This window comes from Monodon monoceros, unplaced genomic scaffold, assembly GCF_005190385.1.
Source record: "Monodon monoceros isolate NGI ecotype Baffin Bay Population unplaced genomic scaffold, NGI_Narwhal_1 Super_Scaffold_16, whole genome shotgun sequence".
NCBI lineage: Eukaryota > Metazoa > Chordata > Mammalia > Artiodactyla > Monodontidae > Monodon > Monodon monoceros.
Genome location: NW_021703772.1, coordinates 39,738,116 through 39,882,294, shown reverse-complemented (window position 1 = coordinate 39,882,294; position 144,179 = coordinate 39,738,116).

The following is a 144,179-nucleotide window of genomic DNA, read 5'->3' as shown; positions in this document are numbered from 1 at the left end:
CTTAGAGGAAATGCTTTCAGTTTTTCACCATTAAGAATGATGTTTGCTGTGGTTTTGTCATATATGGCCTTTATTATGTTGAGGTAGGTTCCCTCTATGCCCACTTTCTGGAGAGTTTTTATCATAAATGGGTGTTGAATCTTGTCAAAAGCTTTTTCCACATCTATTGAGATGATCATGTGGTTTTTCTTCTTCAGTTTGTTAATATGGTGCATCACATTGATTGATTTGCGTATATTGAAGAATCCTTGCATCCCTAGGATAAATCTCACTGGATCATGGTGTATGATCCTTTTAATGTGTTGTTAGATTCTGTTTGCTAGTATTTTGTTGAGGATTTTTGCATCTATTTCATGAGTGATAGTGGTCTGTAATTTTCTTTTTTTGTAGTATCTTTGTCTGGTTTTGGTATCAGGTTGATGGTGGCCTCACAGAATGAGTTTGGGAGTGTTCCTTCCTCTGATATTTTTTGGAAGAGTTTGAGAAGGATGGGTGTTAGCTCTTCTCTAAATGTTTGATAGAATTCACCTGTGAAGCCATCTGGTCCTGGACTTTTGTTCGTTGGAAGATTTTTAATCACAGTTTCCATTTCATTACTTGTGATTGGTCTGTTCATATTGTCTGTTTCTTCCTGGTACAGTCATGGAAGGTTATACCTTTCTAAGAATTTGTCCATTTCTTCCAGGTTGTCCATTTTATTGGCACAGAGTTGCCTGTAGTAGTCTCTTAGGATGCTTTGTATTTCTGTGGTGTCTGCTGTAACTTCTCCTTTTGTATTTCTAATGTTACTGATTTGAGTAATCTCCATCTTTTTCTTGATGAGTCTGGCTAATGGTTTATCCATTTTGTTTATCTTCTCAAAGAACTAGCTTTTAGTTTTATTGATCTTTACTATTGTTTTCTTTGTTTCTATTTCACTTATTTCTGCTCTGATCTTTATGATTTCTTCCCTTCTGCTACCTTAGGGTTTTGTTTGTTCTTCTTTCTCTAGTTCCTTCAGGTGTAAGGTTACATTTTTTTGAGATTTTTTTTGTTTCTTGAAGTAGACTTGTATAGCTATAAACTTCCCTCTTAGAACTGCTTTTGCTGCTTCCGATAGGTTTTGGATCATCATGTTTTCATTGTCATTTGTCTCTATGTATTTTTTGATTTCCCTTTGATTTCTTCAGTGATCTCTTGGTTATTTAGTAAAGTATTCTTCAGCCTCCATGTGTCTGTGTTTTTTACATTTTTTTCCCTGTATTTAATTCTAATCTCATAGTGTTGTACAAGGTCAGAAAAGATGCTTGATATGATGTGAATTTTCTTAAATTTACTGAGGCTTGATTTGTGACCCAAGGTGTGATCTATCCTGGAGAATGTTCCGTGCGCACTTGAGCAGAAACTATAATCTGCTCTTCTTGAATGGAAAGTCCTACAAATATCAATTAAATCTATCTGGTCTATTGTGTAATTTAAAGCTTCTGTTTCCTTATTTATTTTCATTTTGGATGGTCAGTCCATTGGTGTAACTGAGGTGTTAACGTTCCCCACTATTACTGTGTTACTGTTGATTTCCTCTTTTATAGCTGTTAGCAGTTGCCTTATGTATTGTGGTGCTCCTATGTTGGGTGCATATATATTTATAATTGTTATAGCTTCTTCTTGGATTGATCCCTTGATCAGTATGTAGTGTCCTTCCTTGTCTCTTGTAACTTTCTTTATTTTAATGTCTATTTTATTTGATAAGAGTATTGCTATTCCAGCTTTCTTTTGATTTCCATTTGCATGGAATATCTTCTTCCATCCCCTCACTTTCAGTCTGTATGTGTCCCTAGGTCTGAAGTGGGTCTCTTGTAGACAGCATATATATGGGTCTTGTTTTTGTATCCATTCAGCAAGCCTGTGTCTTTTGGTTGGAGCATTTAATCCATTCACGTTTAAGGTAATTATCGATATGTATGTTCCTATGACCATTTTCTGAATTATTTTGGGTTTGTTTTTGTAGGTCCTTTTCTTCTTTTGTGTTTCCCACTTAGAGAAGTTTCATTACCATTTGTCGTGGAGCTGCTTTGGTGGTGCTGAATTCTCTTAGCTTTTGCTTGTCTGTAAAGCTTTGATTTCTCCGTCAAATCTGAATAAGATCCTTGCCACATAATCTTGGTTGTAGATTCTTCCCTTTCATAACTTTTAATATATCGTGTCACTCCCTTCTTGCCTGTAGAGTTTCTGCTGAGAAATCAGCTGTTAAGCTTATGAGAGTTCTCTTGTATGTTATTTGTCATTTTTCCCTTGTTGCTTTCAATAATTTTTCTTTCTGTTTAATTGTTGTCGATTTGATTACTATGTGTCTTGGTGTGTTTCTCCTTGGGTTTATCCTGTACGGGACTCGCTGCCCTTCCTGGATTTAGGTGGCTATTTCCTTTCCCATGTTAGTGACGTTTTCAACTATAATCTCTTCAAATATTTTCTCTGGTCCTTTCTCTCTCTCTTCTCCTTCTGGGACTCCTATAATGCGAATGTTGTTGCGTTTAATGTTGTCCCAGAGGTCTCTTCGGCTGTCTTCATTTCTTTTCATTCTATTTATTCTGCTCCACAGCAGTGAATTCCAACATTCTGTCTTCCATGTCACTTAGCCATTCTTCTGCCTCAGTTATTCTACTATTGATTCCTTCTAGTGTAGTTTTCATTTCAGTTATTGTATTGTTCATCTGTTTCTTTGTTCTTTAATTCTTCTAGGTCTTTGTTAAACATTTCTTGCATCTTCTCAATCTTTGTCTCCATTGTTTTTCCGAAGTCCTGAATCATCTTCACTATCTATTCTGAAATCTTTTTCTGGAAGGTTGCCTATCTCCACTTCATTTAGTTGTTTTTCTGGGGTTCTGTCTTGTTCCTTCACTTGGTACATAGCCCTCTGCCTTTTCATCTTGTCTTTTTGTGAATGTGGTTTTTCTTCCATAGGCTGCGGGATTGTAGTTCTTCTTGCTTCTGCTGTCTGCCCTCTGGTGAATGTGGCTATCTAAGGGGCTTGTGCAAGTTTCCTGATGGGAGGGACTGGTAGTGGGTAGAGCTGACTGTTGCTCTGGTGGGCAGAGCTCAGTAAAACTTTAATCCGCTTGACTGCTCATGGGTGGGGCTGGGTTCCCTCCCAGTTTGTTGTTTGGTCCGAGGCAACCCAACACTGGAGCCTACCTGGGCACTTTGCTGGGGCTAATGGCAGACTCTGGGAGGGCTCACACCAAGGAGTACTTCCCAGAACTTCCACTGCCAGTGTCCTTGTCCCCACGGTGAGCCAGAGCCTCCCCCCACCTCTGCAGGAGACCCTCCGACACTAGCAGGTAGGTCTGGTTCAGTCTCCCTTGGGGTCACTGCTCCTTCCCCTGAGTCCTGATGTGCACACTACTTTTTGTGTGCCCTCCAAGAGTGGAGTCCCTGTTTCTCCCTGTCCTGTCGAAGTCCTGCAATCAAATCCCACTAGCCTTCAAAATCTGATTCTCTAGGAATTCCTCCTCATGTTGCTGGACCCCCAGGTTGGGAAGCCTGATGTGGGGCTCAGAACCTTCACTCCAGTGGGTTGATTTCTGTGGTATAAGTGCTCTCCAGTCTGTGAGTCACCCACCCAGTAGTTATGCGATTTGATTTTACTGTGATTGTGCCCCTCCTACAATGTCCTTTTGGCTTCTCCTTTGTCTTTGGATGTGGGTTATCTTTTTTGGTGAGTTCCAGTGTCTTCCTGTCGATGACTGTCCAGCAGCTAGTTGTGATTCTGGTGTTCTCAGAAGAGAGAGTGAGAGCACGTCCTTCTACTCCGCCATCTTGGTTCACGGCCCAGAACAGTAGTTTTTAGAGGAAAAAATTAAATTTGCTGAAGTTGGTTGTCCTTTGACCCAAACCACATTTAATACCATGGTCTCATTTGCTGTATATAGCATACACACACACACACACACACACACACACTTATAAACACACACATAATATATGGATACACACACAGTATTTTCCAAATTGGCAAATCATTCATATGCATAGTTAATCCATTGTCACTAAAATAATAATCTCAGGGAAAAGAAACATTAGGAACTCTGAGTAGGAAAACTCTTCTGAAAACCCTGACATGAGTAAACAGAATCTTTGAAGGCATGAAAACACAAGACAGTAAAGATGGGAGAAAGTGACATTCATGAAACGTCTGTATTTCTGACTTCTTGGTTAGACAAGTCCTCCTTAGCTGTTCTGAGACTTTGAAGTTTACCTAATTTACCACCCATTTATAAATAAATCAAACAGAAGCTCCAAAAGGAAGCCAAATCACCCATCATGCCTTTAGAGGCTTACTCTACCTAAAAACAAACATCATTTAATTTCAGTTTACTGTAGCAGAAAGTAGAAATAACACAGAGTCTTTATAATCCTGGTACTGCCTCCTGACACGTGCCAAGTTGCTGAGTGATTTCAATATCAGGGTTGACTAATCATTTTCATCATTTATTTTAAATGAACAGTGACATGTTATTAATTAATATTAATCAGGAAATTACCACATAAGCAGAAAAAGAATGGTTGCCCACACATGGCTCATTAGGCTTATGTAGCTTAAGACATGAACTGGAATTTTAGACTCATGGTTTACGGAATTTTATAGAAACAACTCATTCAAATATTTCTAACATAATATGAAAGATAAAAAATAAATTTTAAGAAAATCTTAAAGAAATGAAATGTGACTTTTGGCCCATAACCTTGGCTAAAGGAGAAAGAAATATACTTTTCACAGCAAAAGAAGTGCTACAGATCAAAGAATAAAGGTCACATGTGAAGAAGAAATCCTATCGATGAATGAATATCTCCACATGTTATTTTGTGTTTTATTTCCCATATTTATAGGAGAAGGCAGAGCAGAATAATATGTAATAAATTGTTAATTCAAAACTGCAATTTAACCATTAATTTGATCCTTTTTGCTGATTTGAAGAAGACATATTACCAAGTAAAAATAAGAAAATCATGTCTACTTCTGTATTTTCTATGCATCTGAGGCCTTTGGCAGACATTTTCTTGAAAATTAATGAAGTGAGCTTGTCACTTGAAAGAAAACAGCTGATATTTGTTGCAAAGGTTTCAGCATCATTCATGGTAACTGACATAATGCATGGGTAAAAGATCCATTCAAAGAGCAAGAAAGGCCAGTGGATTTCAATGTCATGGAGTACACAAAGCTTTTTGATGTGGTTTCTGATTGCACACTGCAACTAACCTCTAAGAAACTAACAGTTCTAAGTGGGTGGTTGCAGTGTTAAGAAAAAGTGTTGAAAATAATACCACCTTTTTCAACTGTGAGGCCAAATTATCCTCAAATATTTCAACTAAAACAACATATTGCAACAAATTAATGAGACTCCAGATGTCTTATATTTCACCAGCTATTAAATAAATTTGCAAAACTGTAAAACAATGGTATTCTTCCTGTGGGACGCCAGATTCTCAGATGGCTTCCAAGATTCTTTTCTGCTGGTGTACATGCCCAATATAATCACCTCTCCTTAAGTGTGGGCAGGACCTGTGAATATAATGGCATAGTCATGCTCCTGATTACATTACATTATATGACAAAGGTGATAGGATAGTAATGTCCCTGGTTGTTACCTTATCTAAGACTCAATGTAGACTCAAAATAGTTTCTCTGTTGGCTTTGCAAAAGTAAGCTGCCATGTTGTGACACAGTATATATACAGTAAAATTGCATTTCCATAAGCTCCAAAATAGGTGAAACCAATCTATGGTGTTGGAAATCACAATAATGGTTACCTTTGCAGAAGCATGGAAAATAGTGACTAAAAGGGGGCATGGGGAGAACATCTGGGGTGTTGGTAATGATCTATGTCTTCTTCTGGATGCTGGTTACATGTGTTTGTTTAATTTATAAAACTTCAAGTAGCTGTACTATTGTGATTAGTGCCTTTTGATGTATGCATGTTATACCAACTCAGTCATTATATTGAACAAGCATATTTTACCACCCTCTTCTATAACCAACAATACTACATAAGACAAAGTGTTTTGGAGTTCAATTGCTGGGTAACAAATTACCACAAATTTAGGAGCTTTAAATAACATACGTTTTCATTGCACAGTTCCAATGGGTCAGGAGTCTGTACACAGCTTAGCTGGGTCCTCTGCTCAGGGTTTCTCAAGACTGCCATCAAGGTGTCAGCTAGGGTAGGTTTTTCCATGGAGCTCAGAGTCCTCTTCCAAACTCAAGAGATGGTTAGTAGAATTTATTTCCCTTGTGTCTGTATGACTAGTGTTCTCAGCTCCTAGCGGCTACCCTCAGTTCCCTGCTATGTGGCCCTCTCCATAGGCAGCTCACAGTAGCTTCTTTCTCCAAGGCCAGCAGGAGACTCTCTCCTTCTAAGACTGCATCTTATATAATGTAAGCAAATCAAGGGAATGACACCCTATCAACTTTGCCACATTCAACTGTTAGAAACAAACCACAGGTTCCATCTGTACTCAAGAGAAGGAGATTATACAAAGGAAGAGGAAGGGATTATTGGAAGTTGTTCTAGAGTTTATCCACTACGCAGAATATCAGTGACTGCTATTTTTTAAAAAATGACCATTCTTTATGTAGCATTTCTTCAAGCCCAGAAAATTTCACTTGGGAGATTTCCAAAATTAATTTCTCTCTTGAGAAGCTTTAGGAGCTCCTTTAGAAAATGTCATTATAGCTGGGCATGTATCAAATGATGACTAGTTTTTAGAATAAAAAATATTAAAATCAGCATGCCCTTGCTGTGTTAATCAGAGACTTCTGGGTTGTTAAATTAGCATGAATTATAAGAGTAAGTATTTTCCCAGTCTTTTTGACCCTCAACTTCAGGAATCTGTAATGTTTTCTCTAACAGGTACTTATTCTATACGATAGGATATGAGCTAATGCTTCTGCATGGGATATCACAGATAATAAAATATACCAATGAGACCATTAACTAAAGGATTTCCTAAGAGTTTCTATTAAGTGTTAGGAAAGTAATTCAACAATAAATTATTTTTCAATGTCTGATTCAGTTAACTGAATGAAATCAGTTCAATTTCAAATGTTAAATATATTTAAATGAATCATATCAAGACTTGAATTAATTTCAAAGAAGCACTTGCCTTGCAAAATATAAGGCACGGATATGTAAGGCAATCATTCTGCACAATGATATTTCTTGGGAATATATAGGCTCAAGATTTTAAAAAGGGTAAAAATGTATGACAATAATAATTAATGGAAGAGAAAAGTTATTATTGAACAGAAATAAAGATATAAAAAGTTTATTGTTTTATCATTGCCCCTTCCTTTTTCTTCTTATATCTCACTTTCTCCCTCACTTCCCCATTTGTTTTGCAATGTACTATTTATTGCCATATCTTTGGAGCCTAGAATAGTCAGCGTTTGTATATACTAGGCACTCAAAAATTATTTGTTGAACTGATGAACATGTGGATAGATACATCCTATTTCTTGTATTTTTATCTTTTTATTGCCTAATTTTTTCCAAGTTTTTATTTTTTGTGCCCTCACATGTGCCCTCTCATTTTAAAAGTCTGAAGAATAACTATGAAAAATGAAAAGAAGTTGCTGTTGGTTTAATTAAGACAGTGAAGAATTAAGATATTGAAGTAGACAGAAAGATCTGCTGGTTCAGGTTACAGGAAAAGAAAGCCCTGCATAAAGAATAAATCCCCCAATGCATCAAGGAGAGATGAAATTCAATACTATTTTAGGTGGAATAGAAGGTTTGAAAGAGCCTCTGCTCTTACTCTGTGCTGCTGATTCGGTTGCCCCTGCTAATGCTGCATGGCAGGTGTGCGAGTCCCACTTTCAAGTCTGATATTTCACAAGATCAACTGGCATTTAAGCTCCTCAGGCTCTCCTCAGGAGTCATTCAATTAATACACCAAAGAGCTTTTGGTTTGCTATGATTCCTCAAAGGTCAAGTCGTAAACATTTAAGGGATATGTGATGATTAAAAAGACTATTCACCATAGATGGTTTAGCCTAAAACACTTTTTTTCTAATTTTGACTACAAATTCTTAAGAACAAAGCAAGATAACGCCTCAACTATCTGCCCAGACAATATTATTTTGGAGTTTTGTGAGAATAGCATGTTCTTATTTTAAATGCCTCTAGTAATATGACACAATTGATTTAATGTAAATTAAATATTTTTGTCTAAGTTCATATTTTCACCATTATATTTTGAGTACATGTGGGGCTTTTTACAGATTTATTTTTACAATGGTTTAGCTTTTGTATCAGCACTTTCATTAGTAAATATTTTCTGAGATATTTTACTTCAACAACCTGATCTAATATGTATGAAGGTTTATTGAGTTCAGGGGGATTCTTACTCTCTGCTTATTAGAGACTATAAGTACTGGTTAAAGGTGTATGTCAATAGTAAGGGAATAAAATGAAATGACAGTGTTGGAGTTCTCAGGCAAAAATGTCACACATAATAGGGATTCGACAATTAGGGGAATTTAGCCCCATAGCAAAGGGCTAAGGTCACTGAAAGACAGAGCCTGCCAACAGTGCCTGAGATGAGTGTCGGCTGTTTAGAAAGCATCATCTTGGTTGTCCTAGGATGAGCCCAGATGAAACTCAAGGCTGCTGAATCACATGTAAACTTTAGGAAACAGCTTCTGCTGTTGACTTTTGTTTTCAGTCCTAAGCAATTTTGAGAAAAAGGAGCTTTGACAGGATGATTGTTTCTTGGTTAGATCATTAGCATTCATTCATTCAACATCTATTCACTACACACTGCATACCAGGAACTGAGAAAAAAATTGAAGAAACTGTTTCTGAATTCCCAAAGAGCTGTACATAAAAGCAAAGAAAATAATCAGGATTAGAAGGAAAAGTATGTGTAAGATATACTAAAATCACACAAAAATAAAATTAAAGAAGATATCAAAGAATAGAGAATAAGGAACTTTAACTAAGAGGACTGAAGGAGGGAAAACAAAAGAGAAAGCATGTCTGAATAGGAAAGTATTAGAAATGAGTTCTTACAAAAAGAGGAAAGGCTGTAAAAAGGAGAAATAAAATCCCTGGATAATATAATCATCTGCATGTATATAAATATTAAATTATCCAACTAAACACGTCAACTTTAAAGGTATAGCATGGAAAAGAGTAATAAATTATAATCTGGGAATATGACCCTTCTTACCCATTTAAGACTACCTCACATTTTGAGTGAATGTATTCAGTCCAGTAGTTGGCTAGCTAAATTATATAATTAATTTTACTAGTTTGAATAATTGTTTTTCAAAGAATTAGTGGATTAGGCCATATTAAATCAGCCATATTAAAAACTATCATCTTAGTATAACAGAGACTTCTTTTATAGTGAGTATATTAGTATATAATCAGAATATCTAAAGAATATAAAACAAATTATTTGTCCCTCTTTGAATAAAAATAAGCAAATTAGTAATGGAATTTAAAATATACATATATAAAACATGTTTATTTCTATGTTTTACAGGTTTAAATTTAAGAACAAAAAAGTGTGTATTAGTTGTTTCCATGTAAAAAAAAAACTTCAACATCTCAGTGGCAACACCAATATCCATTTTCATGCTCATGAATTCTTTAGGTCATCTGAAGTTCCAGTGATCTAGGCTGGTCTCAGCGGGGGCAGGCTGGACTCTAGGCATTTTGGTGGGTTTAAGTCTACTCTACATGTTTCACATCCTGAGGCCCAGACTGATGATATAGCAGCTACCCAGAGCATGCAATGTTCGTGGCAATCACAGAAAAGGAATGGGTTAATAGAAAGAAGTGATGCCTCTAATAGTCTCAACTAAAAACCAACACACTGTTGCTTCTACACACATTCCATTGGCCAAGCAAACTGCATATAGATAATTCTATTAAGAGATGGAGTAAGGGACTGGGAAACTCTAATCCAGTCTATCACAAGGTGAATTATGTATAACATTTGTCAATTTACATTCCTTCTGCTTCTTTATTGGGCTTGTAGGAAAATAGATTTGAGATGGCTACACTTGGACCAACCTCAGGACCAAAGCACCCATGATCAAGACTATTATGTGAATTTTAAGAAAATGAGCCCTTTCGAACATAGGAACACTCTGGCATTGATATCATCCAGGAATACTGAGCAGAATCACTGCTTTCTCCTCCAAATATACTTACTCGTGTTGAAATTAGCTCAAACATCACAAGCCGGTTTTTATATATTAGGAGATGAATTCTTCCAACTGCTGATGGGGACTGGTTTTGCTAAAAAGGGTATGACTAAGAACACATACACTGTTCTGGATTATATTACAAACTATAAATTTTACTTCTTTTTAAACTTTTTACTGGTTGCTATTTAAGTGTGAAATATAAATTTTTAACTAATCTAAGTCCACCTTCAAATGTCACTGTATTGCTTCATGGGTAATGTAAGTACTTATAACAGAGTAGTCCCAATTCTTCTCACCTGTCCCTTAACAACATTACTGTTGTTCATTTCACTTATCCACATGCTATAATCTCCCAATACATTGTTACTATTATTACTTAAACAGTTACCTTTTAGATCAATTAAGAATAAGAAAAATACAGGATTTTACTTTGCTGTTATTTATTTCTTCTCCAAATTCTTCCTTTCTTTATGCAGATTTGAGTTTCTGATGACATATATAATTTTTCTTCTAAAATAACTTCTTTTAAAAGTTCTTATAGGATAGGTCCGCCGGTGATGAATTCCCTCAGTTTTGGTTTTTCTGAGAAATTTTTTATTTGTTTCACTTTTGAAGTGTAATTTTACTAGATATAGAATCTAAACTGATTTTTTCCCCCTATTTCACTCCACTCCCTTCTTGCTTGCATGCTTTTGATAAGTCTGTTGTAATGTGTTCCCTTGTTCTACAGGTAACGTGGGGTTTTTTCCTCCTCTGGCTGCTTTCAAAATTTCTTCTTTGCCTTTGATTTTCTACAATTTGAATACAATATGCCTAGGAGCAGATGTTTTGTCTTTTATCCTGCTTGGTGTCCTCTGAGTTTCGTGGAACTGTGATGTGGTATCGGTCCTTAATTTTGGAAAGTTCTCAGCCATTATTATTTCAATTATTTACTCTGCTCTGTTTTCTCTTTCTTCTCCTTCTGGTATTACAAGTATGTATATGTCGTACTTTTTGAAATTGCCCTGGAGTTCTTAGATGTTCTGGGGTTTTTTAGTTTTGTTTTTAATTCTTATTTATCCTTGCATTTCAGTTTGGGAACTCTATTGAGCTATCTTCAAGCTCACTGGCTCTTCTGGCCACATCCAATCTACAGATTAGCTCATTAAAAGCATTCTTCTTCCTGTTTTTTTAATTCTGAGTTTTTAAGTTTTTAGCCTTTCCTTCTGATTCTTTCTTAGAGTTTTCTTCTCTCTGCTTACACTTAACACTTGTTCTTGTATTTATTTACTTTCTCCATCTGAGCCTTTAACATAGGAATCATAGTTACTTTATATTCCCTCTCTGATAATTCCAAAATTTATGTAATACCTGTCTGTCTCTGGTGTATACATTGCCTCTTCAGATTGTATTCTTTTTCCTTGTCTTTTCACATGCCTTGAAATTCTTGGTTGAAATTCAAGGTAATAGGAATTGAAGTTATAGGTATGACATATAAGGTGATAGGAATTGAAGTTATAGATAATAGGAATTGAAGTTTTAGGTAATAGGAATTGTATATGGTGATAGGAATTGAAGTTTTACGTTTATCCCCCTAGGAGTAGGGCTGTATTTAATGTTGGCTTTAGCTGTAGGTGCCAGAGACTTCAAACTACAATTGACCTTGAGTAACACATGTCTGAACTTCGTGAGACACCTTATACACGAATGTTTTTTCAATAAATATGCACTACAGTACTACACTATCTGCGTGTGGTTTAATCCATGGGCGGGGAACCACAGATGTGAAGGGTCGACTATAAATTTATACAGGGATTTTCAACTGCACAGGGATTGGCACCCCTGACCCCCACATTGCTCAAGGGTCAACTGTACTCTAGTGTCCTTGTTTTTGTCTCCCTTGTTTCCTTTGGGCTTCTCTCAGAACTCCTCTACTGTTAGAGTCTGCATCTTACAGTTCTCTCAGCTGTAATCCACTATATTTATACTAGAGCCCTGTTGATGTGGTAGTAAGGTGTGGGAAAGGCAAGCATTTTATAATCTTATGACTAAATCTCAGGCTTTTAGTTATCCTGTGTCTCTCAGCTGTGACCTTAAGTGTGTTTCTTAGCTGCCTCCCATCCTCCCCTTAGGTGAGACAGAAAGGCTAGAGAGTAAATACACTTCTCTCAGGAGGGATGAGGTTCTGGTAAAGTCATTTCCTTGGGATAATATAGGCTTTTGTATGGAGAAGTCTCTGTCTGTATTTCACCCTTTCTTCCCTTCACCCAATGACATCTACAACAAGATATTTCTTGACTCTTTACTAGGTGAAACTGGCAGGGCTTCCAGAGGGACAATCCACAAAAGTGTGGGCTCCTACCTGCCTGAGTGTGGACCCCAGGAGTTTCTCATTCTCAAGCTAGTCCACACTCAACCTAAATAAATTTATCAAAATTACCATTTAAATATCCCTAACAATATTTAATGCTAGGAATATTTAACATTAAATATTCCTGGCTCCAGAGTCTTCTGCTCCAGGTACGTAGACCTCAGCTGTGACTGTTGGGATTTGCCTGTCTCTCCAGATTTCAGGGTGTTAGCTTGCCATGTGACATCAGTTCTCTGATGGGTCCAAGAAAAGTTGTTGATTTTCAGTTTGTTCAGCTTGTCTCTTATAAGGTTGGCAGTGGTGACTTCCAAGCTCTGTACATATCAGAGCTGAAACTAGATGGATTGATGTTTGGGAAACAAATTTGAATTTAAAAAAAGAATAAGTAAACCTTAAAATCTGTAAACATTTCTTTAAGTAGAAGCTTATTAGTCAAATTCTCCCTTAATGATAATCAGGTATGTTCTGAGTATTTTTAAAAAAAACTCTGCTACTTTCATAAATCTGTGGGAGCATATCTGCTCTAGCCAACCAAGAGCCAATGGAAACTCATTCCAACATAGGCATCATTTACTCCTGTTCTGTGAAGCCGTCTCACTTCCTTTAAGTGTCTGAATCTAATGCTAATGAGATCTGTAATATATGTATGCAGTATCTTCCTACCAATAAAATACCTGAAAGCCTACAGGAATCAACTTCACAAAATAAGATTGTGACTTCCAAAATTTGTTGATTTGATACGACATCTCTTTGTTCTGCATCTTTTGACTAAATGGTACAATAATTTTTAACCTAATCTCCGCAATTATGTTTCTGAGTGTGTAGTCCAGGACCATTGGCATAATTAGGTGAGACATTTGGTACCTAGACACATGAATCAGAATCTTTGGCGTAGGTCCAGGAATATATATTTCAAAAACTCTCTGTGTAATGATTATGAACACTATAATTGCTCTATACCAGTGGTTCTCAAAGTGTGGTTCTGGACCAACTTGTTTTAATAGTCCTTCATGTGATTTCAGAACCATTGCTTTGTACTATGGGAATAATTAATAATAATAATAAATATGAGCTTTGCTTCGACAAAGGTGACCCTTATTTCCCAAAGAATCTTGAAGCTATAATGGATCTTTTGACTATTTTCAAGAAATCATTTTAAATAATCAGAGTGGTAATTCAATAAATTTGAGATCAATAACCAGCAATAGGTTTAATATGTTGCTAAACTGTTTTTCCTGCTTTCATCAAAATGACTATTTCTATAAGGTGATATATCTCTGCTTTTGTGTTCTATATTTTACTGTATTACTTATTTTCAATTTACAGAAATATAAATTATTTGACAACACAGGGAAACAAATGTTTCCCAAATACATTCTGCACATATTACCTCTGAGGGTGAAAAGTCCAGATTGAAGTAAGTATTCATATTTTTAGTCTTTTAATTATTCTAAAATGTAAATTTCAATACATTTCAGCTTCCAAATTTTCAGGAAAATATTATACATTAAAAAATTTGTATCCCCTGTATCTTACCTTGCTTTTACCTCAATGTATATTAGTATCTATAAATCTGTAAAAGGGCAAAGTACTTTTTTAGGTATTATAAAATATTTAAGCTCTTAACTAATGTCAGTTCAATATAAATAAAGTACTTAATGACATAATAGATGAATTCAAATGAACTCTAAAAAAGTATGTGATGTGTTGGTTTTTAATAATTTTGCTAAATACATTCAAATTTTTATGAATGAATGAGGAAATTATTTGAGGTAGTGTAATACTACATCAAGCATGAGGAAACAGAAATTATGATTGTATTTTTTTAGTAGTGCTCTCATTCCAAGTTGATGTGTGAGTCTGATGTATTATGCTCTGAATTCATCAGTTGTTTGTGTGAGACAGTCTTTCCTGGCCTAGGTGTGAAAATTTTACAGAGATCATTATAAAACTGTAACTATCATACTGGGTAATTTTTTGAAACAACACTATACCTTTATTACCATCTTTATTCACCCAGTAATAACTCACATGTTTAAAACAAAACTCTGAATACATTGTGAGCTTATGTCTTTAAAGTTACCATTTCAATATGTTTTACATGTCAAGCATGTTGCAAACAAACTCAAAACTGTGAAATTTCCCATTACAGTTAATAAACAAGAAATAAATTTTAAATCTTAACCTATAAGCTGACATAGAGTTAATGTCCAATGATGTCTACCTACCCTTTGATATAAAAGAAACCTCTGAAATAAATTTAAATTACCAAATATTAACAACAGAAAGAACACACGGAAAAATTGTTATATTAATAGAATAAAAACAATATGGATTTTTCTTTTAATTTTGAAATGTGTCAACATTTTAGGGTGAAATTTATGTACTTTAATCCTATCAAATAAAGTGAACATGTAGTCTTTCTAATTTGAATTTCTCAATTACCATCTACTTTTTCTACTGCAATATATAAATATTCCTTCAGGGTAGCCTACAATATGAACAAGGAGAGATAAAAATTCATATTATACATAACATTACACTTATCATTTCTCTAGAGGAATTTTTCTGACTTCTATAACTATTCCAGAGCCAAAATTCCAATCTTATTTACCGGGCAAGAGATCTATATTCTAGAACCAATTAATAAATTTCTAGATTTTAGTTTTATATAATTAAATCTCATGGAATTTTTAAAATAATATTTTAATGTTAACATTGATGTTTATTTTAATTTTATTTTTCAAAGTATATGCAACATCTATCTTTAGATTATTTAGTGGGGGAAGAAGGAGTTGATATTTTTGACACTGGTCCTAATTCTATAGAAAAAAATCTCATACCCTTCCATTTAAGCACTTCGGTATTAAAGGAGACAGAAAAAAAGTATTATGGTTTCAATGCTCTTTCCTCTTTTCCCCCTACCACTACCAGACTAGGAGAACCTATATAAGGAAGAGATGACCTCTGCTGAAGAGAGGCAAAAACCAAGATCACACAACCCTGAACCATTTAGACAAATCCCTTGAGGACTGTCATACACCTAGGAACACCTGGGAAGCTTACAGAAAAAAAAAAACAAAACACACACAACATATCACATAACATATCACATAACATATCACACCAAATAAAAACTAGATAAAAGCTACTGGAGATGAGATTTTTGAAATCTGGTTTTAGTCTCTGCAATACAATAATTATTCATTTTGCTTACAAACAAACCTTGCCTTTGGTGGTCAAATTTGAATGAAAGACACAGATTTTTTTTTTAAGTAAATATTCCATTTCACTGTACTGAAAGGGAAACTGCTTACTCTGAATAAAAATCTGGAGTGAGCCTTATCTGATTAACTTGAAATAACATTTATTAAACATCCCTCCATGAAAGACATATATCTCACTTCTACTCCCTATTTTGTTAATCATATTACAATTTCTATATTGTCAAGGTTTAGAATATTTATATTTTGTTATAACCATAATTTCCACAAATTTATATATTTAAATAATTTAATTCTTACTATCAGTGTCTTTCTTTAAGTTTTCTAAATTTATCTCCTGGTAAGCTAGATTTATTTTATTTTGTTTTGTTTTTCTAAGAAGGATTCGTGTTGCTATAGTTTCTGAACTCTTACATGTTTGAAAATGTTTGTCTGCTGTTTTAGCTCTGAACAATTTGGGTGGATAAAAAATTCTTAGAGCACACTTTCTTTTGTTATGTATGTTATAGCCAATGCTCTGTTGATGGGCTACATAAAGTATACAGCCAGCTTGATTTATTTTTACTGGCAATGGTGATAAATTATTTTCCCCAAGTGTCTATAGCATTTTTGGTCTCTGTCTTTAACATCTAGTAATTTTATCAAGACATGTCTCAGTATAGACAATTTTTTTTCACCTGTTTCCTGAAAGAGGTGTTTCTACTTGAGAATAGAGAAAGTGTGTCTTTGGCCTCACACACTGTTCAGGGGTAATAGAAATGGAAATGTCCGTTGTGTTGCTGGTGTTGAAAAACAAGGAGACATAGCAGGAGCAGGTGTTGGGCTCTGGTGTGGAGTCTGGATGGATCACTCTTAAGGATGGTGCCTGTGAACAAATGGAGCTACAGGGATGGAGAATAGCACGCACTGTTCACTTGGATTTAATTCAAGTGTAAAGGATGTCATGCTCTCTTCACATTAACTTAATCTAAGTACTCTAGTGATTTCCCCCAGTGATGACTGGACTGGAAGATGCCTTCTTCACGGTGACAGGACTACAGAAGAGAAAAGAATCCAGAGAGCCATTGGAAGACACTGCCTTCTCACTCCCAAGCTGCTTGATCACCATCTTTCTGAAAACATCAAACTAGCCCCAGGGGCCTCCATGAACCCCCTCCAGAGCACCTGTGACAGAAACTCTCTTTGTTGCTAACTTTGGAGTGCACAGAGAGCCCAACTGAATGTCATCCCTCTGAAGTGGGCTCCCAATATCTTAAATCTTTTGTATTTGCCCACAATGTCTGAGTAGTGCTGAGCACTAAGCAGACAGTCAGTAAATACTTACTCGATTTACACACACACACACACACACACACACACACACACACAATTTTATCTGATAAAATTCCAGATAAATTATTAACTGGAAAAAATTACATATCACCAACTTAAATTTTTATTTTTATAAAAATCAGTAATGCTATGTATTGGCAAAATATTATATGGGATTTCACATGTAAGTTACTTCAAATAGGTTCTTTGGGGCTGACAAATTCTTCTATTCTCATCTATTTAACAGATTTTAAACAGTCCAATTAGTATGGTTCAATCACAAGACAGAAATAAGAAAAAGTTCAGCTTCTATGGTCATAAGGAAATAAAAGGGAAAGTAAACAGGGATGGATACTTTTAATTTGCAACTTTTTCTATTTTCCAAAATGTTTGTATCTACCAAAACACAATCAAAAATCAAATTTACCTTCTTGTGTCCACAGCACTGTACCAAATATTTTATAGGGCACTTTATATAAACTCAGAGTGCCCATAATACACACACATCTATAAAGCATGTTAATAAAAGATGAGAGGTGCCTAAACTCTTATTTTCAAATTTTGGTACATTTCCGTTTATTGCTAGTTGTTTGTTTTCACCATCCACTCTCCTACCTGACTGACTTCCTGCAGAAAACATAAAAGAATCAGTGCCTTTTCTTTCTTTCAAAGAAGAATCTTATTTCCTGCTTATATTAATCATACCAGCCAGGACCAGCAAAAGCACCACCAAATGATTCATCTTAACCACATTAAATTTTATTTAAAGCAAGCAAATTCTATGTGTTTCAAATAGCATTACCCTTCCTAAATTATTACGAGGCTGACAGTGAAAGAATGCCTAAGACAGTAAGCATATGCAGTGTGTGTGTATATAATAATAATTATATATGTAATTTTATATATTTTAAAGTAGTTTGATGTCTTCTCTAATACCTTTTTCCATATAAGGCTATTTATACTCTATAGCCCTGTACTATATAATGGAGAAACAGAACACAGAGTTTCATTCAGTAAATTGTCAATATATTCACTCTATGAGGAGTCAATACGTTAAAGCTCTTTTTGCAGTTTTATTTCCCTCTGAATGTTATTTGCTACTCTTTACTGAAAAGGTCATAGTATAGTCAAATCTTATTTGCTAGCATCTGGGAGTAGTGTTTCTCAAATAGGAGAAGTGTGCACAGAAAAAAAAGAGGTAAAGAAATCACCTGTTATCCTCAATATGAAGGAAAAAAAAACATTGCATATACTCAAAAAATTTTTCACACAGTCCCTAAAATGACTTCCAAAGAAACACAGTCCTTTCTCAAAAGTTAGTTTGAACATGAGACGGAGATTTTTCTGAGGCTGTGAATAATTAAACCACTATGTGAAGGAGCTATTTTTCCTTGAATAAAATTGTTAAAATCTCAGCCACTTTATGCATAAAATCTTTTGACAACTTGGAGTTAGCTGTGTAGCCTACAACAAGGCTTTTATCAAGCACAATTTGAAAAATAAGTGGAAATGTTAAAAAATGAAATGCAGAAGTTTTTTGTATTAGAACCAAAGGGAAAAGAAATCTTCCAGGGAAAGGAAAGCAGACACAGTTGCAGAAAAATATGAGTGGCAACAAATAAATTGTCTTAAAGTATTAAAAATAGATTTTCTATTTTGACATTGACACTAAATTGCAAAACATTTCCTAGTATGTAAGGAAAATGCCATCAAGCCTCACTCATAAATAAGGGATGAGAGGAGAGAAAAGACTGAGGTGAAGCTCAATTGAATAAGGAGCTTTATACAGTTTTGTTTTTCATTTACCACGTTCTATCTGCTGTTCTTTGGGAATTTAAATTTTCACACTACATTATGTTTAATACAAATATGTTTCTCCCTGGGTTTTCTGGATTGATGTGATTGAAAAAAGCAGTGAGAACCCAATTGTGTTAAATAAATATGTTTCATGTATTTCTATGGGTCTGAGTAGGGAAACAAATAGACTCAGCTAGCACAAGAGATAACTCAACATTTAGTCACTAGTTTGTAGCTCAACATGTCCAATTAAATGGATTATCATTCAAGCAAAGCAGCTAGCATATTGTTTAACCAGCATTAAGGGAGCTCCTATTCCACAGGATGTTCCGGAACATTGTGTCCCTTAGAGGAAAACAACCATAAATTTTGTAGCCATAGCTGCCGTTTGAATTTTACAGTTAACAGGCTAATGCCTGCCTCTCCTCTTAGAAGTTTTCCTGGAAGTTACCCACTTTATCTTCCCTACATTTCAAAAAAATTAGTGCATAGTATTTTCTGGTACCCCGTTCTCTAGGTGTGCTGTGTTTCGTATGGTTTAGCATGGGGTTCGGTTGGTGTTAGTTATTCCTAAAAATATAAAATACCAAAAATTATCAAACCATATATATTTTTGGTTAAATAGCAATTTTAAGAAAAAACGACAAAATGAGGAAAACATAAATATGCATTGGAATTAAATATTCTGCTTTTCATATATTTCAACTTTATCATTATTTAATTTAGATCAGATAATCTCCTAATCAGGTATAAAATGAAAATTTACCCCAAGTCTTTAATTGGGCTTCAACATTTCTGTCCTCTAGTCTTTCTGCCTTAGCTCTTCACCTCTTAAGTGTCTAGATAGAAAAGTTTAACACCTCAACGGTCCAGTTTAATTATTCACTCTCCCTAATTGACCTGCTGATGGAGGCTTATCTAAAATAAGGCATTTATCTGTGGCCTTATTGTTTCCATTTAGCTATAAAGGGCTTAAGGTTTTTTTATCTCTTTGATGAAGGGTAGTTGCTTCTCCCCTTTACACAGTTCCTGCTACGACAAACAGTAGAAGGCCAGAGATACTTACAAGTTGCATATAATTTAGGACGAAATTTATTCCCTTAGCTATCTTCTAGTCATTCACACCTCCCTCATTTGGAGCTCATTGCTCATAGCCTTTACTAATTACTTTGCACAAAATTGCTAAAGGTAATAACTTAATGAACCCAGCAACTCTTAGCTGCTTAACAGAAGCTTTGCCTTTATTTTTTTACACGTATCTGAACACAATAGTTCAGAAGAATTTAAATAAAATTATAAAGTATATTACCTCCCCCAATTTGTCAAATTAAAAACCTACTTTGGGCATTTAAACTGTGTAAAAATAATTTATCTTTTCATAATTATTTATAGACCATAGGAAATAAGTAATGCATTTTTTTAAATTGGCAGCTTGAAATTCAGTCTCTCAAGTAGCCTCTCTCCTGTCCCTAAACATTATTAATCCATTCTCCTGTATCCATCAAATCTTCTGACTCAACAACTCTCATTCTGATGCTAGGGCTCACCGCAGCACCATAAGCAAATGTGTATGTTGAATGACAGATGAAGTCAATACAATAATTTCTACTGGGAAGTTCCACTTATTCCCAGTAAATTGCATAGCATTCTAACAGTCCTTTATTGCAAAAAGGTTCCAAAAGATCTATCTAGATGGCCTTTTCTGCTTTCAAGGGTGGACCCTGTTCTCACTCGAGTAGCAGATCACACTCTCTTATCCTGCTGGAATAATTCCTACTAGACCAAGGACAGTAGTTCTTGCCTTCCAAAGAGAGTGCCCACCATCCAGAATTAGGAAAAACTCTTGCCAGGAAACACAATCTCTCAAGTAGTAGATGAAAGCAATATCCTATAATCTCCCTGAAGATCTCCCTGAAGACCCCTTTAGGTCTGATTCGTTTTTAGGTCTCTCATATAGTATCTAATGTAATAATTTATATGCAGAAGACACTCAATAAACATATGCTAAATATATAGAGTGAAGAATTAAAGAGTCAGTAAATGTTTTAACACTCAGAGGCAGCAAAGGTGATACTTTCCATGATTTAAAAAAAAAACTACGGTAAATACACATGGCCAACAGGCACATGAAAAGATGCTCAACCTCGCTAATCATCAGGGAAATGCAAATCAAAACCACAATGAGGGATCACCTAACACCGGTCAGAATGGCTATCATCAAAAAGAACACAAAGAACTGTTGGTGAGAATGTAGAGAATAGGGAATAATTGTACACTGTTGGTGGGAATGTAAATTGTACAGCCACTGTGGAAAACACTATAGAGGTTTCTCAAAAAACTGAAGATAAAACTACTATATGAACCAGCAATTCCACTCTTGGGTATCTTTTTGAAAAAAACAAAAACACTAATTAGAAAAGATACATGCACCCCAGTGTTCACAGCAGCATTATTTACAATTGCCAAGATATGAAAGCAACCTAGGTGTGCATCAAGAGATGAGTGGATAAAGAAGATGTGGCATATATAATGGAATACAACTCAGCTATTAAAAAGAATGAAATTTGCCATTTGCAGCAACATGTATGGACCTGGCAGGTATTATGCTGAGTGAAGTTAAGTTAGAAAGACAAATACTATACCGTATCACTTATATGGGCAATCTAAAATTTACAAGAAACTAGTGAACATAACAAAAAAGAAGCAGATTCACAGATATAGAAAACAAACTAGTGGCTACCAGTTGTGGGGAGGGAGGGGCAAAATAGGGGTGGGGGAGTGGGTGGTACAAACTACTGGGTATAAGATAGGCTCAAGGTTGTACAGTACAACATGAGGAATATAGCCTATATTTTGTAATAACTGTAAATTGAAAGTAACCTTAAAAAACTATATAAAAATTTTGTTTTAATTTTAAAAGAAAAAGAAGTATAGTAAAAAAAAAACAGTAAAAGAGCAAAATTCAGTAAGTGAAGAAAAACTATTTTTATTGAAAAATGTGAAAGTGAAATATTATATTTATTGCATTTTATTTTTTTCACATCTTTATTGGAATATAATCACTTTACAATGTTTTGTTAGTTTCTGCTGTGTAACACAGTGAATCAGCTATATGCATACATATATCCCCATATACCCTCCCACTTGTGTCTCCCTCCCACCTTGCCTATCCCACCCCTCTGGGTGGACACAAAGCACCGAGCTGATCTCCCTATGCTATGCAGTTGCTTCCCATTAGCTATCTATTTTACATTTGGTAGTGTATATATGTCAATGCCACTCTCTCAATTAGTCACAACTTACCCTTCCCCCACCTGTCTTCAAGTCCATTCTCTACGTCTGCGTCTTTATTTCTGTCCTGCCCCTAGGTTCATCAGAACCTCTTTTTTTACATTCCATATATATGTGTAAGCATACGGTATTTGTTTTTCTCTGACTTACTTCACTCTATATGACAGACGCTAGGTCCATCTACCCCACTACAAATAGCTCAATTTCATTTCTTTTTATGCCTGAGTAATATTCCATTGTATGTATGTGCCAGTCTTCTTTATCCATTCATTTGACAATGGACACAAGTTGCTTCCATGTCCTGGCTACTGTAAATAGTGCTGCAATGAACATTGTGGTACATGTCTCTTTTGAATTATGGTTTTATCCAGGTATGCGCCCAGTAGTGGGATTGCTGGGTCATGTGGTAATTCTATTTTTAGTTTTTTAAAGACCCTCCATACTGTTCTCCATAGTGGCTGTATCAATTTACATTCCCACAAACAGTGCAAGAGGGTTCCTTTTCTCCACACCCTCTCCAGCATTTATTCTTTGTAGATTTTTTGATGATGGCCATTCTGACTGGTCCCTGTGTCCAGTGTGAGGTAACACCTCATTGTAACTTTGATTTGCATTTCTCTAACGATTAGTGATGTTAGGCATCCTTTCAAGTGTTTGTTGGCAATCTCTGTATCATCCTTGGAGAAATGTCTCTTTAAGTCTTCTACCCATTGTTGGATTGGGTTGTTTTTTTGAAATTGAGCTGCATGAGCTGCTTGTAAATTTTGGAGATTAAGCCTTTGTCAGTTGCTTCATTTGCAAATATTTTATCTCATTCTGTGGGTCGTCATTTCATCTTGTTTATGTTTTCCTTTGCTGTGGAAAACTCTTAAGTTTCATTAGGTCCCATTTGTTTATTTTTGTTTTTATTTCCATTTCTCTAGGAGGTGGGTCAAAAAGGATCTTCCTGTGATTTATGTCATAGAGTGTTCTGCCTATGTTTTCCTCTAAGAGTTTGATAGTTTCTGGCCTTACATTTAGGTCTTTAATCCATTTTGAGCTTACTTTTGTGTACAGTGTTAGGGAGTGTTCTAATCTCATACTTTTACACGTACCTGTCCAGTTTTCCCAGCACCACTATGGAAGAGGCTGTCTATTCTACACTGTATATTCTTGCCTCCTTTATCAAAGATAAGGTGACCATATGTGCATGGGTTTATCTGTGGGCTTTTGGTCCTGTTCCATTGATCTATATTTCTGTTTTTGTGCCAGTACCATACTGTCTTGATTACTGTAGCTTTGTAGTATAGTCTGAAGTCAGGGAGCCTGATTCCTCCAGCTCCGGTTTTGTTCTCAAGATGCCTTTGGCTATTCGGGGTCTTTTGTGTTTCCACACAAATTGTGAAAATTTTTGCTCTAGTCCTGTGAAAAATGCCATTGGTAGTTTGATAGGGATTCCACTGAATCTGTAGATTGCTTTGGGTAGTATAGTCATTTTCACAATGTTGATTCTTCCAATCCAAGAACATGGTATATCTCTCCATCTGTTTGCATCGTCTTTAATTTCTTTAATCAGTGTCTTATAGTTTTCTGCATACAGGCCTTTTATCTCCTTAGGTAGGTTTATTCTTGGGTATTTTAGTCTTTTTGTTGCAGTGGTAATGGAAGTGCTTCCTTAATTTCTCTTTCAGATTTTTCATCATTAGTGTATAGGAATGCAAGAGATTTCTGTGCATTAATTTTGTATCCTGCTACTTAACGAAATTCATTGATTAGCTCTAGTAGTTTTCTGGTAGCATCTTTAGGATTCTCTATGTATAGCATCATGTCATCTGCAAACAGTGACAGTTTTACTTCTTCTCTTCCATTTTGGATTCCTTTTATTTCTTTTACTTCTCTGATTGCTGTGGCTAAAACATCCAAAACTATGTTGAATAACAGCAGAGAGAGTTGGAAACCTTGTCTTGATCCTGACCTTAGAGAAAATGGTTTCAGTTTTTCACAACTGAAAACGATGTTGTCTGTGGGTCTGTCATATATGGCCTCTATTATGTTGAGGTAGGTTCCCTCTAAGCCTACTTTCTGGAGAGTTTTTAACATAAATGGGTGTTGAATTTTGTCCAAAGCTTTTTCTGCATCTACTGAGAGCATCATATGGCTTTTCTCCTTCTATTTGTTAATATGGTGTTTCACATTGACTGATTTGTGTATATTGAAGAATCCTTGCATTCCTGGAATAAACCCCACTTGATCATGGTGTATGACCCTTTTAATGTGCTACCGCATTCTGTGTGCTAGTATTTTGTTGCGGATTTTTGCGTCTATGTTCATCAGTGATATTGGCCTGTAGTTTTCTTTTTGTGTGACATCTTTGTCTGGATTTCATATCAAGGTGATGGTGGCCTCGTAGAATGAATTTGGGTGTGTTCCTCCCTCTGCTATATTGTGGAAGAGTTTGAGAAGGATAGGTGTTAGCTCTTCTCTAAATGTTTGATAGAATCACCTGTGAAGCCATCTGGTCCTGGGGTTTTGTTTGTTGGAAGATTTTAAACCACAGTTTCAATTTCAGTGCTTGTGATTGGTCTGTTCATATTTTCTATTTCTTCCTGATTCAGTCTCGGCAGTTTTGCATTTCTAAGAATTTGTCCATTTCTTCCAGGTTGTCCATTTTCTTGGCATATAGTTGCTTGTAGTAATCTCTCATGATCCTTTGTATTTCTGCAGTGTCGGTTGTTACTTCTCCTTTCTCATTTCTGATTCTATTGATTTGAGTCTTCTCTCTTTTTTTCTTGATGAGTCTGGCTAATGGTTTATCAATTTTGTTTATCTTCTCCAAGGACCAGCTTTTTGTTGTATTGATCGTTGCTATTATTTCCTTCATTTCTTTTTCATTTATTTCTGATTTGATCTTTATGATTCCTTTCCTTCTGATAACTTTGGGGTTTTTTTGTTCTTCTTTCTCTCATTGCTTTAGGTGTAAGTTAAGGATGTTTATTTGAGATTTTTCTTGTTTCTTGAGGTAGGACTGCATTGCTATAAAATTCCCTCTTAGAACTGCTTTTGCTGCATTCCATAAGTTTTGGGTCATCGTGTTTTCATTGTCATTTGTTTCTAGGTATTTTCTGATTTCTTCTTTGATTTCTTCTGTGATCTCTTGGTTATTTAGTAGTGTATTGTTTAGCTTCCATGTATTTGTAATTTTTACAGACTTTTTTCCTGTAATTGATATCTAGTCTCATAATTTTGCGGTCAGAAAAGATACTTGATACGATTTCAATTTTCTTAAATTTACTGAGGCTTGATTTGTGACCCAAGATATGATCTATCCTGCAGAATGTTCCATGAGCACTTGAGAAGAAAGTGTAGTCTGTTGTTTTTGGATGGAATGTCCTATAAATATCAATTAAGTTCTTCTTGTTTAATGTATCATTTAAAGCTTGTGTTTATTTATTTTCATTTTGGATTATCTGTTCATTGGTGAAAGTGGGGTGTTAAAGTCCCCTATTATTACTGTGTTACTGTCAATTTCCCCTCCTACGGCTGTTAGTATTTGCCTTATGTATTGAGGTGCTCCTATGTTGAGTTCATATATATTTACAATTGTTATATCTTCTTATTGGATTGATCCCTTGATCATTATGTAGTGTCCTTCTTGTCTCTTGTAATAATCTTTATTTTAAAGTATATTTTGTCTGATATGAGAATTGCTACTCCAGCTTTCTTTTGATTTCCATTTGCATGGAATATCTTTTTCCATCCCCTCACTTTCAGTCTGTATGTGTCCCTAGGTCTGAATGGGTGTCTTGTAGACAGCATATATATGGGTCTTGTTTTTGTATCCATTCAGCCAGTCTATGTCTTTTGGTTGAAGCATTTAATCCATTCACATTTAAGGCAATTATCAATATGTATGTTCCTATTACCATTTTCTTAATTGTTTTGCATTTGTTTTTGTAGATCTTTTCCTCCTCTTGTGTGCCCTGCCTAGAGAAGTTCCTTTAGCATTTGTTGTAAAGCTGGTTTGGTGGTGCTGAATTCTCTTAACTTTTGCTTGTCTGTAAAGGTTTTAATTTCTGTCAAATCTAAATGACATAGGTCCTTGCTGGGTAGAGTAATCTTGTTTGTAGGTTTTTCCCTTTCATCATTTAAATATGTCCTGCCCTGCCATTCTGGCTTGCAGAGTTTCTGCTGAGAAATCAGCTGTTAACCTTATGGGGATTCCCTTGTATGTTATTTGTTGCTTTTCTCTTGCTGCTTTTAATATTTTTTCTTTGTATTTAATTTTTGATACTTTGATTAATATGTCTCTTGACATGTTTCTCCTTGGATTTTTCCTGTATGGGACTCTCTGCGCTTGCTGGACTTGATTTACTATTTCCTTTCCCATGTTAGGGAAGTTTTCAAATATAATCTCTTCAAATATTTTCTCAGACCCTTTCTTTTTCTCTTCCTCTTCTGGGACCCCTATAATTCGAATGTTGGTTCATTTAATGTTGTCCCAGAGGTCTCTGAGACTGTCCTCAATACTTTTCATTCTTTTTTCTTTATTCTGCTCTGCAGTAGTTATTTCCACTATTTTATCTTCCAGGTCACTTATCCATTCTTCTGCCTCAGTTATTCTGCTATTGATTCCTTCTAGAGAATTTTTCATTTCGTTTTTTGTGTTCTTCATCATTGTTTCTTTGCTCTGTAGTTCTTATAGGTCCTTGGTAAATGTTTCTGTATTTTCTCCTTTCTATATTCAAGATTTTGGATCATCTTTACTATCATTCCTCTGAATTCTTTTTCAGGTAAGTTGCCTATTTCCTCTTCATTTGTTTGGTCTGGTGGGTTTTTACCTTGCTCCTTCATCTGCTGTGTATTTCTCTGTCTTCTCATTTGGTTTAACTTCCTGTGTTTGGGGTCTCCTTTTCACAGGCTGCAGGTTCATAGTTTCCTTTGTTTTTTTGTGTCTGCCCCCATCGTGTGAGCTTGGTTCAATGGCTTTTGTGTGCTTCTTGGGCAAGGGGAGTGGTGCCTGTGTTCTGGTGAGTGGGGATGGATCTTGGGTTTCTGGTGGGCAGGGCCGCAGCCAGTGGTGTGTTTTGGTGTCTGTGAACTTAGTATGAGTTTAGGCAGCCTCTCTGCTAATGGGTGGGGTTGTATTCCTGTCTTGCTAGTTGATTGGCATGGGGCGTCCAGCACTGGAGATTGTTGGCCGTTGGGTGGACCTGGGTCTTAGCATTGAGATGGAGATCTCTGGGAGATCTCTCATTGGTTGGTATTACATGGGGCTGGGAGGTCTCTGGTGGTCCAATGTCCTGAACTCAGTTCTCCCACCTAAGAGGCTCAGGCCTGACACCAGGCTGGAGCACCAAGACCCTATCAGCCACATGGCTCAGAAGAAAAAGAAAAAAGAAAGGAAAAATAATAATAAATTTTAAAAATTATTAAATTAAAAAAAATTTTAATAATAAAAATAATGAAGAGAGCAACAAAACAAAAAAAAACAAATCCACCAATGAGAACAAGTGCTAAAAACTATACTAAGATAAACATAAAAATCAGAAACAAATCAGTCGCAGACAGCAAACCCCAAGTCTACAGTTGCTCCCAAGTCCACCGCTTCAATTTTGGGATGATTTGTTGTCTATTCAGGTATTCCACAGATGCAGAGTACACCAAGTTGATTGTGGGAATTCAATCATCCGCTGCTCCTGAGGCTGCATGGAGAAATTTCCCTTTCTCTTCTTTGTTCACACAGCTCCTGGGGCTCAGCTTTGGTTTTGGGCCCACCTCTGCCTGCAGGTCTCCATCAGGTATCTGTTCCCACCCAGACAGGATGCAGTTAAAGCAGCGGCTGGTTAGGGGGCTCTGGCTGACTCATGCCAGGGGGATGGAGGGGTACGGCAGTTAAAATTGGAATGCGACCGTTCTGCGGCAGAGGCTGGCATGACGTTGCAACAGCCTGAGGTGCACTGTGTGTTCTCACAGGGAACTTGTCCCTGCAACATGGGACCCTGGCAGTGGCATGTTGCACAGTCTCCCGGAGGGGTGTGGATAGTGATCTGTGCTTGCACACAGGAATTTTGGTGGTTGCAGCAGCAGCCTTAGTGTTTCATGCTTGTCTCTGGGGTCTGAGCTGATAGCAACAGCTCGTGCCTGTCTCTGGAGCTCACTAAGGTAGTGCTCTGCCTTCTGTGGTCAGACAGGGAAGGAATCCCCTCTCCTTGCACACCCCAAAACAATGGTCTCTTGCCTCTTAGGCAGATCCAGACTTTTCCCGAACTCCCTCCCGGCTAGCTGTGGTGCACTAGCCCCCTTCAGGCTGTGTTCACGCAGCCAACCCCAGTCCTCTCCCTGGGATCTGACCTCTGAAGCCTGAGCCTCAGCTCCCAGCCCCGACCCACCCCAGCGGGTGAGCAGACAAGCCTCTCAGGCTGGTGAGTGATGGTCGGCACCGATCCTCTCTGTGGGAATCTCTCCGCTTTGCCCTCTGCACCCCTGTTGCTGTGCTCTCCTCCGTGGTTCTCAAGCTTCCCCCCCAGCCCAACACCTGTCTCCACCAGTGAAGGGGCTTCCTAGTGTGTGGAAACTTTTCCTCCTTCACAGCTCCCTCGCAAAGATGCAGGTCCGGTCCCTATTCTTTCATCTCTGTTTTTTCTTTTGCCCTATCCAGGTACATGGGAATTTTCTTGCCTTTTGGGAACTCTCAGATCTTTTGCCAGCATTCAGTAGGTGTTCTGTATGAGTTGTTCCACATGTAGATGTATTTTTGATGTATTTGTGGGGAGGAAGGTGATCTCCATGTCTTATTCCTCTGCCATCTTGAAGGTCGTCCTATTGCATTATTTTTATAAAGCTTCTTGTTATTTTCAATACACAAACATACACATACAAAATAAGTAACCTTTAGGGAAAAAAAAGTTTTATGCACTAGTTCTATTGACCTTTGTGTCCTGATTGTTCTTGGAAACGCCACACACACACACACAGACACACAGACACACACACACACACACACACATATTCACACACACTCGTAAGTGAAAGCCCATAGATCACAAACGCCACTGAGGTCACCACAGATTAAAGATGCAGCCAGAATGCCTGGCTCCTTTGCTGCTTTCTCATGAAGAAAAATAGTGTTTTTAAATTTTCTTAATGAAGTTACATTTATCATTTTTCTGGTCCCTTTTTTCTGTTCTCAATACAATCCTGTCATCTTTGGAGTTGATGTCAATGAACCTGAATTTTTCTTAAGTCAGACTCCCAACTAAGTGAGATGAATGAAATCAATATTCTTCCCTTTACAGGTGAAATGAGCTTAGTAACATATATAGTACTGTACCTTCCTCTCCTTTTTTCCCCTTTGTACTGCAATCCATCAATGTATCGCTCTTGGCACCTGAATGAATGCATCTTAATATGAGATTTCAAGCAACAATTCTTTCTAAATGTAATGAAATATTTCAGTCTTTGTTCTTAAAAAAACCACTCCTAGATCTGTGTTCTTTGCTTCTTCACAAGAATTTATTTCTATAATTTTTACAGGATTCTCAGTATTCACAAGCAATTAGTCAGGTCCTTGAATTCATGAAATATCTGATCTCTACATACAAAAGCTTAAATGTTATTCAATTCTGAGGGCTGACTGAAAAAATAGAAGGACTTTCAGAAAGGAAATTTCATATTCAAGGCCACCATGCTTCATGGTTTCGTTGTGTTTCACGAAGCACCTGTTTGCCATTATTCATGAGGCTTCTACTAATTCTAGAATTCCCTCTGCAGTAGTCCTTTTAATAAGAAAGAAAGTAACTCTATCAGATTGCTTGATGATGCATCTGTAAATTATAAAATATTGTGTGATTTTTAAAAAAATTTTCAATTCTGTAAATCATTATTATTGACCTATTCTAATTTTACATCCTAATTACATCATATGTTACATCATATGATGATTTAAGCAGGTGATAAAAAGAATTAAGTAAAGAAAATATTAATTCATGCCGATTAAGGGATAAAAATCATTTTTATTTTTGTTTATTCATACTTTTCAGTTCTGAATACTAATAAGAAAGAATTATTTAGTATTTGTCATAGGGAAAATATGGAGATGTTATAAGCTAGAAATTTATTACATAATAAATATTGACAGATGTATTTGGACTAAGGTAAAAATAGATGTATTTGGACTAAAGATTGGAAATATTCTGGATCTTACCTTAGTAAATTTGGGGAGACATTAAGGAAATCAAACTAGATAAGGAGACAGAGACTACAAAGTCTCTAAATTATTGTTACCATATGGGTGGGATGAGGCAGGAACACAGGTGAGTTTCAGCCAAATGGAGGCAAGGTCCTGGCTGAAACAGAACTTAACTAGCACCATTATCAGTTACAATTCACCCCCCGAACCCCCATGCCCACCCTGCTTCTAATAATCACATTATATGTGAAAAGCAACAAGCAAAGGAAGTAAACAGTAATTAGTAAGTAGATAGTGAATTTCATCTTAGAGAGAAGTCTGAGGAGTGTCTTCAGAGGGGTTTGTACAGTGGACAAAGACACAATCAAAATTGGACAGATGTGTGAATGCTGAAGATTTTATCAAGCCCAATAATTTAGGGAATTCTTGAGTATCTCAGACCTCTGGTATCTCTCATGTAGTCAATGCAAATAAATCTTTGTGTATACATGTTGCTTCACCTGTTGTCTACTACTCATTGGGAGAAAAAAAGGGACCATGAGATGGCCGGCTCATCCTCCAGGTTTGGTGGTTCCCGTAAACTGACCCAAATGCGGGGATTATAGGCATACCTTGGAGATATTGTAGGTTCAGTCCAGAGCACCACATTCAAGTGATTATCACAATAAAGCAAGTCACACAAATTTTTTGGTTTTCAGTGCATATAAAAGTTATGTTTACACTGTACTGTAGTCTATTAGGTGTACAATAGCATTATGCCTTAAAAAAATTTACATACCTTAATTATATTTTATTGTTAAAAATTTCTAACCATCATCTGAGCCTTTAGCGAGTCATAGTAGTAACATCAAAGATCACTCATCACAGGTCACCATAACAAATACAATTATAAGGAAAAAGTTTGAAATATTGTAAGAATTTCCAAAATGTGATGCAGACACGAAGGGAGCAAATGCTGTTGAAAAAATGGCACCAATAGACTTGCTCAATACAGGGTTGCTACAAACCTTCAATTTGTAAAAAATGCAGTATCTGTGAAGCACAATAAAGGGAAGTGTGATAAAATGAGATATGCCTGTCTTTTCCCTGGCACTCACACCACCCATAAAGACTGAATGCACCCAGGCATTAGGGTAGCATAGCAGGAGGACAATACTGAGATTCAAAGACCTTCTCCCAAAAACCTAATGAAAGGAACCAAAAATAATCAGTGGCAATAAAACAAACAGTAAAGCAAGCAAAAAACCCATCAGCACTCCTAGTAAGAAAAAGGGTACAGCTTTTTTACTTTGAAAATTGTAATCCAGAGAAGAAAGAAAACTCAAGGAATTAAGCCTATGCAAATAAGTTTTAAAACCTGGTATAAAGAGGTTAAGATATAAAATATAAGCTTTGTCAACTGCTTATAAATATCGGTGTTTCTAGACATTGTTTGCTGGCTGCAACAGCAGCAGCAAGTTGGCTTCTGCTTCCCTTCTGCCTTCTAAATCTCTCACGGGTGTATCAGTTTTCCAGAAAATAACTGAAATCCAAAGCCCTAACTACAAGGGAATCTGCAAAAAAATGTGGGGCTTTTCAGTCTCTTTACCTGGAAGAAAAAGTGGAAGCCAAGCAATGGAGCTACTATTAACATTTAAAGAAAGCAAATATTTTTACTTTTCCCCTTTGGCCACATACACATGGTGTCAATTATCTATATCATAAATGAGATATTTTACCAACTTTAATTTTCAAGTATATGATAATTAGGGAACAATATACACAAAATATAATTAATATTTATTCATTTTCCCTAGTATATTAATGGTAGACATAGGCATGGAGTAAATATTTTAAATGATTAATTATTTGACATCATTTCATGGTTTCTTCATGGAGAAATGAGCTCAGAGATACCTAAAGTCTGGAGCTACAGAGAGATGCTGCTGGGAAACAACATCTTCACCCTATCCTGCAGTAAATATCAGAATTTTTTTCAAAAATTTCCTGCATCTTGTAAGGCAGTAGACACGGGGCTAGATCTCTGCAACAGTCAAGTGGCTCAGGTTATATATAGCAGAGTTCTAGAGGATGGTATAGACTCCTTAGAAAGTGCACTGTTATTTTCTCACCAACTGTTCCCATGTGCAACGTTATCTCTCACTTCTTGTTTTATTTAAACAACTTCTTAAAGTTCCATATCCCTTTAAAAACAACTCCACAATCTCTTACTATGATTATTGGTATTTTTTGCTATATATCCGTATCATTTGGGACAATGATGCAATTTGCAAACTAAGAATTGAGATCTCCTCAGGCAGTGAAAAGCCTTATATTAGATCCAGAATACAACTGGATTGGCTTTTAATATAGTTTGGGGGGGATTTAAGCACAATACTTTCAAACTAATGACACTATTATGAAGAAAATCCTACTTTTATTAAAACAGTAGAGATAAAGACCAATGAATTAATTTTACAACCCATTTCTAGCCATCTGAAATATTCTACAATATTTAATTTGTCACTTTTCCCAGTCTAATTGAATCTTTTTTTTGGCTTCCTCCTTATCTTCAGCCCAACTTTCTACTAGATATAATTTGATTCCAATTCTTGCTCTCTCTCTCTCTCTCTCTTTTTTTTTTTTCTATAGACCAGATATAACAAAGGCCTGTGTGGGTTAGATTTAAGTTATGCATGATCTCACAGCAATTGTTAAATGAAGTCTATCTGTCTTTGGGGGACTTAATAATTCAACAGTTATTTCTCTAGATTACCAACCTGAGGGTACCAAGAGATTGTACAGGGCAAAAATAAGAGCCTACATTAATTCTCTGAATTTTGACTTCCAGATTCTCCAGGATCAAAATGGAAAAAGAGAACCTGAATTTTTTTCCACTACTGACTTCATCCTGTTGCCTCGTGACAATAATGTCTCTGCTTGGCTGACTACCCGTGACTCTTCCAAAGAATTCTTGCAACAATTGGACAACTTGTTCACTATTTCTGCTGCTATCAACCAATTATAACTGCATCCACTCATGCTTACTCAACCTGAAGACCTCCTTCACCCTGGGTAGGAAGCAGGGTGCCAGTGACAGCTATGAATAGCAGATAAATCCTTAGGGCAGGTGTAAAATAGGAAGCACACACTTTCTGTTGGTCTACTGTTTCTCCAGATACCAAGAGAACAGACTGGAATATGGGAACTTCCTAGATGTTAGAAAATCACAATAAGTATCCTCTCTACTTACATAAATAAAGGAAGCAATCATTCAATCCTTATATAGTCTTGATTCTTTCTCCAAAATGAGGCATACATAGGCAGGAATTTTTAGCCTTTTAGGAAGAATAACTGAATTGTTTTATGGGTCATTTATTATGTAGCATCCATTAACCTGAATTTTATGATATATTTACTAAGAATATAGAATGGCTGTTTTCTTTGTCAGTGTCCATGTCCCTTCACTATTATTTTCTCTCTTCTCTGGCTATTTCACCTCTGTCCCCATCATCATACCTTCATCTGCTACTTGAACTCTAAAACCCAGACTGCGTCTAAGACTTTATCTTATTCTATGCTATTTCCCTAGGCAACCTTATCTACCCCTTCCTTAAAGTTATATTATCTTCTAAAAAATATATTATCTTCTAATAAATATCCCCCACTCTGAATCTTCTCTGAACTCCCAATCCATATATCCAACTGTCTACTTGGCATCTTTGCTTGGATGTCTCAAAGACTCAGCAGATCTTCAGCAGAAGAGTGGTGTTTGCCTGTATCCCCTCAACTTACTTCAGAGGTGGACCGTCTACTGTGGTTTATTCCAACAACCTCCTGCACCTCTGTGCCTAAGGAAGTGTCAGCGAGTTAACCCTTCAGAGAGGTATTTTTTCTCACCAAGGGCTTAACTACCAACCTTTAACTATTTTCTCCAAACCATCAAGTTAAATAATCCTGGATCATTCTCTTGATCTCTTCTTTCAGTCTTATGTATATTGCCAATCTAAACACCAAGTTTAAAACCTGTGTGCTATTTTGATCTATACCTTCACCTTTCACAAGTGCCTAACTATTCTGCTTATTCCTTAGAAACACTCTGGCTTTCACATCATCCTTCCCTGAATAGAAAAGTTCTTAACCTCATGGTAATGTTAACTAAAAAAACTACCAAAACTTTTGAGAGCTCAAGTCTAATGGTAGTGTTTAAAGTTCTGTCAGATATACTATGATTGCAAAGAATGCTGCCTTATAGGGACTTCCCTGGTGGTCCAGTGGTTAAGAATCCGCCTTCCAGTGCAGAGGACGTGGGTTCGATCTCTGGTCAGGGAACTAAGATCCCACATGCCACGGGGCAACTAAGCCCGTGCACTCTGTAGCCCGCACACCACAACTAGAGAGCCCACATGCCACAACTACTGAGCCCGTGCACTCCGGGGCCCACATGCCACAACTAGAGAAAAGCCTGTGCACTGCAACAAAAGATCCTGCATGCCGCGATGAAGCTCCCACATGCCGCAAGTAAGACCCAGTGCAGCGAAATAAATAAATATTAAAAAAAAATAAAAGAATGCTATGGTGTAGTGATCACCAAACATTTTGATCATGACCATCAGAAAAAGTTCGTTCTTGCCAATATTCCCCCAATATTTATATATTTATATTGATTTGTTGGTTACTTATATCCATGCATTAACATATTTTATTCAGTAGATAAAAACAAAAAAATACACATTTAAAAAATGATTTAGATTAAAAAACAATATTTTCAAATAATTTTGTGTTTTTAAAATTTCTTAACAATACAAAAAGAATTTTGCTCTCAACAGAATATTCTTTTTGATAATCTTCTCTGACACAATGTTAATGACTCTCTGCTTAATTATTTTTGAAAATTTTATTTTAACATTTAATGAAAGAGCAATATAACTGTTTCTATGCTCACATTATTTCAATAACTGATTTTAACAGCCTCCATAGATGAAAAATATATATTACAAATATACATAAAATCAAATGGGAGAAGCTCTTCACATGCTTAGCTTACTGAATCATGGCATTTATTTTTCAGTTGCAACTACAAATTATGTGATAGGGTTTTTTTGTCTAGTATTTATCCTATATTAACAACAACAACAAGAAACCTAAAGCAAAACATCATTCCCTTTGAGATAGGAAACAAAACAAAGCAATATCACCAATCTTATTCAGCATTGTATTAGGAATCCTAATCAGTACACTAACACAAGAATAGCAACAACAGCAAAGAGACAATGATTGGAAAGGAAAAAACACAACTGTCACTATTCCAAAGTGATGTGATACACATCACATACACAGAAAATTTCACAGATTCTGTCCTATATCCACCCTCTTAACTACCATGCTATCTATACTGCCTTTGTAATCATGGAGAGGGAAGGGGAAAAGGAAACACTGAACCAACTAGAACCAATGGTTCAAAAAATATGGGGGCTAGTAAGTTTCCATTTGTAGGACAGAAGAGCAGGCTGGGAACTCAGGCAAGTTTCCTGAGTTTGCTGCAGTTTTGAGGCAAAATTCCTTCTTTCCCAGGAAACCTCAAATTTTGCTTTTCAACGGATTAAATGAGGTTTACCCTAGTATTATTGATAGTAATCTCCTTTACTTAGAGTTAACTGATAGTAAAATTTTATTGCATCTACAAAATATTTTCATAGGAACATCCTAAGTAGTATTTAGATGGTGCCAAACAAGTGGGCACAACAGCCTACCCAAGCTGACACATACAATTAACCATCATGCTTACCATTACTTTTTTACAAAGTCATCATGACACTGACACCAAAATCTGACAAGATATCACAGTAAAAACAAGACCGTGGCTTTAAATATGGTGCAAAAGTTTTAAATAGGCTTTGGGCAAATGGGATCAAGAAATCCATCAGAGGACTTCCCTGGCAGTCCAGTGGTTAAGACTTTGCCTTCCAATGGAGGGGGTGCGGGTTCAAACCCTGGTCGGGGAGCTAAGACCCCACATGCCTCGAGGCCAAAAAACCAAAACATAAAACAGAAGCAATATTGTAAATGACTTTAAATACGGTCCACATCAAAAAAAAAAAAGAAAAGGAAATCCATCTGAAGAAGAACACAAGACCACAAGTGAAGTTAACTCCAAAATATATGGATATTTAGAGCATGTACAGATATAATCAATAATAATAACTGCTTACACCATTACAACTTAACACTGCTCTAAACTGTCCAATGCAAGTACATGATAGAAAGAAAGAAAGAAAAATTGAAAGATAGAAGCAGGCACTAGTGGTAGATGATATATGTGCAGAATACCAAGAGAATCAAATCTTATAAAGTATTAGGAGCAATAAGAACTCTACTGTGGCAGATTACAAAAATCAAATATAATAGAAGGAAAGTTACCATTTACAGAGTAAGAAAAAGAAAATTCTTAGGAATTTACAAAATTAACAAAAACAGGTAAAATCTACATAAAAATTAAATTCTACTGAGGATATAAAATCATTGACTCAATGAAGCAAAAACTGTTATATTTGTTTTTATTTAAAATGCCTTTCTTCCCCCATGCCCAAAATTATTCCTGTATTCACAGGCAAGAATTGGAAATGGGAAAGCCATGTTCTGATAGAGCAAGGCGTGTAGATGTTAGTACATGTAAACACGAAATATCATGAGAAAGATTTGAGCTTCACAGTTTATAACTAGTTTTCTTAACAAAAATACTAAATTTTGTCACAATTAAAATCCAAGTTATTTTCTTAACCTTTTACATTGAAATATATCATCACAACTCATGATCCAAAAACACTGGGATTGCTTTTTTAAACATTATTTTAACCATAATGTCACAGACTTTAAAATAACCCTGGAAATAGGGTTGCTTGGTATTACTAGAAAAATCAAAGAACATAGAGAAAAGATGAGTAGCAGCTGAAAAGTTCTAGATTTAACAAATATAACCAGTATGAGAAAGGTCAAGGAGTCATGCAAAAAATGTAACCTATGGGTGTTAAATGACAAAACTTTGGACAAATTAAGATTAGATTTCCCTCCAATTCAAGAAAGGAGAAAGAAATTCAATTTAGGAAAATGAGATACATGACTCTCCTTCATGACCTTAATTACAATGGAAATCTATTCCTATTATATGGTAAATATACAAATAGAAATATTTGATCAGCCCTTAGTTGAATCTGCAGATGTGGAACCCGTGGATTGAGAGGACTGACTGTAAGGGACTTGAGTACCCATGGATTTTATTATCCACAGAGGGCTTCCTGGAACCAATCCCCTGAGGATACTTAGGGACAGTGTATATGAAAGATTATAGAAGAAAATTTTTTAAAATAACTATTTAGGTGGTGAGAATACAGGTAATATTTTTTCTCTTTGAGCTTTTCATTTAAATGTTTTACCTTAAGTTATCTTTTTGAAATTTAACCAATATAACATTTAATGCAGAACATTTTTTAATGAACTATATTTGATGTATAATATTATATAAATTCCAGGTGTGCAATATAGTGATTCACAGTTTTTAAAGGTCACACTCCATTGATAGTTATTATAAAACATTTGCTATATTCCCCGTGTTGTACAGTATATCCTTGTAGCTTATTTTATACCTAGTAGTTTGTACTTCTTAATCCCCCATCTATATTTCCCCCTCTTTCCCTCTCCCCACTGGTTACCACTAGTCTGTTTTCTGTATCTGTGAGTCTGCTGCTTTTTCTGTTATATTCACTAGTTTGTTGTATTTTTTAGATTCCACATATAAGTGATATCATATAATATTTGTCTTTCTGTCTGACTTATTGAACTTAGCATAATTTTAAGCAGCAATTCTGAGATTCAAGTTAAAGCTCAATGTAAAGTCTCTAGCATCCAGAATTGAATTTTCACTGTACCTGTCCTCCAACTTAATATGTCAACAATGTTAAGATTTATTCAATTACAACTAATGAGACAAAGTCTGATGGTAAAGTTCACAAATGTCTACTTCTTTATGAGAAGAGATTATTAAGCCACAACATTCAGTTTTAGCCTGAACAGATGGGGCTGAGTTACATGGGAAACTTTTCTCTAAACACTCTTCCTAAATTATGAGGGACACCTTGTGTCATTTTCTTGAGAATATTTTTAACTGGCAAGAGAAATTATATTGAAGGAGAATTCCACCAGCTTAACAATTGCCACAAATACATAACATAATTCTGGGAAAGTGTGATTTGTGGTTTTTCTTTTATAAAGAACAATCTTTTGAGAAAAACTTTTTTTCTCCTTTGTTTCGCATGACTCCACATAATCTCCTATATTAGCTTTCATAGTTATAACTAACCTCCCGATAGCAAAATATATAGTGTACAATGAAGCTCACTCAACAGTTATAAATCTATTAATGTGAGTGTAGAGGGGATCTCAACTATTCTCTTGCTAAATATTAAAAGGAAAAAAGCTATGAAAAAACATTTAAAGGCTTGTTGAAGTTCTATAAATTTCAGAAGTGTCTTACAACAAGATATATTATTAAATTCATCACTATTCAGCAGTGTTTTATAAATTATTCTTAATAAATATTCGCAGTACACACATTTGAGAACAGTAAAGTGAATGCATATTTAAAAGTTCAGAAAAATCTCAGTGAATGTTAAAAGCATTCATCTCTGAAGCATTTATTATGATAAACTGTGAGCCAAGATGAATTGGGAAACTTTCATTTTCCAGGGAAATGACAATCCTGGATTTTCTGAGGCTTAACTATGCACTTTATCTACAGCAAATGGACTCATAAAAAACACTGAATTCACATATGACCCAGTTCCTCTTGAGAGTACAGTAAGCAAGTTCTCAGAATGCCAGGCCATCAACAAAGCCTGCTTTAAAAAAAAAATTATGAGTGTGGAGACAGGTTTGGGTTGATAAGAAAACTTACATTCTGAAATTGAAGATTGACAGCAGTAGTACAGAGCTAGAGATATGCAATTAGAGGAGAAACCTGCAATATTACAGATGAGAGATGGCAAAAGCAGAAATTCAAAGGAGAAAAGAACTAGTTTTTGAAGATTTTCTGGAAAAACATAATGGCAGGATTTTAGAAGAGATGAGACTGAGTAAGATGCTTTCTTTATGGGCTGCTAAAACGGTAGCACTGCCCACTAGACAGTGAAGTTTGAGGAAGGAGGATGAAAGAGAACATGTATTTGTTTTATTGACAAATAAAGATAGTCTATGATAGCCAGAATGGGAAATGAGCATTTATTAAAGGTATATTACATACTACCAGGTCATCAACAATGATATTAACCTTACACTTCACGTAAAGAAACAAAAGCATTTCATTTGGTTTAGTCAGATGTGACTAAGGATCATCATTAATTCTTTCTAAACATACAAAATAAGCATCTTTCAGCCATTTTGCTGGGAACTAGGGGCCCAGTGAGGAGTAAGATTGTTCCAATCCACATAGAGGGAGTTGAAGAGACTGGTAAGTATATAGGTAGTTACAGTAAAGTGAGATGAGTGCCAGCCATAAGTCACAGTGTCCCCTCAGACACCAAACAAGGCACCAAGGCCATGTAGGAGATGTTAGGAAAGTCAGACTTAAAAACCACTAAGACATAATGAAGACAAAGAAGGATGAAGATGTGTTCCAAGCAGAGGGATAAGATGTACAAAGACTAAAGGGAAAAAGAGACAGTTTGGCTAGCACGATTAAAGTAAATAGTTTGCATGAGGAGTTGAAGATTTGATAGAAATGAAGACAGAGATGTAAGTTGGGGACAGATCCTAAAGAACTTGTAAATGTCCTGCTTAGAGGAGTTTGGGTTTTATTTGAACTAGTTAAGAATATCAGGGAGGAAAATGATGCCAGTATTGAGAAAGAGGAAAGCAGCAAAGGACATTGAGAGATGTTGGAAGAAAGTCAAGAGAGTCAAGAATCATGGAATCCAAGCGAAGAAATTCTGTTTAGATGAGAGAGTGATAAATATTAGCAAATGCTAACATAAGGTAAGGATGACAGAGACACAGATGGGTCTATTGTATTTAACGACATAGGACATTAGTGAAAGTGGATTTATTGAAATGGGTGGAACAGAACCAAAATTTCAAAAGTTTAAGTATGAACAGAAAGTGAAAAAGTGGAGAAAGAAGGAGTGAATACCCATTCAAGGAAGGAGATATACTGACCACAGAGTTGGGCACGAGGTAAAGAGAGGGGTCTGTGGCAAAAGGAACTTAAGTGTACCTCTGACCCTTAAACAATGCAGGTTTGAGCTGCACAGGTACACAAATTTTTTTCAATAAATACCTACTACAATACTATACAATCTGAGGTTGGTTGAGTCTGTGGATGCAGAACCACATATAAGGAGAACTGACTATAAATTAAACATGGATTTACCCCCACAGTTGTTTAAGGGTCAATTATATTTCAAATAGAGGAAGGGCCTTTTTAGGAAAACTTGAAGATACTGGAGGAAAAAACAATTACTGATGAAGCAGAGTCCATTCAATAAATGGGATTCACTACTGCCTTAAATAGTAGATTATAATTATTTGGAGATAAAATTTAAAGAGAAAATCATAGATATAACTTTGTGTCATTTTAAGGCAGGGTAACAGGAAGTTAAGGAGGGATCTCTTAAGTCATGTTTTAAGAGGGGGGTGGAATAGTGTAACATAATAACAGGGATGGTTTTATAAAATTGCTGCAAAAAATGGATAAACAAAACACCTATAAAAATAGGAAACGACTTCTGGTTAGCCCAAATAGTACAGTTAATGCCAGAGATCATGGATTTATTGTAATGGAAATTTGCATTATTATGTCACATTTCCAGCAATCAGTAGAAAGCCAGAAGTAAGACCAGAGAAGACAGAAAACTGGTTGAGATGGGATTTTGTTTTGCCAGGAAGATGGGAGGAAAAGACAAGAGGGCAAAGATTTTGTTGGTATTAGAAAGAGAATCACTGAGGTGACGAACCATAGGATCCATGCAGAAGAAGGGAGGAAGCAAGAAGAGTGCTGATGGCCAGGAGAGAGTAGAGGTCCTAACAACTCAAAAAGGTTGAGCAACCTTGGTAGTGGGAATAATACAAAGTCATACATTTACTATTCACCTAGTATATTCCAGGGACTTTGCACTTAATGATTATCTAGCTCTTACAATAAGTCTGTTAGTGCTGATTCTACGCTGACCAAGAGAAGTCAGCATCCTGGGTTTCTGAAACCTTTCCATATGAATTCACACAATCCTTATAATTCCTTAGCATGTGCTGAATATCACACATAGAGTTGTATGGCATGTGCTCCAGCTAAGGACCTCCTGTGTTTCTCTTCTGGATCCAAGGAGTGATAAAAGGAACGAGAGAGTGAACTTTAATGTTTAATCTAAAAAAGGTAGTAACGTGTTCCTTTATATTAGGTGCAATCGAAAGGTTAAGAATTCTAAAGCAAGTGTATAGCTAGGTTTAAAACTTGACTGACATATCTTAACTATTACTTAGAAAACTAAAGTCCAATTTGATTAAGTAAGCTATGGAGGATAATAACACTGTTAAAAAATCCAGAATTAAAATCCAAACTCAATTGTGACTGATTTAAAAGTTCACATTCTTCTAATGTGATACATTCTCCTTTAATGTGAGAGAATTGAAAGCATAGCTGCTTATAGATATAAAGTGGAATATTTTAAGATAAGAATTTAGAAATGACATAGTTATGGAAAGGGAAAATGTCCAAGGTGAATCTTGGGAGATACAGCTGAAGTGGAGTGAAGAGACTGTCTACGGATACAGCTACAGTACTATAATCACTACATAATTTCTCTTCTAGAGAAATCCAAATGTGATTTGACCTCATATTGGAGGATGGCAGGATACTGTTCACAAAAAAAGATTGTAGATGGACACCAAAGTCCTCAAAGAGTGACAGGGAATGATCTGGAGGTCAGAAGGTAGGAATGGGGAAAGATAGTGAGATGGATAGTTAGTTGTCCACATCTTCAAAAAATATGGTTGTTTTTTCTATTACTATATATTTAAAAAATCAGAAAAGAATAAAATCACAAAAGCTGGATTATGAGAGTGGTGAGGATGCTTATCCCACTTCCAATATTGAGTTTTTGGGCTTATAGGATAATGCGTGACATTAACTAAAAGACCTACAACGAATGCAGTCTTTTTGGAGCTATCTAAGATTCAGTTAAGGTAGGGAGATTTGGAGAAGAACATAAAAATTTTGTACCACAGAATGAGGATTTCAAAAGGCAAAAGAGAATGGTTTTAGAAGAAAAAGAGCTGTGAAAGTTGGCTCAAGAAAAAAAAAGGTTGCAAGTGTAGAGTACTGATTACTGAAAAAGCTGGTATTTGGGGTAGTGACTAAAGATAATGGGTATTTAAGGCATAAAATTTGACTCCTATAAACTTCCCCGAAAGAAAAGTCAGTCCCAACAGCCTCCTGGAGCACAAGCAGGTCTTGTTCTTTTGGGAAGAATTCATATTCATCAAGACTGACTGAACTTCCAAGAAAATCCAGTGGATGTCAGCAAGCACACAGCAGGATTTGTCCCCAGGGCTCCCATGGTGTTGGCATCCATAGTAATCCCTGCTCGATCAGAACTGACTCAAGATTACAGAAAAGCTACTTTCAAAATTTTCTCACTAATGTCAAGCACCTGAAAAGTCACTTGTTCAAAAATTTTAGAGATCTAATATAGAACATTTGGAAAAATATTTGATCTCTAAAAACAATTATCTTTAGAGAAAAATTAGAGTGTTCTATCAGGTCACATCTAGAAGCCGCACATTTATGAACTTAAAAACTATTAATTTATTTCTTCTAGTTTTGAATCAAGTTTGAATAATGCCAAGGTCAGCAAATTATATATATATATATATATATATATGAAATCTGTAGTGAAAAGGAAAAAATGCTTTTAATATTCCATTAAATAATGTAATCTTGGGACTTCCCTGGTGGTCCAGTGGGTAAGACTCCATGCTCCCAATGCAAGGGGCCTGGGTTCAATCCCTGGTTGGGGAACTAGATCCTGCATGCATGATGCAACTGAGAGTCGGAACGCTGCAAGGAAGAAGAGTCCGCATGCTGCAACTAAGACCTGGTGCAGCCAAAATATTAAAAAAAAAAAAAAAAAATGTAATCTTAAAACTAATAACACCATTCTTGATATATTCAATGAAATGCATGTATGATATGTTTAGCCCCTTTTTTAAATTTAATTTTATTTTTTAACATCTTTACTGGAGTATAAATGCTTTACAATGGTGTGTTAGTTTCTGCTGTATAACACAGTGAATCAGCTATACATAAACATATATCCTCATATCTCCTCCCTCTTGCATTCCCCTCCCACTCTCCCTATGTTTAGCCCTTTTTATGAAAAGTATTTAACTCTTACCTCCAAATAAAATCAATATATATCATCAAAGATGTTTTACCTGACTCTCTAGTTCCCTGGAGGGACACAAAGATCATCCACATACTATTCTAGAAGTAACACAGTGGTTGTCAATTTAAATTAAGAATAATGTGCACTTATGTACTACTTTAAAAGTATAAAAATACTGATAAAAAATAATTATATTCTATGTGCATCTGAATTAGCCCTCTATTTTTAACTGAAACAAAAATACAAAATATTTTATGTTCTAATGAGCTGTTTAATGACCCTGCTGTTTGATGTTACTCCATCACAAATAAGTAGATTTTCTGTGGCCCTACCCCAGAGAGAGAAATAAATGCCTTTCTTCCACCTTTAGAAAGGAAGAAAACAGAGACCCCTGACATAAACAAGTCTCCAACTTGGTGTTAACTGACAAGTTCCAGGCCACCATGGCAGACAAAATAGTTATCCACACTATCCTTTCACCTCTTCTTAGGTACATGGCAACCTAGAATGAAGGCTGCAATTCTCAGCTATGTGTGGCTATATGATTAAATTCTGACCAATAGAATACGAAGGGGAATGATATAAGCAACTTCCAATGTGTCCTAAAAGGAGGGATGATGACCGTTTTCTCTTCCTTCCTCCAATTTGCTACTTTAAACTTGGAGCTGGTGGGGAGTCATGTTGGGACACGGCAGACAAGGGTAACATTCTAAGGATTGCAGAGCAACAACCAGAAGGAACCTGGGTCCCTGGACTTCATGGAGCAGAGCTGCCATACCTGGACCTTCTACTTACAGTTTATTATGTAAGTGAAACAAACTTTCATATTGCAGATGAAACTATATCCTAACAAAAATTTCTACAATATTCTCTAAATTCACTGTAGTATGACACTGCAACTTATGTACTTGGCATAAACGGTGATTTCAGAAGAAGAGTTATTTCTTTTCTCTGTGATTCCAGATGGCAACAAGCATTCTTCTGAATCAGAAAGAGAGAGGTGATAAATAAAATATTCATTACCTTTATACAGAGCAATCCTGAAATAGAACAAAGCCAAATAAATAACCCAGTCCCTAAATTTGGAAAAATGGTACATAAATTTCACCTGCACAATAAACATTTCTTGGTGAAAACAAGTTCTTTCAGGCACCAAAAATTATCATCTAGTAAATCAGGCAGTGTGCTAGAGATTATTAGCACTCAATAAACACATTTGTGCTCCTCTCTCTCCCAGCTGCACTTGCAGTTAGCTCAGAGCCATGTGACTTGGTATGGGACAATGAAAGGTGGGTAGAGACCTCTAGCTCCTTTGTCTTCTGCCATGGCAGGTTTAGGAAGCACAAGTTCTCAATGGTCCACCTATAAAAATGGAGGAGGACAATCACAGCGGATGCTCTGTTGTGCCACCAAGATTCCTTCATCAGTGGTGACTGCTCTCAGCTGAGCTGAACTCTGGAGATTTCCTTGGCAGAAGAGAGCTTCTTTGCCAAAACTATTACCCTTCTCTAGGGGTAACACACACCTAATACCTGGTCAATACAGAAGTATAACAGCCTTCCTGCAATCCCCACGTAAGACAACCCTGAAGAACTAGCCCAGCTCCAGATCTTCCTGTGAGATTAACTGAGGCCTCTGGTAAGATAGCATTATAGTTCAACTCTTCCCTCTGCCCAATCCTACTTTCTTGCCTCACCCACTGGTGGTGACTCCAAGGGCTCCCCCACCACTAACCTCCATGGACACAAATCTTCATCTCAGAGTCTGCTTTCTGGGGAAGCCAGCCTATGACAAACAGTCAAATTGTATCATATTTTGTCTTAGCAAGAAATAAACCTTTATTGTGTTAAGCCTTGGGATTTTAGGATTTATTTATTACTCCAGCAAAGCTGAATGATAGTCATTCAGATTAGTTGTATTTCCAAGGTCAAAAGAGAGAGAACTTCCAAATCCCCACCTACTACTACTGAAGGTCTATGAGAAAGGTAGGAGGAGGAGATAACGGGCAACATTGCACTTTGATTACTGACATCTGAAGCTGAGTTAGATTGTGAGTTACCTTAACTAGAGACAGATGAAGAGCTTTGATGATTTCTGGGCTTTTTTTTCCTTATAAGACACCTTGCTAAGAGGAAAGAAGTTCTAAGCCCATTTATTTCTTGCCTTGGAATGAAAAGAACCCACTGTAGATTGTATTTTGATCACAAATATTTTTCACTGCCTTCCCTGGGGGATTATTACATACCACACCATTTAAATCAGGCCTGGCCATATGACTTGCTTAGGACAATGAAACATGACCAGAGTGGTTAAGTAGCATTTCTGAGCAGAGGCTGTAAAAGCCAGTGTACTATATTTTTTTCTCTCTGCCATGAGAACTTGCAATGTTCCAGGCAGTGGCTAATTCCTCATTCTTGAGTCCAGAGTTCTGGACTCAAGGTGGAACAGAGTCAGAACTGATCCTCAGTGATCACGTAGCGTGAAAAAGGAATAAATATTTGTACCATAGCCCCTGAAATTTTAAAGTAGCTTGTTACTACAGCAAAACTTATCTGATGATTGGAGATCTTGGAGAGAAAGGTTCAAACTTAGATTGAAAATCAACCAATCAATCAAACCCAAAGACACCACACAAAACAGAAGGAAAAGATTTAATCCTTCACCTGTGTCACAATGAAAATTCCAACCAGTCCCTGCGGTGTCCCTGACTTTGTACCAAATTAGTACTGCAGATTTTAAATATATCAAAGCCACTAAAGTTAGGTGATTAGAACTCTAATCTCCCTCTTTCTCTCATTCTCTTTCAGGAAGGATTATTTGATAATGTTTTTTCATCAGGGCTTCCAGTACTATTTATTTCAAACAGACATATAGACATATAGACATATGACAGACATATAAAATCTTGTTGGTAATATAAAACACATTGCGGATCACCACAGATGATAAATGCTTCAAGGTTCCACCTGTGTTTTCAAGGCAATAAATTATGACGATGTTATTTATGGTCATAATCATTGAGTGATCACGTAGAAAAGTGTTAATAACACTTCATCAAATTTTAAAAAAAGAAGAGGGCTTCCCTGGTGGCGCAGTGGTTAAGAATCTGCCTGCCAATGCAGGGGACACGGGTTCGCGCCCTGATCCGGGAAGATCCCACATGCCGCGGAGCAACTAAGCCCGTGAGCCACAACTACTGAACCTGCGCATCTGGAGCCTGTGCTCCACAACGGGGAGAGGCCCGTGCACCGAGATGAAGAGTGGCCCCCCTCACCACAACTGGAGAAAGCCCTTGCACAGAAACGAAGAGCCAACATAGCCATAAATAAATAAATAAATAAACAAATAAATAAATAATTTTTTTAAAAAAAGAAAAAATGTACTTCTCCCATACACCCCTTGCAACTTCTCTCTCACACATACACATAAACACATATATATATACACATATATATGAGTACATATATATAAGTACATAAGTATACAAAACTTAAAACTCTAATTTTACATGTCAGAAATACAGATAGATAGATAGATACAGAGCTAGATATAGATAGAGGTATAAAATACCATCTGTTTGTGGACAGACAGCTACATATTTTTCTTAAGCCTGGAATGTCAAGTTCTCCCTTGTATAGTTCACATGAAGAAGTTGAGACGGGGAATGAAAAAAAGGGAGAGAGTAGAGAGTAGGATACAATGAAAGTACTAAAGACACACAGACAATGTCAAAAGCAGATTCATAATAAGGAAAACTGCCAAAGGTGTTGTCAAGCAGGTAAATACATTTCCATAAGAACTTTTTCTTTGTTAAACCAAAGTAATTGGAAATGACTGGCATTAAACATCAATCAGAATTACAGTGGACATCAGTTATAACTGATAGCTGCCAGAAATCAATGTAATCATCAGTACTATAAAAAGTTCTTTGTTATCTGCTTTCAGAATATCTCACAAGTCTTTCCTCAGTTGAAATTTATACCAAAATAGCAAAGGTGACTCTAAGTTATTTTTATAATTTCTTTATTCTTACTTTATGGTTCTTGCTTAAAATCTCTATTTTATATTTCTTCAAAGATGGAAAAAGGATTATGAAAGTAACCAGTGAACTTTAAGATAATCTATGTTCCTGCGATATATGGCAGTATCATTTTTCACACCATGTAATAATGCGTGAATTCTGCATTATTCCTCTTTTCATCACAAGTTTGTAATTGTTTCTTCTGTACCCAACAGCATAACTCATATATTGATTCTAATGCTATAAATATATGGAATGACTGAAATAAATGTTTTGGTAAAAAATAAAGTTGTGGCATCCATGTATTCAACCAATATTTAAACAGTGTGAGGGATAAAGGTTTGTGTGGATAGACACTTTTTATGCTGTACATGTTTGATTCAATGTTTCTGACATGCAAGGCTCTGAGTGAATTGTGAGTCCCAGGGGAGCAGCATGAGTTGTTAAAACCGGGTGCTTAAACTTAAGTGATGTATTTATAACCATATAAATTGCTTTTATAAGGAGCAGCTCCAATGGGGCTTACTCAAAGTAATCATATTTCATATAATACAATATTGAGTGTTGGGAAGGAGTCTGAACAAAAGCCATGCCAGAGAAAGGTTTTCTGAATTGGCAGCTGGAAAAGCAGAAGAATAGAAAAATACATAACTAAATAGGGATAAAAATTAAATAGAAATGAAGAAGCAAAAGAGAAAAGGTCTTATATCCAATAGGAGTGCAACAGGTGTAGGGTTAATTAACACGCTGATAATTCAGGGGGAAAGCAAGCAAGAAAGAAAGTTCCCTCACAATTTAGGTGGAGGCAGTGGTCAAAATGACATTCCTCAACTCATAGGATTCCTCTTTTCTACCCTGTGCACAAATCTTTAATCGTATTTTGAGTGAGGACCCAAATATTTAGCATTTTTTCAATCTCTCATCCCTAGTCCATACCTGATTCTGGAACACCAGAGATAAGGATATGAAACATTTCCAAGTCTCATTTTTCCCATAAGTGTATTTTCCTCACCCTGCGGCAACCATCACTCTGATCATGTATTACTTTTGCCTGTTCTGAATTTCACATAAATGAAATCACACAGTATGTACTATATTGTATCTATTTTTCCCTCTCTCAATATCATGTTTTTGAGGAGCATCCATGTAGCAGCATCTTTTAACAGGCTACTGCTAGCCTACTTGCCATAGGGTAGGCTGCTAACAACTACTCCCTTCCTCTAGAGGATTGCCTCTGGCTGATGGCACCTCACATTTAGGGCAACACAGAGTCAATGTTCAACAGGTGTACGGTACAATAGGACAGCATTTTTGTCTCAAGTTGGCAATAACTCTGTGGTGTGATCCCTCGTGAATTACGTCAATCCCAGACTTTATTCGAGCTCAGCTTTTTCTCCTTTACTATTTTGCTTCTCTCACTCCCTACTGTTTTCTTTTTTTAAAAGAAAATGATGTACAACTGAATCTCTCAGAAAATGATGTACAACTGAATCTGCCTCATGTTCTGTTTTTAGGGTTGAGTCAGAAAATTGGTAGTGAGAATTATCCTAGGAAGCTGAGTCTATGGGATTCTAAGTTGGATTATCCACCAGTCAGCTGGTAATGGACCCACGATCACTGGTGGTGGATGTAATATTGATAATCTCTGACATGCTGTAGGAGTGTAATTGTTTATACTTTTACCTGGAGTGCATGGAACAGGACACATGTTGAAGATTATGCACTAACTTGTACAGTATCTCTGGCATATGAGAGGTGTGAGGGAAATAGTATTTATAAGGACTCTGGAATGGAACAGCTGTTGCTGAGTACCAGTGATGCTTTGAAGAAAGGAAAAAGCTAATTCAGGACAATCAATCACCAACTGAAAGCAAAGTACTGAAATCCAGAGAACTGCTCTGTCAGATTTTAAAGAATCACCAACTTTCTGTAACTGGAGAGACAGCTTACTGTACTGAGAACCAGGCTCAGGACCTAATCTTAAGAGCAGGAGAACTTCATGAAAGGTTGAATTCTCAGCCCAGGCAAGACTCTGATTTTATAGTTCCAATAAGGACGAAGTGGATCCTGGAGACTTTAGCTGGGGATATGTGGGTAGACGCACTTGAAAATCTTGAATACACAGGGGCTACAGGAGGGTCCCCTCCCCATGTGAGAGTTTAGCGGATTACATTTTAAAGGGAAGGGTTCTATAAAAGGGTAGAGGTTGAAGTTACAGAAGAGAAATGAGATAATTACTAAATATGTCCATGAAGTGATGAGACAAGATTTTCAATGGTCACAGTGAAGAAAGAAGATTGTGGCTAGGCTTGCCCGTAACTGAGGAGAGCGTAGATGAAGTTGGAGACCATGAATCTGTAGTAGCAATAATCTTTTCACCTCTGCCCAAAACATGAGATTAAGCACAAAGAAAGTGGATAGTTGGTTTACCCAGTTCAGGGGTTTTATTAGGTTAGCAAAACAGAATGACAATGAGAAAAGGTTGTGAGACTATTCATGGATATGATGAACCATGGGATCTAAAGAATTCAGGGAAGGAAGAAGACAGGAAGAAATAAGTGGGTAGGCAGAAAGCCAGGAAGTTGTATCTGAAGCAAACATCTGAATTTATCAGGTTAGCAATAACAAAGTTTTGCAAAGATGCAGATCTAGGACGTAGCCCATCAGAGTGGTGGCTGAAGTTCTGCCCTGTCAGTGGAAAAAGTCAATAAAGACTGGATAACAGGACAAGCCCAGGGATATAGAGATCGTTATTTCTAGAAATTTTGAGACTAATACCAATAGGTTTTACATTCCTAGTCCTCTTGATCACTGATATGTACCCCTCATTTGCTAAAGATTTTAAACACCTGGCTCACAGATTTCTCTTCAGCACAAATCTTTCTAGCAATGTCCTTGGGTATTTAGTAAAAAGCAAAATTTCTGGAAATTATTCAAAAATACTTCAGATTAAAACAAAGGTAACTGGGACTTCCCTGGCGGTCCAGTGGTTAAGACTCCGTGATTCCACCGCAGGGCACATGGGTTCAATCCCTGGTCAGGGAACTAAAATCCTGCATGCCGCACGGTGCAGCCAGAAGAAAAGAAAAGGTACAGAATTTTAAGAATTGGTGAATCTGGCTAAGGGGTATATGAGAGTTTTCTGTAGTAGCCTTACAGCTTTTCTAAAAGCTTAAAATTATATCAAAGTAGTTTAAAAATGAATCTGTTACAGAACTGAAATAAAAGAGGGCTTACAGATGATTCTATGATATATACCAGTCCAAATATAAAGATCTATTTAATCTAATAAAACAAACAGCAATAGTCAGCCGTATTTCAATCAGCATCTGTGCATTATGAAAGTGTCTCATAATGCAATTAATCAATTTTTACAAATATTTTAGTACAAATAAAGCAGCTTGTTTCATCTGATGCTGCTGTGATTTTGTATGATATATGCACCTTTATCTCTGAATTGGATATTTGGTATCTCTCTTTCATATGATGTACTTAATAAATACTTATTGGACAAATGATTAATGCAATGAGTGTACTAACATCTTAGCATATTTCCATACCTTTATCTCATCTTATACAACAGTGAACTCTGTTAAAAATATAGCTTCTCTAGTCTTGGCTGGTGGTGTACTGGCTTCCAGCATGTTTTGTATTTATGTATGTTTGCATAAGCTACAATACTTATTATCTCAAATTAGTTATTGTTTCACAGCCTGTTACAGTATGAAATGGAAGATGATCTCTTTTATAAATTTCTGGATGTGTTCCAAGAAAACACTTAGAAAATTACAGCAGACAAATTAACAAGCTCATAATAGGAGGTAATTCCGATCATCTTCACCACATTCCTCTTTATCACAACAGAATGAAAATGAAATACCTACAATCTTGAAAACAGACAGCTTTGGGAGGTTGCCATCTTGAGTTAATTAGAAAAATCTACTTCTTCAACATCTCACATTGACAAGAAGCAGTCAGGCCTTGCCTCTGAATCCTAAGCCTGCAGAGCAATGTTTCTGAGGAGGAATATGTACCCCAATTAGAAAGCCACTTGTCAGATTCTTCACCCGAAAGGCGTAGATCTGGACTATTTCAATAGATGTTTCATATAAAATGTCACAACTCCGAAGGACAGGTATTCTTATCTCCATTTTCAGGATAAAGAAACTGAGTCTGAGAAAGATAAAATAAATTGCCTGAGACCACACAGCTAATAAGCGGTAGATCTAGAATCCCAAATAGGCCTGCTGCCTCTGGAGACCACACACCAAACCATATTCAATTCTGCTTCCTATTTCAGAATTCAATAAAATATGATTTGCTTTTCCACATTCTGATTGCATGTTCCAACCCATCATATCTAAGTGCTCTCTGTGAGCATTTCCATAAAGCAGAAGTAATTCCCCCTCCTTAGGAAAGTACACCCTCCATCGCATTATACTTTTCAAGGGAATATCAAATTAGAGAGATCGTGAGAAAAAGCTGCGCATACCTGGTCAGCCTTGGTCTCTCATTCGGGGCATCCTGCCCTCCATGCACTTGAATTCTCTACTCATCTGTGTTGAATGTTTTATGGAATAGGCTCAACCTCTGGGAACAAGACTGTGGTTGTCCAACTCGGACAATGTTAGGGTGGATAACTTCAATTTAGGACATATGCATTAGAAAGCTAATTTTAATGAGTGATCAAGCTAGGTTTCCTAATTCTGCTTTTTCATCATTATTAAAACCACCTTGATTTCTGCCATAGAATAGTGACAAAGAACATAGGACTCTGAAGCCCTACTGCCTAAGGACAAATCTGACTCCACCATATGTACATGGAAAAGTTACTTAAACTTTCTGTGCCTCAGTTTCCTCATCTGAAAAATGGGGATGTTAATACCCACAACACAGCTACCAACTGGCCAAGTCAAACATGCTTATACTACTCCATAGGAGCTGCTAAGCCCCAGATGCTCTGTTTTGTTATATGAAGAAGGTCTCCTCATTCTTTCCAGCTTTGTGACTTATTCATTTTGATCTGTAGAACATGCTATGATGAACTCCTTCCAAAAGCCCAGTGCTAATTCTGTGGGAAGAGCCACATGCTTGTTAGATAGATTCTTGGGTCTAATATTCCTCCTCCCTCCTATTTTGGTTCTCTAACGTGGCCCTTTAGTTTTAACTTTCTCCCTCCACAAGATCCTACAATGTAAGGTTTCCATTTTAGATTATGTTTTCTAATTCTGTCTAAGATCTTCTGTTCTAAGAGGCATAACCATTCTGAAAAAAAGATACCTTGAATTTCACATCTGTACAGGCTGTGCACTCCGTGGAAGAGGATGACCTTCCCTCACAGCGGAGGACGGTTCTTTAGTGAAGGGTATACAAGTTGCTGTGCTCCTCTGCTCAAAACTTCAAACAAGCTCCCATTTGCACATTTGGTAGTTAGTTCCTATAAACTCCTGGAACAGTCTGCACAGATTTCATTCCTCCTTGCATGTGAGGTTTAGAATTAAGGTTTGGGAGAAAAGTTTTTGCCTTTGCTGTGCTAAGCAACTCCCTTGATTAAGCCCTTTCTGCAAACACCTGCAACAACCCAGCTGTGCCTATTACCTGAGCTTTGCTGCCAGCCTTCAGCACCACGTTCGTAATCAATTCTAGACTCACATTTTTACAAAGGCTCCAGGTCTCTCCCTACATTTTCCATTTATGAGCAGTAAGTGCTACTACTTGTCTAATAATTCTAATGCCAGCTAACTATCATTCAAATATTGCAAATATCCAGAGCACAACTTAGAATTTTAAAAATCCATTCACCATCTTTCCTGGAGAAATACAAACATGTATTTATTCAACAACTATTATGTATGGGACATTTTTCTGGGTAGTGACAATGCAGAGATAAACGAGACAACTTTCCTGTGTCTCAAGACAGAGACCGTTAAAGAAACTAATAACTAAAAATTTCCAGGCAAGGTCAGAAATAGTAGTTTGTGCCAAGTGCAGTGGAAATACAGAATAGAAACTAGAGTGAGGACAGAAAATAAGACTAAGTGATTTGAGCTAATGCTTGAAGGATAAAAAGGAGTTAGCCAGGTAGGCAAGAAGACAAAAAGCATTTCAGACAAAGGAGACAAGAGTCCTGCCCTCTCAACTTTCTTTTCCCTTCTCTTCTTCCATCGTTGGATTTCCCTTTGCTTGAGTTATCTTTGAGTTGCCTATAAGTTCCATCTCTGCCTTGCAGATTGAGCCTCTTTATCTCAACTAACTCTTGCCCTGCCATCATTTGGAGCTAAATTCAAACTATTAATACAACTGACTTCTCAACTAGCCCCTGCAAATTTAACTAATCTTAAAGAACTTACCTTGATTAAATGTTGCCTGTCATAGGCTATTTCCCTAGATGGCTTCCTAAGAACACTCTTCTTTAAAATATATATATAATTATGTTAATGTACAGCTTGTTCTCCAACTCAAACACACCAAACACAGACATGCACCAAGTCATATAGTTTAAGTAAACCAGTATACTATTTCCTTTTATTCTTTAAAATTTTTTGTTGTTTCCATCTAGAGGGAGGTCAAAGGCATATTTCTAACCAAAAATTAATTGCTAGCTTTGAAGTATTACAGCTTCACTAACCAACAAAGCAGAAATACTCTTACCAGTGAATGTGGCAGTCTCCATTATGAAGTCAGATTATGAGGGTCTACAATAGCTGTTCAGCTACAACAGGCTGACTTGGTAGCAATTTGTCTGTCAAGTAATAAAATGTACATAATAATTAGCTTGAGTCTCTAATTAATCTGTGAATGATTTTTGTTTTTAAATTATTTAGCATTAAACATGTTTTATTAGATTTCAAAACCTGAAGCCCCAGGCATACATGTATAATTTTAAAAGTATCATTTGTCTCAAGTCTTAAAAAGGGCTTAATACTAAATAAATTAAATGATAATATTTCCAGTAATTTTTAAAGATATTATATCTAAATGTAGAAAGTATCTTAGAGTACAGAAGGTCATCTTTCTAAATGTTCTATCACAATTTGGAACTTGACAGTAAACATAAGAGATATAGATCATGTTTAACACTACCCAAAATCATAGACAACAAATGTATCAGTTTATTGTGTATATATTTTTTGCTACAAAAAGCTAGAAAACAGTGTTTTAATTCATCTTTGTTTCTCTAGGGGAACTGGACAGTGTTATCAATAAATGCCTATCACTTAGATGATTTCACTAATAGGTATTTATTAAATGGAGTCAATTATATATCATGACTCAAACATGTATCCCACAGTCTTATGTTGTCATTTTTTTCTAATACTCCAGTAGGTGGATCTTCTATAAATTAAACAAAAAAAATAAATTATCCAAAAGGGAAAATATTTCAACTTTAAAGTTATTTACAAAATATATTACTGAATTTGAGGACAAGATTTTGTGTTCCATCAGTATGAATTAGAACCGGAGGTTAGGAGAGCTAATTTTTATATTTGTCAAAAATCAAGTTTGAATTTATGAATAAAAATACATGTCCTAGGATCACACAACTCACCGTGAAGCAGTTTCTCAGAAATGAAATCAAAGTATGATGGACTTTACAACACTGTCAAGTATTCTTGTCATCAATGGTTCAATTTGTCTTTTTAAATACTTTCCTATTTTTAATTGTGACCAAAGTTCAGCATTATAACAGCAAGTTAATATTCCATGATAAAATGAACTAAAAGAATTTTTATTTTGCTGCTGGTATCAATCATAGGTATCAAGATAAATGCAGCATAGATAGATGGATGGATGGATAGACAGACAGATACATAGATACAGACAGAGAGACAGACAGGCAGGCAGATAGACATAAATGGCTCATTAAAAGTAATTGAGACAAATATATAATAACAACATACTGAAATCATAACAAGTAAATTAAACTGACTGTGGGAAAATAGAGATAATTTACACAATTTCATCTTGTCAAAAAATTTTGGCCATATCACATATCTTTGAATATATACACACACTAATATATAAAAGATGTCTTTCAGTGATTATTTCATCAAATCCAAGAAAATGTGGAGTATTACTGCATACTATTTTTAGTCCAAGTCTACCAAAAATGTCTTTCAAACCTTAATTTTTTCATTTCTAATGAAAGGAAACATAATTTCTAATAGACTATTAAAAAAGGGAGAAGGACTTTCATTGCACTGCCATTGGTGGCTCCTATGGATTAAAATACTACGTCTGTAGTGGGGTCTTAAGTGATTTGGGTTTGGCTAAGTCCTTATAAAGAACTCTGAATACCCAGTGGCTATTTCTGTGGTTAGGATAGGGTGAAGTTTCAGAGATGGGATAATGACCCTAAAGGATGTAGGGACACCAACAAGATGAATATGCACATTCCACAATCCTTTCTGAGACCAGCCCTAGCAAGAAGACTGTGAAATGCAAACCTACACTATCTGTTTAACTCACTACATCCCATTTCCTATAGGATAAATCTCAACTGGAAATCCTTTAAAAGATAGAAATAATATTTGAAAGAGAAATAACTGTTTTAATCTACATTGAATAAACCTTCTATTTTAATCAAGTTTAAATTTTTAGGAGATTTTTACAGGTGGTCTTGAACAAGAAAGGTAACATCTGCTCAGCCAGCCAGATCAGCTAACTAAATCCTGGCAAACAATAGGAGGGCAAATATTTCCTTTGGTTTAAGATGTCAAACTAAGAAAAAGAAAAAAACACTGCACCTGTAAACACATCATGCTCATTTCCCCAAACCAGGGCAAAGAGTTCAGACCCAGGCTACAGGATTTGCTCCTCTCCCAAATGCACATGGCAAGCAGAGGAGGATGACACTCTCAGGAGAAGTGAATCGGCACTCACCTCCACAAAACTAAGACATTCAAGGTACTTAGCATTATGAAATAAGAACAATAAGCAGAAGAACTACACCTAAGGAAGCAGAACTAACGAAACAGAAAGAACCTGAATTTAAAGCAGAATTACTATCTTATGGGAGAAAATAGAGAATCTTACAAACATGAAGCAAGGGCATGTGGTTTTAAAGAAAAATCATTTGAAGATATTAGATATGAATAATGTATTAAATGAAATAGAGAATCACTGAATGGGTTGACCAGCAGAATGAAAACAGATATAACAACCATCACGTTGAAATCCCTCTTGGATATCCCATCGTTATCTGAAATGTAATTTGTCAAAAACTGATACTATATTTACCTCCCCAAAAGGAATGCCCTTCTAGTTTCCATGTTATTATTCAGCCCAGTATCCTTCTTGAATCACAGGGTTTGCCACCTCGAAGTTATTTAAGCCATTTCATGGCTTGAATTATACTGAACACTCTTTGGGGAGCTCATTCATTTCACTTCTTTTGCAGCTTCTCTACTCTCCAGCAGCATATAGTAAATACTGCATCAATACTTTCGCAATTAACTATAGCTATATCTCATATTGAGGCATATTAAACAAAATCTCAGATTTGGAGCATCTTTTAGAACCAGGAAGCAATTTTTTAAAAAGAAATTCAAACTATGGCAAGGGTTGTCAATAGTATCAATATGTAAATTATTCATCCTCTTAAACTTGTTTGGAATCAAAATGATATCCAAACCAAATTTCACTACAAAGCAGTGTGTGTTATTACAGAAACTAATTTGTAAACTTTGATACACATTCATCCTACTGTTCAGTGCTAATGCTGATATTGCAATTCAGCGTGATCTTATAGAATACACTAGACTTTGACAGTTAATTACTATTGCATATGCAATAGTAAAACTCTTGGGTGAGTTTTCCTCACCCAAGAAAATGTGATTTTTTGGTTATTATTTAATTTCCTTTGTGTCCTAAATGTTAGTGTCAGCTCAGAATGTATAAAAGAGAGCCCACAGAAAATAAATCTATCCGTTATTATTATTGAAATAGCACTGCAGCTGTTTAGCACCTGTTGCTAAAATCTTTTTAGACATTCTCAATTGAGATACTAATAGCTCTGTGGATATGCAGTTCTGGACCCGTGTGAACAGAACTATGTAAATATTATACACAGCTGTAAAGAAACAGCTTTTTACATTTTTTTAATAAAAGCTTACCTTGAAGTTCTTATATTAAAATCAAACATTTTACTATTCTTCAATGGTTTATGTGGCCAATAACAGACACATTTGGAATTGAGAGTTAGAAAATTGGCTGCTTATATCTCCTGCCTCGATGGATAAGAAAACGTTACCCATGATTTCCATAATGATAACAGACATTTACTAAATAATTAAGCATGTAGTTATCTGGTCTCATTTCACAAATACATAAACTGAAGCTTTAAGAAAGTCAAGTAATTTGATCAAGATCATGGAGCTAGAAAGTGGCTGACCCTAAATCTAATTTTTTTAATCATTATGCAGACTTCCTCCACTCAGTGATAACCTGCAGTTGATCACCACCCTATTTTATACAAGAGGCACACGTGTAAAGGCTCGTCTAAGATGTAAAGCATAAGGTTATATAAAGCTATTACAGGTTTCAGAAGCAACAGCCCATAATTCAGAACAATCCATTTTAAAACTACAGTGGATGTTGTTCTATTTCTGGGGAAATAATGTATATTAATGTAATATATCCTTTAGAATTACTTCTGTACATTTTTCCATCAAGTAACTTATTAGTTAATAGGTATACCATCTTCAAAAGAGATTTTTAAATGCATACAATATAAAAAGCTTAATGGAACTCCATCTGGGACTAAATACAAAGAGACATAACTTCAGGAAGTTGTGTTTTCTAGTCTCTTTCAAGTCCTGACAGAAATATCTGTTTGATCATATTAGAAAAAACTGCTTATGAGAAATATTTTAGAGTATCCTTAGAATATCATTCTATGAATCATCTATTATAGACATACCTCAGACCACCACAATAAAACTAATATCACAATAAAGTGAGTCACACGAATTTTTTGGTTTCCTGGTGCATATAAAAGTTATGTTTACACAATACTTTAGTCTATTAAGTGTGCAACAGTATTACGTCTAAAAAACAATGTACATACCTTAATTAAAAAATACTTTATTGCTAAAAAATGCTAACCATTATCTGAGCTTCGGCATGTTGTAGCAGTAACATCAAAGATCACTGGTCACAGATCACCAAAACAAATATAATGATAATGAAAAAGTCTGAAATATTACAAGAATTACCAAAATGTGACACAAAAACACAAAGTGAACAAACGCTGTTAGAAAAGTGGAGCCAGTAGACTTGCTCAATGAAGGGTTGCCACAACCTTCAACTTGTAAAAAATGCAATACATGCAAAGTGCAATAAAGCCAAGCAAAATAAAATGAAGTACGCCTGTATATACATAAGCCTATAAGTTCACCAGTTAGGTCTCCTGAAAATCCTTGAATTAGGGATAGAAACATTCTTAAAGGTATGGCATCCTATTTTAGAAAGAGTTTAGGTCAAATCTTTTATTTATTTTAACCCACAGGATTGAAAATACATTAACATTAATAAACTGTTCCTTAGTAACAAATATTTCATGTAGAATGGCCTACTTCCTCTTCATCAGATGCTGACACACTGTTCAAGTGTTCCTAAATGATCTAATGTGCTCAATCATTGTAATTTGGATTTAAAATATAGCATGGCTAGTAAACACTGACTCAGAAAACTTATAAACTCAGCAAGATTGTTAATAAATACTAACACACTGGCCCGCTGTTATTTATTGAGCTTGTTTGGGTTTTTTTAGGTTGATATTTAAGTCATTTAACATAAATTCAATCTCTAACATTCCTGACATTCTGGTCTTGCCATACTAAGTCATCCTTAGTTATAACATGCATCACTGGCCTAAAATGGCTATCTACGAGAGCAATATGGTATTTTGGGAAAAAGCATGTGTTTCAGAGCAGAGCAACCTGGATTCAAATCACAGTATTGTCGTATATTAATTAACCTAATCTCTCTCCATGCTATTTCCTTTATTATAATAAAAGAAGAATATAACAACCTCACAAGTCTGTTGGGAGAATTTTTATATATATATATATATTTATATAACTATATATTACAGATATATTTAATTATATATAATGTATATTTACATACTAAATATACGTCTATGTATTTAGAGTGCATATATATCATTATAAATCCTCTATAAATAATTAATGAAAATAAATGAATATATTGAATACATAAAGTTATTGATAGAAAGTACTTTCTTCCCTTTTGTACACCTGGTCATGAACTGATATTTTATAAACAAAGGATAACCTTACTGATTCAGACTAATTAGGAAAAAAGAAACCACCCAAATTAGTGAAAGACCTCAAACTACAATTTTTTTCCAGGGGAAAACCTGTATATTTAATAATTTACATGCCAATTTCAGAAAAATGTACTATAATATTCCACATCATTCTTCCATTTAACAGTGGCATGTGATTTCATTTTCCAATTAAAGATAATTTTCATGACTAATGACCATGTCTTTTTTTAATAGGATTTTATAGAATTATATCAAAATTGCTGTTTCTCACATTTCCAAGTAGAAGGCACTACTTTGGAAAAAAAGATAAATTCACCTAAAATAAATGCTATCTACTTATATATACACCATAATTAATAGCAAATACTATAGAGTGCTAACTATGGGTCAGGTAATGTTCTATGTGCTTTAACATATAATAAAATAATTGCAGGGCTTCCCTGGTGGTGCAGTGGTTGAGGGTCCGCCTGCCGATGCAGAGGACACGGGTTCGTGCCCCAGTCCGGGAAGATCCCACATGCCGCAGAGCGGCTGGGCCCGTGAGCCATGGCCGCTGAGCCTGCGCGTCCGGAGCCTGTGCTTCACAACGGGAGAGGCCACAACAGTGGGCCACAACAGTGAGAGGCCCGTGTACCGCAAAAAAAAAAAAAAAAAAAAATATATATATATATAATATATATATATATATATATATATATAGTAATCCTATCAGGTAACTACTTTTTACTGATGAGCAAACTGACTTTCCCAACTGATCTGTCCAAGACCACAACACATACTAAGTGGCAGGTCAGTCTAACTGCAACGTTCATGCTCCTATCCACTAACTCCTGTATAATAAATGTGAAAATCAGATTTTTTCTTAAGTATGTTCTCTTCAAACATAGCATCTTACAATGTTGATCACATTATTATGTTGCTTAGTCAAAATTAATTCTTTATAAAGTCTACCCTGTGCCACTTGTAATTAGCCAACTATAAATTACTATAGTCCAAATAGATTCATCTCTGTTGATCATTTTTAAAGAAGAGAACACTGAAAACAAATTTTATCAACTGAATTTGGATCTTGCAATGCATATTTTCCTAAAGGTAATCATTAGCTATACTTCAAACTATACATTAGTTCTGAAACTTGCTTAATAAGGTATAATTGTGAGAATTGAATTTTGTTTATTTTTTCATTCTCATTTGAAAGAAGTTGAAATAAGTAAGAATACAATATTAAATTTCTTTGTAAAGTCCCTAAAAAATAAAAACTGATTTTAATTCAATAAGATTTAAAATAAAATAAATCTTTGGTTATACCCTTGATTTTTAAATTTCTCAATCCCTGTGGGGAGTTCATACTGAATTAGCTCATCTTTAATATTCTTTCAGTGATCTCAAAAATAAATTTAGAAATTACAAAGTAGCAGGTGAGAATAGATCTAAATTATACCAAAAATAAATTATATTCCTGAGTGTAAGGCTTATGAAAAAAGAAAAACAGTTATTTTAAAAGGCTGTATAATTTGATTTGATATTAAGATTTTTTGCCAAAACATGTCTACAATATTTCTGTATTGTTTTCTTTTGCTTAGAGTGGGGTACAGATCTAAATGAGCTCAAGTTTTCTTTTAAGTCCATAAATCTACAACTCAGTATATGCTAGGATATCTGTGATGGAAGAGTTACACAATTCTGCTTCTGAGATTCATTTTATATTTCTCAGTTCCCTAGTCAATACCCCCATTTGAGAATATCTTTAATATGAATGGTAAAATTAAGAAATGTTCTTATATTGTAGCAAGAGTAAACAAAATTTGGAGAAAGGGGTCTGTAGACACTTGACTGTAATGAGTGAAAACAAATCTCAAAGTTTCTAGAAACAAATGATTTTCATGGAAGTGCTTGATCTCCAGAGACAATTAAAATTGTTTTAATTTTGGTCAAACCAATTAAAGTCTTTATAAATGTTTGTCTGTTGAGTTCAGAGAATATAAAAATAATTCATGGCCCATTGACATCTTTTTAAATAAAAAAAATTAGCCCTCTAAAACTGTCAACACTTCAGTAGAGTTTTAAAGTTTTTCAAGAAAGCAAAAATTCAATGTCACATTACAAATTTAATTTGAATTGACTGACCAAACACTAAGATTAGTAATATTAATTACTTAGAATGTGATGTGATATATAACATTTTTTGTATATTTGTGAAAATAAAATTATTGTATTGTTTCTTTTTGAGTCTGAGACTCCCATCATACAAAAACTCTTAACCCTTTCATTTAATTCAGAAAATATAATGCATTTTATGCTGTGTTATACAGGGTTAATCCATTCTCCACAGTGAAGTCCACAAATTTTAGCAATAACATATTCTGTTCCACTGTCATCCGTATAAAATATTGTTTACACTCCAGGACTATTGCTTCAGGAAATTATTGATAAGAGTAGCTGCTCCTTCAGAAGAAATGTAAAAAAGTCCTTTCTGTCCAGCCAGGGGCACTTTCAGTCCCTTGCTTTATCTCTGTGGCACAGAAGCATGCAAGATTGGATTTCAGACTTTGAATATAAATAAAATAAAATAAAATAAAATAAAATAAAATAAAATAAAATAAAATAAAAATCTTTAGAAAGAAACTCTTTAAAACTTCACTTGGGAACTTTTGTCAAGCTCTGAGCCATCTCCCTTTACTCAGAATCCTTTGTTAAAAATGAAATGAAAAGCAGAACCTAAGCTATACAGAGTAATCGGCATCCAACTTTAAATGCAACTCATTGCTACTGAACTGAACATTGTAATTGCAATTATAACTCTACACTGGTTCATGCATAAATTATTCAAATTCTGGCAATAGATTATTCAAACATTATCTCCAAGAAAGGCTTCTGAAAGCTCACTAACAATTATGCTCCAACTCTTTATTAACAAATGCCCTGCAATCAAAAGTTTAATCTATTTTTTAGACCCAGAAGTGGTCAATAAAATTGTTTTAACACAAATCTATTTTTAGCTATAATTCACTATTAAAAACTTTCTTGTCAAATCTCAAAAAATTCAACGCTCTGTCTCTGAAAAGAAAAGGTTGAGAGTTTACACTGTTCAAATTGAGTATATGTAATTCAAAAGACTAACATCTTTTATAAAATATGGAAATATGAATATTATTGAAAAAAAGGAGATTCTCAATTACTGTTAAAATGGCAGTACAATGCCAATTTCATATAACCTAACTGGCTTTCTCCACTATGCTGCACAAAACAGTATTTTCATATAAAAAGTTGAATCAAACATTAGAGTAAGTTTCAGCTGAGTTCTAAAATTAATCATTTAGACCTGGCTTTTGTGCAGGTCATAAAGTTCATAAATCCTGGGATATGTTGTTGTTCATGTTGTGGACTATATGAACTGTCTCTTTAAGGACTATTTAATCCACAATTTACACAGACATACCTGGGGTCCCTGATTGCCTTCCCAGAGTATTGCATCAAGTCGGTAGCATTGAATGCTTTCTCAACTATTGTTGCTGATCCATCATAAGTGTCACAGTAACCTTGATTTAGTGCATTTTCAAAAAATAAAGTAGAGACTCAATAAATGCTTACTGCCTAACCTCTGGACAAGGGATTGATTACTTATCATACTGAAAAGTCCAGAGTCTGATCTTGTTTCCCCCACGACTGGATCTTTCACACGGATTGCTTCTCATTGGTCTGAATGGGTCATATCCTTGTTGCTGAGACAAACATTGGGGCAGATGAAACTTTATTCTCAGATTGGCTTGGCCTATGTCCTATGACCAGGAATAATTTACATAAGAGTTACAGATCATGCTATTATCCCTTCTTGTTATTTGTATGTTTAAAACATAAATACTCCTTTGTCATGGCTATACACAGATCACAAAGTATCAGGGAATTATCTTGTTATTCATTACCTATATTGTTAAGCCTTTGGATGAAATTTATTCTTCCATAAGTGAATAATACATATCCCCTATGTGTGAAAAGTAAAGGATTGTGCTTTGTCTTACTCTCGACTCACAATCTCTTCCTACTGAAGGGAAGAATTTACTGGCTGGCCCTACGAGCTGTCATTCTGCCAGCATAGCAGAGGTGCATACTATATACAACATATGAATTTCTGTCTATATGTTTATAGTTATACTCCACATCATTCCATGAAAGATTCCAGTATGGTTTACAGGAATCTTTACTACAAGATGAAATAAAAAGTATTTTGGCATTATAACTAAATAAAAACAAGAGCAGTAAGACAGGAATACAACTTGAAAAAAGAATAACCGTAATAACTGCCATTAATTTGTATATAATTTAAGGTTCAGACCAGGAAGAGCAAGGTGAACATGATCAGCTTCCTAAAGAGTCAGAGTTTCTATAAGACTTAAAAACACACATACAAAGAGACATTCTTTACATAGTTAAAACAATCACCAATATCTGATTTTACTTCCTCAGTGAACGGAGCCAAGAACACAAAAGGGGAGCACTGGCCAGAAGGTAACCTTGGAGAAAGTGCCCTGAGATGGTAGTTATGATTCCACAGTAATAAGTAGAAATGTGCAGCCTTATCTTTATTCTGTTTATGAAGCTCTCTGGCAGGGAAGGAGGGGAGATGCAAGTTAAGGATATACCATAAACTAGTCAATGTACAAGTGTGAAATGGATATGAAACTATTAGCAGAATTTTTGCTGCCAGCAAAAAGAAATTCATGTTTACAGGAGATGCACTTTATTAGTCAGGACTCTCTGAGAGGTAAAAGAAACAGCAAAATCCTGTCTTCATCCTTCTTTTGTTATTCAAAAACTTAAATTGCCATGGAAACCTTGCATATCAAAATTATATTTATTCAAACACATTAATAGCAAAAGAACTAGAAAGTGTATTTTAAAGAAATAAATAGCATTAATTTTCTCCTTTCAACTTTGCTGCAGAAAAAAGTGATTAGATTTTGGAACTGCATTAATGAATAATTTAGGAGTTATGAAGAAGACACTAATTGTTGATGGAGCAACCTTTGCTGAAGAACACTCTATTTAAATAAACAGAGTGCCTCAGGGTATTTTTGTCAGTCTAAGGGGAGCCATTTTATTTCACTCTAGGAATGTCTACAGTTCAATGTTGCATTAACTGAAAGAGCTTTAAACGGCACAGTTGCTTATGCATATCAATGGAAAATCTCAATAGAGATATTATTTCTGATTTTTGGATAAAAAATAAAAGGGGAACAGACCACATGGGACAGAGTTATAAACAAAAATAGGGAAAAACCATAAAGAGTTTTACAAAAGAGCCATTGATACAACAGTATTACATACTCAGCTGATCTGTATTACATAGTCTGTAGTTATATCAATTGGTAATAAACTCATAGTCCGTAAAGACACCAACAATCACTTTACCTATAATCCAACAAGGAGATGCACTCAATTCATATTTACTGAGTGCCCACTGTATATGAGTTGCTTTTCTAGACACAGAAGACAGAGAAGCCCCTAGATTTTTACAAATCGTAACAGCTCACCAATATTAAATGTACTACAAGAAGTGAGCATCAAACTGGAGAGGAACATTGTTTTGGATCTTTCTATTTCTAGGATTTAGGTTTTGTAACACTGCATTTTTTAATGAAGAAAAATAGATGTGTTGTTAGACAACAAAACAGAGAATAACTATAATAATTTCTGTGGAAGATTTATTCACATGGAGGGTTTGAACCTGGAGTGAGGGATGAGGGAAAATGGAGAATGGTAAAGGGCCAGTTTGCTATGAAGCAAAACTCATTCCTTGTATTCTATGGGTTACTTAAAGTAAAGTAGAAAAATAAAATTTTGTCTACATTCAACTCTGATCAAGAATATTTCTGCAATGAAAACAGACCATAAGAAATACAACAAAATATTTGGATAATGAGATTATGGTTATTTGCGTCTTATACATTTTTTTACTTTCTAATTTTTCTGCAATAAATATCAGTTACTTGCAAAACTAGAAAAAAAATCAATAAATTATATTTTTAAATTAAGTATAATATAATGCTAAAACTAATGAAAAATAAATCTGTATTTGCTTTCATATTTTCAAACTACATTTAAATGATATTTCATATTTATGTAAATAGGTATATACTTGAATGCACACTTACATACATATATTGCCCATATATTACACCCTCAGCACAGAGTTTAGCATGGGATCATGTTGTAAAAACTACCAACTGTTAAGAATGATAAAGACATCAATTTTCACATCTCTGGTCAATATTGTAGAATGCTTAAAATGATCATGTATTTCCAAATATAATACTAAAGTGTACATTCAAACTTTTTATTAGCTCTGAAGGTTTGTGTATTTTTAATATATAGCTATGGAGACAGGCTAATATGCCTTCCTTAGTTGTTAAATACTAAATTAAAATTTCTGTTAATTTCTATATTAAAGAAGCCTCTATTTTTGCATATTGAAGAAACTCCAAAAAACTGTACTTTTTCAACTCAGCAGGATTTTCAAGAGGAAATATGCTAAAAAATATAGGCCTGGAGGAAGAATGTAAGTTTAAGAAAGACATAAAGCAAAATAAAAAGGATCTACACACCCAATTAAATTTAGAGATCTTATAGCTTTCCACTATTTTCAAGAAGTATGGTAGCCTAAAGGGAATGTCAGAAAATATACGGTCTTATCCAATTCAATCAATAATTCTATTTAATTGACAAATATTTATTGAGAACTTATTACCAATCACCAAAATAGGTGCCAGAACTCATATTCAATGAGCTATATTTATGGGGAGTAAATATTAGTTAACCTTTGTTTTTACATTATAACCATCCTTATATTTTGAACAGGTTCTCATTCTGACAGATATATAATTTGGTCTCACATCTCTCCACCTCTTACATCACATGCACACACATACACATAATTTGTTGGATTTACTTGCAAGATGAAGAAAATTAAGTATAGCCAAGGTGTCAGAGATAGGGAACTCCCATCTGGTCCCTGATCATCATCTATCCTTGGAGACTTCAAACCTCTTGCCGTGTGGTGACTGATCATCAGTACATTCCTGTTGCTGTTCATTCCTTTTTGCAAATCAGAGCTCCCTTCCAGGCCCTGGATCCTCATGGGTAATTCCTTGCCACTCTGAGAATATAGGAATTTTTTATCTTACTTCAAACCAAGCAGAGCTGCAGGTAACTAGATGAAACATACCGAAGACCTTCATCTTACATTATCTTATACTTCCAATTGCTTCTGCAATATCCTGCCAGATTCTTTCACTTTGACCTAATACTCAGGGACATTCAATACCTTCTTGTTGCCTCTTAAAAGAAATCCATCTTCCATATTTTGCTACACAAATCTCCTGAGAAATCTGAGTTCATCATAACTTTTCTCCCCCTACTGCCCTCCAAGGTCTATCACTCTAGTGAGATTGTTCTCATTGTTGCTCCCCATATACATTGCCCCAGCTTCAATCTTGTTAATGATGCTCACCCTGCTTCACATGTACTTTATTTCCAATCAAATCTGGAAACTTTCAAGATTCAATTCTAGGCATTTCTCTTCCATAAAGTTTTCCCATCTTGATCACTCCTTGGTCAGGCAACTATTAACAATGAGTACAACACCTTTTGTTTTTATAGTACTTTCTATTCTTACTATACTCTATTTTAAATGCTCATGTATTATTTCATTAGAAAATGAATTGTTCATGGCAAGCAGTATTCAGCTGGACAAAATGCAGTAAATAAATACTTAGCAAAATGAATTAAACATGTATATGGAGTCCTAAAGAGAAAAAAAGAGTATGGCTGTTTCAGAAATTTGTCTCTCTATCTTGACATGATAGATCCAAGTAAATTCAAAATACACCAGTAAACAAATATTAGATTTCTTTCTTTCTGACATGTAGGCATTCTAGAGAATTTTAATATTACAAAAATTCAATATGTTGATACAAAACTAATGCTCTGACGACATCACTTGGTTTTTAATACTTTGATAATTCTTGACCCAACTGCCTTCACTGGTGCAATGCTCTAATCCAATCTCTTGATAAGAGTGTTTATTCCCCAGTCTTTTAGAAATAAAAATCTAAGTTTGCTCTGGCTGTTTCTTCATAAGTGCTTTCTACTCTAATGCATTATTTAAAGTAAATGCATTATTTAAAGTAAAAACATGTGTATGAGACTATTTCTATTGGAAATGTTATGTTCGTTTGTTTGCAGAGATAGAAAAACAAGAATACAAGAATACAGTCATCACCTTTGTATATTTAAATAATTCACATTGCCAGAGGTCCTTTATGCTTACTAAAACAAGGTGTCTTTCAATAATCTGTTAAGAGAGTATATTAAACAATGGATCGCTAGATACAGTTTTCTTCCTCAATTCTACTACACTTTCTTTTCTGATATTAGATATTTAAAGTATTGGTAACAATGAAACTTCAGTGGTGCATTATTTTATTGGAAAGTTTTTATTTCCCATGGGGTAATATCCTCTCTGGAAGCACATTCAATATCATTTCTAAGGGCTGTTTTCATTCTTTACTGGGAAGATCTCAACTAGGAAGTAAATTCCAGGGACATTTTCTCTTCAACTACAGCTGAATCAACAGCACCTGGAAAAGTCCCTGGCATTCAATAAATACTTGTTAAAGAAATGAATGGCTACATCAGAAAAAAAAGATTATTTTCTCTATGTACTTTCTCTTTTCCTTCTTGTGCCTTTCTTAAAAGTACCTAACCTCCCTTTTTTCCCCTGGCTACACATCCTACTGATACCTTCAGGAACTAACGGACAGAAACAGTTTTAACTGTACTTAGTGATAGCAGAATACTAGTTGATGTGCAGTGGGCAATATTTAGAGATATCAAGCAAATATTTAAAAGGATTATGTAAACTTACTTCCCCTCCTCCCAAAAATATTGCTTGATTTTCTCTAGGTTTAGCAAGCGTGCATAAACATAATAAAAATTAAGTTTTGAAAGCTATCTTCCCATAAGAACCTAGGGGGAAACATACTCCCTCTCCTTAGTCTATGTCTATATAGCATTTAATGGCTGAAGGAGAAGAAAAGAAAGAAAGAGAGGAAGGAAAGGAGGGAGGGACAGAGGGAGGGAGGGAGGGAGGAGAGAGAGAAAGAAAGCCTAATATCCACTGTATCAAAATATGCTATTCATTTTCTTAAAATCAGTTAGCTGTTTTAGATCATATACATTTAAACAGCTAATTAGCTTACAGATATAAGTATTTCACTTTAAACAGATTTTCACTATCAATATAAACTCTTGTTCAGAAGGAGTGCCATCACATAAAGATGACAGCATCTGAGTAAATCTCCAAGAGAATCTCAAACTCTTAGAGTTCTTACTTTTTAAATTATACTGTACATTACTAAATTCCTTTTTCCATATGATTGGATTATTAACATTTAAGAAGCACAGCCAATTCATATTTAACTTTATTGCAGGAACTCACCATGTGGCAGTAATTCCTTTATAAGAACAAGGAAACTATGCACCTCCAGCTGTGATAGAAATGGGATTGGAGAAGAGTTCCTCCCTCTGCTCACCTTTTCATTGTTCCCATGTCTTTTACTATAATAAATCATTTTAAAAGGAATGTTTTACAGTGTCACTTCTGCTTACTTTACTTGATCTTCAATTTTGGATACACGCTAGTATTTTGAGATATAGACTGCAGGACATGAAGACATAAAATAGTAATATAAATGGTTTTGGAATTTTTGCTATCTAATTATTATTCTAAAGTCCAGGGCCCTTTAGGTTTTGTTTTATTTCTTTTTACTTTTTAAGATCATTTATGCAGAAGTATATAGACACCGGGCACATTAAAAGCTATTGTATATTTTCAGATAAAATAACTGGATTTTGTATCCATATGAAAAGAAAGCATTATCTCTGAATACACAAGAAAGAAAACAATATTTTATAGCCAAGAAAAATTTTGCATAATTTTTCATAGAATATGTAACATGGATAAAATATAGAATATATGCATATAACCAGACACAAATTTTGCTCTTGCTTTTATAATAATTGAGATCATATCTATAACCTTTCAGCACCTTGTTTTTCTCATTCCAAAATGCATCATGAAACTCTCTGCAGGTTAACTAGGAGAGAACGAAGTCATTATTTTTAATGGCAGCATAAAGTTCCATGGTGTGGATCCCCCTAGTTTATAAAGCCATACCCCTCTTGATTGGCATTCTCTTTGTTTCCACTATATTTCTTTCCTTTTCTTTTACTCAAGATATTTTCACATACTTTGTTAAGTAATGATGCTTTTGTTTATCTATATAATATACTCCTGTGAATAAAGTTGGAAAACAAAGGTATATGTATCTGTATCTTAATAAATACTGACAAATTACTCTCTCAAACAGCAGCATTAACAGTCACTTTTCCTAGTGTGTGAAACAGTTAACTCTTCTTCATATCACATCACTCACCAGTGATGAAAATTATAGGATTTTTTTTGACAGATCTATGAATATAATATAATTTCTTGTTTGGTTTTGTGTGTGTGTGTGTGTGTGTGTGTGCATATTTCTCTACCACATTTGAACATTTTTTTCTCACATTTGCTGACTGTTAAGACCAAGATCTTTGCTACTTTTTTAAAGACTTATTAATATCTTTCTCATCAGTCTAAAAGTAAGATACATAGCATGCTGCACAAGGTATAAGCAAGTGCAATCCAGAAACAAATCAAAATGAAAATATATGACTAAGGGTTTATTCCAGGAATGCAAGAGGAAGTCCATTATTTCTACATATTAATAAAAGAAAAACATGTGATCATATCGATAGATGATTAAAAGATATTTGATAAAATTCAGCAGTCATTTCCAATAAAACCCTAAATAAAATAATAACAAACAAAATTTCTAAATACATTAAAGACTATCTTACCACTTCCCAAAAGGAAGCATTACAATAAACAAACACTAAAATCTTTCCAGTTAGACAGAGATGAATGCTATCACAATATTAAATACTGCCTTGAAACTTTTAACAAAAGCAAATATCCAATAAAATTAAATAAGTAGCATAAGCACCAGAAAAGAAGAGACAACATTATCCTATTTGGATAGTAGAAAATCCAAGATATTAAATGTTCAAACAAAATTAACAAAATATTTTGCTAATAAGGAGGACCTTCAAGATGGCGGAGGAGTAAGATGTGGAGATCGCCTTCCTCCCCACAAATACATCAAAAGTACATCTACAAGTGGAAAAACTCCTACGCAACACCTACTGAATGCAGAAGACCTCAGACTTCCCAAAAGGCAAGAAAATCCCCACATACATGGGTAGGGCAAAAGAAAAAACAGAGACAAAAGAATAGGGATGGGACCTGCATCTCTGGGAGAGAGCTGTGAAGGAGGAAAGGTTTCCACACACTAGGAAGCCCCTTCACTGGCGGAGACGGGGGCGGGTGGGCAGGGGGGGAAGCTACAGAGCCACGGAGGAGAGCACAGCAACAGGGGTGCAGAGGGCAAAGTCGAGAGATTCCCGCACGTTGGATCGGTGCCGACCAGCACTCACCAGCCCGAGAGGCTTGTCTGCTCACCCGCCGGGGAGGGCGGGGGTGGGAGCTGAGGCTCAGGCTTCAGAGATCAGATCCCAGGACTGGGATCTGGGAGAGGACGGGTGTGTCACAGCTAGCTAGGGAGTCCGGGAAAACGTCTGCAACTGCCTAAGAGGCAAGAGACCATTGTTTCAGAGTGCGTAAGGAGAGGGGATTCAGAGCACTGCCTAAAAGAGCTCCAGAGACGGGCGTGAGCTGTGGCTATCAGTGCGGACACCAGAGACTGGCAAGAAAAACTAAGGCTGCTACTGCAGCCACCAAGAAGCCTGTGTGCAAGCACAGGTCACTATCCACACCTTCCGTCCTGGGAGCCTGTACAGCCCACCACTGCCAGGGTCCCATGATCCAGGGACAACTTCCCCGGGAGAACACACAGCGCACCTCAGGCTGATGCAACATCATGCCGGCCTCTGCCGCCACAGGCTTGCCCTGCATTCCATACCCCTCCCTCCCCCGGCTTGACTGAGCCAGAGGAACCCGAATCAGATGCTACTTTAAGGCTGTCCTGTCCGGGCGGGGAACAGATGCCCTCAGGCGACCAACAGGCAGAGGCAGGGCCAAATCCAAAGCTGAACCCCAGGAGCTGTGCGAACAAAGAAGAGAAAGGGAAATTTCTTCCAGCAGCCTCAAGAGCAGTGGAATAAATCTCCACAATCAACTTGATGTACCCTGCATCTGTGGAATATCTGAATAGGCAACGAATCATCCCAAAATTGAGGCGGTGGACTCTGGGAGCAACTGCAGACTTGAAGTTGGCTTTCTGCAACTAATTTGTTTCTGGTTTTATGTTAATCTTAGTTTACTATTTAGGGCTTATTATCACTGGTAGATTTGTTTATTAAGTTGCTCTCTTCCTTTTCTTTTTTATATATATATATATTTTTTCCTTTTTCTCTTCTTGTGTGTGTTTGTTTCTTTGTGTGATTCTGTCTGTAGAGCTTTGCCTTTAGCATTTGTCCTAGGGTTCTGTCTGTCCATATGTTTTTTTTTTGCGGTACGCGGGCCTCTCACTGTTGTGGCCTCTCCTGTTGCGGAGCAAAAGCTCCAGACGCGCAGGCTCAGCGGCCATAGCTCACGGGCCCAGCCGCTCCGCGGCATGTGGGATCTTCCCGGACCGGGGCACGAACCCACGTCCCCTGCATCGGCAGGTGGAATCTCAACCACTGCGCCACCAGGGAAGCCCCATTTTTTTTTTTAAGTATACTTTTTAGCACTTTTTATCATTGGTGGATTTGTTTCTTAGTTTGGTGGCTCTCTCTTTTTTTCTTCCTTTTTATTTTCTATTACTTTTTTATTTTTAAACATTTTCTATTTTAATAACATTTATTTTTTTTTTCTTTATTTCTTTTTTTTTCTCCCTTTCCTTCGGAGCTGTGTGGTGGACAGGGCCTTGGTGCTCCGGCCAGGTGTCAGGCCTGAGCCTCTTAGGTGGGAGAGCCGAGTTAAGGACACTGGTTCACCAGAGACCTCCCAACCCCATGTAATATCAAATGGCGAAAGCTCTCCCAGAGATCTCCATCTCAGTGCTAAGACCCAGCTCCACTCAATGACCAGCAAGCTACAGTGCTGGACATCCAATGCCAAACAACTGGCAAGACAGGAACAAACCCACACACATTAGCAGAGAGGCTGCCTAAAATCATAATAAGTTCACAGACACCCCAAGACACACCACCAGACGCAGCCATGCCCACCAGAAAGACAAGATCCAGCCTCATTCACCAGAACACAGGGACCAGTCCTTCCTCTACCAGGAACCCTACACAACCCACTGAACTAACCTTACCCACTGGGGGCAGACGCCAAAAACAATGGGAACTACAAACCTGCAGCCTGCAAAAAGGAGACCCAAAACACAGTAGTTAAGCAAAATGAGAAGACAGAGAAATACACAGAAGATGAAGGAGCAAGGTAAAACCCCATCACATCAAACAAATGAAGAGGAAATAGGCAGTCTACCTGAAAAAGAATTCAGAGTAATGATAGTAAAGATGATCCAAAATCTTGAAAATAGAATGGAGGAAATACAAGAAACGTTTACCAGGGACCTAGAAGAATTACAGAGCAAACAACCAATGACGAACAACACAGTAAATGAAATTAAAAATTCTGTAGAAGGAATCAATAGCAGAATAACTGAGGCAGAAGAACGGATAAGTGACCTGGAAGGTAAAAGAGTGGAAATAACTACCAGAGAAGAATAAAGAAAAAAGAATGAAAAGAATTGAGGACAGTCTCAGAGACTTCTGCAACAACATTAAATGGACCAATATTCGAATTAATGGGGTCCCAGAAGAAGAAGTGAAAAAGAAAGGGACTGAGAAAATATTTGAAGAGATTATAGTTGAAAACTTCCCAAATATGGGAAAGGAAATAGTCAATCAAGTGTCCAGAAAGTGCAGAGAGTCCCATTCAGGATAAATCCAAGGAGAAACACAGCAAGACACATATTAATCAAACTATCAAAAATTAAGTACAAAGAAAAAATATTAAAATCAGCAAGGGAAAAGCAACAAATAACATACAAGAGAATCCCCATAAGGAGGCCCGCAAACTGCAAAATTTAAAAAAAAGGAAATGAAGGATACGATAGCAAAGATCAATAAAACTAAAGGCTGGTTCTTTAAGAAGATAAACAAAATTGATAAACCATTAGCAAAACTCATCAGGAAAAAAGGGAGAAGACTCAAATCAATACAGCTAGAAATGAAAAAGGAGAAGTAACAACTGACACTGCAGAAATACAAAGGATCATGAGAGATTACTACAAGCAACTCTATGCCAATAAAATGGACCACCTGGAAGAAATGGACAAATTCTTAGAAAGGTATAACCTTCCAAGACTGAATCAGGAAGAAATAGAAAATATGAATAGACCAATCACAAGCACTGAAATTGAAACTGTGATTAAAATCTTCCAACAAACAAAAGCCCAGGACCAGATGGCTTCACAGGTGAATTCTATAAAACATTTAGAGAAGTGCTAACACCTATCCTTCTCAAACTCTTCCAAAATATAGCAGAGGGAGGAACACTCCCAAACTCATTCTAAGAGGCCACCATCACCCTGGTACCAAAACCAGACAACAATGTCACAAAAAAAAGAAAACTACAGGCCAAATCACTGATGAACATAGATGCAAAAATTCTCAACAAAATACTAGCAAACAGAATCCAGCAGCATATTAGAAGGATCATATACCATGACCAAGTGGGGTTTATCCCAGGAATGCAAGGATTCTTCCAATATACACAAATCAGTCAATGTGATACACCATATTAACAAAGTGAAGGGGAAAAACCAGATGATCTTCTCAATAGATGCAGAAAAAGCTTTTGATAAAATTCAACACCCATTTCTGATAAAAACCCTGCAGAAAGTAGGCATAGAGGGAACTTACCTCAACATAATAAAAGCCATATACGACAAACCCACATCCAACATCGTTCTCAATGGTGAAAAATGAAACTATTTCCACTAAGATCAGGAAATAGACAAGCTTGCCCACTCTCACCAGTATTATTCAACTTTTAGCTACAGCAATCAGAGAAGAAAAAGAAATAAAAGGAACCAAATTGGAAAAGAAGAAGTAAAACTGTCACTGTTTGCAGATGACACGATACTATACATAGAGAAGCCTAAAGATGATACCAGAAAACGACTAGAGCTAATCAGTGAATTTGGTAAAGTAGCAGGATACAAAATTAATGCACAGAAATCTCTTGCATTCCTATACACTAATGATGAAAAACCTGAAGGAGAAATTAAGGAAACACTTCTGTTTACCACTGCAATAAAAAGAACAAAATACCTATGAATAAATCTACCTAAGGAGACAAAAGACCCATATGCAGAAAACTGTAAGACACTGATGAAAGAAATTAAAGACAACACAAACAGATGGAGAGATATACCATGTTTTTGGATTGGAAGAATCAACTTTGTGAAAATGACTCTACTACCCAAAGCAATCTACAGATTCAGTGCAATCCCTGTCAAACTACCAATGGCATTTTTCACAGAACGAGAACAAAAAATTTCACAATTCGTATGGAAACACAAAAGACCCCAAATAGCCAAAGCAATCTTGAGAAAGAAAAACAGAGCTGGAGGAATCAGGGTCCCTGACTTCAGACTATAATACAAAATTACAGTAATCAAGACAGTATGGTACTGCCATAGAAACAGAAATATAGATCAATGGAACAGGAGAGAAAGCCCAGGGATAAACCCACGCACATATGGTCACCTTATCTTTGATAAAGGAGGCAAGAATACAGAATGGAGAAAAGAGAGTCTCTTCCATAAGTGGAGCTGGGAAAACTGGACAGCTACATATAAAAGAATGAAATTAGAACACTTCCTAACACCACACACGAAAATAAACTCAAAATGGATTAAAGACCTAAATGTAAGACCAGACACTATAAAACTCTTAGAGGAAACATAGGCAGAACACTCTATGACATACATCACAGCAAGATCCTTTTTGACCCACCTCCTCGAGAAATGGAAATAAAAACAAAAATCGGACCTAATGAAACTTAAAAGCTTTTGCACAGCAAAGGAAACAATAAACAAGTGAAAAAGACAACCCTCAGAATGGGAGAAAATATTTGCCAGTGAAGCAACTGACAAAGGATTAATCTCCAAATTATACAAGCAGCTCATGCAGCTCAATATCAAAAACACAAACAACCCAATCCAAAAATGGGCAGAAGACCTCAATACATTTCTTCCAAGAAGATATACAGATTGCCAACAAACACATGAAAATATGCTCAACATCACTAATCATTAGAGAAATGCAAATCAAAACTACAATGAGGTGTCACCTCACTCTGGTCAGAATGGCCATCATCAAAAAATCTACAAACAATAAATGCTGGAGAGGGTGTGGAGAAAAGGAAACCCTCTTACACTGTTGGTGGGAATGTCAATTGATACAGCCACTATGGAGAACAGTATGGAGGTTCCTTAAAAAAACTAACAATAGAACTACCATAGGACCCTGCAATCTCACTACTGTGCATATACACTGAGAAATCCACAATTCAAAAAGAGTCATGTACCAAAATGTTCATTGCAGCTCTATTTACAATAGCCAGGACATGGAAGCAACCTAAGTGTCCATCGACAGATGAATGGATAAAGAAGATGTGGCATATATATACAATAGAATATTACTCAGCCATAAAAATAAATGAAATTGAGTTATTTGTAGTGAGGTGGATCGACCTAGAGATTGTCATACTGAGTGAAGTAAGTTCAGAAAGAGAAAAACAAATACCGTATGCTAACATATATATATGGAATCGAGAAGAAAAAAAAAATGCTTCTGAAGAACCTAGAAGCAGGACAGGAATAAAGACACAGAAGTAGAGAATGGACTTGGCGACACGGGGAGAGGGAAGGGTAAGCTGGGACGAAGTGAGAGAGTGGCATGGACATATATATACCAAATGTAAAATAGATAGCTAGTGGGAAGCAGCCACATAGCACAGGGAGATGAGCTCTGTGCTTTGTAACCACCTAGAGTGGTGGGATAGGGAGGGTGGGAGGGAGACAAAAGAGGGAGGAGATATGGGAATATATGTATATGTATAGCTGATTCACTTTGTTATAAAGCAGAAACTAACACACCATTGTAAAGCAATTATACTCCAATAAAGATGTTAAACTTTGCTAAGGTAAAAAGACAAAATATAAACATGTGAAACCAAATAGCTTTCTCTATTCTAGCAATAAATACCAATAAAGGACAACACAGGGAAAATCTTTTTGATGATGACAAAATCAAAAAATATATTTAATAATAAATATATCAAGGAAGAACAATATAAAGAAAACTATAAAATGCTATTAAAAGAGATAAAAGAAGATCTGAACAAATGGAAAGTCATACCCTCTTCCTGGTGAGAAAGAGAAAAGCAGGCCTTTGACATCTAGGAGCTGACCTGGCACTCTCATGTAGTCTTGTCGAAGATACCCAGTTTCATAGAGTAACATCATCAGACAAGGCTACTCTATCACCAGGATGAATAAATAAGAGTACTACCTAATCATGTCTGAACACAGACAAAATATGAATATTGTCCCAATAACAAAACTAATCACACATACTAAATTCCTGGTTAATGTGAGCGCCTGCTTCTTCTTTATTGTTTTTAACATCTTTATTGGAATATAACTGCTTTACAATGGTGTTTTAGTTTCTACTTTATAACAAAGTGAATCAGCTATACATATACATATATCCCCATATCTCTTCCCTCTTGCCTCTCCCTCCCACCCTCCCTATCCCACCCCTCTAGGTGGTCACAAAGCACTGAGCCGATATCCCTGTGCTATGTGGCTGCTTCCCACTAGCTATCCCTTTTACATTTGGTAGTGTATACATGACCATGCCACCTGCTTCTTCTTTACCAATTATAGGTCTAGCCTCACTTCATTCCCTGCCTTCTAGATGAGATCTATGATTACCCCCGATTGCAGAGTCGCCTCTCTGCCTTACAGGATCCAATTCAGGACGAAGCCCAACTGACTTCCTTGAATCCTCCCAAAATCACTTAACACAGCCTAAATCCTATAAGAGATTCTTTTTAACACTCTGAGACACCCTATGATTCCCCATCATGTGTGTTCTCCTTTGTCTCAAAGAACAATAAACCAACCTGCTCAACAACAGGTTGTTCCCAGTGGTCTTCGGCTGGTTGGGCATTGACACTGAATGGAATGATTAAGAGCACAATCTGTCAATTCTCCTAAAATTTATGTTTATTTTAATGTTTAAAGCAATTACACTCAGTCCCCACTATGTGTGTGTTGTGGGTTGGGATTTGCTCAAAGTGATCTTCAACTTCACAGAGAAATATTAATGACAGAATAGTCTAAAATATATATACAAAGAACAGCAGGAGGGAGGCGGGTTTATAAAAAAGCAACAAGATGGCTCATGTGGAGATGGAACTGTTCAATATCTTTACTGTGGTGGTGGCTTCACAAACCTACACATGTGATAAAATTGTTTAAAACTAAATACGCACACACAAATCAGTGCAAATGAAACTAGGGAAATCTGAGTAAGATTGGTGAATTGTATAAACGTCAATATCCTTGTGTGGCATACTATAATTCTGCAAAATGTTACCATTGGGAAAAACTGGGCAAAGTGTGCAAGGGATCTCCCTATATTATTTCTTAAAATGACAAGTGAATGTACAATTATCCCCAAAGTTTCAATTACAAAAAAAAGAATATCAAGGTTTGTGGAGGAAGGGAACTTCCATTATCAGAATGTATAGTTTACTCTAAAATTTGTGAACACAAACAATAGGTATTGGTATGAAAATGGATTAGCCAATGGACTAAAGTACAAAATCAAGAAATATATTCATATACTCATTATTATTCATAAATATTGATTTTCAATTCAGAGATTATTGTTTACATCAGAGAAAATAGCTTCAAATTTCTGGGAAGCAATATATAAACTTTGTAAGTTATTGTCATCTTATATACTTTAATCAAGTTATTTCATATATTAAATGTTTCAATGAATAGTGAGCAATACAGTTGCTCTATCAGAATAATGTAAATTCTATTTTTTTAGTTGCATATTACATATAAATCATGCTTTATGCATGAGAAATTACAATTCTAGTGTATTCAGTATAAGTGCTAGCACTTTTTAAATTTATATTAATTTATTTATTTATATTATTTTTAATATCTTTATTGGAGTATAATTGCTTTACAATGTTGTGCTAGTTTCTGCTGTACAACAAAGTGAATCAGCTCTATGTATACATACATATATCCTCATATCCCCTCCCTCTTGAGCCTCCCTCCCACCCTCCCTATCCCACCCCTCTAGGTTGTCACAAAGCATCGAGCTGATCTCCCTGTGCTATGAAGCAACTTCCCACTAGCCATCCAGCAATGTTTTTTTTAAGTTAAACACTGGAAAATAGCATCTAGCATGAAAATACACGCTTACTGTTATTGTACAAGCAAAAGAGAACCTTTCGATCCAGGTAACATACATACCTCCTAAGAAATATTTCATCTCTGAAAATTTCTCTATAAGGCCAAAGCGTCATGCTTCTAATCTCCATTACAGATTTTCAGATAAATCTAAACCTAATGCCTCTTTCCTAAGACTGCCTTATTTCTGGGAAGTAAGTTTCTTATTCCTGCTCTGTTATAATTTATCTTGAATTCTTTAATTCTTTTCCAGCTGGTCTCCTTAATCCTCTTAATTACAGCTTCTTCAAAACTCACCCTTATGTACTCTACTTGCACCATTATCAGATCATTTCATTATCAATTATCTGTAAAATTAGTTCTTAAATTATTCTTGGTTTTTAATAACTTGTTCTCACCCATCAACCTTTCCAATTCTAAGGTAGTATTTTTAGATACGTTTCTTATTCTCTTTCTCAGGGCCATTAATCAAAGACCATACTGATTTTCTTTTCTCACAAATACTGTGACATGCCCTGCCTCTCCTCAGAGTCCAGGACCAAAAACAGTGTTTCTCAAAGTTAGTGGGCCTGGGAATTTCTTGAGGTGTTTGTCATAGATGTAAATTTCCACTTCTGTTACCATAAATTCTGACTGGAAGGTCTCCGGTGGGACTCAAGAATCTGTATTTTTTTTCTGAAACCTATTTTATGTTTTTTCTTATTTTTCCTAGTTTTCACTGAGCTATAATTACATGTAACAAGAAATCTACATTTTAAACAAGCACCCTACATGACTCTGATATGGGACATATATGGACAATTCTTAAGAAACCCAGAAGGAAGGGCAGATGGTTTCTATTGAGGAGTCCTTCTTAAGTCCACATTCTGACCGATTCTAAAACATCATCCACCATTGGAAATATCTCAGTGTTTTGGTCAATATTTGAAAGAATCTAGACCTGCTTCTAAGCAAGACATTGAGACAGTACAATTAGTGATAAGGGGACATGGAGGCCACATGAGCTCAAACAACTGTTTTCATATCACTAAGCCTCAGTTTCTTCCTCTGTAATGTGCGGGTAACATCTACCCCATAGGGAAATCGTGAGGATTAAATGAGATGATATGTAAAATGTTTATCTCAAAGTGCCAAGTAAATATTAGCTCATATTTTTCTGCTGGGAACTTTTCACGCTTTTCTTAGATGTTTTCATTCTTAATAACTGTTTACATTTCTAAAAGAGCATATTCCTAGTGGAACATCTTGCACAGTGCTGGGATCCTGCAGGTGCTTAAATGATTATTAGCTCAGAATCTCAACAACAACAATAAAATACTTTGTTTTCCTCATGTGTTTAATTTTCCTTTGTTTGAGATGATGAATATTCTCAGAATTCTGAGAGGAAAATATCATAAGCATAGTGTCTGTTGAGAAAGAAGACACCACTCTCGTGTCACCATATTATACTGACCCTTCGCTATGTCTTAATATAGTGCCCCGAAGTCCCAGAGAAAAACATTTTCTTCTGTTAGAAACATAATAGCATCACAAGGTATAGCCATGGATCTGTTTGTTCTGAGCAACAAAAATATTTCACATTTTCCCTCAAGTTTGAAAAGGGAAACAAAAAAAGAGCGGTAAAGTGTTATCTTATTGAGAGTCTAACCAGAGAAGACTGCCTCGGTACCCCCAAAAAGGTCCCTGAGAAAATCACTGTTGTTTGTGGCCCTAAGAAAAAAAAAAAGAGAGGCAGAACACCTTCTTCATTTCAATTAGTGTCCCACCAAAGGGATTTCATAATTCACTTTCTAATTAGGGAGCAAAGAGTATTTAGAGAGCAGACACCTGGAGAATTCTAAAATGCTTCTACTCCAGCCCCAGGAAACAATGTGCTTGTTATTTCTTTACTCTGCAGCAAGTGCCAGACACCATGCCTACTACCCTCAGGGAGTTCCTGGTCTGATAGCTGGTCTTTGACCAACACCTCCTTCCCCTCCTCCTCCTGGCTTGGACATTTCTCATCAGTTGTCTATATCTTCATGCCAGGGTGGTTCTCTCAGAACCATAATTCTTTCTCTGTACATTTTTTCTTTTTTTTTTTCTTTTTCTTACTCTATCAAAACTATCCTATTAGCTTTGGTGCCTGAGAATATATGACTAACTTCTGGCTAAGATGATAAGATATTATAGAGATCAAATATAGTCATTTCAATTCTAGTAAATCTTTTTTTCAACAGATTCTTTTCCTAAAGCGGGGGATGTTCAAGAACAGGTAAGGCTGTCAGTGTCTTTAAATTATGTTGCATATGCAGCCACAAACTCTGCATTCCACGTCTAACTTCCAATAACGTATTCATCCAAAAAAGTGAAAATCGAACACCCAATATGTACTAGGCATGCTTTCAGATTCTAGATACTTAGAAGTTAATTTTAGCTAACATTATTGAGTATTTATGCCATTCCATAAAACTTTATGCCCTTTACATAAATTAACTCATGATAACTCTATGAGTAAGGAAAAATTATCTTCATTTTATATATGAGAAACAGAGAGGTTCGATACACTTGCCAAGGTCACACAGCAAGTAGGTGCTGAAACCATGATTGAAACACAGGCAGCTTGGCTTTAGAGTTCACATGCTTAAGCATTATAAACTTTACCACTTTGAGGAATCTTTCATGAGACTGAGAGCCCCTAGTCTTATGGAGCAACAGATGTGGAAAGAAATAACAATAATAAAACATATGAGCCACATAGTGAATGCTGTCCCCTGAAGGATGTATTCTTCCAACTGCTGGGAATTCCTCTGCCATCAATTGTCTTTATAATTGCTCTCGATGAAAACAATCACCTTGCCCAAGTTCAACCCTCTCTCCAGGGCAGCTCACATCCCATGGCTGATGGACATAAAGGACTGTTCGGAGGGCCATTCAAGTTTCACATCTTTTCATGGAGCTCACTGGAGTCCTTTTTGAAACTACATCACAGGCTATTATCTCCCTCTGCTCAGCCCTGCTTCCTTCCCTTTGCTTGCACAGGTATTAATCCTCGCAATACTCACTAATAAACATCCTGCACCCTAATCTCCATCTCAGATAGGAGAGTTTGATCTCCATCCTGAATGCTAATCTCCATCTCAGAGTCTGATTCCTGGGAATTCTGATCTAAGACATGCTATAATATAAGTAAAATTTGAGTGAATTGAGAAGCGACAAAAGAATTCATTAACTTCCAAAGGAAGTTTCATTGGCAGTGGGTAGGGTTGAGGGAAGAGTATCTATTTTAGTCTTAGTTGTAAAGAAAATCCAGCATGGCTAGTTTCCATTCCAAAACAACTAATTATCAAAGGACATTAGGTAGCTCACAGAACCCCTGAGAGGGTTGGTGAACTCAGCTCTGAAATTATACCCACACACATGTGTGACGCACCATGCCCACACACATGCATGACATCTTACCTGAAACATCCGTGCCTCAGACAGCAATCCTCACATCTGCGACTGAACTCCAAAACACTTGCTACTGCTACCCAGGGAACTGTGCACCTCCACCATCATGCTTGTCAGAACACTATCTCCCCAGGCGAGGCCACCTCGTAAAGTTGCTAATCTCTGAGTCCACATCTGATTTGTAAAACAACTGTGGCTACCTACACCCTAGCCACAAGGGCATCTGAGGATGTGCATTTTCAGAAGGTGGGACTAACGTGAGAAAGTAACAAGATAAAGGAGAATGTTCAATGATGGTGACTGGCCATAAACAATCATCCACTATAGGAGGATTACTTGTATTTTCCTCTTCATAGAGCAGGGAGTCTGTGTAGTCTTTCTGGGCTATGTAGAGTTCTACAGCAATTGGAATAGGAAATTAATAGCCAATTTCCCTTTCTTAACCAAATATTTACTGCTTTTTTTCCCTCTATATGCCCACAGAAAGTATTAGTATCAGATTAATTATGTATATTTATCATGTTTTGAAAGCATTTTGCCATTCCTCTTAAATTGTTCATCCATTTTTTAATGGTTTCAATTAATTTTTACATTTTAAATTTATTGTACATTGTGTATTGTACAACATCATGAACCAAAATCAATTATTGTACAAAACATGCTATTCCTAGAAGTAACCATCCAAATGGTTTCTGCTTGCTGAAAAGAATCATGGAATTGTGGTATACATTTCCATATTTTACTCATAATCACAATGCAATTCTATCCTTCATAAGAGTAGGTCCATTCTGTGTTATTTCTGATTTAAATCAAACTACCTTAATTGAAAAGAACATTTACCATAATTATTATTAGTCAGTTTATAATAAACCAACCTCTGCTGCTACTTTATAACATAAATTATAATTTAGTCTCATACACTCATTACTCTTCTAAACTTACTAGTTAAAATCTTCAAATTATAATATTCTCTCAATATGACTCTGGTTTAGTCAAATGTAGGGGTGATTTGTAAAACTATGATCTCAGGTACAAGAATCAGTAACGGGGGTTAATATTTCATGCCATCAAGTCAGCTTGATGTTCGGCACCTTTTGCCTTTGAACTGTTGACAGGCAAACAAGAACATCAAAGAAAGCAGGAGAGACTGGGTTAATCACTCTATTTTGTCTAAAAATTTTTCCACACACATTCACACACACAACATTTAATTTAAAAGGTCTTTTGATGGAATATTTTATGGGACTATTGGTTGTTAAAAGCTATCATACATTAGGTTTGCACCAATGTTTAGCACCTCTTTACCACTTGTTCTTTTTGGGGTACAACTCAAAAGCAAAATTACGTATGTTTAGCATTAATAGTATTTATCCTGAGAATAAAAACAAGATATTTCCATGACTTTCAAAAATCCTACTTATAAAATAATTTTAATGTGTAGTGCATTTGCCTAAATGGATGAGATAAATCTTTGTAGCTGTCTTCTGAGTCTCAACTTTTCCTTAGATGTAAAATACTGATGTGCTTGTTAGGATTCAAAGGGGTTAAATGTAATTTGCATCTGATAGCTTTGTTTCTCATGGTAATTATGTACCTAGAAAAATGAAAGAATGCAGTTTCTGACAAACTAGGCATTGGCTTCAAAAAAGAAAGAATCATATTTTAATTAATAAGTGATATGAAAAGGAAAACAATATTTGACTGCTGAACTGCCTATACAAAGAAAAATCAACAAATAGATTAGTTGAAAAAGTCATTCCAACTAGTTTGGGGACTTGGGCTGGAGAAAAAAAGAAAGGCATGATTGACGTTTTAGCTTTTAGTTAATTGCCTTGGTACTGTATTCATACAACATGGCTCCATTGCTTTTCTGGCACTCCTGAGCAATTCCTTACCACCAATTCTTTACCACCATGTTACCCAGGTGAAAAACACTGTAAAATAAGCAAAGAAATAATGAAAAATCTTTTCATATCATTATAATAAATTTATAAGTATACTTGAGGTCAGGATTGTTTATATGCCGATTTCCTCTAACAGTGCCGAGCAACTGGAAATTGAAACCAAACAGATAAATTGAAAAACTCAAAGCTTAGTGGAAATGGGGCTGGACACAAGCAAGATCAGATGACAACAAAGATTAAGTACAAAGCAAAGATCTGCCATGTTTAATGTGTAAGAAGAAAGATTAATAGCTAATGCTTTATTTGAAATAAGATGCAGGAAGACTTCAGCCAAAAAAAAAAAAAAATCCTAATTGTCAGTAAACAACACGGTGTAGAGTTGGTCAGACCAAGGCTTGAATCCTGTCTCTACCACTTCCCAGCTAGGAGACTCTGAGAAAGTTGTACTAACTTAGCTTCAGTTTCTTTATCAGTAAAATGAGGCAAATCCTAACATCTACCTCATAGATAGGTATTAGGATTAAATTTCCTTCAATAGAAAATGCACAATTTTTTTTTTTCTGAGACCAGCATAATTCACCCTAACACTGAATTCATGTTGAGGAAAATAAAAATGAAGATAGTCAAAAAACAGTAGACCAAAAAGGAACAAAACTGAGTTATTTGTAGTGAGGTGGATGGACCCAGACTCTGTCATACAGAGTAAAGTAAGTCAGAAAGAGAAAAACAAATACCGTATGCTAACACATATATATGGAATCTAAAAAAAAAAAAAACAGTCATGAAGAACCTAGGGGCAAGATGGGAATAAAGATGCAGACCTACTAGAGAATGGACTTGAGGACACGTGGAGGGGGAAGGGTAAACTGTGACAAAGTGAGAGAGTGGCACGGACATATATACACTACCAAATGTAAAATAGATAGCTAGTGGGAAGCAGCCGCATAGCACAGGGAGATCAGCTCAGTGCTTTCTGACCCCCTTAGAGGGGTGGAATAGGGAGGGTGGGAGGGAGGGAGATGCAAGAGGGAAGAGATATGGGAACATATGTATATGTATAACTGATTCACTTTCTTATAAAGCAGAAACTAACACCATTGTAAAGCAATTATACTCCAATAAAGATGTTAAAAATATATATATGTATAAGAATGTAAAAATATATATATATAGTAGACCAATTAATAGAACTTGAATGTGCATGTAACAGCATGGAGCACACCCTGACAGAAATAGCCTATTTAAAAGAGATTTATAGGGTCCCCAACTTCTCTGATTTTATCTACTCTAATGTAATGGTCAAATCATATCCCCCAAATCCAAGTATCCATATGCTATGAGACATAGAGTGGTTTCCAACTCTGATTTTTGAAGAGAACAAAGGTTTTTGTTTTTACTTTTTAAAGAATAATAATGTAGTAAACATATACTTTTTATTATATAGTGATGAAAAAATTTCTTTTAAACTATTAGAGATACCAAGATTTCTCATAGCTACTTTGTTTAGCTTCCAAAGCTGTCCGGTAATCATGAGTTAAGGTGCAGTTTAATATACGCCCTGAATTTCTGGTGTCAAATAATATTCAAACAGGTATATTTTCCATTTATCCCACATGAAGCCAGGCATCTTCCTGGTAATTATCTGGAAACAACCTAGCAGTTACTCCTGTTACTTTATGTTTACTTTAAGGACTCAGATTTTTAGGGGTTCAGAAACCAGCTGAACCCTGGCCCAGATTAAAAACAAAGAAAACACAATACAGCAGTATGTGTTATCTGCACAAAATAAAGATACAGAAGACTCATCCTTCTCCCTACCTCTTCTTCATCTCTAGCTTCGCCCCTAGCAGCTTTGCTCCCTGGTCCCGTATCTATCAAATCCTTGTGATAAAATTATTTCAGTGCCCTTGTTGCAATTTACAGAAAAATTTTAGTCTTAAGTGAACTTCCATCTTGGACAAGTAGAGGACTCAGGAATCTAGCCATGAATAGGTACTGGTAGCCCTAGGAGGATGGGCATCAGGCAAATGGGACGATGATAACATGCAGAGGAAAAGGCAGGATGAGAACAGAGAATAGAAGGAATTCCAGGCAGAAAGTGGAAACTACATCCCAGGCAAAGGCCCTGGGAACAGGAATGGCAAAATGGAAGATGGGTGATTACCTAAGACATCGTTTTACCTAATGAAAGATCTTAAAGAGTTCTGCGTGAGCTCTACTTTGAGTGAATACTAAGATAATTTGGTTTAGTAAATCTCGGCATTTGCAACTACATAGTAAAGTGTTTTCCTTCCATATACTCTTAAAAATGGCAGCTGTTAACTTTGTCACCTTCAGTTGTTTATATTCTGCTGAGCTCTGTCCAATGTGATCCTTATTTGTATGCTCTGTGACACAATACAGTGATTGGAATGGCGATATTCAATTCCCTTTATCTGAACGAATCTCTATCAGTTTGGACAATGAGCAAAAAAATAGATTTACGATTGGACAGAAGTACTTTCGGCAAAATGTTTCATGGTAACACTATTAAATATCAGCTCCTGTGACAGTACTCATAGATATTCCTGTTTCAATGTTTCAATCCCAGGGGAAAGAAGACTTTACAAACACACTGGGGTGTCAGTGTTTTCACAGGAAAATACTGATATTCTGCACTTCTAAATGATTAATACTTTCTTTTCCCACAAAACAATGCATGCTCCTATTTTCAAAAACATTTATTCATATTCCTGCCATGTGGTTATTCATAATAACAAATGACTATAATTATTTAGAGACCTGTAGAAAAAAATGTATATCCTAGACATCAAATTTACGTTGTGATTTTTAGACTTGATAGTCCTAAAATTTTCCAGAGAATTTAGCATAATATCTACATCTAACAGAATGGCTCTCACTATCACCTCTATATAGATAACTATGTGACCGGCTGTATGTCCAGCCCTGATGTCTTGAGCAACCGTCTGCATCCCCAATTTCTTAACTGAACATCTCCACCCTGATGTTACCAACTGACACCTCAAAGTTAAGTCCAAAACTAATATTACCTCCTCCACAAAATCTGTCCTTAGCACAGTCCTTAAGAAAGCCCTTGCTTTCCATTTCCTCCTCTTTCTAATCTATGTGGAACACAATGCTTCATCTATCTTCCCACTGATGATGTCATGTCATTCACGCTACTCAAAAACTTTTCATAGCTTCCTATTGCCAATTAGATAAAGTTCAAACACCTTGATTAACCTGTTAATCATAGCCCTCTATGATCAAATCATAATCTATCTTTCCAGTCTTTTCAATTTATGCACACTTCGCGTCAACATATCAAACTCATTTACCGGACTGCTTTTCACTGCTTTAACTGTCTGAACATTGTTGAGGACATTGCCTAAACCTTTTCTAAAAGATTGCATGTAAATTTTTTTAAACTTTGTGTTAAAGTATTGCTTCCTTTGGTAGGTTTCCTTTGTTTTAATGCAAGAGTTATACAAATGACCATATTCTTTTTAATTATTATCATGACTGCTATGTTGCTTAGACAAACTTGTAGATCAATTATATCAACCTGAGCCATCCACTCTAGACACACCAGCTTCTCACAGTATGAAAGCATGGTCAGCTGTATTCATCATCATTCACTCTAATTTACATATTTCTAAATCCTAACCAATCTGCAGTTCCTTGCACTTACCTCCCGCATGTAGTCATTCATAAGCCTCATTCCTCCTGTAACCAAACAGCCTTCTTCTGAAATATGTAGCACTTAACTGCTTTCTCTATTTGTAAAATACAAACGAAAAATAAGAGGCTTAATTCTCCCTGCTGAAAATAAGCGAAGCAGATTTTCCTCCCCTCCTTTTTCTTTGAGCATTTATTTACTTGTACTTTTAAGTATCTTCTTCCTTTCTCCTTATCCTTTTGAAGACTAAATAAATTAAATAGGCCTTTTGTTAGCATTAAGACCTGGGAATGTCTTTCTCCAGGACCTGGGAGCCATCTTTTTGAAATGTAAATGTCAGGAGACATAGTGCCCCTATCTCCCAGTTTCTGTGAGAGGGTAGGAGTTTAACTTCAGTGGGTACCTCGCTCCAAGTTGCAAATTTTTTTCCTGTCATAAGAAATATGTTTGCTTTGCCTCTTGATAAAGCCAATTGGCTAACACCCCAATCAATTACCAGGTAAAGCTGGGATGAACTATATGTGACAAATGGTGCCATGAAGTCTTCTTATTGAAGACTAACTATTGCTTATCTTGAGAAGATATATGTAATGGGTCGTATCTACTTGACTACACAAAAGGGTGAGATTCCTTCCTGTATTTGCCAATTGCCTGTGATACACATCACATTCTGGTTTAATTGTTTATTCAATAATAAAAGTGTTTTCTTTCCCTACTATCTTTGTGGAAGGGATTTCTGGGGTGGAAGATTTTGTTTTTAATTATATTTCTCTATCTCTATATACCATAGATATTTGGGGTGTTCCCCCTTATAAACTGCTATAATAGGTTTGAATCACTCTATCACACTAGATGCTCAAGTAATGTCATATTTCAAACTAACCTACAACAATTACATACTGTTACCATAACTAGAAAGTTCTTTTGATAGAAATCAGTATAGTCTCCAATAGTTAAAGGTGAGGGCACATGTGTATGCACATACACACACACAAAAATACACATACACACCCCTTGCTACTAGGTCATATATAATAATGAAAGCCAGTATCTGACAAAAGACAGTATCTGACCACATTCTGCCACCTATACAAATATGTCTTATCAAGCAAACACAAAACGCTAAACTCAGTAACTCGATGCAGTCTCAATTCTCTGTCCTTTAAGTACTCTAAAAAGTACCTACATGAAAATCCGGTCAAGGCAGTTGCAGTAATAATTCTAGCAGCAAGATTAAGCTAAACTATCAGCCAAGTGTCAGATAACGGAATCCTCCAAAAGTCTCTGAACACAGATCAGATGGAAATCTTAAGCCTAGAGTACGTTTCTGAAGGATATAGGCTATTGGACTCATTAGACTATTTTACCTGATTCATAGAGTGGGATTGTTTGTGTATTTCTAGTGAATCCACATGTCTTGAACAGTACTCATTTCACTAACAAAACTTCAGTAATGGTAAAATTCTATTCTCCATTAACTACATGGCACACCCTGTGGGGTTGATGGAAAATTCAGATAGCTGAATTACTTTTGTAGTACAAGATTTTCACGAGTCTTTCAAATTCCTAATCACTGCAGTTCAAACGTAACTAACCACCCTTTAGTGAGGATCAAAGCTAAATAACAGATGCATATTTTACCATGCTTCTGCTAACATGTCAAAGTAAATTATAGATAATATAACATTATGCTTTCAAATTTAATTCAATTGGCCTTGACCTCAATGAATGACACTGGCAGGAAGCCTCTCCCCTTGGACCATGAAAGAATGTTGCACCCTAACACTGCAGCATCCCAGAGCTCAGGCCTGGATGGTTTTCATTTGTAATCTAAACTCTCTCCATTGGTGAGTTCATCAGGTCTGAAGGCTTTAAACGTCACCATAAGCCAACACTTCTAAACTTATGTCCTGAGCCTGGAACTCTCAAGTGACCTCTGGGCTTGTTGACCTAACTATCCATTTGACATCTTCCATCTCCACTTGCATGTTTAATGGACATCTTAAAACTTTTTATGCCAATAGTTGGGCCCATGTGTTATCTTTTTTATTCCAGTAGTGTTTAGTTTGGTGGCTAACATATAGTAAATTGGTCATTTGACTTTTTTCACTGATGGAACTTGTAAATTTCTCACTTCACATAAAAACCAAACATTCCAAAAAAATTAAAGTAATTTTATCCCAATTGCATTTAGCATCAAAGGTTACTGTGTACACACTCTTAGAGCATAAATACTATGGTTAATAATTCCACTGAAATTTTTGGCTTAAGCTCATTTGATTGCTGACAAAAGAAAAGTGAAGCCAGTACACAACGATATCTGGCATTAATTTCACTAACAATACACTGCCACAGGTCATGGGAAACTATCTGTCAACAACATCAAAATCGTCATTATACGATTACAAACCATGTAATTACCTCTAGTCAAAGGAAAATATTGTGGAATTTGTTAGGTGTATTCCTAAGACAGATTTAACAAAGTTTAAAAATGCAGTTTAATTCAACAAACATATGTTGAGTACCTACAGTGCACCAGGTGTTGCTGTTGGCACTCGAGCAAGCATGATGACACTGTTTTCTTTCTCTTTTGTGTCCCTCAGAAAGAGATGAGAAGAAAGGTGATATGACCGTCAGCTACAGAAACGACAGCAGGTCACTCTAATGAATCTGGGTGTTTTCTTGCTGGCTTCCCTAAGCTTGTAACATTTGTGAAGTTGAGCCATGAGGAAGTAAATAAGTGACACATCCCAACGATAATAAATCTAGTGTGGGAGAAAATGGTATATTCAGTCAAGTGTTATCATAACTGAGAAGATCTGAGGATGTGAACAAATAAGCATCATTTACAGATAAGGTCTTCTAAGTAGACCTGGTGAAAGAACACAGAGCCTAGGACTGTGTGTGAGGCAATGAGGCACTGAATAAGAATAATTGTTACTATTATTATTTCAAGCATTGTCCATGATCGATACTGTTCAAAGTTCTTCAAATACATTAACTGTTAATTATCACAAGAACTCTAAGTATAGTTAATATACTTATATACTAGTAAATATTATAATAAATCTAAGAACAGTACTATTATCATTCAATTTCACAAATAAATTAAGTCAGGGAGAGGTTAGCAATTTGCCCAAGGTCATAATTCTTTGTATTTATATGCAATACCTGCATATTATATCTGCATAATTCCCATTTTCAGAAATATCAATGGCAAGCTTACATCAACAGAAAAAAAAAGCAGATACAGACACGGTTTACTCATCTAAAGAACACAGAAATAAGTCACCATAGTAAGGATAGAAAAATGAGAAATCAGCAACATTTTTCAGGAAAGGCACAGATGCAAGCATTTGTGCCCCAAAATGTTCACAATTGAACATACAGCTGAGAAGGGTACATGTGAGTGAGTAAATGAGTGTTGTATCTGAGTCTAGAATAACTGGATATTGCAGTTCACACAAGACAGTCCTGGTTTACATCTGTTATCCCTGCATAAGTGTACTACTGACTCCCTTGTCTCTCAAAAGTGTCCTGTTTGGATAGTGTATTACACGATCACCCTAAAAATGAGCCTTCTGAAAACTTAACTGTTCCTCTAGGTTGTATGTACATATAATGAGACCAAATGCATGTGTGATATCTGAGGATGTGTGTGTGTCAAGGAGTCCCCTCATCTAGGCCAGGTGATCTTCACTAATCTTGAGGTTGTCATACTGCACGATAGTGGAGAAAAGATAATGTACAACACTCAGAAATAAGCACAGCCCTCCATTAGATTTTCTTTGCTAACAAAGCTTGGTCCAAGGATCTTTCTGCATTCAGCAATGAGACTGGAAATCAAAGTTCACTTACCTAGACATCTCTGAGAGTCAGGCTGAGACTCCTTGGTTAGTTATAGGAATATCATGAAATATCACTAGGTTTGTTAATTACCTTCTTAATATAGCTTTCTGCCAAACTACTGCTTACAAATGGCCCTTCAAGGAAAAGTCAAAATAAAAAGCAAGATACAAGTGCATACACATACACACATGCACCCACATACACCAGCACATTAACACTGCTGAAAGGAACATGTACCAATCAAAGAAACAGTCCTTAAAACCCATAATCAAGCCATTATTGGGCAATGACAAGTAACAAAGAAGCTGTATGTCTGCTAAATCCTGTATTGCCTGCTAGAAGCTCAAAAACTCAGACAAGTAACACATCGGTTTATAAAGTTCTTATTAAACTGAAATAGTACAGAAATAAGTGTTAAAATATGCAAATAAAACATTATATTTAAATAAACAGATACATGCATGCTTCAGAAAGTGACTAATGGAAACATGGTAGCAGTTATATGTTTTGATAAAGCATAGCTCAACTATGTCTGCTTCTTATATTTATGGATTTCAAGGCAAAATCATTTCACTGAACCAATAACTGAACTGTGGACAATCCTCAGACACCAAAAGAAATAGCCAATTTACAATGTTTTCCTGAAGTCTATGAACTTAATATATTATTTTGATGGTGTCAGACTGAATTGTAAACATCTTAATTGGAATTTTTTTCATATTTCGCTTTTCTTTTGGAAAATGAAATATGGTTTAGAGTTACAAGTAAATGCATTGCTTTGAGAGAGGCAAAGACAAAGAGGTTTTGAAAGGGGAAAAAAATGAAGATTGCATGAATCCATGCTTTGACTTCGAAATCTCTTACCATATGTACAAGACTCCTCCATGTTCCATCTCTGCTTGTCTTCCTGGCCCTACCTTACCATCACCATCATCCTGGCCCTAGCCACCATCACCATCCTAGGGACTTGAGCTTTTCCTGATCTTTGACCCTGCTCTGCCAAGTACCTTGCCAAAATCTCTATAAACAGTTACAGAAAACACAACTTGCAAGCAGTTTGAAGACAGAGAATTTGCTTTCTCATCTCTGTCCTCAGCACAGAGCATACCACCAAGCACACAGCAGTTGCTTAATGAATATTTGTAGCATGAATAAGTGAAAAGTTGTGCTCAATATTTTCATTTAAAATGCAGTATTTAGTCATCTTAATATAGTCAGAGAAGTCTGAGAGATTTTTTTAAACCTCTGGTCTGAATTCCTAACACCATGTTTTGCACGTAACAACTGCAGTACTGTGCTTCAGGAAAAAAAAAAAAAAAGGTGTTTTTTTTAACTATTAAATAATGCAAAAGGATCAAAAAAAATCCAGACACCATCTCATAATCTCTTACTAATAGAGCGCATTCCTTATTTTCCAAAGCTATCCTTTGAATCTTTTAATGCAGGAGCAGGCATGAGCATGTGCACGTGCACACACACACACACACATACACACACAGAGGCACACTTACATTTTCCTTTTTTCCCCTCATTCTCTCCCCTATACAGTAAGATGTGGCTACTAGTCAGTCAATCAGTCAACTTGTGAAATGCAAATAGCAGCTCACAGTGATTTTTTTCCAGGCTTCCTAGTCCAGGCAGCAAAAATAAAATATATTTCTCAGAGAAAATCAAATGAACCTTACGTAAATGAATTGTTTTCTTTACCATTTTCATTTTTTAGAAAAAGCAGAAATGCTTTTACCTGGAAAGTACTTTCTTTGACTAAGTTAGTATCATGCCGACTGACCTTTACTTTATTGCTCCACCAGCTCTCTGGCATTTTAATGTTTTGGTCTGTAATAATAGTCGTAAAGAATGGAATGGGCTTTTTGAAGCAATTTTCTCCCTAAGGATTTAAAAATCAGTCTTTATTTTTCACATACTCAAAACAAAGCACTTAAAAAAATAAAATGGAAATGCAGTTAGTGCAGAAGTGGGCTCATTTACACTTTAATATCTTTAAATGCTGGACAAAAGAGAATAGTGCATGTAGATATTTTTAAATGTCTTTTTAAGTGTGAGTGATTTCTGGGTTCAGGATCAAATGCAATATATTATAAGACTATGATCTCTCCTTCACAGAGCTTCCCGGGATAAAGAATCTTAGGCCAGCCCAATAAGGGGTCAGAATTTCCCATGTGCGTACACAGCTTACTCTACTGGAAGCATCCTTGTGCCTGACTCCAACCTGGTTCAGTTTCCAGTCTATCTTTAAAAACTTGACTTTCTCTGGTTCCACAATTTCTGCTAGTATACAGCCTTACAGCTGTTTCCCAAATAAAAAAAAAAGAGAAAAAAGAAAATCAAAGGCTTTTTCAAGTTGGGAAACAACCTTCCCCTGCTGAGTTAACAGATTTCTCTCCCTTTTGTTTCAGGGAGGAAACAGAATATACTCTTAAACTTTCCCTCCATCCCCCAACAACTGCAGCTGTTTCCTTCTCAAAGACCCACGACTATGATAGCCAAAAAAATTCTTACCAAAATTATAATAAAAATTCAAACAGAAGTTATGAATGTAAAATTTAAGACATTTTTGTCAATTATTTTAATTCACCAATATATTCCAATTAATAAATTACCTGAGAAAAATTCTGTTTAATTAGTATCACTGATAAAAATGATTTAAATTTGTTAAACAAAGATGTCAGTGCTCCTAAGTAAATATTTTGTCATAAATATATTTTCTAAATAACCAAGAATATACTACTCAAAGATAAGACCATTTTAAGCTTTTGTAATGGATTAACATTTAAGAATATGGTCTTTAATGAACTCATCAACAATTATTTAAAGAAAATCACAGTGATCAAGACACTGACCTAGGCACATACTTAGAGCTAAAAAAATCACAATAGGGCTTCCCTGGTGGTGCAGTGGTTGAGAGTCCGCCTGCCGATGCAGGGGACACGGGTTCGTGCCCCGGTCCGGGAGGACCCCACATGCCGCAGAGCAGCTAGGCCCGTGAGCCATGGCCGCTGAGCCTGCGCGTCTGGAGCCTGTGCTCCGCAACGGGAGAGGCCGCAACAGTGAGAGGCCCACGTACCGCAAAAAAAAAAAAAAAAATCACAATATACAAATTCCCCACTGAAATAAAAGATTACACTCTATTTTAAGATTAAATAATAAGCACACATGAAAGAAATTACATATAAGAGAGTACCTGTGTACAGATTTTAGCTAGGCCATATAAGACATCTACATAAAAGAAATGTGTAGCAATAAATGCAAGTGAAAAAGGAATTAAGAATGGAGAGATTATTGTGAATATGTGGCAAGAGAGAAGGTTCATCATGAATCCCTCAACTTTTGTCAAATTATTCCCCTCCATCAGTGTTTTTTGACAGGCGTCTGGATTGTAGTTGCTCAATTTTTCTCATCCTTGTCTCTCTCATCACCAAAGACTAATACTTTCATGGAATTGCCAAAGTCTTCATGTTCTACCCATTCAACACCCAAACACATAATCTCACAATTTTTTAACATTTCAAGTTAAAACTCTTCACCTCAATCTCCACCAAATCACCTGATGGTCTTAGAGTTTACTATCACCCAGAATTGCTTCCTGGTAAATATGTAAACCTATAATATCCCTCTCTGTTACCACACTTCTCTATGCCAATATATTACTTTCATGTACTCTTTAACCACATCCAGACCAGTTCCTCACTCTCCATCCCTCTCACACAACCTGTTTTCTTCAGCTTTTTCAGTGCTCTCCTGTTCTCACCTTCTTCCCTAGCCAGCCTGAACCCCATGGCTGATAAGGTTAACTATCTTTCCATCAGTACCTTCAACTCCCCACAGCCTCGCTCTTTTTCATGCTTTCTCTACAAACTGTCATCTCTCCATTCACCAGTCCAACATTTAGATACCTAAGCACTATTACAGAAATGCCCAAATTCTTATGTATTCTTGATATTAAAAATATTCTGTAATGAAAGAAGATAGGCTACTATGAAGAGGAGAGTAAGATACATTTATTCAAGGCCTTGGGTGGAGTGCCATGAGAATGATGTGCTGGTTAAAGTCACAGACCACAGTTCAATCATGACTTTCAACAGAACATATTCAGTGGAGTAATTGTTGCCAAATCAGGGTAGATGAAGGGATGAATCTGAGGTGACAAACAGGAGACAGTGAACATATCTTTTCAAGAAGACTGGCAGTAGAGGAAATGAAAGATAAAATGATAGCTAAAGAAAGAGATGTGGTCTGCAAAATCTTTTTTAAAATGGATGATATTTGAACACAGTTACAGGCTAAAAAGAAGAAGCTAATAGGAAGGGAAATGCTGACAATAAAGGAGAGAAAAAGTATCAATTTATAGATCAAAGTATCAGAAAAAGAGGTAAGAAATGAGATCAGAGGTGCCTATGAAGGAAGAACTAAATGGAGAATAGAGGGGAAAAGAATATAAGAAAAGATTTAGATGAGCTTTCAGGTAAAAGAGACAGAGTTGAATAAATTCTAGGTTGAGAGTCTGCTTTTGTTCAGATCATTTCACTTCAACCTGCTTACATTCTCTGTTCCCTATTTTCTGTTTCTGCCTTGTTTCCTATGAAAAGATTCACAATGTCCCCTCTTATCTAACGCTTTGTACCACTTCTATACTCATGACTGCTGGCTTCATTCATGTGCGTCCTTTCACTGCCTTCGTCTATTCAGTCTTGTTAACCCACAACCTCTACCAGCTCAATTCCTTGAATCCTCTGTGACATCAGCTCACCAGATTCTCTATATCTCTATGAACAGGAAACAGATGAGCAAGAAACACTCTTCAGGTTTTGTTTGATTTGATTCTCTATAGCATTTAATGTTCTAATATATTCTATCTCTAGGCTTCATTCATCTATCTAAAGTGTCCCCCTAATGTTGCTGATTCCTAAGACTTCATCCTCATTACTAGAGACCTAGACAGAGGAAACCAGAAAGTATTCTTGGAAGCTGCCATCCAAGATTATCTCTGAAAAGTGTGATTTGACTCCCTTCGGTAGTAAACCAGTAGAACATTAGTAAAATTAAGGAAATTTAGAAAAGAAACTGATTTGGGGAAGAGAATGAGTTAAGTTTTAGATTTCAGGCTGATATTCTCCGTTTGTGCCTCCAGACCTACTCTCTGCTCTTCTCTGGTCTACTCAGGAGGAGACTGATCTGCATGGTATGCATCATTTATGTTCCCTCATCCTCTGGATTCCTGTTAGGCTTGGCCAATGAGAACTCCAGGAAATAGGAGGGTGGGAGGAAACAGAGGTCAGGTATTTTTTCTCCCTGCTTCTTCCAAGTTGGACTGCAGTTTTAGCAGGAGCTGCATTCCTCTACCCATGGCCAGAGCATTTCTCAGGAAGGTCTTCTTTCATAGCTTCCGTTCTCTCCGGGTTCTGGTAACCACTCTCTTGCCTAGACATTCCGAGTTTCTTAATATTGTTAGTCCCTGGATCAAAGACCATCCTTTGTTGATTCTCTTATTCCTGCCCACATCTCTGTAAATAGTTTACACATTAAATCTCTTCAATTAACCCTTTGAATAAGCCATCTACTTCCTGTCTGGACCCTTATTGATACTGAAGTGCTTTGTTTGAAATGACAGCACGACATGCAAACAGTGAGATGGCAGCACTGAACTGGAGAAACAAAGGAATGAATTCAGACCTAAAAATGTATGTTTGGAAAAATATCTGTGCAAATGTGATAATGGAATCCACAGTAGAGGATGAAATCTCTAAAGAACGGCATGAACAGGAAGTACAAAGTAAATAACTAAATACAAACTGTGGGAAGTATTCATATTTAGAACAAACGGAAAAGAATGAATGAAAGGAAGAGCAAAAAGTAGAAAAAAATTAAGTATCAAACATCTTAAGGTTTGCTGCACCCCAAATTCACTTAACATTTTTATTGTACAATAACATCATAAATTTTAGGAAATTTGGTGACTCTGGCCTCCCAAAACTATTAAATCTTGTTGTTCTAACATCAAAAAGTAGAGTGTTCATATTTGAGTATGCAATGGGTGTGACTATCTTTTCTAAAAATATTTTAACAAATTGTTTGCTTCTGTCCTTATATACTTAGCTATCTGTATATGTATTAATACTTTACATTATATAATTTAGCATGTTTTAATACAAAAATAAAATAGTTCTATATAATGCAAAATAGCTGGCCTAAGCATGGAAAGGTATGAATTACCCATGATCAACTCTGTGTTTTTTGGTTTCTGTGTGTTTTTTTTATAATTTTCCTTTTGTTTTGAACAGAAATAGCCCTGATATTACAAATAACCCTTTACCAGCTTAACGAAACTGCTGGGGTGTAGGAAGTGCTTAAAGCATTGCTTTTCTTATTTGTTTTGTTTTAAGCAAGGGACTAGAACTAAAGGTGAGGAAGATGTCTGCAGAAAGGAATAGAGACCAAATTCACAAGCCAACACTTTACAACAGTTGGTATCTATTGGTTTGGCCAAAAGGTTCATTCAGGTTGAAACCCGAACGAACCTTTTGGGCAGCCCAATATTACCAAAATTTGTCTTTCCAATGAAGTAGAAATTGTTCCGTCAGTATATTTGATGATGTAGTTCAAATACAGAATAAAGCCAATTTTAGCATGTGGGAGGAACTTTGCATCACAGCTATGTCCATGTTGAACTTTCAGTAGCACTCACTATCAGGCCGGGCTCTGTTTCTTCAGATCCATTCCTTGCCCTTCTCTTGCTCTCTCAGTGTCCTAATGCGGGTTGATCCTGGCAGTCTGTGTTTACCAAGCTCCTGGGTTTGGCCAGCTGAAAGTACTGGTGAGAGACTGGGGTTCAGGAAGAAGAGAGAAGTAAGATGCTTGCCCTCTCCTTTGACGCTACAGGTGTCTCTGACAGCTGCTGTGTCTTTCCGTGGTTTTAGCACCTGCCAGACAAGCTCTCCACAATTCCATCTTGTACTCAGTGACCCAACGACCTGAGTCTATGGGCTCCAGCAACACTGGCTCTTACTTTTGCCCCTGCAGCCCAGAGCATCTGGTAGCATCTTTTGTTCTTGCAGACCTCCCGGATGCTTCACTGTTCCCTGGTTGGCTTCTTACTCTCTTTGATCAACTAGATAACCAATTCCCTGCATTAAATTCCCTCTGTCTTAAATACATTGAGTGTTTTCTATTTTCCTCATTGGTCCCTGACTGATTAATACCCCTGTATTCTGCTCTGTGTTATGCTGATTTGCATATTTGTTTCATTCTCTCCATTACTCTTTGTAACACCTGGCACAGTGCCCAGCACAATGTAAATGTTTCACGAATATGTGGAATTGCATTTCTAAAGGGAGTTTTGTGAGGTTTAATACTTAATGGAAAATTAAAACAAAATCAAAGACCTTAATTAGGGACATAGTCATTCACAGTAAACTTAAAAGCAGCTATTAAAACTATCCAGTAATAACTTATCTCGTTGTGACACTGATTGAGGAGAAGACCACAGCATTCCTGACCTCCTCCCACACCAAATCATTGCAAATCTTCGTAGAATTAATAGCAGTCATAACCCTTTTCATAGGTGAAAATGCAGCACTCTTACCAGAACAGTAACATAACAATTGTAATGGCCTGTAATTTATACCACGATTTGTAAAATGCAGGCATTCTGTGATGGTTTCCATGGCTACATGCATAGAAAGAGGAGTGAGGTTACAGATGAAAATAAGCTATGACTGAACTGTGAGAAGTATAAAGACTAACTCTGAGAATGAGGGAGAAATGTTTTAAAAAAATGAAGTGTTACGATTGAAACCACATAATAAAATATGTGGTTGTCATTATAACCTGACAGTGATGTGATTAATTCAGAAATACTATCAAAGTGAAAAGAAATGAGTTACTTTAATGCAAATAAAAGATAACTCGACATTACACAGAAAGCCAACAGAACCAGACACTCAGCAGCACTCCCAGGTGGAAAGGCAAACTTCCCGGTTCTCAAGACCCCACAAAAGCATCCAGATACTACTAAGACTGTCCTCTCAACTATCCTGGAGTCCTGACTCAGCAAGTAACAACCCAGTATATTCTGTGTGATTGTTGTAAAGCTTGGAGAACTAAAGGTTGATTTCACTGGGTCAATCTTTTAGGATTTATTTCTACCACCTACCAACTTTCTCCCAATAGCCTAGACTTCAGGGCTGCCTGACTTCTCATACTACATAAAATAAAGGATAAACTGGAAGATAAAGTTGTTATATAAATTAAATCATACTTTATTATTTAGACTTTGCTTGCTTTAGTACATTAGTACTAAAACAAGCTTAGCAATAGATAACAACAACTACATTGAATAAGCACCTATAAAAAAAATTTAGAATAAAAACAGGAAATGGACAAGGAAACTCTCATTTAATGTTCAGTAAGTAGTACAGAGCTACTTAAAATTCAACTCTTTATCACTAAACACTAATCTCTATTTTTCAATAGATTTTGCCTTATCATAAAAATAACTGAGACTGTGACAAGAGAATCTAAATCTTTTACAAATGTATGAAATGATCTCACTGAAAGAAGTGGGGGAAAAAGTCGCTGACCTAAGTAACTTAGGAAATGAGTGAAGTCTGTTAGGAGAAAATCAAAAGGAACTACATATAAGCACTGAACTTTAGTTAATGAAGTTCCTTCCCATAAGAGTACAAGTTAATAATCTCAATACTACTATACATGTATACTGGAATTGAATACTACATGTATGGATGGTGAATGGTGAAATGCACTATTAGAGTGGGAACTAAGGGATAAACAAGGGGAGGAGGCTAGAATGATCCACGTGGTTGTCAGAGAGGAAGAAATTTTCCTCTACCCTTCTAAGTTCTTCTGGCTGGTCTAAGAATTACATTGACATGAGATAGATTAACAGGGAAAAAAATCAAACAAAAGTTTAATAAACTGTGTATGTGGAAGAGACCAGGAAAACTCAGTAATTTGCCAAAATGACCAAAACTCTCACCTTAAATACCATCTTCATCTAAAGACAAAGGAGGATGTTGGGAGTAGTGGTTTGGGACCTCAAAGTGGAAGAAGGCAATTCACATGGAGATGGAAAAGCAAATGTTTGGTAAACAAATGTTTGCTGGGCCATGTAGAGTGGACTGATCTCTAGGCCTTGCCTGTATTCTTTGCAGATATCTCTAGTAATAACTCTATCTCAGACACAGGCCCTTTATTTAAATTCTTTCAGGTAGTTAAAGGGGCTGTAACAACAATAACTTTCCGAATCTTCTGTTTCTTAAAAATAACCAGCCTAAATTAACCCTCATGCCCAAGAGACACATTTGTTGTGGCAAATTTTGCTCCCTTAAATGGTATTAGAATCGGAAACATCAGTATGAACTTATGTTTAACTTAATATAGATAAGATGGTCATATATATATGTATGTGTGTGTGTGTGTGTGTGTGTGTGTGTGTGTGTGTATGATGGTACATACACATTTATTTCCTAGCTCTGTCAACTGAGAGGGCCTAAAAGAAATAACACCCCAGTAGAAACAAGCACACTTAGTGCTTGAATCTTGGTTTCTTCAACCATTCTCCAACAAAAGGAACCAGGGTTTCTTGGAGAAACAGCTGATTCTAGGACTGGCATAGGAAATATACAAGATGAGTGTGGAGCTAATTGTAGTGCCAGAAAGTAAGAAAGTGCTCAAAACAAAACACAGACAAAAACAAAAAAATACCCACATTGATGAGAATATATCAAAGAAACACAAGAGCCAATGAAAGAGCTCCCAATGAACAAAGCTGGAAGAAATAAACTAGTATTGAATTATATGGCCCAAATGATAAAACAAATATCCTTGAGTCTATATTGATATAAATAAATTATTGAATAAATAAATAAACGGGGAGAAAGGATAAACCTCCTGTGCAAAAGAATTTCAAAGAACTTTAATATAGAAACTCCATTCTGAAGGAGGGGAAGCATAACTCACCACTCCTTAAGTACAGACTGACGTTCATCCAAAGAGTACTGTATGGAAAGGGTATAACGAGTGAAGGGAAGAGGAACTTTACAGTGGAGAAAACCAGCAAACACTACTTCAGCCAGGTAATCAAGGTTGACAGCAACAGTGCAAGGTCATGATGACAGTAGGTACCCTTGACATACTGTGATGAAAATGGTACTTTACTTTGTGATCTTCCTCCCACAAACCGTAACCCATAATCATGAGAGAAAAAATCACATAAATTTCAATCAAGGGGAATCCTACAGTCCTGACTAATATTCCTCAAAACTGTCAAGGACATCAAAAACAGGAAAGTCTGAAAACCTGTCACAGCCAAGAGAGGCCTAAAAAAGATATAATGACTGAATGTAATATAGTAAACCAGATGGGATCTTCGAACAGAAAAAAATACATTAGGTTAAAAACTAGTAAAATCTGTCTATAAACTATGGACTTCAGTTAATAAGAACATATCAATATTGGTTCACTAATTATAACAAATGTACCATACTAATGTCAACATTAATAACAGGGAAAACAGGTGTACAAACGTATATGGGAGCTTTCTATACTATCGTTCCAATTTTTCTATAAATCTGAAACTGTACTAAAAATTAAAGTCTACATAAAAAGTGGTAATTACAAATATAACAAAATATGTTTATAGTTAAGAAATACTCCACAGCATGATTTTTTAAGTTCTAAAGAAAGACCATAAAAGCATTCAAATATCTTTAATCCATTACGCTAAAAATAATAGACTTACAATGCTACAAGTTAAAGTAAAATCTTCAATATTATTATAAATTCCTTAATTCCATCAAGGAGAAAATTCTAAGTCATGTGATGACCTTAGAATGATATTCTATCTGGACTTAACTTACAGCCATGACTTTCTTTCAAAACTATCATCAAAATCAATTCATATTGTCATGGTCATACTACAGAGTTTAGGTGGGGCTCTGAAACCACCCTAAGTTTGAACTCTGAATCTGCTACTTACTAAACAAATGACCTTGGCCAAATTACCTGACTCTTATGTATTGGGTTGGCTAAAAAGTTCTTTCGGGATTTTCCATAAGATCATACAGAAAAACCTGAACAAACTTTTTGGCCAACCCAATACTTGCGCTTTATTACACATATGGTTGCATGGAATTGATGTGATGATTACATGAGTTAGCATATGCAGACCACTTAAAAGAGCATCTTTCATGTAGCATATGTTCAATAAATGTTAGTAGTTTTCTTTAATTTTTACCAAACCTCTCACATACTAGGATTTGAGTTCCATAAAGTCAGAGATTTTTGCCTGTTAGAGTCACTACTATAGCTCACATGCCCAAAACGATGCCTGTCCCGTGGTAAGTGCTCAATAAGCAAATTTTGAATTATCATCATCGTCGTCATCATCATCATCACAGATCCAAATCAATGGAACCAATTACTCAACAGCATACATAAACCAGGCTGACCCCTTTAGCTATAAAATTTCTGAAAAGAAATATTCTGCTGTAGTGGACATAGAAACAGTCAGGAAGTTAAAACAAAGTCTCAGTCATGTCAAGCCTTCCCTCTGAGCCTCTGTTAGTCACTGTTGATTAGTGGTTACCCTTAAATTTTTGTGGGATGAACTTCCAAATAAGGAATATGAAGTAAAGTATTTTTACTCTATTTCCTACCTTGAAACTCACAAAAAACACTCAACATTTTTTTAAAAACAGAAATATCGCCATCATCAACACAACAAGCAAATGGCTCTTAACTTTAAACAAAGACCTAGTGACGGTGTTAAGGAATGAGTTGGAGAAGGTAGAATTCAGCCACATCCCCCCTTTTTCATCAACAACCCATAGTTCACACAACATAAAAAATTCATTTGTATCTAAATATGATCTTTTCAATATAATGAAGCTTCAGGGAGTTTCCTACATCACTTCCCTCCTTGTTTTTAAGTAATTTGACACAAAACTTTAGTATAACAATTGTGGGGCTTTTGTTGCCTTTAAATGCAAAGCATATCTGTCAAATCCCATTGCAAATGATATTAAATTTGACATTTCACCTGAGGAACCCAGATTTATTGATAATGACATTCCAAGGTTAGGTATCTGACCAACACTTTTAAAACTTAAGTGACTTCTAAATTCCTCATCCACTTCCAGGTTGTGGCAGATTGAAAGAAAATATATAGTAAAAAAGCTCTAACCTACAAGCTAATGGAGGGTAATGGAATCATAGAAAATATTAGATTAATCCAAAAAAGGCAAAAAAGAAAAGAATAAAAAAGAACACATGAGATGAACAGAAAATGAATAGTAACATGGCTAATGGAAATTCAAATATATGCAACTTACAAAAGAAACATCTTACATATAAGAACACAGAAAGGTTGACAATAAGAGAAGGGGAATGAGAACAGTGTGGATTTCTTCTCTCCTATGTAGTCCTTACTGTTTTCTGGAATTCTATTCAGTTAGGTTTCTTTGTGTTTTCAACTAATAGATTTTTTTAAATGACTTTATTGTTTATCTGGCTTGTTCAATTCTTAGGCTAAGAGTGACAGAATCTTGAGACTTTTGAAAACCCCATCAGAAGTGGAAGTAACTCTCATATTTTTTCATCTTTCAGTTTAAACTATTTTTAAATTTCCTTTGATTTCTTTTTGATAAATTTGGTATTTAGAAGTATATAATTTAATTTCCAAAGTTGAGCAGATTTCCTAGTATGAAAATATACAGAATATGCATCCATTTCAAAACGTATATGCAAAGAAAGTTGAAGGGGAGAAATAATGAAGACAAAAACAGAAATTATAAAACAAGAAACAAATACAATAAGAAAATAAAAAGCCAAAACTTGGTTCTTCAAAAACGCTAATAAACTATCCAGTAAAACCAAGAAAAGAAAAAAACAAGCAGGAATATCAGGGATGAGAAAGAAGACATCACTATAAAGCCAAGAAACAGTAAAAAGATCATAATAAAAGATTTGAAGGACCTGTACCAAAAATTAGGAAATCCAGATGAACTGGACAAATTTTGGAAAAACAAAACCTACCAAAACTGACCCAAGAAAAAAAAAATCTGAATAGTTTTGTATCTATTTAGGGAATCAAATATAAAATTAATTATTCCACAAAACCACTTCAGGCCCAGATCATTTCAGTGGGTGCTGAAATTTTTTTTAATGACTGAAGGAAAAATACCAATTTAATATAAAATATTTCAAAAATAAAAACAAATATTACAAGTTGTTAGATGTATCTAGAATAACTTTAACATCCAAACTTGAAAAGAGCAGTAAAAGAAAGAAGAATTATAAGAGAATCTCTCACAAATATAAAGAAAAAAACCCTAAATTAGTAAATAAATAATGGACCCCAAGATCATGGTATCAGAATGTTGTCAGCCACACATACATAACCATCTTCATTTATTCTGAGGCTAGAGAGCACAGGATTCTTCCTTGGAAAAAGCACAAACCACAATATGCCAAGAACTTAATCTTCCCACACAAAAAGGCTGGCTCTGTCACATAATCATACAGTGAAACCTACCAGCAGATAAGCTCTGCCATACACATAAAACTTCCAGGCAGTTTTTTATATCTCACTTTTAAATTTAAATAAACAACAAAGAAATCACTAGGTAGAAGAGGAAAGCCATTGAGTAAACAGAGACAAAAAGCAAATAAACAGAAATAAGAAGAAATAGAGAAAATGCAGGGAGCAGAATAAAACTAAATGAGGAAATACACCTAATATTCTTGAGGAATTAAGAGAATTGTGTTTATAAAATAAGACCACTTTGCTATACAAAAGGAAAAACTAGGAACAATAAAGAATTTGGAAAATAAAAATATGGCAATTAAAATTTTAAAATTAATAGCAGGGACTTCCCTGGTGGTGCAGCAGTTAAGACTCTATACTCCCAATGCAGGGGGTCAGGGTTTGATCCCTGGTAAGGGAACTAGGTCTCACACGCATGCTGCAACTAACAGTTCTCATGTCCCAACGAAGGAGCCCTCAAGCCACAACTAAGGAGCCCACCTGCCACAACTAAAACCTGGTACAACCAAATAAATAAATAAATTTTTTTTTTAAGTTTAAAATTAATGGCAATTTTGGAAGAGCCAGGAAAGTCTCCAAAAAATAAAACAAAATGATAAAAATATTGGGAAAAAAAATTAGAAAGTTAAAGGATCCATACAAAAATCCCATATGTAATTAAGAAGACTTTTAAGTCAAGTTATTGATAATTTAGTTGTCATTAATAAGAAAGCAGGAAATTATGTAAGAAAACAATAGAAAAAAGAAAAATATCTCCTAGATCGACTGTCTAGCATAATAAATATTTTTTAACCTAGAGCAACACTTAGAATCGTGAAATGTAGAACAAAAGGATAAAGAGAAGATACTAAAGGGTTAGACAAAAAAATTAGTTCCCTTTGCTCACTCTTAGGAAATCTACTGAAAGATATGCTCCAACAAAATGAATATGTAAACAATTAAAAGAGGAGACATGGGATCCTGTAAGTGTAGATGATGATGAAGAGAAGCCTCAGAATGATAAACATGCAACAGACCTAGACAGCATAGAGTTGGCCCCAGAAGTAGGGTATTCTGGGGAGTAAAAGATAAATCATGTGATGCAGTTGGCCTTGTAAAAATCAGGACTGAGTGATTACAAATCTCTCGGTTTATCTGAGAAGAATTAGAAAAATAAATTAAAAGATTAGGCAATTATTAACTCTTACACAAAGTTGTATAAGAAAAAAATTAATTAGAATAGACCACTTGACTAAACTGTGAGCACTATTTTCCTAGTTAAAATAATATGTACTCTAACCTTCATTAATTCAGAGTTCTGATATAGCAATTTGGGGAGAGGAAAAGAAATTAGAGGGCTTCCCTGGTGGCGCAGTGGTTAAGAATCCACCTGCCAATGCAGGGGACAAGGGTTTGAGCCCTGGTCCAGGAAGATCCCACATGCTGTGCAGCAACTAAGCCCATGCGCCACAAATACTGAGCCCACGCACCTACAGCCCATGCTCTGCAACAAGAGAAGTCACCGCAGTGAGAAGCCCACGCACAGCAACGAAGAGTAGCCCCAACTCGCCACAACTATAGAAAGCCCATGGGCAGCAACAAAGACCCAACGCAGACAAAAATAAAATAAATTTAAAAATAAATTAATTAAAGAAAAGAAATTAGAAACATGGGGTAAGCAGGTTCTATAGTGCAACAGTTAAATGTTTCTGAATTATAGTTGCAAGTCAATACATAATATCTAGAATATAGAAATAAATAAATACCAATAATGTAAGTTGAGTTCCCTGGGAAACCGACTTTAGATGAAAATTAGCTTGTAGCTTTTTAAGAAGTGCTCTTGGGCTCAATATCTATGGAAGGGGAGGAAAGAGAATAGGATTGGACAAAGGGAAAAACTAAGCAGCAATGCACTTTCAAAAATCATCTCAGCTAACCCTGCCCTGAAGATGGGATGACCATTTAGAGCAGTCTGGAGTTAGAGAGACTCTTTGAAAGAGTCTTGAAGTATGTGTGTGTGGAGGGGGGATGGGGGGTTGGCAAATGAGGAATTTATATCCATCCAGCCATCCTCCCTGTTCTGCCCTGTAAATTTATCAGTGGACACAGATTAACCAAGAAAGGGGCATGATCTTAAGGGAGGTAGCTGTCTTAACTGAGGCAATTCCTGGAAGACGTTGGTGACTGGAGGCTATCTGCCAGTGGTATGTCCAGCATCTGAGTAATAATTCCTTTATTTATGAAGGGGAGTCTGCACAGTACATCATAGCCTCCACCACAGAAGTATAAGTGTATTATTTGAAAATGTTAAGGTAAATATCTGAAGAAACAGTTAAAAGAGCTGAAAGTTGTTGCCTCTGAGAAGCTGGTCTTATGACACAGGAAATGGGGTAAAGAGGAGTGCCATGTCCCATTTTAAGCCCACTGGTATTATTTGATTGCTTTTACTCTGTTTATTAGTTGACAAAGATAAAAATGATAATTTTTAACAGCAGGACACACAAAAGAACATGTAAATGTAAATGTATACTTTTAAGGATAGATAAGAGGAAATACTTTAAACTTCATTGTTATGTTAAGGTGGTGGGAATATAGTTAGATATATATACATATTTATATACAGGAATATAGGTAGAATATAGAAAGATACCCAATGTTCAAGCTTTCTATAAAGTTATTTATTATATTTTTAATTTAAAAGATAATGAATAAGCTTATGCAAATAAATCAATACATTTGTGATATCTGGTATTTAAGGGAAATATTTAATTATTTATTTCTTTATTAACGGAGATTCATCTACATCTGTTGTATCATGTTGGAGTTTCAGACGTGGCTTTGAAAAATATACAACATCTATCTATCTATATACACACTCCTAAGTATGAGAGATTAATTTGGATATATATGTGTGTATGTAAGTATGTATATGTCTGTCTATCTATTTATCTCTCTCTCTAAGGCTTATCATGGTGAATTAGAGATCAGATAACCCAAGAAGACAGGAAATCTATTTTACCTTTACCAACATCAAGCTATAAAATATCTCTCTGAATAAAGTCATTATCAAAAGTTCTCCCTTCACCGCTTAGCAAATTCCTATTCAGCTATCAAGGTCAAACAAAAATACATTTCCCTTCCAAAGCATTCATATATATTCCTCCCTCCTCCACCCAGATGCAACCTCTTTGTCCTTCATAACAAGCACAGAACATAGCAAATGTAGCTGGTTAATAATCCAAGCTTTTAAAACTTGATTTGGAACAAACAAACAAAAAAAACCTTCAGAGGTGCTTATTAAAAATACAGATTCTCCAGCCCCTGCCCTAGAGTGTCTGACTTGGTACCCATGATACTGGGGCTATGAATCTGTACTTTAAGAAATTCCCCAGCTGATTTATTATGATCAGGCAAGTTCTGTAAACACTGTTAACATTATAAAAAGCAAATGCTTTGGAAGATGAGAGATTTGCACTCTAATCAGAGCTAGAATCACTAGTTGTGTGACACCCAACTAACTTACTCAACTTCTTGGTTTTCTCATCTGTACAATGAAGATAAGCTTAACTTCATTAATTAAATAACATATATCAGGACCTAGCACAGTGACCAAATATTGTGACTATATAGCATATGACAAATATTCTTGGTCTTCCTTTTAACCCCCTCCTCTACACGCCCCCCCATTAAAGCACTTACCACCTTACTTCATACTCAATTATTTATAACTGTTTTCATTGCTAGATTATGAAACCCACAAGGTCAGTACCACATTTTTATTCTTGGGTCCTTAGTATCTATAATTGTACCTGGCATATGGCTGGTGCCCAAAAACTATTTATGGAATGAAATGACCAGGAGAACATCCTAATCACCAGTTCCAGTTCTTTGCCCAGATTTACTACCTTGACCAATCTTTCTGACTTCCTCCCACTCCCAACAGATTGCATGTAATGGTGTATTCCCTATGATGAAAAAAAAAAAAAGTAAAGAAACCAATACTCTTGATACCTAAATAAAAATTAAATTATATAGGAAAATTAGAATAAAATTTAAAGAGATGAAAGGAGTTTGAAATGGTTCTCCATAATTGCTTCTGTGTGCCACGCAAATGTGTGGATTTCACTGTTTTAATCTGCCATATTTCTGAGTAACAAGTATACTTAGGTAGGCATTTCGACTTTTCCTAGAATAGAAATGATCATTAGTGTGAGTCTAATTTAGTTCCCTGCTGAAGGTGATAAAGACAGCTCATTAATTCTTTCTAGTATAGAAGTACCTTTCACTGTTTCAAAGTCTTCTCATGATCTGGAAGGTACAGCCAAATGATGGGATTCAAATGATAACATCAAGACAGGTAAAATATAATAAAAACTATTTCTCAAATAACATGTAATTCATTCTTTGGAAAAAAATATTTTTTTAGTGAAGTAAAAACGAACTGGTTCATTACTTATTAGCAGCCAACAGATGTAGGAGGATTACTTGACAGTTTGATTTTTCATATCTGAAGAAGAAAATTAAGTGTGGTGCTAATAATGTTGTGCTCACAAATGTATTTCATTTCTTTCTATTAGAGGTATTGTTAACTCTGGAAGCTCTTAAAGAAAAATCAGGGAGGCCAAGACTGCGGCCTCACACTCAAAGAAACAGCATGCAAATGTTGTTCCTGTCATTTGCTAACTCATTTTACCTATCACCTTACTGCCCAACCTTACTGATGACTCACCTTTCCTGGTACTTTTCTTAGATTTGGAAGTTGCATAGCAAAATACTTAAGTTCTAGGTCTCCAAGAATACATGAATTTGATGCCCAAAATGACCATTTAACTTAATGAATTTGGACAAGTATTTAATGCCTCTCTAATTTTCAGTTATTTATTTGTGGAATAAAGATACGATATTAATGTCATAGGACTGATATGAAAATTAGATAATGAATTTAGAGCCCTTCCATTGCCCTGGTTATTATTATTTATTATGTTCAGTTAAAACTTCCAGGAAATTAGCAGATCAAACTTCATTTTGTGATATGCATTTCCAGTTGTCTAAATTTCCATGTGCAAACTCTTATGTACTACTTACTACTTTCTAAGCACTGTACTAAATCTCTGTATTTACTTTTCACAGCAAATCATGAGGTAAATAATCACCATCATGTAAGTGAGAAAACTGAAGCACAGAGAAGTGAAGTATCTTGTCCAGAGGCAGCAGCTAGCGGGTGTCAAGCTGTGATTTGAACCCAGATAGTCTGTTCTGGAGGGTTTTCCCTAAACCATAACTTTCACTGCACCCTGCTTACTACAACCTGACTGAGAGCAGGTAGAGCACCAACATAAACTACACTTATCTCAGTTTAGAATTAGAGGGAAAAAAATCATACTGAGATGAAATAACTTCCAAAAAGCTTCAAAGAAATGCTGCATCAAAGACTTGGTTAAACTCTGATGTATCAGCTCCTTGAGTGTTTTGCACTTTCTTGGAAAGCTTGCCCTTGATTTGTAACTAAGAAATATGAACTGACTACTCTGAAAACCCAAATCACAAGCAGCTGGCTGAATATGAAGAGACTTCTCCTTCTTTTGTTTTTGCTTTGCCTGAAAACAAATGCCAATAGCAATAATTTGCTAAATATTTTTTAAACACAGACTTTTAGTTTCAAGGCAGAATGCTGTTATGACTGAAGATTTTGCCTCAAAAATTGTAAGTCTAATTATGACCGTAAGTGAATGCTATCTCATGACTCAGAAATTTCTTGTGTTTTTGTTTTGACTTCTTCATGAATTATAGGCACTTTTATTACTGTTTCACAGATAACAAAAGCAGTCCAGCAAGGTTACGTGAATTGATTAAACAGTTAATATTACCAGCCCTGACATTTCTGTACCCGAAAAAGAGATGACAAACATTAGTCCCTGTGCCTTGGTTTTAGACCCTCAGAAATCTCAAAGAGACATTTAGAAATATCTGCTTAATCTACCTTCATTCTGACATTAAAATCTGTCCTCTGGAATTAATAATTAGTAACAATGTTATAGATAGTCTGAGTCCAAATATATCCTCATGAGCAAATGCCCTTTTTATTAGATTAAACAAAATATATTTAGTGTTCTCAGTCATACACTTCTGCAACCAGAAGGTGTATATCACATTTATATATATTAGAAAATACATTTCAAAAATTCAAAAGCATGTCAAAAAATGTTCGCTTAAGACAAATTTTGCTCCATAATCATACAAAATGAATCAATCAACCTTGAGTTTTAATAATGTGACTTTAACAAAATACTATTACATGCATTTAGAATTGGTACACAATGTATATAATTATATGTATAATTACATGTTAAGTGTTGTCTTTGCTTATGATATTTTAGCTAACAATAAAACATAGATTTTTTTAAATTAACTGATCAGAATAGCTTAACCAAACAAATAAACAAGAAAAATCATTCATATAACACTAGCACATTTAAAACCATACTTAAATGCTGTGATGATAAATATTTCAGTAGCCATGAACGCAACAGAAAACTGAGAATGGACTATTTCCCAGTAAGAACTCCAAAGCTAACCTAAGATGTCCACTGATAGATATGGCAAACATAGGCCTGGAAAATGACAGGGATAAAAGGTACTTCAGAAGCCATTAAACCAATCTTTCGCTGCTCAGATTTACATGCTGATCTCTAAAACAAGCTTCAGGTTTAATTTCTCCTCTTCTTTCAACCCTACAAATCAATCCATCCTATAGATTCTCTCTTAAAAGTGTGTATCTTCCTTCTTTTTTTTTTCTTTCAGTTGTTAACATCCTAAATTAAGATCTTTCACCTGATTCCTGAATCCTGGAATCCTCTCCCAGGTGGTTCCCGTTTCCATTTCCTCCCTGCAAAAATCACACTGTTGCTTTCTGAACATATCACTGACTTGCTCAAAAATGCCTCACTCATTTTTAGTTTGCAACCTCGGGAGTACCCCTGGGTGGAATTCAAAATTAGTCCCGCAACACGGAAGGCAAGCAGAGCTCAAAGAAAGAGGCAGGCCACTCCAGACTGGTAGGTGGCGGGTTTCATAAGCAAGGAGACTTACCTACGTGGCTGTCTCCAGCAGCCGGTGGCTAAAAGAGTAGGTCTCTGCATGTGCTGCCAGAATCTTAAACGTTTACACAGAGGTCTTCACCGGGTTCAGTCACGGATTCGGTACAGATGGTCTCAAGAACACCTTACTCTCTCAAGGCTGTGTGCCTGAAACAGCTCCTAGTATGGGGAGAGCAGTAGAAACGTTCATTCCAAGGACAGAGAAACCTATGGGAAGCTGCCAATTTCCCGCAACCAGTTCTGGGTCAACTGGCAGTCACATCCTCTGGATGACCTCCTCCAATCCTAATCAAGACAGTGTTTTCTTCCCTGAATTCAACATCCTTCACAAGTATCTCCAACCTACACTTTATCTTCCACTACTTATATGCTTGTACTTTATACTTCAAAATAATGGACTGCTCCATATTTCCCAAATATTCTATTCTCATTCTCCTTCATACAAATAACCCTATGTTTGGAAGTAATATACCCTCCCCATTGGCTTGCCTATTAAAATCTGCCTTTTAAAAAGAATTTTTATTGGAGTATAGTTGATTTACAATGTTGTGTTAGTTTCAGCTGCAAAGTAAATCAATTATAAATATACATATATCCACTCTTTTTTAGACTCTTTTCCCATTACAGGTCATTGCAGAGTATTGAGTAGAGTACCCTGTGCTATACAGTGGGTCCTCATTAGTTATCTATTTTATATATAGTAGTGTGTATATGTCAATCCCAATCTCCCAGTTTATCCCTCCCCCCCTTTCCCCCGGTAACCATAAGTTTGTTTTCTACATCTATGACTCTATTTCTGTTTTGTAAATAAGTTCATTTGTACCATTTTTCTAGATTCCACATATAAGCGATATCATATATTTATCTTTGTCTGATTTCACTCAGTATGACAATCTCTAGCACCCAATGTTCATTGGAGTACTATTTATAATAGCCAAGACAGGGAAGTAACCTAAGTGTCCATCAACAGAGGAGTGGATAAATCTGACATTTCTAATGGTATCCACTATCTTTGCTCCTCTGGCATACATTCCTTCTTCTTCTAGTCATGGTATCCCAGTTGCACTTTGAGAACTACTTCAAGCCCCCAGGACAGAACCTTGATAGGCTGTTGATCTCTGCCTTGCCTTCCTCTTGCTAGGGGGACCATATGTGTTCCAAACTAGGCTGGGAAGATGCTCTACTCCTGGAATTACACCAGGATTGAAATCTGTTGGATATCAGACACACTAAGATAACTTCATATGATCATGGCTCACTGATTCCTGACTTTCAGATATGTGAAGCTTCCTTCTGTCTTTTGAAGATCGGCTTTTCAACATTTCCTTCATTTCTGTAAATCATCTTATTTTTATAATAAATGTTTTTTATAAAAGTAACATAATCATGATGTCTAGCTTAAAGTCAAGGAATTCTTGATCATTAAATCATATTGGTCCCTTCTCAAACAACGCCTCCTCTGTAAAGATATTTATGACCCTGAAAACCAAATTTGACTTTTCATACTTGTAAGGGTGGCTGATGGCATTCTGAGAGTTGAGCAAGTGCAAGAACTATGGTTTCACCACTTATCACCATTACTCTATATATAGTGCCTCCCCTCCACTTTCAGGGATTCCTCATGTCCCTGTATGGAACACTTCTGGTTCAGTACCCCCAAAGTATCAGCCTCCTGGCAGAGTCAAGGAGATAAAATCCCTAGAATACTTGGACCAGGGAGGAACCCTAAGGGCCTAACTATTTCTTATACAAACTTTCAACTGATCCTTGCACTCCAGTATAAAGACTTCCTAAACCTTTCTAGTGCTTCAGAAACACAAATCTTTTTGTTTCTCATTGCTTCCTCTGTATGAAATTAGGTTTCAGCTCTGTCCTCCTGCCATGTCACTAGCAACTGGTTCATCTGCTTTCAGTCTCCCAAAATATTGTTGACATCTTTGTATCACTGCCTTCAACTCTCCCCTTACCTGGGCCTTAATGGGTTTATCTCTTTTTAAAATTACTTTACTGTCATATTAATGTGGTTTGGAAAGGAAGCAAAAATAAACATATTTGTTCAATCTGCTATGTTTAATCTGAAATCTTGAAAGCTACATTTAATACTAAAAATTCTCATCAGTATAGTGTGGCAATTACAAACATGCCCTCTGGAGTAAGACACTTCTGTGTGAATCAAAGCTCTACAATTTACTAGCTTACTTACTGATAGCACTATATACCAATTTCTCTGGACCTAGTTTTATATCTAAGAATTTCGAGATTCGTTGTAAGGATTACATAAGAAAATACATCTGAAGAACATAGTACAATGCCTAGAAAAAGCTTACTGAATATTACTAAGAGACATCATATATACATGTATATAAGTAACATATTTTAAGTATTTCCTTTATGCTAAGCAACTTTGATCTTTTAATGACATAGTGAGGCATGTTTTGTCATCTCCATTTCTAATAATATCCTGAGAGCTACATGACTAATGATAAAAAGTTAGGAAATGCAGAACCTTCCTAGTGAAACCAGAGAAAGCCTACATTCTGTGCTTGAAATCAATGTTTTCTTAGATCTAAGCTTTTCATAGGAGAACTTTCACATTTTGTACTGTCATTTTGTGTTAATCTCAGAAAGTAATAAAAATATAAGTATGTTTTGGACTATCTCAAGCACCATCTTAAAAAGTATGCGAATTTGGTGCCTGAGTTTGCATTTTTTGACTAAGATTTCTTTGGTATCAGGTAACAAAAATATTACTGTCAACAATTAAGAATGATAGGGCTTCCCTGGTGGCGCAGTGGTTAAGAATCCGCCTGCCAATGTAGGAGAAACGGGTTCGAGCCGTGGTCCGGGGAGATCCCACATGCCGCGGAGCAACTAAGCCCGTGCGCCACAACTACTGAGCCTGCACTCTAGAGTCTGCGAGCCACAGCTACTGAGCCCATGTGCCACAACTACTGAAGCCCGCGCATCTGGAGCCCGTGCTCCGCAACAGGAGAGGCCACCCAATGAGAAGCCCGCACACCGCAAGAAAGAGTAGCCCCCGCTCGCCGCAACTAGAGAAAAGCCTGAGCACAGCAACAAAGACCCAAGGCAGCCAAAAATAAAAATAAATAAATTTAAAAAATAATAAAATAACATAACAGTTAACCCTTTAAAAAAAGAATTATGAATGATAAAACAGAGCAGATTTATTATGTGGAAAATGCATTCTATATCAGCTTGAGGCCGGGTGATGTCAAGACACACTCCTGAGAGAAAAGTTTTAACAGTAGTTGCAAGAGAGAAGAGGAGAGACCAAATTCAGCCATCACTAAAACCTCACGGGTAAAATGTGAAAACTCAGCACCTTATTCACATTGCTACTTCATTTAGTTCCTCCAAAATAATATCATCAGGGACTTCCCTGGTGGTTCAGTGGTTAAGAATCCTCCTGCCAATGCAGGGGACTTGGGTTCAAGCTCTGGTCCGGGAAGATCCCACATGCCATGGAGCAACTAAGCCTATGCACCACAACTACTGAGCCTGTGCTCTAGAGCCTGTGAGCCACAACTACTGAGCCCATGTGCCTAGAGCCTGTGCTCTGCAACAAAATAAGCCACCACAATGAGAAGCCCACGCACCACAACGAAGAGTAGCCCCCATTCGCCGCAACTAGAGAAAGCCCACCTGCAGCAACAAAGACCCAATGCAGCCAAAAATAAATAAATAAATAAATTGAATTAAAAAAATAATAATAACATTCAAAATAATATCATTAGCCCATCAAGTTAAGGCAGATTATTTGGATTTCATTGGTTTTGAAGTTTTGTTCATATTTAATTAGCAAAAATTAATTTTGTAATTTGTAAGGATAATTAGCATAAAATTGCTATTAATTTTACATGTATATATTTAAGTTAACATTATAATAAAAATAATTTACTCATCAAGGAGAGAAGAAGGTTGGGCAAAATTACTAACAATTTTGAACTATGGGTTGTTATGAGTAGGAACTTCCAACAACTTCAAGCTCCCTAAGATGGAGACACAAAGGATGAGTTTAAAATGCAACAGCCAGAAGACAAGGAACTGTCACTAGAAGAAAGTGGACATGGACTCTGAGACTGCTAATGATAACTGTGATTCTTTGGAGTCAACAGGGGAACGGACAGGGCCAAGAGTTATTAATGCAGGCTGAGGACACAATATATGTGAAAATGCCTCGTCTGTTGGATTTCCAAAATATCGATAAAATGAGTGCTTCCTGTGTTTCTTTTCCTCCCTTCAACTTCTGCATCCACTTCATTTTATGAGCCCTAACATCCTAAAATTCATATCATGACCATTAACACATATCTTTTACTCCTTCCTAAGCCTTGAAAGCTATACATTATTTTTTGTTAAATTCCAAATTGTTTCAAAAAATAGAAATTTTATAAAGATGGATGTTGATACCCTTTCATCCAATATTTGAAGTGTATGTCATTTGATCCTGCTTGAGTTGTGTAGTTTTGTCTCTCACACTGTTTTTCAAGAAATTCTATTCCCTAAAATACTCCTGAGAGCCTTGGAGAAGGCTATAAATACCAAATTACATTAATAATAAATTTTTTTAATAAGGACGAATTTTTAAAGTTTTATAAACTTATCTAATACTTGCAGCAGATATTTTTATGTTACCATTAGCCAGATAAAAAGTCATATTAATTGAAATCCTTGCTTTCCAAATTTCCAAATGACATAGGGCAAAGGCCTTTGTCATCATGGTCTTAAGATTTTATAACGAAAGTGCTTGTATTTCTCCTATGAAACGAAATCTCAAAATCCTAAAATATACAAATTTTAGGACTATGTGGAACATAAGCCTCCCCCTCAACCTTCTACTTTCAGAACAATGTTGCTCCTTGATAAAAGAAATTACTTACACACCTTTAGGATGTCCAGATCCACCAACTTATTTATCCCATTAACCTTCTTTAAAAGCTTGCATAAGAATGTTTGAATTTGACTTTCACTAGGAGTCAAATGTATATGACTTGAAATTTTTTTTCTGTTCAGTATGCACTGTCATATTTACTTTTAAACTTTTTAAAATTTAGTATAATTGTCATATAACATTATATTAGTTTCAGGTGTACAACAGTGTAATTTAATATTTGTATGTATTTCAAAGTGATTACCACAATAAGTCTAGTTAATATCCATCATCATACATAGTTACAATTTTTTTCTTGTGATGAAATGTCATATTTACTCTTTAACTTACACTGTGCTGCAACAAATAAAAGTGGATGAAAAAAATAATTAAGTCAACTTGAATGAGGCTGTCTGTGAGAATGCTTTTCTATGCCATCCAATTCGATAATAAGAAAAAAATTTAAAGAGCAATTTCGACTGGGGAAGAATTTTTATTTTACAAATTATATGAAAATAATAAGTAAACAGTTGATGCACACTGAATATTTATAACGGTATGTCACAGGAAAGGAGCTGCATATTTTTGAGGAATTCTGCATAATTGTTTTATTATGTTGAGAACTATTTTACTGCTTAAATATTCCTATTATCAGGATAAGAGAGCAGGGAATATATTTTCTGAAAGGTAAAGAATTTTTAAACTAGACAGTTTGGAATAACTAACAGATTTCACATTTGGCACTTGAGATGATTTCGGTGAAATTCATTTACATGTGCAATGTAAATTTTAATAAGAAAATACCTTCATTTTCAACTATCCTAAATGGATTTTAATTATCTTATTCTTTTATATTTTATTTGTAAAATGTATTAAGGACAATGTCATTTAAGTCAGGTGACAAAGGCGCTAACTTTTTTAAGCCACAAATGATGAATATGGTGCTTATATTTGGCATATCCTGTGGAAAACACAGATGGAAATGTTATCATGACAGCTTATCTACCTGCAAAATATTTACTGACTATTCTTTGTGCTAAGATGATAACCTGCTCTGCCATTATATTTATGTAAAATATATGCTATGTATGTAACATAGCATCATATTTTCTTCTCTTTCATTTTGTATAATATGTAGCTAATGGCTATTGCTGTGATATTTCTAATTTTATTATTCTAATTATTTTACAATATTGAGGCACATAATACCTTTTAATGTTAGCTATATCTCACATGATATTTGTAAGATGAGACAACAGTATTATTCAGTTGGATTTCCTCATATATGTCACACACAGACATATTCTATGTGAAGCAGTGTCTTCCTCTCGCAAATATAATACTGTTTACCCATTTTGATGTGTTTTAAACTATTTCCCAGAAATGGGGTCAATAACAGGTTGCTGCATTTAAAGTATTTCATTAGATTCTAATTGTGATTAAGGGGTATATTTGCAGCTCACCTTATGGGTATAGTTTAAAGATGTAAAGTAGCCCACAAGGGACCTCATTAGCATGCTGATTACAAGTTAATCAGTAATACCTAAAACAGGGAAATAATGAAACAAAAAAAACAAATTTTAACATGCTCATTATTAGATTTTCTTGACGTTTAAACGTTTAAAAATGGCTAATGTTCGGTGCTTTCATTCTTCTAAATTATGCTACCCTGAGGGAATAGTTTTGTGCTTTCAGGTAAAACCACCGAGGGACAGTCGTCATTGGGTCATCTGTTTTACTGAGGTTTTTTTCAACTCAATAAACATTTAGAAAATGACTACAAGGAACAAGGCACACTGCTGGGCACTATGATGAATACAAATGCAAGCAAGAAGGAAGCTGACATGTCAGAAAACACATGACACCAAACAAAGTAGAAGTTCCATATGGAGAGGGACACAAGATTTGGATGAGGAGATCAGACAAGGATGTGAAAGTACTAGGATTCAGTCTAAATCTTGAAGAACAGAGCGCTAAAAGGCAGACAGTAAAATGGCACTCAAGGAAGAAGAAATACTATGGAGAGGTAAAAATTGCTTGACAGCATTTGAAAAACACAGAGTAGCACTAAATTTTTTAGAGAGCAAGGTACATATAGAAGAATGAGAGGAGATAATTGATAAAGAAAAATTGGGCCCAGATTGTAGAAGACCGAACTGAATACAATGTTGAGGGGTTTGAACTTTTATCTATAGGTAGCAAGGATCCGCTGGAGAGTGTTTGTTTTTAAATAAACAGGTTTTATAGTACATCCAGTTTTTAAAAAGAAGCATATGCTCATTTTCAAAAATTTGGAAAATAGAGGGAAATATAACTCATCTTTGTACCACCTTGAGTCATTTAAGGTTTTTTGCTCATAGAAATGATGGATGAGCAGAGACATAAATGAATCACACTAGCGTTTTTAAGAATAAGATATGAGCAAGCCAGTGTGAATAACATAAGTATGCTACAGCTTCCTTTCTTTTTCTTTGAATGTGAAAAGCAGGCCTATGAATTTTCTAGCATTTGCATCATACATTTTACATATTTTCCAAGACACTTTCACATTCACTGTTTTATCGTATTGCCATGAAATATGGAGCAGGGCTATTATTAACATTATATCTTAGTGAACAATTAAGTGACTTTGCTAAATTCAAACAAACAACTAAGACTGAGTCAGCTTAGAATTAACATTTCCCAGCACATGTTTCAATGTCCTTAACCACTGTATTTGTTCAAACCACCAGAATAAAGGCATGGAATAGCAGTGTTCTGCATAATATTCCTCCACATATTCACAAAACCCATCCAGAGCATCTATTAGTGCCAGGTGCCAAGGCATCATGAGGATAAGAGGTAAATGGCCTTGATCTCAAGGTCCTTGGCCTTTCATGGAACATTCATAGTAAATATAACAGTAAACATTATTGGACACCTTCTCTATTATACACAGTACTCAGCCTCGTTTTATGAAAAATTATTTTTCTTCTGAAGAGACTTCAACCAGAGTAGAGCATTACTTCTGATTCTTCTTTGCATCCCTCACTCATGCCAAAGAGAAAAAAGGACTTCTCCAATTAGTGAGCTTTGAAGGAGCATGACTGAACTCCAACTGACCCTGTCACAAGCTAGTCTGCCAAGCAGATGGGTGCAGTTTGGTCTTCTCTCTGCTGTGGAGTGTCCCCTGAAGGGGAAGCCTACAGTTATTCAGTTGTGCCAGTGACTGGATTAGTGAGTTTGACTCAGGGGTGAAATACTGGTAAACACACCTGGCTGTGGATCTAAAGTCACATCCTCCAACTAACTTTCTTAGTAATACAGTTGACATCTTTATTTCCTTATGTCTGATTATGTCTATCTCAGCTGGATCTATACTCAGTATGGGAAGAGAACCATTATTTAATGACCATGTAAACATTGTGTCTCTTACCTCATTATTAAGAACCATAGAGAACAGACAATAATGTTATTATTCTTCCCAGTGAGGAAACTGATACTTAAAATATTAAGGAATTTACCCATGGTAACATAGCTGGCTGGTGACAGAGGAGAACTATGAGCTAAATCTCTGTGCTTGACCACATTCCAGATCACAATACAAGGTAACAAATGCCTTAAGACAGACACATCATGTTGCTATGTGTTTGATTCCATAAACAAAGAGCATAGCTTGTTTTCCATAGTAGTGGAAAGTCTCAAGGGGAAAAACACCTTTTGAGAACAATGGCACTCATTATAACCCACCCAAGCAAATTTTAATAACAAGGGGAAAAAAATCACCTGGTCTTACTTATGAATCAGATATCATAATTTACCCAATTCTGTTCTACATAATATGACTCTTAGCTACTATTCCCCTGCCTACTGGATGGCACTAAATATAAATTTCAGTTAGAGAAATAAAGGGACATAGTTTCCCATGGGGTGTCACCAAGACCTAAATTGCATTCCAGCAAGAAAAACCTGGTTTAAAAAAAAAAGAAGAACCTGGTTTCTCAACCCAACCTAGGACTCAGCCCAGTCAGACTCAGGAGTCTGGATTTTACTTGGAGTCTGATTACACTTGGAGATTCTCCCTGTGAGAATCAGTTAAGTGCAATAGCACCACGCAGGGAGGTGTGCTATGGATTCATTATATCATATTATGGAGGAGAAATCCTGTATGTTAATCATAATATAGCTAACACAAACATATAAAAGAAGGGCTAGAGATCCTACTCTGCAAGTTAGCTTCTGTGCCGGAGGCTCCCTAAGACCACAGACCACTGCCAGGTTCAATAATTTGCTAGGAGGACTCACAGGACGTGGCATGTAATTGTACCCAGGATTATGATTTATTACAGCAAAAAAAATATATACAACAAAGTCAGCAAAGGAAAAAGGCACATGGAGTGAAGTCCAGGGGAAACCAGGCATAAGCTTCCAAGGGTCTTGGCCCAGTGGAGTCACACAAGTCCTTCATTCCCCAGAAATGGGTTGTAACAACGTGTACGAAATTGTCCAACCAGGGAAGCTCAGAGACTCAGTGCCCAGAGTTTTTACTGGGGGTTGTCAAGTAGGCAGCCTTTGCCTGGTACATACCGAAATTCCAGACACTCAGAAAGGAAGCAGGTGTTCAACAAAAACTATATTGTTTAGACAAATAGTTTGGTCAGGGTGAGCCCTCTTACCAGTTAATGGTGGAAAATCAAAGTTCCCAGATGTCAGCAAAGGGCCAACCTTGTAAACAGGCCTTGTAAGGATAAGCAGTCTCAGATCTGCTTTGTTAACACTTTTATGCACAGCTTCCAATGAAAAAACTACATAAGAATTAGAGCTCAGTGGTACTTTATTAGGGAATCATAAATAGAATACCATTAGGCCTTTTTAAATTTTAAAGAAAATAAATTTAAAAGTTTCACTTACCTTTGGATTCTATTTACAGTGTAAGATATGTCATCAAGGAGTTTAAAATTCTTATATTGCTAGGAGTTCAAAACAGTTGTCTTGACCTATGAATTGGCTAGTGCTCAAAAACAGGATTGATATCAAAAGCCTATTTTCCACTTCTTACATCAAACTACTTTTTCTTTAGCAAAGATCTTTAGTTTCTAGTCATAAGGGAAGAATTCAATTAAATTGAAAAAAAGGAAAAGAATCACCAGCATATTTCTATCATGCTAAGATCTTATTTTAACTCCTCTGTGTGTATATTTCAGTTTTTTGTATGCATAGGTTCTATATTACTGTACATTCCTTTGTACTGATGTACTGCAGTATATTTAGCCAAGCATCAGTTTCTACCTGCTAGACAGTGTTCTAGGTAAAATAGGCAGAGAGCAATCTCTTCTCAAGGAGTTGGCTTTCTAGGGGGAAGTGGGATTAAAAAAACAAACAACACCACAAAAAATCACAAAGAAATGAAGTAGCAAGTACTATGAAAAAGTTCACAATGTGATAGAGGAGGAAAGAGAAACTGCTTTAACTCAGATGGCAACTGAGTATCTCTTGAGGAGGAAACATAGTTTGAGATGTGAATAATGAGAATTAATCAGGGGAAGATCTGGAGGAACAGAGTTCTAAGCAGATGCAACAGTCATTGCAAAAGCCTTGAGCCAAGAATAATAGTGGCCATGGGCAGGGGGTTATTTTGCTACCTGCAAGGTAAAACCTTTGAAGATTTCTAAACTGGAGAATGATGAGTTAAACTTTTAAAAGGTCATGCTGGGTTCCAGGGGGCATAAACTTTCAGAAGGGAAGAGTGGGGTCAGAAGGCTGTTGTCAGAATTCAAGGAGGAGGGAATGAGGCTTGACCAGAGCTACAATAGCAGAGATGAAACAAACTGGTCACAGTAGGGAAATACTTTGGAGATAGTGATAGTCTTATTGATGGATTGGGTGTGAAGTGTTAGGATGAGGTATGAAGTTGGACCCCTAATTTTTAGCTTGACCACTCATTTGAAAAAATATTTTTAAAAATTTGGGACCATAGTTTTTTGACATATTTAATGAAAAATTTTTCCCTCTTTTAGTTTGTCCTATAATTTTCTTTACGCTATTTTTGAAACAGAGCTATTTAATTTTAGGGCGTTAATAAATCAGTCTTTTCCGTGTTCTTCTTTGTTTTGCTAATAAGTTTATACAGTAATTCTCTACTTTCAAATTTAGCTAAATATTCACCTTGTTTTCTTTTGAATTTAGGGTCCCATTTTTACATGTCTATAATATGTCTGAAATTTGTGAAGATGTCAATAATGGATATTCCCTCCCTTTTGCCCAGTGGCTGCCTAGTTATTAGATAATCCTTCCTTTATCTACTGATTGAGATGCCATTTTTATAAAATGCTTAGTCTTATTTAATTTGGGCTTATTTCTGGAATTTTCATTTTGCTCCTTTTACTGAACTTGGTCCAGTACCAAATTATTTTCTCAATTATTGGACTTCTATTATGTATTTTAATATCTAGTAAGGAAAATCTATCCTCATAACTCATATTTTTTGAAATGATCTAAGTTATCCTCTCACATTCCTTCTTTCAGATGAACTGAAAATCATGTTGTCACTCAAGAAAAAAGTTTAATACTTGATAAATTACCAAGATTTTAGCTGTATACATGATTGGAGTTAATGTAAGTTTTTGGAATAGAGCATATTGAATCGAAGTGGCATAGGTGCATAATGAAGAAGAGAAAGTATCGTTTTCTCCTTTATCTTGGTCAATGTCTTTACGGTAAGTTCAATTTCTTGTCTTTAAAAAAAAATGCTCCGGATATCTGATATGCTTTGTAAAAGAAATGATATTGCAACAGTTTCTTTAATTATAAACATTTACATTTTACAATACCAAATGTTTTGTGATGAAGCACCTGTACATAATTCGCCCACTCTTTTAAACTCCCAAATCACATTTCTATTTTCTTCAAAGGAAGGAAATAATTTAGAGTTGTTTTCTTTAGCCTGTATTTTAAGCCTGATACAGAACTCAAAATATAAATATTTCTTTGTTGCCAGGTATACTATATATGCTTTTTGAGTTTTCCATGCAAGATCCTTTCTGAAAATGCAATTTTGTGACTTTATGTTTTCACACTTTTATCTTTATTTTCTTATAAATCACACACCTCCTTCCCAAGAAAACTCTGAATACCTTATTACTTCCTATATTTGACAGATATTACTTAGAAAAAAAATGAATTTCAAAAATCTTGCTTAGATCTATTGGAGGAAATTACAGCATCATATTTAAATGCATAATTCCAGTTTTGAAAAAGAAATTGACCAGCTTGAAAAAGAGTCCAAATGGCAATGTCAAGGGATGCATAAAAATCTTAGGTTGAGTTCAGATTTAATAATATCCAATAAGTTGAAATGTACTAGTGACACATTAAGTCAGGTATTGTCATCATAGGGCTTGCCCTCCTTTGTGCTATGATTTTATATAAGTCTGCCAGTTTGACACATCCACAGACCCTACACTTACCCATTAAAACAAGCCAAAGGTATGAAATTGTTTAGATAAATTGTCCAAGATTCCTCTTGCTTTCCCTGCTTTAGTCCATGATTATCTTCTATTAGACTCTTGATTGCATCTCTATTATTTATTTTAAAATTCAGCTCCTCCTTTTTGCAATTAGCCTCAGCATTGAGTTCCTCCAGCTTCTAATGTTTGTCTTCCAATTTCTCACTCACTTCAGGTAATCTCAGATAGGATTCTCCATCTTTACTGGCTCCTCAGAACTCCCATAGCAATTGCTGGCCTCAAATCACTCACTCAGTGCGTATTATGAAGATTAAATAATACAATAATAATAAATATGAAACATTCACCACCATATTAAAGCATATCACAAATGCTCAGTTAATGGCAACTATTACTAGCTATAGTGTTCTGCAACAACTAGTTGTAGCATAGAAACAAACTGAATCAAGTAATTGCTTTGTCTACTGATAGCTAAAAAACAGTCTGGCTAATTTTTACCTTTATTTAGTTGGCTAAATACACAAATAAACTTCAATGTAGGAGTACATCAGCTGGTTGTTGTTAATGTTCATTATGTTTTGATATAGGGACAACTTATACATCTGCACACAGAAAAGAAGGAGCCAGTAGAAAGACAGTTGAAGATAAGTGGACCATATGTCCTGGTTTGCTGGTGACAGTGGCCAGTTTATACCTGCTCTCCTAGAATTATTATTAATAGTGCCCAGCTTCACTCTCCACCATGGCACTGTCCAACTGAACTTTTGGTGATGATGGAAATGTTCTATATCCAGAGTATTCAACATGGTAGCTATCAGCCAACATGGCTATTGAACACTTGAATGTGACTAGTGTAATTCAATAATTTCATTTAACATAAATTTCATGTGGCTAGTGGCTACTATATTGAATAGTGCAGCTTTAAAGTGTCACGTTGGGGGTGATATATTAGATGGTCATTTTAATGATAACATGTATTTCGTAGACTGAAGTCCTTAAGGTCATCAGAGGGGAAATAATCCAGGTGGAAGGATTAGTCCTAGAAAAGTAAAGTGACCTTTCCTCTCCACTAGCAGGAGGAATTGGGTGACCATATATGGAACTTTTTCAGGTGGATGAATGGATAGTTTAGAAAGCTCATGTCAAATGATCTTATTAAAGCAATAAAAAAAGATACATCTGAAAGTGAAGGAGAGGTGATTTGGAGCCACAAATTGCCACATATCCTAGGAAGAATTAAGGCTTCAAGTAGGAGCTAAACTTTCCCAGCTGTGATAATAGGACCTCATGTTCTTCCCATGTTTCTCATTTCATCTATATATTTTATCTACCACAAAATATATTTAAAATATATTTATTATCTACCACAGTTCAAATATTCTATCACCTCACAAGTTGTTCCTAATTAGCATACAACCGGTAAAGAAAGAAAGTGACCTTTTCTTGACTAATTTTCCTTCTTCAATTCAACAAAAGCCTGTGAAATACTGTGTAATTAATAAGGATGTAGAGAGAAGTAAAGGTCTTATTTTAAAAAAGGATTAATTTCACAAAGAGCAAACTAGTTATAATTCCAATAGTTGTTAACATGCATCCTTTAGCACAGTACCTAATTAAGCCATTTTCTGTATTTTAAGAGAATAAAAGAACAAATATTTATTTTCTTTTCTACATGATGTTTGAATGTAATTATTCATCAAATTATAATGAGGAGTGACATACAGACCACACTTACTTTATTACCATCATACTTACTGGCACTCAAATTTGACTTGTTTATATTTTTTGTTATTTCATAGCAAATGGAATTTTTCCATTTCAGATATGAAAAGGTATCTGTAAAGGTTTCAACAAGCTGAGGTTGCTCTATTTTGACTTACATTTATTTTCCTTAAGCTAAGTATTCATAGAACTTTAGTATGACTCACAGATTACAATATTACTATAGCTTTATTTCCTGTTTACATGGGGTTCCCATGAGAATTAGTGATATATATTTTATTATTGTCTCTAGAAAATATTATTTCACTGCAGAAGGGGAAAAATGCCTTTGATTTGTTTGTTTTTTCACTTTTGTGACTCTGCAGACAGGCTGGAAAAAATGACATTGCTTTCTCTGTCTCATAAAAAAAAAAAAAAAGAAAGAAAGAAAGAAAACTGGACCTAAAAACCACACTGCTGGTCTTTTCCATTTTCTTAACTACTGAATTGGATTAACTGCATGATCCGAGTCAACTGATCAATGGCCAGAAATCAATGGCCGAGAAGGCCAGATCTCCTCTGCTGGTTGGCCTCTTTTCTAAGCCTCTGAGTATGTGACGTTCACTCAGGGCACCATCAACTTTTAAAATAAATTACTTTTTAAATGCTCAAGTTATAAACTTCAATGGATGATATTTGTCTTGAAAATATCCAGTAAATGAGTAGCAAAATATAAATTAAAGGCAGTAAAAAAAATAGGATTTATTAGACTTTTTTCAATTGTACTTACTATGGAAAATCTAAATAACAGAAATATAAAGAGGAGAATACCGCAACTCAGCCACCTACTATTAATGCTATGATATATATCTTTAGAATTTCTCTCTGTGTATGTGTGTGTGTGTGTGTGTGTGTGTGTGTGTGTGTGCATGGTAGGGAGAATAATGGCCCCCCAAAGATTTCCACATCCTAATCCCCGGAATTTGTGAATCTGATAGGTAGCAGAGCAAAGGGGAATTAGGTTGCAGATGGAATTAAGGATGCTGGTCAACTGCCCTTAAAATAGGAGAGTATCCTGGATTGTTCAGATGGGCCCAATGTAAGGGCAAGAGTCCTTAAAAGTGGAAGATGGAGGCAGAAAAAGAGGAAAGAGTGATGTGATATGAGAAGGACTCAACATATTCTTCAGCTTTGAAGATGGATGAAAGCGGGCCACAAACCAACCAGCACAGGTGGCCTCTCAAAGTTAGAAAATGAAAGGAAACAGATTCTTCCCCAGGGTTTCCAGAAAGAAACACAGGCCAACTAACACTTTGATTTTACTTCAGCGAGATGGTGCTGGACTTTTAACCTACAGAGCTACAAGATAATAAATTTGTTATTTCAAGCCACCAAAACTGTGGTAATTTGTTATAGCAGAAACAGAAAACTAATATAGTGTATATATGTGTGTACATGTATACGTATAGGTGTGTATGTGTGTGTGTATATGCACATATAATTATATCTATCTACATATATACACATATATGCTGAAATAGGAACATCATCTATATGCTCTTTAACTTGCTTTTTATTTTTAAACTATCATGAGCATTTCTGTATTATTAAATATTCTGTAGCACAGTTATCATGGCAGCATACTATTCCACTGTGTTGATATGACTTATTTTTCACTCTTCCCTAGTGTTGGTAACTGAGATTCTTTTCTTTTTTCCATAATTATAAACGACATTGCACTAAATAATGTGAATCAATATCTGATAGCTTTCTTAGGATACACTGAAACTTTTAAAAATTATTTTTATACAAATATATAATTATATTTTATATATACATAATATATATAATTATTTTATTTTTATATTTTAAATGTCCTTACATTTAACAATATCACTATTTTAGACTTATTCTACAAAAATGGAAGAAATCTTGTCATCTAATTAAAAACTAATTAAAATTAGTTTTTGAAATGTAAGGTCTTAAATGTGACACCAAGATCCAATTCTACCCGTGGACACTTAGCACAGTTTTTGGTTGGGACCCAATGTAGGCAATAGGGATTTTTTTATTCCCTTGTCACCATGCTTCCATGAAGGACTTTCATGTTAAATGCCAGGATAAAACAATTTTCAAGTAACAAAACTGTCCCCTCTCTCCCATTTCTTTACTGCTTGGGAGAAGTGACTAACCTAACTGACACAGTTGGGAAAAAAACATCATCCAATACACCACATTAACCAAAGGCAGAACTTCTATAGAAAAATTTTGTCAAATAATCTGGTCTCTCTTTGGCTCTCCTGAGACTCCTTCTGCCATGTGGTAAACACACTTGGTCATGTACTTTCTTATGTGGTTGGAAAACATGATATTCCAGGGCTCTGTCTAGACAGATTAGCTGCTAAAAGAAAGGGGGTTCTGCCTAGCAGAGTCCAGTGCATTCAATAAATAGCCATTCCTTAAGAGTATGCTATAGAGTACTAAAATTTATTACTTCTCCTGGGGATTTGGGGGAGGTCTAGGATGAAGCTATTCCTTTCTCTTCTTGTTCTTATTATAGTTCAGCAGTTCTTGAACCTAGCTGCAAAAGAGAATGATTGTGGAGCTTTAAAAAAAAGAGTGATGCAACCTGGAGATTCTGATTTCGTGGATCTCATCTAATTATTTTTTTAAAGCACTCCCAAGAGATTCTAAGATAGGCCCAATATGATACCATATGAACCAACTAGCTGATGTATCTTAATGTCAAAAGCAGAGAGGAAGGAAATCATATGATGTGTCCTCACTAATAGGATTTGGTAATATTTGAAAATCCTCACAAAGCAGTATTAATCTTCCATGGTGGTGGAACTAACTCAGCAGCACTGTTTCCAACATATGTGGTTTTCCCAGCATAGCATTTTTGTAAGTAATCCTAAAGATACAAGTCCTTATGTCAGAGCCCATTGAATTCGGAAGAGCATTTGCCTTTGCTTTCTCTTTCATATCATCCTTGTTTAGAGGATAGTCAATCGCTATCCTCTAAGCAATGGCTATCTCTATTACTGTTCCAAAATTGACTTTACTTCTATTTCCTTGTTCCTGAGTCTTTCTTTTCACCTTGCTCCAAAATCTCAACGAAAAGAAATTGAATGAGTAAAGTGAGAAGAGCAAGCAGCTAGAAGAAAAAACCTATAATGGAAAAAAGGTAAATAAATAAGTGGTGGAGAGAAAAGACATAGGGCAGAGTAGGGAGAAAATGGTGGCACTACACTATAATCTAGGTTTACTCTGTGCTTCAAGTGTGTTAAAATGTCAAAAGTAATTTACTTTCCCCATGTGTGTTACTCCAATAGGAATAAGATGTGATAGGATGGCTTAAACAACACAGAACTGCACGAAACCAAAAACTAATTTATCATTTCTTATCTATTCCTCTAAATCACAATTAGTAGTCAGGATGAGCTATGTTAAAAATCTAGCTTCTCATTGAAAAAGTGTTGCCTTCATCCATATGTAACTCCTATTTCCTACACAAACACCTATGCACTTTTCCCTCTACATATGTGTCTGTATATGAAATGGGAGTTACATATGAATGAAGGTAACACTCTTTTTCTCCCTATGCATTTTTTAATGTATCTATCCATCAGTCAATGGATGGACAGATAGATAGGGGTTCCACATTACTAATGTCTGCTCCATAGACTTTATATTAGATTATTGTTTTCTCTTTTTTTTTGGCTGTGTTGGGTCTTAGTAGTGGCACGTGGGATCTTCGTTGTGGCATGTGAGATTTTTCATTGTGGCACACAGGCTTCTCTCTAGTTGTGGCACAGGGGCTCTAGAATGTGCAGGCTCAGTAGTTGCGGCACACGGGCTTAGTTGTCCTGTGGCATGTGGGATCTTAGTTCCAAGACCAGGGATGGAACCTGCGTCTCCTGCATTGGAAGGCAGATTCTAAACCACTGGACCACTAGGGAAGTCCCTATATTAGATTCTTAAATGCTTTATTCTCTACTGGAAAACCTAACATAATCAAAGAATGTTTACACTAGGCAAATTTTATTGATGGCTAGTCTGAACTTATTTTACAAATAATGAAAGTCAGGAACACAGTTTCCAAGGTCAAATCACTATTTAGTGATGACCTATAGCAAAGATTTTGATGAGTAACAAATCTCTTTCTTCATAATATGCTATTATGAAGAATGAAATGGAGAAAAAAGCAATTATATTGAAATATTTATATGAGGAAATCCTAACTTTAGCAGTCCTGAGACATGATAAACATCTGAAAAATATAATATGGTTATTTTATCTCATATGTAGATGGAGTAAAAGGCTGCTTACCTAGGTGTTGTGATCTGAAAAGTCTAGGAGTCACCTCCCCATTCCCACCCTCATTCAGCCCCTGCAACCAGACGGGGCCTTGAAACACTGCCAGAAATCCATATCCTGCAGAAGCAATTATTCAATAATAAGCAATTATTTATATGTCTTTATATTTCTATAACTAAATCTATTTGTTTATAATAAATATCCTGTCTTCATTTGGCCATCAGTAGGTAGAGATATACTTGTAAATTTTAGATGTTCTTAAAATTCATGAAAATTAAATTTCACAATCTGAGCAAGACTTAGTCAACACATTCTTGTGTACACATAAAACTCAAGCACTTAAAACTTAGAAGTAGAAAAACAAATAGCATCTTGGCTATTTGTAAAACAAGTAATTATCGCTATACTATAGTATGTTAGTACATGCTTGTGTTGTTTAAACGCAATCAAAAAATGCTCAAAAACTTTTCAGAAGATTTTTTTTCAATATGGGAAAGCTAGTCAAACAAACTGTTAAGATTATCTTGATATATATAAAGAGAGCTGTAGGCATAGTATATTTTTCATGCACACATGTAGAATATTTATATGGATTATATATTATATGAGCCCTTAAGTATATCAGTATGTGTATATATATACATGCATTTCATGTCAAGACAATGGATGTGTAAAAAGTAGCTATATGAGAATTTGATGATTAAAACTGTAATCACACATTCCATTTAATAAAACTCAAACAAGTTTTATTCTACTATAGCTAATATGCCATTCTTGCCAACTACTTCAGACTCATATCTCAAAAGCTTAATGGCTAAACCTTTAGACATTTAATATGCCACCATGTCTTGAGAAATGAGCAAGACATGCTTGATTAGTTTAAAAATGAAGTGTGCATTTCTATGAGACTATTTAGCAGGCTATGGCTTATGTGGGTAAAATGTCAGGATTTTAAGTTTGATGTGAAGTCAGTGTCTTGAGATCAATTAACTTCAAATTTATTAAGAAAAGAAGAAATCTATCATTTGGCATATTTTGAAACACACAAAAAATATTCAATGAGGATGACAACACATTCAATTCACTATGCACCGTCAGAGAGACTGTCAAATGACTCAAAAATCGTTGATGCTTCATAGCTCTTATACGTGTCTTCACCAGCTTTCAATATCACTTCTTTTACCACATTGTGCAATCCAGTACTTGTGTTCTGAGTGCCTTGAAGTTTAATGTACTTCTAATTTGAGGCATTTACTGAATTGTATTAAGAACCATGGGGCTTGGGTTATAGAAGCAGTATCATTTTTCTTTATTCCATTAAAAAGGTCTCTCATCTTTTTCCTATATATTTTCCCTAGCTAGAAAAGAAAATATTGCTGTCACTTTCAGTGGGGTTTGCCTTTCATCTCACAGTAGCATTTCACATCTCTAAGTGGTATCCAGTTTATTTGTATTCCAATGCCACTTCAGTGAAGCATGCCTCTCTGTTAACTGAATGCAAGCTTCAGGTGCCTAGTCCTTGGAAGCCATGCCATGAACAAATTGACAATATCAACTATAGCCAGCCATCTTGCAGGTAATTTCCAAATACCTGCTGGAGAAGAGTTCTCAAAATTATTCAGGAGCACTATTGATAATAATTTTAGAATAATCTAAGATTCTTTTCCTTGACTTTCTCAAACTATGATATTTTATTGTCAACTCCCTGTCATCATATTGAAGATGCACTTTAGCATAACTTTTATTTCCAGGAAAATGGTTTTTATTTAATGTTATATTTTTAATCTTTTCAAATCTTTCAATTTACTATTAAGAATCAAACTTTAATGAATCCCTATAATTTAAAATTTTACAATAACTGAAATCTGAGGGGTAACCCAGAATTACAACATACACAGCATAACACAGTATAACAACAACATATTATTCCTATCCTATTTTTATGTTATTCTTTTTTTTTTTTGCAGTACGCGGGCCTCTCACTGTTGTGGCCTCTCCCGTTGCGGAGCACAGGCTCCGGACGCGCAGGCTCAGCGGCCACAGCTCACGGGCGCAGCCGCTCCGCGGCATGTGGGGTCTTCCCTGACCGGGGTACGAACCCGTGTCCATTGCATCGACAGGCGGACTCTCAACCACTGTGCCACCAGGGAAGCCCTATGTTATTCTTTTTACTCATTCACTCCTAAAAGATTCAATAATTATAGAATATTATGTGATTGGTATATCTTATTTTAAAATATCCCCTTCAGTTTATTGTAGATTGACTGCAAAAGTGCCCAAATTCTCCATTTTTTCTCAGTAACGTTGCTTTGCAGCTCTCCTCCCTTTATGGCTCAGAATCTGTCCCACTACCCCCTTGAATCTCGGCTGGCTTTGTGACTTCCTTTGTCCAAACAGAATGGAATGGAAGTGACAGAGTGCCAGTTTCAAATCCAGGCTTTAAGAGCTTTTGTGTACCTCCATGCTTTCTTGGGACTCTACCTCTACCATGAGCTCAAGCTCAGGCCAGCCTTCTGGAGGATGAGATACAACTTGAAGCAGAATCAATTTATTCAGTAGAATCACCTATATCAACATGTCCACACCCAACCCCAGGTGACCACAAATGATGATTAAGCCCAGACAAAATCACCTGAGCCTAGTCCAGGCAACCCATAGACCCATGATAAATAATATGTTATTGAAATATGTGCCTAGATAAAATGCAAAATGGAATACCTCCTTACATTTGGGTAAGACACAGCAGAGTCAGGTCAAAGAGAAAGCATGACTTTTAAAAAATCTTTCTGCAAGATAAAACTATGTCTAGTCATACTCATTTCCTCTGAAAAAAAAAAAACCTTATTTGATTTCCTAAATCAATATCTTATGTCCAGTTACCACTGAGGAGTTGTAAAATGCAACACGGAGAAACTGATATTTGGACTAGGCTTTGAAGAGGAAAAAAGAATTTGTAAGATGAAGAAGGAATGAAGTAGCTTTAATGACAGAGTGAACCAAAGATGAGCAAAGATGGAAAAATGAACTTAGCTGAAATAAAGTTGCATATACAGGCTAGTGGATGATGAGACTAAAAATTGGGTTGGGACTAAATTGTAAAAAGCTTTCTCAGGCAAGTCAAGAAACTTGAATCCTGGGGACATTAAGGAGACTAAAGAGAATTTTTGATAGAGAAATGACAATAACTCAGGAGACAGAGTGGATAATGGTTTAAAGGAGGGTGAGATTAGATATAGGGAAATCAGATAAAATGGCTTACCCAAAGGAAAAAAAATGATGAAGACTTCAAAGGCAGTTTCAGAAAGGATGAAAAGAAGAACTAAAGTCAATAAATTTTCAAAGTTAGAATTCAATGATTTTTCAGAGTTAGAATTCAATAATTTTTCAGAGTTAGAACTGATTAAAGTAGGTTAAGAAAGAGGGAAAGAGAAGGGAAAACACAAAAGCCTAGCATTTCCCCCAGATTCCAGATTAAAAGATGGCGCAGACTGTAGTATTTTCATTCAAATAGAAAATATTAGAATAGAAACCTGCTGTAAGAGGAGAAATAACACATTTGGTTTTAACATATTAATTTTGAAGTAGCTTCAGGATATACAGGTTTACATGGCAATTGAAAATACAAAAATGATTGGGATTGACATATACACACTATTGATACTATGTATAAAACAGATAACTAATGAGAACCTACTGTATAGCACAAGGAACTCTACTCAATGCTCTGTGGTGACCTAAATGGGAAGGAAATCAAAAAGAGAGGGGATATATGTGTACATAGAGTTGATTCACTTTGCTGTACAGTAGAAATTAACACAACATTGTAAAGCAACTATATTCCAATAAAAATGTTTTAAAAAAAGAAAATACAAAATGATATTCAGGGATAATGTTAGAGTGAGAAAAGTTAGAATAAGAAAAGAGAATTAAAGAACTGAACTCTGGAGAATACAAAAATCCAAAGGACAAGCAAAGGAGACACTATTAAAGGACCCTTACAAGCAATTTTCAGATGTGGATAAAAATTTTAAGAAAAGAAAATCCTGGAAATTAATGGTACAAATTCTTCAAGGAGAGGGTGATCAACAGTATCAAGGGCAAAAGATGAGTAAGATGAGGTTTAAAAGAGCAGCTCTATTGGCAATTAAGAGGTGACTATAGGAAGACAGCTTCATCAGGCACTAAACATTCCCAGTTTAAGAGTAATTAATAGATAGATAGAAATTCAGGATTTGAAAAAGCAAGCCTAGGCTACATTGTCATAAATTTTGGTAAAGAATTGAATGAGGGAAGTAGGGCTTGAAGGAAAGGTAGATAAAGGATGAGAATATTTGAGCTTCCTTGAAGGCTTAGGAGAAGTGACCCCTGAAAAGACTAGCTGGGTTTCACAGACCTAGCAGAAGATTGTCTCTAGGGTACAGGAGAAGCAGCTACCTTTGTAGATAAGAGAGAGCACCTCAGCCTCTGGGTCAGAAGAGAAGAATGAACATGACGACAGTAGTATTCAGAAGAGGGAATACAAAGTTACAGGATTTCCCACCTGATAATCTTGGCTTTCTTGTGAATTAAGGATCTATTGAGTGTGATTGTACTGTAAGTACAATAGGATTCAGAATAAAGGTTTTGGTATAGGTATTATGGAAATTTAAATGGAAGTTGAAAAGAGAAAAGAAAAATGATTCCAAATAGTTCTGAAGACTCAAATGAGATTGGAGAACTCTTAAGTTTATAGTCGTAAAGATGTGCATTGATCTGTGTAAAGTCCAGGGGTAGCAGTGGAGGTGGTAGACGGTTGGATTCATTTGAGTGAGAACAGAAAAAAATAGACTGGTAAGTCAAGATAGGAGCCTGGAGTGAAACTAGAGTACAGCTTATATATACAAGGAGGATTGAAAATGCAAGGTATATGCTCTCCAATTCCATTCTACTATAGTGCAAACTAGCCTCTAACATGGCTTTTTCATATGTAAAAAGTTAGATTTTTAACTGACTTATGTCTGTTCTACTTAAACACTAAGTACCGTTTTTTTCTGGTTTCAATATTTCATTATTATAGCTCTTTTAGTGAGCATTCACAATTACAACCTACATAAAACATGATTTCTTCTATTAATAAGGGACTGCTTTATTTACCTTTCCCAAGCTAAGCTAAATGTCAGGCATAGTTCAACAAAATAAATCTAAAATTCTCGATAGGCACAAATGCTTATTTTATTAATGCCAACTCTAATTCCAAATTAAAATCATATGGGATTGACATTGTGTACATATTTCAGATAAACTAATTTTGTTTTTTAATATCAAATACATAAGGAGAGTAATTAAAGCATCTGTTGCCCTTTTCTTCTGGTTTTATATGCAGGGACTTAAAAGGTAATAATTAAAAAGAATCTGCTTAACTCAAACACAGACAACATAAAAATATGAAAATAGATAGACAGATGGGAAATAGATGGATAAACAGAAGGCCATATCACTTTAGAAAAATAAAGTGGAAACTTGCTTGTCATTCTAATTAACATTGAACATCATTCTTTAATCTTGCACCTTGGAACAAAGATAACAGTTTAAGTACTAAGCCATAATATTGTAACTTATAGTCCTTAAACCCAAAACAAGAGTCCTTAAACCCAAATTTCAAGGTTTTCACTCCAGATGTTGAACAATTCTAAAGACTGTTGATATGAGTAACTTCTATGTGTATAGCAGGAAACTGATACAATTTTACAATTTATATATTGATAAACCAAAGAAATCTATTAACTATTTCACCTTCCCCATTCAAAACTGAGGTTCAGGGAACAATACTGTTTTTAAAGGGACTGAAAGAATCAGGTAGAATTGAAGAACACGGTCCGAAATATAAGTTCAATCCTGGGGACTGACCAGTATGTGAAAGTAAAGGGAGTAATGCTGACAATAACTCTGAAAAAAATTTAGGCTTATTCTCATGTTTGATTATCCTTAGAGAAGAGTCACAGAAAGAACCCCTGGAGTTTAACAGTTAGGGCCATTAGATCCCACATTTGATGGGCTATTTCAAGACAGATGGGAAGCAAAGGTTATTAACATACTTCCTCCTAAAATCCATCAAGATTGGTTCAGAAACTAGACAGGGCTGAGACGCAGATAGAGAAAGAGTAGGCACTATAACAAGGAGAGAGAAGCCTGAGGCAAAAGAAGTGAATCTGGTTTATATATTAAAAAAAAATAAAGACATTGGGATTAGCAGATACAAACTACTATATATAAAATAGATAAACAACAAGGTCCTACTTGTAGCACAGGGAACTATATTCAATATTCTGTAATAAACCATAATAGAAAAGAATCTGAAAAAGAACATATATATCTATATATATACAGATAGATAGATAGATAACTAAATCACTTTGCTATACACCAAAAACTAACACATTGTAAATCAATTATACTTCAATAAAAAAATAAAATAAAATCATTAATGTTTGTTTGACTTTATACTGGATCTATACATAAGTCTCAAAATATAGTTTAACAAAGAATAAGAGGCCAATATAGGTAACACTGTCATTAATATAGTAGTGTCCTCATTTCTGTGGTCCACCACTGGGTAATAGAGCTCCCTGATAAAGTTTGGCAATGACTGCCAATGAAGTCACAATTTGGCCACATGTAGCTATTCCAAGCTTATTTTTTATAATCATAGGTCAATATATCCAGGAGTAGAGAAGAAGAAACCATACTGAACTTTTCAAGAACAAAGATTGTGTCTAATAATATTTGTGGTCTTTCAGCATTACATAGTATCTAGAACATAATAAATGATCAAAACAATGAAATGAGAAGTATAGCTTGCTTATGCTCTTATTTTTATTTAAATATAATTTTATTTTATATTAATAATACAAAATATGTAACAGGGCTTCCCTGGTGGCGCAGTGGTTGAGAGTCTGCCTGCCGATGCAGGGGACACGGGTTTGTGCCCTGGTCCGGGAAGATCCCACATGCCGCGGAGCGGCTGGGCCCATGGGCCATGGCTGCTGAGCCTGTGTGTCCGGAGCCTGTGCTCCACAACGGGAGAGGCCACGACAGTGAGAGGCCCGTGTACCGCAAAAAAAAAAAAAAAAATGTAACAAAGTTTGGATATGTTTATGAGATATGAAATAACATACCTGGGAAATTCGTTGATAGCCAATAAGAGCATAATGACAGAAAAAAATACTTTAATCCACAGAAATTAAATATAAACCATTGAAAACATAAACAGATAAATGTAAATAGGCTTTAAAGTAAACAGGCATTAAAATATTGTTAGTTATGTATGAAGCCAGTATAACTGCTAGAGTGATTAAGAGGTAGGCTCTGGAATCAAAAAGGCCTGGATCTGAATCCCATATGCCCACCTCGCTGACTCTGATCATCAGGTCTGGGATTTTACTTTACTTTACTTACAAGTCAGCCTGTAACTATGTGATGGATACTAGCAGAAGACATGAGATTTCTGGGTCAGAGACAATTGTCTTTATTACTCACAGCACAAAAAGGAGCATAAGTGTCATCACATTTGCATGGGATCTTTTTGCCCCAATTTCCACAGGGACAAAATGATAAACTAATATGGATGCTACATGAGCAGCAGGACTTCACCACAGCTGAAGAACACTGAGTTTGGGGAATCCACAGTTTTTATAGCAATTCAGTAAGCATGTCTGTTCTTTGTCCAAGGAAGGGGAGAGCCATTACCTCATTTCTCAACCTTGAGAAACAAACCTAAAAAATAGTAATAGCAGTCAGGGACTTGCAGTCTGGCATACTCAGCAAGATTTGTAAGAGTGAAATAGACCCAAAGATTACTGTCTCTCCATACACAAATGTTAGGCTGATCATTTCAACTCATTCACTTTCTCTCCTTTTTAATCTGTTTTTTTGTGACTCTTTCAACAGCATTTTTATTGTCTATCTCTCCCACAAGAATGAAAACCCTAGAGAGATTGGTTCAGCATGGCAGAGTAGAAGGGCGTGCACTCACTCCCTCTTCTGAGAGCACCAGAGTCACAACTAACCGCTGAACAATCATTAACAGGAAGACACTGGAACTCACCAAAAAAGATGCCCCACATAAAAAGACAAAGGAGAAACCACAATGAGATGGTAGGAGGGGCGCAATAACAATAAAATCAAATCCCATAACCACTGGGTGGGTGACTCACAAACTGCAGAACAATTATACCACAGAAGTCCACCCACTGGAGTGAAGGTTCTGAGCCCCATGTCACAATTCTAACCTGGGGGTCCGGCAACAGGAGGAGGAATTCCCAGAGAACCAGACTTAGAAGGTCAGCAGGATTTCAGAACTTTAACAGAACTGGGGGAAACAAAGACTCCACTCGTGGAGAGCACAAACAAAGTACATAAGGACCCAGGGGAAGGAGCAGTGACCCCATAGGAGACTGAACCACACCTACTTGCTAGTATTGGAGGGCCTCCTGCAGAGGTGGGGGTGTCTGTAACTCACCACGGGGACATGGACACTGGCGGCAGAGGTTCTGGGAGGTGCTCCTTGGCATGAGCCCTCCCGGAGTCCGCCATAGGCCCCACCAAAGAGCTGGGTAGGCAACAGTGATGGGTTGCCTCAGGTCAAACAACCAACAGGGAGGGAACTCAGCCCCACCCAACAGCAGACAAGTGGATTAAAGTTTTACTGAGCTCTACCCACCATAGCAACAACCAGCTCCACCTACCACCATTCCCTCCCAGCACGAAGCTTGCACAAGCCTCTTACATAGCCTCATCTACCAGAGGGAAGACAGCAGAAGCAAGAAGAACTAAAATTCTGCAGCCTATGAAGTGAAAAATGCATTCACAGAAAGACAGACAAAATGAAAAGGCAGAGGACTATGGACCAGATGAAGGAACAAGATAAAACCCCAGAAAAACAACTAATAAAGTGGAGATAGGCAACCTTCAAGAAAAAGAATTCAGAATAATGATAGTGAAGATGATCCAGGACCTCGGAAAAAGAGTGGAGGCAAAGACCGAGAGGATGCAAGAAATGTTTAACAAAGACCTAGAAGAACTAAAGAACAAGCGCCGAGAAGAATTAAAAAACAAACAAAGAGAAATGAACGATACAATAACTGAAATGAAAAATACACTAGAAGGAATCAATAGCAGAATAACTGAGGCAGAAGAACAGATAATTGACCTGGAAGACACAATGGTGGAATTCACTGCCATGGAACAGAATAAAGAAAAAAGAATGAAAAGAAATTAAGACAGTCTAAGAGATCTCTGTAACAACATTCACATTATAGGGGTCCCAGAAGGATAAGAGAGAGAGAAAAGACCCAAGAAAATACATGAAGAGATTATAGTCGAAAACTTCCCTAACATGGGAAAGGAATAGCCACCCAAGTCTAGGAAGCACAGAGAGTCCCAGGCAGGATAAACCCAAGGAGAAACACACCAAGACACATAGTAATCAAATCGACAAAAATTAAACACAAAGAAAAATTATTGAAAGCAACAAGGGAAAAATGACACATAACATACAAGAGAACTCCCATAAGATAGCTGATTTCTCAGCAGAGACTCTACAAGCAAGAAGGGAGTGGCACGATATATTTAAAGTTATGAAAGGGAAGAACCTACAACCAAGATTATGTGGCAAGGATCTTATTCAGATTTGACGGAGAAATCAAAGCTTTACAGACAAGCAAAAGCTAAGAGAATTCAGCACCACCAAAGCAGCTCCACAACAAATGGTAATGAAACTTCTCTAAGTGGGAAACACAAAAGAAGAAAAGGACCTACAAAAACAAACCCCCAAAAATTAAGAAAATAGTAATAGGAACATACATATTGATAATTACCTTAAATGTGAATGGATTAAATGATCCAACCAACAGACACAGGCTTGCTGAACAGATACAAAAACAAGACCCGTATATATGCTTTCTACAAGAGACCCACTTCAGACCTAGGGACACATACAGACTGAAAGTGAGGGAATGGAAAAAGATATTCCATGCAAATGGAAATCAAAAGAAAGCTGGAGTAGCAATACTCATACCAGATAAAACAGACTTTAAAATAAAGAATGTTACAAGAGACAAGGAGGACACTACACAACGATCAGGAGTCAATCCAAGAAGAATATAACAATTATAAATATATATACACCCAACACAGGAGGACCTCAATACATAAGGCAAATGCTAAGAGCTATAAAAGAGGAAATCGACAGTAACACAATAATAGTGGAGGACTTTAACACCTCACTTACACCAGTGGACAGATCATCCAGACAGAAAATTAATATGGAAACACAAGCTTTAAATGACACAACAGACCAGATAGATTTAATTGATATTTATAGAACATTACATTTGAAAACAGCAGATTACACTTTCTTTTCAAGTGTACATGGCACATTCTCCAGGATAGATCACATCTTGGGTCAAGCTTCAGTAAATTTAAGAAAACTGAAATCATATCAAGGATCTTTCCCGACCACAACGCTTTGATTAGAAATCAGTTGTAGGAAAAAAAACCGTAGAAAACACAACCACATGGAGACTAAACAATATGTTACTAAATAACCAAGAGATAACTGAAGAAATCAAAGAGAAAATCAAAAATACCTAGAGACAAATGACAACGAAAACACGACAATCCAAAACCTATGGCATGCAGCAAAAGCAGATCTAAGAGGGATGTTTATAGCAATAAAATCCTACCTCGAGAAACAAGAAAAATCTCAAATAAACAATCTAACCTTACACCTAAAGGAACTAGAGAAAGAAGAACAAACAAAACCCAAAGTTAGTATAAGGAAAGAAATCATAAATATCAGAGGGAAATAAATGAAATAGAAACAAAGAAGACAATAGCAAAGATCAATAAAACTAAAAGCTGGTTCTTTGAGAAGATAAACAAAATTGTAAAACTTCAGCCAGACACATCAAGAAAAAGACGAAGAGGATTCAAATAAAGAAAACAAGAAATGAAAAGGAAGAAGTTACAACGGACACCACAGAAATACAAAGCATCCTAAGAGACAGCTACAAGCAACTCTATGCAAATAAAATGGACAACCTGGAAGAAATGGACTAATTCTTAGAAAGGTATAACCTTCCAAGACTGAACCAGGAAGAAATAGAAAATATGAGCTGACCAACCACAAGTAATGAAATTGAAAGTGTGATGAAAAATCTTCCAACAAAAGTCCAGGACCAGATGGCTTCACAGGTGAATTCTATGAAACATTTAGAGAAGAGCTAATACCTATCCTCTCAAACTCTTCCCAAAAATTGCAGAGGAAGGAACAATCCCAAACTCATTCTACGAGGACACCATCATCCTGATACCAAAAACAGACAACAATACTACAAAAAAAGAAAATTACAGACCAATATCACTGATGAATACAGATGCAAAAATCCTCAACAAAATACTAGCAAACAGAATCCAAAAGCACGTTAAAAGGATCATACGCAATGATCAAGTGGGATTTATCCCAGGGACGCAAGGATTCTTCCATATACACAAATCAATCAATGTGATACACCATATTAACACATTGAAAAATAAAAACCATATGATCCTCTCAATAGATGCAGAAAAAGGTTTTGACAATATACTACACCCATTTATGATAAAAACTCTCCAGGAAGTGGGCACAGAGGGAACCTACCTCAACATAATAAAGGCCATATATAACAAACCCATAGAAAACATCATTGTCAACAGTGAAAAACTGAAAGCACTTCCTCTAAGATCAGGAACAAGACAAGTATGTCCATCTCACCACAATTATTCACCATAATTTTGGAAGCCCTAGCCAAGGAAACAGAGAAGAAAAGTAAATAAAAGGATTACAAATTGGAAAAGAAGAAGTAAAACTGTCACTGTTTGCAGATGACATGATGCTATACACAGAGAATCCTAAAGATGCCACCAGAAAATTCCTAGAGCTGATCAATGAATTTGGTAAAGTTGCAGGATACAAAATTAACGCACAGAAATCTCTTGCATTCCTATACACTAATGATGAAAAATCTGAAACAGAAATTAAGGAAACAATCCCATTCACCAAAGCAACAAAAAGAATAAATTACGTAGGAATAAACCTACCAAAGGAGACAAAAGACTTGTATGCAGAAAACTATAAGATGCTGATGAAAGAAATCAAAGATGACACAAACGGAGAGATATACCATGTTCTTGAACTGGAAGAATCAATATTGTGAAAATGACTATACTGCCCAAAGCAATCTACAGATTCAACGCAATCCCTATCATATTACCAATGGTGTTTTTTAAAGAACTAGAAAAAAGATGTTAAAATTTGTATGTAGACAAAAAGACCCCGAATTGCCAAAGCAATCTTGAGAGAACAAAACAGATCTGGAGGAATCAGACTCCCTGACATCAGACTATACTACAAAGCTAGAGTCATCAAGACGATATAGTACTGGCACCAAAACAGAAATATAGATCAATGGAACAGGATAGAAAGCCCAGAGATAAACCCACACACCTATGGTCAACTAATCTATGACAAAGGAGGTAAGGATATACAATGGAGAAGTGACATTCTCTTCAATAAGTGGTACCATGAAAACTGGACAGCTA